Below are 144,179 nucleotides of genomic sequence, written 5' to 3'. Positions count from 1 at the left end.
TAGTGTTATCTTAAATTTGCAATAAGAATACATTTATTGGCAAAACTCATTTACTTTAAATCACGTACTTAAGCATCAGATAATTCAGATTACTACAGTATCTAAAAAGCTAAGAGAATTATGTTAAAACAAACACATAAATAACATATAAGCACTCCATTTTTTTACTAATATTACATATATATTGTACTGTATTTTTAAAACAAAATTAAATTATAAAATACAGTTTCCTTAGTCCACACACATCTCAAGAGGTAGGCTGTCAAGAAGAATTGTTCTGTTAGCAATGTGAAGATGCAATGGACCACTCAATTTGCTGTTAATACATCCTCACACTTTAGAATCTGTGAAATTGGACAATATCACAAAGCTTGACCTATGTCTGAAGCTGAGTGTGTTGAAGGACAGAGCTGAATAATCGTTGGTTCACTTATTTCCATTGGGTCTTATTGCTGAAAAAGCATTTAACAGCAAGTGAAATGCACCTCACTTAAAACTGAAAGACTTTGTTCTTGTCTTACTTTAATCGTTTGAGATCCTCTAGGCAACACAAAGACCATTAAGATTACTTGATGATACTGTACAGTATATCAGTATTTAACTACTGTTTATTTTCTGCTATAAGTAAAGATAATCAATTACTCACAATTACTGACTGTGAGTACTGCAACTAATAAATGCCAAAGTATCAAATGAGTTTTTTTATTTACTTGACAGACTCACCAATTATTTTTTTTCTTAAATATACAGCTAGTCTTTATGTATTGGCTTTACAACAATAACACCTGTAAACACATATGTGGAAGTGCAGACAAGAGGTCTGCTCATTGCTGCAAGCTCTGCAACAATGCTCAGGAGTTTCAGTGCTGATTGGAGAAGAAGCACTTTCCTCATCAATATCACTGTAAGACGGCAAATTTCCAACATGTTCAGGGTGCCCTGACTGAGTATCACAAGCCTGTCCCTGACAGTGAGCATACTGTGTGTCACATTATTAATGCTAAGTCTGCAACTTCTTCTATTCTACTCAAAATAGACTGTACCTAATGAATCATACAGAACACAAAATGTCATACTTTGACTTCTTACGTTGTGCAAAATGCTTCTGTCCTCCCATCCGGTACCCACTTTATAAAATTATACTATAAATAGTATTATAAAATTAATAATAGCAGAAGTCACTCTGTGTGTAATTGGGTTGCTGGTGTGTCACTCAGAAGGTGGGATGGCCTGCTAGTGGTAGATGAGAAGGTCCCCTTTTGTACGTGAAGTACTTTGGGATGTAAAGCACTATAAAACTCCAAGAAATTATTATTTTTTAGGCCTGCATGATGTTGGTCCATACCTGTAAGTCATACAGTACTTTCAACAACCACACATTAAACACCATCTTACACTCCCTACTCTTTTATGGCTTTATACAGATTGCTCTCCATGTTTACATTATGTTTGTGTTCTTCCTATTGACTATTGATTTTTCATTTGAACAAACTTACAAACAGGAAGAGAACATTGTACCCGGGTCCTATTAATATTATGAATCTCATGTAGTTTATTCTTGATTGTTTTTTAAAGCCTTTACAACATGGCATCCAATTCTATTTCACAAAAATCTCTCTGATCACATGTCTCCTATGAACTAACAAATAAACTTTTTTTTCCAAAAATATATATAGGTAGCTGCACACATATGAAAACAGACAACAACAAAAACAGTCTTTAGATGCTCACCCTTCATTTTTTCAAACAATTTACTTTAAATATTGATAAATTGTTTAAATTAAGCAGAATTGTTCCTGTTCCTGTTCCTGTAATTTCAGAAGAGGGAAACTCATAGGTAGACAGTTTCTCTTTATCCTCATTATGTGTTCTTGTACAATTCTGTTTTGCTTTCAAAAACTGTTCTTCATGTTTTAATTTCAATTTTAATGTGTTTATCATTTTAGTTTTCGGCACCAAACTAAAACTGATTATAGCATTACTCTTAGCTAAAGTAAAAGCAGATAAAAGAGGAAAAGCATAAATAATGTCAATTTGAAACTGAATTCTATTTTAGGTGAAACATATATATGTAGTATACTTTCTAAAGTTTTCAATAGAGGTATTTACCTTCTGTGTTTCTTTGTCTTTTCAATGATACGTGTACTTTGAATCAAATATATAACACTCTAAATATAAATTATATAGACCATTCACTTTAAAAATCTATTTACTGGGGAAATCAAGCAGAAAAAAATAAGCTATAGATGATTTGCAAGGGTTGAAAGGTGTGACCATCTGGTCTGAGATAGATTGCTTGAATATTTTGGACGCACTGGATATTCTCTTGATAAACATGGGCTATTACTATAAGAAAAAGGTATTCATTTGGAAGGTTACCCTATTCCTGAAAATATTTTAGCTGTGCATGAAAGCATTTGATAAAGCTGCACACCAAGGAGTTTGATAAATATATGGTACAGTGAAAACAATTTAAAATAATAATAAAGGTTCACTGATCATATATTGTGGTTTCAGTGACTGTAAAATATTGTTAGTACTTAAGAACTGGGACAGGGTTGAATTGACACAAAACCTAGAAATGTATTTCCAATTTTACCCTTGAAACTCTAGCTGAAATCTCACTATTTGGATAATTAGCAACACAGAATGGAGGTTTATATAATTCAACAGAAAATGTTGTGAGCTGTAGGGATGATGTTGTGACAATAAAAAACCCCAATAAAAACTAATCTCTAACATCTATTTAAATTTGTTTTTAATGTTTTTACTGTTATTTGTTTTCTCTGTTGGATGTGATGGTCATATGGCACAAGGTGTTTTGCAAACACCCTGGTAGTAATAAAAAAAGCTCTGTGAACTAACGCATAAATTATACTACAGGATGTGTTAGCAAATAGTAGTGAAGACCCTATGCAGAAAACCAGGGCAATCTCCAAAGGTGCAGTCGAAAGAACAATCCGAGGTCCGAAAGCCGAAGAAAAACTAACTGGTGCAAAAGTACAAATAACCAGAAGCGGCATCATGAACCACGGGGAAGCCGAGAGTCAAAACCAGAACGAGAGCAAAAGTACCAAAACCAAAACCAGGTGACATAGACGGAGAACAAACCAGGGTTAGGAAGCCAAAAACCAAGTAGTAAATATCAATGAGACTGGGAGTAGCTCTAGCCAGGAAAACCCTAATACTGAGCACAGGGAAGAGTGTGAGGCAGCATTAAATAGGTTAGGGAAAAGGGCCAATTGGGAACTGTGGTTGAATGTGAGGTGAAATGACGAGTCCTCCAGGGGCGTGGCATAACAGGATGGTTTTGTCTATCATAGTGACTTGTAATATAACAGAAATAGAATTTACTACGAAATTATTCTGTGGTAGAATTCTAATTCTAACCATTGTTTGAAGCATTAAATAAGGCAAAATGTTTTTGATAACCTAGAATATTACAGTTTATATAGAAAATACAAAACCTTAAAATAAGGGAGGTGCTGTATGGTGGTGCAGTGTTTAGCATTGGGTAACCCTGGGTTCCATGACATACCTGGGGGGCTATCTGTATGAAGTTTGTATGTTCTCAGTGTGTTTGTGGGGTTTCTTATGGGTGCTCTAGTTTCCTCCCCTTGTCCGAAGACATACAAGTAGTTAATTGGCTTTTGGGAAAATTGGCCCAAATTGATTGGAGTGTCTGTCTTTGCCCTGTGATGGACGGGTGTCCCATCCAGGGTGTATCTTGTCTTATAAACCGTTGCTTGCAAAGATACGGTTTGACTTCCCCGCAACCCTATAAAGTGGATAGAACATAGATGGATGAATAATATTATGTAGCACTGGGGAAGTGTAGGAGCCACACCAAGCACTGGAAAAAAGTAAACGACCCTACTGAGGGACAAAGCACCAGAGTGAGGTTTGCAAGAACATAACACAAAATAACACAAATAATAAGAAAATAACACAAAAAGGGGAAAAAAACTAAACAAAAGCAAAAAGAAAAATGTGCCGGTGGATGTGACATCCAGATTGCGCTCACCCTATAAAACAGGGTCCAGTCTGGAAGAGCAGTAAATGCAAGGCCAAACATAAATTCAACATGTGAAAAAGGTCTGTCTGCCCCAGTAAAGATGACGGGACAGGCAAAAAGAAAAAGAAAAGAAAAAAAGAAAAACAACGGCCTTATGCTCGGGTACAATCCCCTCCAGGACTGCCAGTCCCTTCCGGGGATTGCCCTGCTCGTCCCTTTAGGGTGTGTTCAGTGTGCTTTTATGGAGCCTTCACAGCTGTGGCTCATCCTCAGGCAGGCAGAACAGCTGTGGATACTGACACAATGCGTCACCATTCATCCAGGGCTCCATCTCCCTCCACAGTGGACACGCCCTATGTATTGCCACAATTAAGATGTTTTTCCATGGTAGAGGAAACAAAGAAGGTTGAGTAATGCTGTGCCTCATAGTTTTATCATGTGTTTTCATAGCCAAGAAAAAGTATTACACTTACTGTAAATGCTTAACATTAACAAACATTAACTGTTATACTGCCATTTTAACAAGAAGAAACCACAGCACAGAATGAAAGACTGCGACATTCATCAAGAGGAGACTTTGTTTACAGCATTAAATAGGGTGTTTCAACACAAAAAACTTAAAAAGAATGTCTAACCATGGCGTATAGTATGAGTGTGAAACAATGTGGATAAACTGTGGATAAAAACACTTGAAAATGTATAGTATTAGATTCAATAATATTTTCTGACAACTTTTGATCCAACTGAATTGTTTTGGGATACAATTACCAAATGGTGCACCGCTCCATCCAAGCAGCCAAGTCTCTGATGTGGAGACATCTAACACATGAAGGTGTTAGATGCATGTAACGCTGTTTTCAGGTTGAGATTTTTTTTTAGTACTTTTTCCAATAGTGATGACTTCATCCCTGAATTGATCTAGAGATGTGGTAAAAGAATAAACATAAACAAATAAGATTACTTGCTTTAAAACCTGCAAATTGTTCATTTAACAAAAGCATATTTACAAAATAACAAAGAAAAGGTACAGTATATAATGATGCCAAGATATAAGATTTCACACATGTTTTGTGACAGTACACATACTGTATCAAGAATATTTATACTATTTATTAATACAAATATTTATTTATAAAGAAAAAATATTCTGCTAAACATTTGAACTTTAATAGCTTTTATACCCTAATTGTACAATACATTTTAAAAAGCTTCAGCGTAAGTGAGTTTTTATTGCAATTAAAAAAAAGGCTAAAGCAAAAGTAGCAGTACAACCTACTTAATTGAGTAAAAATTGGCAGATCATTTAAAATCTCATCACCAGAATGGTTGGGGAAATGTAGGTAATACTGGCAGTCCTTTTCTCTAGCACCAGAGCAATGTAGTTACATAGCAACAAATTGAAAGTGTAATAGGAACAACTTGTATACCTGCCTTTTCATGCCATTTATTCTAATTTTGCAATTCATAATGCCGAATAATACAAAAGTATTACTAATCTTATCACATGCAGACTGATTTCTTTCATCACGTGTCTAACAGGTTTTAATTCAACCTTTTGTGCACATTGCAAACATTTCTCTTTTTCAGTCTTTCATTTTCTACACTTAATTAAGTGCAGTTCTTTTTCTTCTGAAACATTTTCTTTGTATGTACTAGGGCACTTCTATAAACAAGGTACTAAGACCTCACCCAGTTCAAATGAATTATCTTGTCAAGAATGATCAGCTCTAGCTCTGTAATGCCATCAAGTATTTTGTCATGAGCCCAAAGGAGTTTATTACCACTCCTTTGTAATGCTAAGGGCCATTTTTACACTGGTTGGCGATGTTCAATTGTGGTCAAACAGAGGTGTTCAGCAAGATTGTATTTCTGTATTCAAAGAACATAAGGCTGAAGTTCATTTTCAGTCACAAAAATGTATGGACATTATGACATGTCATACAAAAGGTGCTACTGTATTATCAATAAAAGGGGGATGTGTTCAAAATGAGCAGTGAACCAGGGACTCATGTGCATCTTCTTATAGAAAATTATAATGAAGGGCTGTGTTATTACCCACATCTCATGGCCTGTGTGTAATGTTGTGTATTGGAAATAGTATTGTGTAATTTTATAGTTTATTTGTTGTAAATATTTACTGTGTTTTGTGTGTATAATGTGTGTTTAATGTGTTACCTGTTGTGGTTCCACAAACTTGTCTAATATGTAGTACAGTGTATGGTAGTGCTGTCCGTTCCACCATGTTGTGTCAGGTTACAGTAACCACTGCCTCACCCTGTTGAATGGGATTAACCTACTAGTTACAGTAAATGGAATCTAGGGTGGGGCTTAGGGCATTTAGCCTGGCCTAGATGGAAGGACAGAGAGAATTGTATTTTTTTTGTTGTATTGTATGATGTGTTGCTAGAGCTACTCTCCTGCATAATTGTTTAACCAGTTGCACTAGTTCAATTTTATATGTGTTTCTCCATGACCTGACTGACCATACTTTATGGTGGTCAATTCACAACAGGTTTACCTCATTGCAGGCAAGATTAAGGATAGTGAAACTTGATGTAGTTGCATAAGGAGAGTGTAGCTCTCCAAGCATCTGTTAGGATTTAATCACTTTGGTCTCTAAGCATTAACAGTTCTATTCCTTAGACAGCAGATAACACCACCACACCTAAAGACCAGGTTCTCTGCCGCTGCAGTCCTCTACGCTGTTTTAAAGGAGACGTCACTTCTGTAACTCGCTCAGAACACATGACATGACACATGGGTCCTGTTAAACATACTGTACAAACTCAGCACTACACAGGGTACTACAACATTACCTAAGATCAGCTGGCATACTGCAAATTATGTTCCTACTGTTTAGATTTTAACAAACTTAAATGGGTCTCTCTGATGCATTCATCATTACATCATGCACAAAATGTGCAGTTCCAGTAGCAACATTGCCAACCATACTGTACCTGTGAGTATTTATGATGCCAAGAGTTGGATGTGCAGGGTCACACACATTACATTCATGACCTTGCATTAAGTGAATACCATCTATTTTATTTAAAAGTAAAGTATAAAAAAGTATAAAAAGTACAGGCAGTTAAATCTTGGCCTCAGGATTTTGACACATTTTAACTTCATCATTATACTGCATCTCTTAATATGCGATCTCTCATATCAAAGACTGGACCTAGTATGCAAAGGACTCTCTACAATCATGGTAATCCCTTTAAAAAATAGTACACAATGTTTTTTTTCTCCCTCTACCTATCTAGGGTTCATAACAAGCAAGCTCATCTATCAAAATTAAGCTTCCCACAATGATGTCACACAGCTAGATGTCATTTATCAGAAGGACCCCTGGGCTGCCCCAAATGCCACTCCCAAGGACCTTCTATTGAACCTTATCCCTTTGTTTCTGTTTCTCTTAGCATTCCCTCTTCACCGTCTTTCTCTGCTTCTCCTGTTATTTTTCTATCCCTGCTACTTCTGCTGCTCCTGCTCCCTCTTGTTTCTTGACATCCTTAGTTTAGTCTCTTTTTCCTGCGCCATCTTCTGTTTCTTTTCCTAGTGTCCAACATGGCCCAATTACAATGTCTGTCATGGTTGTGGCCCTGGTTTCCTCTCTGTTGGCCCCTGCTGCTCCTAAAACCATCTCCTCGTCACCGGCAGTAAGCTTTTAATGTATACATTTCCTCCTGCTTCTATCCCCCAGCACCCAACATACCCAACATAGTCCAACTTTGGTACATTCAGCCCCGAGTTCCTCCTTCTCAGTCCCTGGTGTGTCCAGTGTCCTTCCTCTGGCTTAGTAAGCAGTCAGTAAGCTTAAAAAGTCTGTCTTCTCTTTCATAAAACAATGTCTACCTTTTCTTCTGCTTCTAACCCCAATATCCAACATGGCCCAACACTATGATGCATTTGGTCCTGGGTTCCTTCCTCTCAGTCCATGTTGCTCCTGATGCCCCTGGTTTGACTGGCATCCTACATACAGTATGGGTCAGTCAGCAGGTATCCTTCTATCAACATTCCTTGTTTTGGGATTTTATCCAATTATATCTATCCAATACTCACTGGTGTTCAGAAGAATACACCCGAACAAGTTCTGATGTTCTGAAGCAAGCATTCATGCAGCTTTTCATACAATGTATGAAACACTGCATTCTTCTAGTGCCTTCTTGTTCCTTCCATCTCTGTTCAAACCTGTAGCTAGGAGGCTGCCCCTTAATCAAGCTGGTTAAGCCAATACTTATTACGAACAAGTACCTGAAGAAGGTTCCCCAGCTCTTGCATTTCTTTTCAGCATGGAATAAATCTTTACTTGTTCCGGTACTTATTATACTTAAAATACTCAAAATACATCCACAAACAATTTGACTTTTGATTGCTGTTATTCCTTGTTAAATATGGTGTGGAGACTGAGGAAAAGTGATTTGTATTATGGCCTTATTATGAGTTGTACAGTATTACCATTTTTAAAAATAATGTAGTTTATGTACATTTGCATGTACTGTATACACATTTCCATGCAAAAAAAAACACTGAATACTGATCTCAGTACATTTTTCTTACAATATTTAAATACATCAATTAAATAATGCCTTACGCCTCTGTGATGTTAGTCACAGTATATCTGAAAACAGTAAATTAACATCTAGAGTCCCTAGCTAGAAGGTTTATGAATTTAACCAATACAAATCATTTAATTGAACAACAAAAGTTTGTTTTTATTTTCATTTTTTGTGCTGATACAGTATTTTGAATTGATATTCAGATTTTAATTAATTGACCTTTTTGCAGGGAATAAAGGGAAACCAAGCTACTTTCATTATGGTCTTAAAAAGATGTGCTTTATGGTGGCATCTTCTGGAGTTACAAAGTTAACTTGATTTTGCTCTGCAAACAGAAAGGGGAGTCATTCTTTTGACCATGTGTTACGTCCCAGTGTGGTCTGTGTGTTTGTTTTAATGTTATGTTTCACACTTCCTGACTTTGGTTGTTCTCCCTCCCCATTGGTTCATTAATTCAACCATCTTTGCGGTTGTAACATCATCTTCAATCATCTCTCGACCAATCAGAACTCAGTATTTAATTTGGAGGTTTTTCAGAACAAAGAGGCCTTTCGCTTGACTTTGGTTCTGCTTGGCTCGGCTTCATTTATTTCCGTTTTTGTTTGTTTCGTTTCATATGTGTTTTCGTATAGCTTCGGCTTTGTTGGTTTGTGTTCGTCTTGTACTTTCGTTTGTTTGTGTTATGTATATTTCGCCATTACCTTGCCCTAATGTGTTATATCAACCTCTGTGCTCTTTTGTACCCTATTCCTTGTCTACACTCCTTTTCCCTTATTTGTATTCATAGTTCACTTGTGTATTTGTGTGAACGTTTGTGTAAAGGGTTAGTTTAGGTTGTCGGGTACATTCTACACACGTAGTTGATCTTTGTATTAGTAACCCTAGTTTAGGACGGGTGAGTGCCTTTTGTCTTGTATAGTTTTGGGTACTTAGTAAAGGTTAGCCAGGGCGTTAGAAGACGATGAGGACCGAGTGTTTTGGGTTTTGTTTTGTAGTTAGGTCAGCTTCCCCTTACTTTATTAGCCTGCTCAGTTTTGTTTGTTATTTCCTTTGGCACCGCTCTAGTTCCCTTTCCTTGTGTGTTATTATGTCCTTTTTACGTACCAGTCACTTTATTCACTTTAAAATAAATCCCATTTGCACCAAACTTGTTGTCATGCTTCCTAGTCCCTCACCCGAAACCCACCTGCGTCCAAAACCATCCTAAATGTTACACCCCTTTACCCCTAGACACTTGGGGTCGTAACACAGAGATGATTGAACTACTTGACTGGAAATTGGATATTTTTTATCTTCATCTTCAAATACACTCTATGTAGTGCTGTGTACTATCAGTGAAATATCAGTATTATCCCAGAAAAAAATAGAACTTTTATTTACTGATTTAACATACTCTGCCCTGTACAATATACTGTACAGTAAAGATACATAGCAGCAAAGAAAAACTTTTTACTTACTACTACCAATGTCACTAAGATATCAACTCAAAAATAACATTTTTTTAGTAGGTGCACTGACATTTTATTGGAAAGAAAAGACATAGGTACATTTATTATGCTTTCATGTATGATTAATTATTATCAATCACTACAAGTGTAGTCTGTGGCACATGGACAAACCTGACCAGACCATTATACTTGGACTTCCCCATCGATCATGGTAAGTTGCCATGACTCGTGGCCTCCCAGACTGTGGCCTGTCATTGATGAACTGTTTGACTGTACTGTCTTGCCAGGTTAGAAATTACTGGCTGTGAAAACCCTACACTGGCTCAGCCACTTAGAAATCATTGGCTGAGAGCAACAATGTACTTAGTCCAACTTCCTGCAAAACCAATGACATTGTTTTCTCTTGTAAATGGGGCATATCGGTTCTTTTTGTATGTTTCTTTGATCTTTTATTTTACCAGACTTCAAACTAAACAGCTTAAATCACTGTATCACCTTTGCCAAACCAACTCTCTCTCTAATGTGATAACTGATTCTAATTCAACAGTTAATTATGAGCAATGGACATGATGCTAAAAATATTTGATGTATGTCCAAAATCTGTATACTTTATACTTTGAAAAGCATATATGCATAAATAGAACAATAAGCTTCTTTTTACATTTTGATATTGATAGATGGGCTGCATGAATGTTATAGAGTGTATGCAACTTAGTACGGTAATCACAATCTCATTATTTTCAAAACTTAATGGCTGTGTTTTGTACATCCATAAAAAATAATGAAGCCTTCTAAATGTAAACTACACAGCTGTGGCACATCCTGGAGATAACCTGCTGTTTCAACACAGAGGGCTCCTTGCATTTCTTCTAGTAAAGGCCACAGCATGGACACAACTGCAGGAGCAGTGACAATGATGGGGTGGGGGTAGTCTCTCAGCAATGCAGTGACCCCTGTGGCCCCCAGAATGCATGCAGGTATGCAAAGTTACCAGTAAGGAGGGGGTGGGAGGCTTCCTTCCTATTAGTGCTAAACCTCTGATACAGGGCTGTGTGTGCTTGCAAGAATCATAGCAAGAATTAATAATTGGTGTTTCAAACCTTATTTACAAAATGCACATACGTTTTGATTATCATGAAAATGAAACACTAGTTTTGGAATGTGAGTTGCTTGGCCTGAATTCCAAATATAAATAAAAGGACAGATCCTACAATGCAGTATGCTGTAAGGTGATTTCTTATAATTGAGCTCAATAAACACCTTTCTGAAGAAAACAATGACATGATCTTAGCACCATTGTTTGTTATTTACATGTTTTCATTATTCTGTTAATCTTTACTCATCATGTTGCAGGAATCCTGAAACTAACCTCCAAAACAATTAGAAAGCCTGACTGTTTAGAAAAAACACATCTTAAATCTTACTTCATCAAAAATGTATCTTCTTAATCTAGGTTTAGATTTAACTTTCACTTTTCTGTTTAACTGCAAGAACATTTTTAAACAAAAGGTTTACAGTACATCCTGGATAGTGTGCTAGTCCATCATAGGGCAGACACAGACATAACTACAGACATGAACACCAGATTCAATTTTCCCAAATGTCAATTAACCTTAATTAAATTAACGTGGGAGGAAACAGGAATACCCAGAGAGAACACACAAACTCCAGGACATATTGGACCCCCGATCTCAAATTGAACCCAGGGCTCCAGCACTATGAGGTTGCAATGCTAACCACTGTACCACCTGTCCTCAACACAACTAGCTCACTTGATTCTTGTGTTTTGTTATGTTTATAACATTAGAGATGCTTTAGAAAAAGATTATTAATGACCATGATACATCATTGTCTATTCAACATGTTTACTGCATGTTATTGCAGTGATACTTTTATATAATATACTGTACAGTGATAAACACAAAAAGGACAGGGAAATGGTTGAATTTAATAATTATAATGTATTATTATTATTGATTTCATTATCATTTTTTAATATGACATGGTTTGAATACCTGAATATCTGTAGAACAAATTTGTATATAAAATAAATTAATAAATGTGCTATGAATATGTCAGAAATATTTGGGTGGGTGTTGATAATTAACAAATCTATTAAACACTAGACCATACACAATAGAAAACAGAATATAGTGTTCAAATGTTTTGTTTTTAATCCAGTTAGAACATTCTGATAGATCAATAGAAAAGGCTGTGCTCCATCTTTTCAGTCTCTGAAAAATACTTGGAATTCCTTATTTGCATGGTCTGTTGTTGCCTCTTCTCTCAGTCCTCTAAGGAGGTTTGTGTTGCAAATTACACAAAATATACAGTATGATCTACTGTACATAAGACACAGGTAAGGTACATCTCTCTATCCTTTGGACTCTCAGAATGTTTTTTAAGCTTGTTATTTACAGCATTATAACTACAGTAATCCCTTTAGTTTTAGTTTTAAAATGTGTTTTACTTTTTAATAAAGGGTATTTCCACAATAAGGGTATTTCCACAATCTAATTTTATGAAACAAACCCTGCATTTAAAAGACACATTTAAGCGATGATGCTATTAAAATAAGGTCACTATTCTATTAATAGATAGTTCTACATTTAATGGCAGCTGATCACATATTTAAAGGCACACAGATATTAATATAGACAATGTGGTGCTATTTATATTTTACATTTTCTCTGTTTCTTGTTATCAGATTATTTAAATAGGGTCATTTGAATGCTATCCTAATTGCAGACTTTACACTATTGAGAATACATTTTTGCCTATAGCACATTCAGTAGGCTTCGTTGCTGTTTCCACATTTGTAGGACTTTGTGAAATGCACATTTCTTACAGCACATGATTGAAACTAATGCACAGCCACCAGGGTCAGGTCAATGTACTGTATGTAGCAGTTGCCTGAAGTTATTGTTGTAGAATACAGTATGATCATTAAGGCTCCATTTCAAACAGACTGGAGAGTCTTGATTTGTCACTAAAGAGTAACACTAATGATGGAGATCCATGGCTTTGGGATCTAACCTCCAGATAATTTTATTAGATGTCAATTCTATTTTGTTTTTTGCTTGAGTTTGTTTATTTAATTTGAGATTTTCATTAGGTAGTGACTTTCTTTTTAATTTGATTTAATCTTAATGAAAAATTATTAAAAATAATAAAAAACAGCTTGTCAATCAGTTCCCTGGAAGGGAAACAAATCAGTCTCAGAACACAAATACACATGCTCATGCACAAGCACATAGGGACGATTTAGGGATACAAATGAAATTACCCATCTTGTGTTGGGAAAATGTAAGAAACACCCAACATCTAACGAACACCAACACAAAAACAGAGAGCATGTGATCTCCACACAGAATGTGTTCAGTCACCACACCACGTCACATCCTTTTTGTCCAATGAAAGAAAAACAGTTCACATTTCTAAACATGTTTTCAAAGATGTATTTTTATATTTGCTATTTAATGTTAGTCCATTACTAGTGCAGGAATATATAAATACTTAACATTATAATTACTTCCATTAATCTGAAAGTCTTTCCCAGAAAACATGTACAGCACCTCATTTACACATTTTATGCACTAATTAAGTTAAGTACTTAGCTGAATCATTGCATATTAATCAGTGCAAATTTAAAATACATCCATATCTTAATCTGGTTATAAGCATAATTATGTTAGTTTCCTTTGGGAACACAAACTTCATTTTTAGTCAATTTCTGTAAAATTAAAAAAAAATGTTATTCTGTTCACCGGGAATATGAATGTAAGATAAGGTCTAAATTACTTTTTAAATATATTCATATTCACCTTGATATTTCTGGTTATCATTAATACTTAAAATTCTATTTAGCAGGGCCCTGAATAAAAATTATCAGGTCACTGTAAATTAAAGCTAGCTATGTAATATTTCCAGAAAATGGGTGAGGTTTAATAGATCCAGCTGTTCCTAGATTATAGTACAGACTTTAAATTCAGTGACATAACCTATCAAATGTGATGGTACTGAAGTATCCCAAATGTCACTTTGAAATATTAGGTACAGAGGACACAATGCAGCCTGCAGTTTTCAAATCTAATCAGATAGCTGAAGGCAGATCTGTTTTCCACTGAAGTCAAAATAACAACGACTTTGTAAATAATGAGCCATTATTCCTCATTTTGCAGAAACACAGTAGTCTACACAATATATTTCATCTTGAGCACTGGAATCCCATGGAAGTTTGTAACATCCTCTTTTGATTAGTTTAGCAACAACAACATGCTACAGTATTTCACAGCATTTAGTAGAATCTTAAATTTAAGGTACTCTTTCCCTTTTTGTCCTTGTTCTTTTGTACTTGTTTAATGTTCCCTAAAAACACTGTAGCATTTAAGTTTCTTCTTTTCAATTTCACAAGAGCATAACATGTCTAAAAGGGTTTGTAAACTGTAATATTTTTCTGTATGGCTTCAGAAATATTCTATACAGCCTGTGAAAAGTGCTTTTATATCCTGAAAATGTGTTATTAAAATTATTGTTAAATAGGAAAATACACTGCTGCATGACAAAATTGATAACCAGCAGAGTAAGGGAGAAAAAATACAAAATAACATACAATAGTTTAACCTAGGCAAAATGCCTGCAGTGTTCATATTTTCTTGTACACTGTCACCATTGATTCAGAATAATGAAACAATCAATCACTTTTGCTGTGTGGCGAGTACACAAAAAACCCTAGTCTTTGGCCCAGGGTGTTACACAGACATTTGAAAACCAGAGCAGATTCTGTGGTGGTAAAAAGGAGAGTGTCATCTCATCTCTTTTAGACAATTAAGATGTTAATGGCAGTTATACCAATTGCTTGACTCTTCTTGATGTGCAACAAAATTGGAAAAGATTCTTAAGAATTTCAACTGGGATGATTGAAGTAAAGATTCGGGTGGTACAATTCTGTAATGACCAGTACCTTTCTCTACCCTCCTTTTTTCTTACATTAGTACATTTAATCAAATTTAAGTTGAAAGGATGGATTGCTCAATCCACTGAAATTTGAAACTGCCTCGTAAATGTGTATTTTTGATTTTAACGAAAAAATTCCCCAATTCTTGTTATTGATGGCATAAAACATCTGTAATATTGTTGTTCATTTGTGCTGATATTTTAAAGCATAATAAAGTATAAGAAGAGGCCCTTTGACCTATCTAGTGCATTTGGAAAGGAGGCATGGGGATCTGTGTCTTGTCATAATATAACTAAGGCATGGTTTATTAAACCTTTTGCACAAAGCACCCTATTTTCTTTCTAATGACAGATATCAGTGGTACAGTATACTAGTTCAATGATGGTGTCTAAGCTTTAATCTGCCTCCTTTTTTGGACTGGCACAGCAGGCTCTCATCTCTTATCCTTGGTTATTTGGACCTTGGACTTCACCACAAGCTTCGCTTCTCTTCTGGTTATTGCTTCGCTTCGCTTCGCTTCTGGTTATTGCTTCGCTTCGCTTCTGGTTATTGCTTCGGCTTCATTTGTTGGTTTGTTTTGCTTTGTGTTTGTGTATTTTCGTATAGCTTCGGCTTTGTTGTTTTGTTGGTTTTACGTTAGTTTCTTTGTACTTTTGTTTGTTTGTGTGTTCATCCTTGTTTTGTCATTACCTTGCCCCAGTGTTACATGTTCAACTTTTGTGTTCTTTTGTACCCTGCTCCTGTTGATTACTCTTGTTTTCCCTTATTTGTCTTCCTTGTTCACTTGTGTTTTTGTGTGAACTTTTGTATATAAGGTTAGTTTAGGTTGTTGGGTACACTTTACACACTTAGTTGATTTTGTTTTAGTACACTAGTTTAGTACAGGTGAGTGCCATTTGTCTTGTACTGTATGGTTTTGGGTAGTCAGTGCAGGTTAGCTAGGGTGTTGAAGACGCCGAAGACCGTGTGTTTCGGGTTTTCTTTTGTAGTCAGATTAGCTTTCCCTCACTGTCCTAGCCAGCTCCATTTTGTTTGTTATTTTCTTTCCTTTGGCACCACTCTAGTTCCTTACCCTTGTTATCACGCTTCCTAGTCCCTCACCAGAATCCCCGTGCTTCCAAAAGAATTATTCTAAATGTTACACCCCTTTTCCCCTAGACACTTGGGGTCGTAACAAAGAGAATGTTGTCTACTGTAATCGCAACTGTCTCAAGGCTGCTGTTAACAGAACATGCTGTTATTCCTCCGTAGAAAAAAAGTACACAATTCTGTTGGACAGAATTTACAGTTTAACATGAAACCAATAAAACACCTGTGTGTTCTGTAATTCTTTGAGACTGTGGAACTTTTCAAAGTCACTCTCACCTGTATCCTTAAATAAAGAACTGTTTCTTCTTTTGTAAGGTTCTTCACACTCCTTATCTGTTCTCTGTTTTACATTAACCAATTCTCTATACTGTACAAACACTTGTTCTTAAATGTCTGCTACATGTAATTTAAATAATTTTGTAATTTAATCTTTAATAAGAAACTTTATCAAAAGACCACTGAAAATCTATATTGTCACGATTGCTAACCCCTCCTCTTAAGGGCGCTCCAGCCCTTCCTTGTTATGCCCCATTGTCTGCACCTGGTCCCTAATCCTGCTCTCTCTTAAAAGCCAGACGCGGACCTTACTCCTGGTTCCTTATTGATTTCCACATCGTGAGAGCCCGGGGTCTTGCTGCGTCTGGCTCCGTTATGCTTTTATCTTCCTAGTTCCTAGTTCCCCTCACCGGTTCCGACCCGGTTCCTGTTCCCCCCCCACCGGATGGATCGCCTGGTTATGGACTTCAGCTCTTGTTTTTGATTTCCCGTTTGGATTTCCTACATGGATTGATCACCAGGATTCACTTCCCCTAGACACCTGCACTGCATGGACACGCCCCCAGTCTCCAGACCCTTTTCCTGCATGACCGTTTTTCCCCTTGTGTCTTCACTATTCTGGATCGTGTTGTCCGCATAGGGCCCGGAAAGAACTGTACGTGACATATATCACATGACAGGTTCTGTGTGTTGTTCCTTGTTCAAATAAATCTAACAAGTTTGTTATGCAAGACCTACCTTTTCTAAATTTGTGCAGAGTATTCCATAGAATTTTATTTCCATATATGTAATCCTGTAATTAGGTCTTAATTAATAATTGATTCCATGCCTTATACATAATAGACATCAGATTAGTTGGTGTTGCTTTGTTTTTTTCACTCTTCCTGTGTTTGAGCCGTTCATTGGCAATTCTAAAGCCCATGGGTACTACCCCTGTCTTGAGTCAATGTTGCAAGAATTCCATCGATAGCTTACAAATCACATCTTGTTTTCTCGAATAAAATGGGTAACATAATACTGAAATTAAATGGGTCATTTGATTAATTCTTCAGTGTAAACTAGGAAGGTTTTGAAGTACTATCTTAATTAATTTAATTATCCGTCACAGCTCACTTACAGGTAGGAACATTTTGTTCCAAATCAAAACTTTGGCCCATTCAATGGTCATTTCTAATCTCAACTCAGTTGCTTGAGTTTATCTGTGTCTTCATTTATTCTACATTTTTTTTTATTTTTGATTAGAAGAATGCAATATTTTGTTGAGATCAATGAATGCTTTTGGAAATGCTAGTTAAATTGAGCATAAGTATTTTACCATTTTTAAATCCCTTGCTTTTTTATATTGTACTTGATAATATTGGATTTCACGTCTATCCATTGCTGATAGTCGAGCTCTGAAAGGACTGATGGAAAAAATGTTACATCCCGTCACGTCTCCTTATTCTGATTAGCTCAATCGGAGCCAGGTTCAATTATTGTATGTGAATTAATCCAGTGCTTCCCACTCCCACTCTTACTGGAGGGGTGGAGCCCAAGACTGAGTGGATTAGTATAGCAATTTGGGAACAGATTTGGCTTTAGCTCTATTTATTAAGGAAATAATATACTGTATAAGCCAAAGAGCTTCAGCAAAGGTGATGACAGAATGGAGGGAGGGATATGATGAGTGCTTGGTATGGCTTTTCAACTAACTGAATTTATACTTGGCTGGGCATGGCTAGCTCTCAAGTTTAAGTATAAACTCAATTAAAACAAAAGATGGGAAAACAGTTCTCCTATGCAATAGATGCAATAAAGTCATCACAGAGTTAACATACAGTACTGTGCAACACATTAATTAATGAAGCTAGAAGGCTCCAGAAATGATTAATTACTTCTTTTCAAATGAGAATTTTGATGTTTTAGTAGCAAGCTGGTCAACTAAAATTAGTTTGCAATTATTTTTTTCCAATTTGGAAAATGTCAGACAGTATCTCATGTCTAAAACGTTCCATAGCTAACACCTTTAATTTGTCTGCCTGACAAAAAATACACCATCCATCCATACAAAAAAACACCATCCATATACTTACAAAATCATCTGCATGTGACATATCATCTATTTGTTAAATTACCCAACAGTCTCTTGAAAGATAAAATTTTTTCCAGATTCTAAATGAAAAAAGGCAGTGTATCACCAGAATAATACAAAAAGTGCTATTATACCACTTTGGGGTTATAATTCACAGTTTTGATTTTCATCTCTCTGTTGATAAGATCATACCTGGAAGACATTTTTAGTTTATCAGTTGTGAATCTGAGGTTAAATTGCATTTTTACTCAGTACTCAGTAACTACTCTTGGTTATCACAATTCATCTTTTGAGAGTTATGTTTTCCTTAGAATATATAATATTTCTGTATATAAACTGTTGGAAAAAAGAAATGCAACATTTTCTGGAATGAGAATACAATAGTTATAGCTTATGTACTTTCACAAAAAATTGTCAATTTGTTTTAAGCCCTCTGACCAGCAAGACAGCTTGTGCAGTGAGGCATTGCAACTTGCCACTCACATGAAAGCTCGTAGGTGCACTTTTACCCAACGAGGTCCAGATGGAACAATGCCTGATCAGGTCACCTTTAAAAAGGCCTTAATTCAAGCATGTTTTCTGTGATTTACATAATACCTCAAATGTCACCAGAGGCAAGGGAGAGGGCCATTGGCATGTTGCAGGCAGGCATGTCATGTGCAAACTTGCCAGACTCTATGGCGTAAGCCGCTCTACCAGGGACACGCAGAGCTAGATGGCTACAGTGGCTCAAGCCCCTGCTCGTTTGCCTTCATTGGCCCAAGTGCCCTTTTTTGCTTGCTTTGCTTGTTGACACTTGACAATTCTGCTTCTGTATTTAGTACAGATCTCCCATTAGGAAAATAAATGTTAGAAACTAATTGATCTCATCCCAGCAGAAGATAAGATAAGATGACTTTATTGGCCATATATCATTTTTTGTATTAGGAATTTGTCTTTTCGCATACCCCAACTTGCTCTCCGTGAGACACACAGACAGGAAGAAAAGCTTGGGGTCAGAGCGCAGGGTCAGCCATTTATACAGCGCCCCTGGAGCAGTTTAGGTTAAGGGCCTTGCTCAGGGGCCCAACGGAGTAGGATTCCTCTGCTGGCCACAGGATATGAACTGGCAACCTTCCAGCCACATGTGCAGATCCTTAGCCACAGAGCCACCGCATTGCCCCCCAAGTCCCTGCCTCGTGTTCATTGTAAAAAGCGGAGAAAAAGCAGCGATAAGCAACGCAGTAGGCTACTACTGTACACCTCTGGAGGTCATGTTAAACATTTTTGAACAGTGAGAAGATGCAGAGATTTTTCAGAAGGACTGTACAAAAGTAACACACCAAGGGTGTCATTTTAAACACTTTGTGTTTAGGAAAGATTATTTCATTGACCTATTCTAAGTTTGCAAACCGACGAACTCACCATTTTATTGTCTACATGGCTACGTAGCTACCTAGATTTGAGATTTCCTTAGGAAAATTTAGTTAGCTGAGTAGACAAGCCAGTCTTTTTGTATTTGATATAAACAGCTAACATGCATATTCTTTGTTGTATATACAGTATATGGTTCAGGAGAGCATGCCTTCTGAAAAAAGAAGAAGAAAAAAGAAAGAATTTAGGGAGGCAGCTAAAGGGAGTACATCGCTGCATAACTGAGTCACAACTAACAGCAGACAAACAGATAAATGGTAAAAAAAAAGTTCCTTAGGCTATATCCCACATACGCCTCAATAACAGAAGAGTCTTGCCTCACAAGAATGATTACATCGGTAAATGTTGCACGACTTAAATTTTGATTAATATCAAAACTCCCTGTACCCTATTTACAAAGAATATACAGGCTATATAAGTAGTAATTCTATGGGCAAAATTAAATGAATCAAACCTAATCAGCAATTATGGACAACCATTTTTTTTGCCAAGGTTGTGAATATTATAATGGCTCTGAAGTCACATCCAAACTTTCTGTAAAATTAAAAAACAGAAATACAAGCGGGCACTTATTTGTGTCTAGGATACTCTAATGTAATAAATCCTGCCCTGGAAAGTGTCCCTTCTCCCCTTTGGAGCCACTGCCCACCAAAAGGTTTCTGCATGTCTCTGCCCTCCACTGTGTCCCAACTGCAGAGAAGGTTTCAGCAGACCAGCAGGACAAATGACCGTCCAAGATCCGGTCTCCCTCGAGTGACTACACCAGAGCAGGACCGACACATCAGCCTGGTCCATCTGAGAGATCGTTTCAGATCTGCCACCCATACTGCTGCTTAAACTGCCAGCAGACACAATGCCCGCATCAGTGACAGGACAGTGAGGCTCCATGCTCCTGGCCTGAGAGCAAGGCTACCTGTCAGAGGCTCTGTGCTCACACCTCCTAGATGTCACACCTGACTGGCTTGGCCCAGACAGAGGCTGCGATGGATTTGTCAGCAGTGGCATCAGGTCCTCTTCACGGATGAATCACTCTTCAGGTTATTCCACGCAGATGGGAGGTGTAGACTGTGGCGGAGGAGGTGTTGCATTTATTTTTTCCATCAGTTTATATATATTTGTTCAGTGTATGTAAGCTACATCAGTGTATGTTTTGGATGAAAAGGAACAAGTAATAGTTAATTCCACACAGAAAAATAGAATGGTAAACACGTTTTAAAAGTTGAGTCTTTTTCCATACTTTAAGAAGGACCAACAGTTGAAACTTTGCATTTCTTATTTTTATTTTTCAGTATGGAATTAACTTTTACTTGTTCCTTAATATATATTTTAACTCCAGAATATGACAATTCTTGTATATACTGTATACAGTATATGACTCTTATACTGTAGTATTCACTTACTACTCAAGAACAAAATTTGTTCCATTTGTGTTTATAAAAGAAGTTAATTCTGTTCATTTTGGAGCAAAATAGTTCATGGTTGGATTCTTAAATATAAGCTATTTTCATAAGATAGAGTGAAATAATCGTTTCATTATTAGGTCAGTAAATTTCATGTTTCCTTTACTTTAATAAAATATGAAGCCAACTCAGAAATTAAGAGAATGTTTGAAAAATATTATTATATAGTTTAAATTTAACATACCCTGGATATTTGATGATATATGAACACATAAATGATATACATACAGTTTGCCTGTTATAATAAGAGAAAAAGAATCACAAAATCCAAAGAGCCCAGAATTACATGAATTTATTCCCTGAAAACTTCTCTGGAGTAAAAGGTTTAGTACTGACTAATAAAGTAAGTAAATTAAATGGATGTTGCTGTGTTGATTCAGTGTAGCAATAACAAAAAATGTAAAGCGAAGCTTGTCAATATGAAATTTTTTCGACCTCCCAAACTAGACCACTATTTTTAAAGTAATGTGAGAAATACTATTTATGATTTCATTAAAGGGAAAAACATGCAGTGTATGATCATTATCTCAAAGAAAGACATTATTGGATGAGTTTAAAGCAATAATATATATCCATTGCTTTTATTGAACAATACTATAAGCTTCACATTCCCACAATAAAGATATCATGTTCATATATGTATAATGAATAACTGTATAATGAAACATTAATAATTCTTCTTAGGATATTTCAAGCAATTTGATTGAATAGCAGTCCATCAGATTACAGAAACTGATTAAACTTTAATAAAGCAACATAAAGTTCATATTCACTTATTTTGTCTGTGTCTTATTTTAAAATTAAATTTTATGCAATGTTTATTGCTTTTATCCTTTATAAATTTATTGGCCCATCTTGCTTTAGAGATCCAGGGGAATTCTTTTATTTGTATATCCTACAACAGAGCTAATATTGTTATAGCTACAACAAATGTTTCAAGGTACCTACAAATGCATCCCAAAACTTCAATACTACAAAATTGACATTTTATTTATTGTATAGTATGTCATAATAATTGAAACCATGAATCACAATTTATTTTTCTTACAGAATTTCTCCACAGCCACTGCACTACAACCTCTAAAAGCGCATTATAGTTATCTTCACATCATGTCACATAACATACTATATACTTGTACTATACTTGCCCAGGAGGGTAGCAGCTCGCAGCTGTCTGTTGCCCCAGGAAACCTTCCAATGAGTGATCGCGTTTGTCCCAAGGTCATTACAACATATTCAAGCCATTTTCCAATGCATTCCTCACACATTCTAATCAATTCGTCATCCAAATAATCATTGATCATGACCTCCTAATAACCCCCTATCTCTGAATTGGATTCATAACTCTGTTCTCCTCCCCACTGAGAGCTGATGTGTGGTGAGTGTACTGTATATCCTACAACAGAGCTAATATTATTATAGCTACAATATGCACACTATAGCTGCCATCACATTATCCAGGTGGGTGCTGCACATTTTTAGTGGTGGTGAGAGGTCCCCATTACCTGCAAAGCTGACACTTTGAGTGGAGTGTCCAGAAAAGCTCTATACTGTATAAGGGTAAGGAATTATTATTATTAAATTCTCCCTATTTTAAACACATTACGCCATTGGAAAGGTGCTCCGATATTGAGTTTCTTCAGGAAGTGCTGCACTCCACTCTGTCCCAGTAAGTTTACTGATCTAATGGCATCTTCCCGTAACCATGTCTGTAGTTTCCACAATTCTTTCACGCTGTCTGCCAAAACTTAACTCCATTCCTGTTCTTCCTCAGCTGTCTCCAGTGAGTCCCGAGTACCTTCAACATCTTTCTTCTGAGCCAACAAAGATTGCCAAGTCCCTGCAACTGGATTCCTGCCTGTCAGTTTCAACTAGCCGTGGTATAACAGTATTATCTTTTAGAGACTGTAACCAAGATTTTATAGAAATCATGAGTTCAAACCTTAGTTTGAGGGAAACCCTTAGTTTAAAGTATCTTTTTATCAATAACTCAGTTCCTATTAGAGTCATAGTAGTGGTGTAAGGTTTTTGTTGTGCCATACAAATCTATTAATATTCCTATTCTCCCTGCCTCAAAAAGAGTTTTGTAGGAATAATTTCACAGAAGTCCACTATTCTTTTTTCAGAGAGGAAAATGTGTGAAATATAAACCTTGTGAGTCTTAATAAAATGCAGACATTTCTAGCTGAGTGCAGTGGTGTATTTTTTGCCAATACATTTTTTCTCTACAATACAATCTTGTGTTTATGCCTTCAGTATACAAAGTCAAATAGTGCTTGGGTGGCGATGCAGAATCGCTCTGACAGTTTCTAAAAATTGTTCCATAAAAAAGATTCTCAGTACAGTATTCTTGTTCTTGTTTCCTTTTCTAGTCTTCTGTATCTGATCATACCAACAAATGATTGATTATTAATGATTCAAACATATTTAAGTAACAAAGACAAATTAGGTTTAATTTAAAATAATATATGCAAATAATGTCACACTGTACTATTTCCATTTCAGGTCAAGGTGATCTTTACCATTTCCCTTGTGAGGTATTTTGAGTTGAGAAGTGTCCTAAATAGGCAGTAAAAAATTGCATTGGCATCTGGAGGAAATATAATGATGTTAAAGTTGAGGAAAGATGATTATGCAAGAGTAATGCCATATAGTACTGCTGGGAGCAGAATAAATTTAAATAAAATTTATAGGGGCTTTCCTATGTTATTAAAATGATCATAAATGTCTTACTACAAAGGCTGAAAGTATCTTAATTTTCTCCTTTTCCAGCACTAAAATTATTTTATTTCATATGAAAAGGCTAAAATAAAATTAAAACTCATATATTTAACTAGTTTACAGTAAATAACCAGGAAGAGTTTTATATATGTATAACATTTTACAGATTCAAAGCACAAGTACAATTGGTAGTTTGACCAAAAAATCTCAAACCCTGTGACTAATGACCAGGTGGTGTCATAATTTTGACAAACTGTACTTGCATTTTGCAGATTTCAAAAGCAGTATTTGATGATGACTTTTCACTACCTCCTCAGAAGCAGGAAGACTGTGTCAAAGGGCACTTTGTTTTGGCTGGGTCAAAATGTCAATTTAATCATGGTGTGCATTATATTTTAATTCATTATATTATATTATCATAACAGATAACGAGCATTTATGTACAGTAACTGTTACTATAGCTTTTCTGTGAGATCCTTCAGCAAAAGAAACAGAGGGAAATGCAATTATTTTTTATATTTTATTTTAAGAACTTGAACTACTACTATTCTGCATGAACTCTCATTTCAGTTCCTTACCATACCCTGTCATTTTTCGTTTTCTATTTCTCTGCACCTGTTTTAGTTCACAGCTTTACTTTACTTCTTTCTTCATCTACATTTCCTTTTTTGAATACTTATTTTGATGTCTTCTGTTGTTTACTTTTTGCATGCATGCTCTTGCTTTCCCCTCTCTCTATGGGTTCTTTTGTTCCCTTCTGCATAGTCTTTATTTACTCTATAACCACTCTTCCTTTTAGTTGGTGCATTTAAATTCCCTCATATCATTCCTTTATTTCCCATCTTTTCCACATTCTGGCTCATTTTGTTCCTTAAGAGTTTCAGATGTTTAACGTTTTAGCATTTTAATTTTCTCCTCTGTTTCATCTCTTATTCTTTGGTGACAGGTCACATTTCAGTCTTAAGTTAAAAGGTATAAGGCTATACAGTACGCAAATGTTCTATTTCTTATTTCAATGCAGAGCTTAAAAGCAGTCAGATGTTACTATAATTATTGCTTTTAGTCTTTAGGATGCAAAATACTAAACCATCCATCAATTATGACATAACAACTACAGTAGTTGACGGTAAGGGTTGTGGTAACTCAGAACCTACTGTATGCTATAAGTACTGAATATACTCACATGAAGAAAGAGACACCATGCAAACAAACAATGGTCATCAGTTACCATGGTCCAGCAAATACTAAATCATTTTTGTATTCGTAAAACATTATAAAAACAGTGATTGCATGGAAGGAAATGCATGAATACCTACTTCTGCTCTTTTGTGTCCAGCATCTCCAATTCTTTAAAACTGATAGGTATGAAATTGAAAGATTGCAGAACTATGGTTGATGTGTAAAAATTGTTAACGTTCTGGACACACATGCAACCAACTACAAGAACCAATGTGATGTCATTTAACAGTACAGTGTTATACAGTAGCTGTTATCTATGATTGCTCTAATAAAATGGCAGTGATGACAGTCCTGTTGATTCATATACTATACTGTATGAATAAGGATAGTTAAAACACTAGGGCAATCCTCCACACGCTATACCAAAGAGTCGAGTCCAATAACCAAATCTGATCCGTAAAGCAGGTCTGTAGTCGGTGGGAAAGCAAAATCCGTAATCCAAGGTAGCAAGACAATCAAGCGGTGAGAAAGGTTTGGCTCAGGCAAGTAGAACTCAAGAGTGAGCATGGAGAGGTGCGGTAGAAAGGTTTAAGTAGAGAAAAAAGGGAAAAAGTGGTTGGATAATAGGTTAATTGTAGTGAAAAGAGTGCGTTGGAATGTGGCGGCGAGTGCGTGGTTGTGTGGAGACTCTGACACATACAACACATCATTAAATTACCTGCATTTGTTATTATCACATACACGCATCAGTATTAATCTGAGATGAATCTATACTATCATTTTCTTAACTTGTACTTAAATATTGTAAAAAAAAAATTCCAGGAGTTTAAAGCAAGAAATATCTCCATATTGTTTAATAGCAATCAGTCTCATATTGCTATAAATCTGGTGATCACAACATCATGATATTGCTACTGTACCTTGCCTAATTGCATTATATACTGTACTCCCATGTCCACCTACTGTATATCTTTCAGTAGCTTCTGTGTACCTGAATTTATTATTGCCCTGTGTTTACAGGCCACTTATTCACATTATACTGTAGGTGCATACAATAAAGGGTGAACAGCTTAAATACAGCAGGACAGTTGGCTGTCACTGCCTGTATGGTTGTGTTACAAAATTGCATCATACAGTATATTGTACAGTACCTCAGTCCTGATCATGCTACATGCATTGTTGAGGACAACACTGTGTGTGCTACATGTGCTCCATTTTAGTTTTGCATTCACATGTATTTGGCATCTTAATTCACAGGACAGCTGTTATCCACCTCAGTGTCCATGCTCAGTGATCTGGGACCCCTCAGCCCAGATCTGGGCTCCCCTTTTTTTAAGTGCTCCAGGGCAGCTCCACCAGCCAGACTAGACCTGTTTTTAGCCTTATTTGTCATATACAGTAGGCTTTGGTTCACAGACCTATGGCACCTTCTCAATGGTCTGCCTTGACAGATTCTTTTTCAAGGTCATATCAGGTTAAAGGTACACCTTGTCACGAAAAAGTGCCCCTGCGCTAGAATGTGTATTGGCTTTAGGCTTGTTGCTAGCCATTCTAAGTACGCTCCAGAGGGTGCCTTGTATGAACCAGCTCTACTTGTAGAAATGACAGCTGGTTCAGTGTGGAAAAGTGCCAATTGTTAATTGCCCAATTGCAGTGATTTTTTGTGTGTGCTACTTTATAATTTCAGTTCTAAATATTGCATAATTGCTGCATGTTTCAAATGTTCTTACATGGTACTGTATAACATACACATAATTGTTAAGAGGTTATAGTGACAATGTTAATTAGATCATTGTGCTTTGAAAAGATGGAATGATGTGTAAACTCCTTTCCATGATTGCTTGGAAGTATGCAAGAATTATCTGGACAGATAAAAATTCATCCCACATATGCACAATTTACTATATTGAGTAATACAGTTTAAGGATGGAACATTATGCAAAATTTGAAATTATACAGCATATTATAATAGTTGCTAATATGAGTATCACTTAAGAAGGGCACATTAGCCCAAAAATGTTTACAAAGCTCTAAAAGTAAAGCATTTAATGCAATATTCCAGTGAACACAGGAAAACTATTTTTTTTATTAACAATCCTGTTGTAAATTTTAAATAATCCACATATGACATTTCAGCACTGTATTTTATTAGAAATGAAATATAGAGATAATATTGTGTATCTTCTGAAGGTACTTTAAACTTGGCAGGAACAGGATTTTAAAAGTTATTATCAACCATAGCTTTTATTACCAATTGGCAGCAGATCCAAATATTTCTTACCATCAGGATAATGCCTGGTTGGGGAGTTAGTCTGCAAAACACTACAAACTTTAACATCTGCCCATCTGTCACTTCAGATTCCTGCAATTATGTTTTATTCTTGAGGCTTTACCACAAGTAATCTCCACCCTTTTAAAATATAAATATTTATACACATTTTTCATATACTAAAAACAAAACAAGAATTTGTTTTTAGTAAGTAAATTGAATTCACAGCTGTATCAAAAGATTTTAGAAACAGCACCAAGTAATACATAAGTATGACAAATTCTATAATGTCATAATAATCACATGTAGTTTTTAAAAAGGTAATAGTCTATAAAGCCTATATTTTTCATTTGGGTACAAAACAATTCCATTCCTCATTAGTTTGTGATTTTTTCCAAATGTTGTATTACACTTTATATACAGTATACTGTATCATCCACAGCCTCTACTGTCAGGTATTCCTTGTCATAACCATCACCTACTGTAGATGTTTACGAAGGTAAAAGTCTAAGGAAAACTATTTACTTAATGTTACGACCCCAAGTGTCTAGGGGAAAAGGGGTGTAACATTTAGGATAATTCTTTTGGAAGCAGGGGGGTTTTGGTGAGGGACTAGGAAGCGTGATACAAGGGTAAGGAACTAGAGTGGTGCCAAAGGAAAGAAAATAACAAACAAAATGGAGCTGGCTAGGACAGTGAGGGAAAGCTAATCTGACTACAAAAGAAAACCCGAAACACACGGTCTTCGGCGTCTTCAACACCCTAGCTAACCTGCACTGACTACCCAAAACCATACAAGACAAACGGCACTCACCCGTACTAAACTAGTGTACTAATACAAAATCAACTAAGTGTGTATGTGTACCCAACAACCTAAACTAACCTTATATACAAAAGTTCACACAAAAACACAAGTGAACCAGGAATACAAATAAGGGAAAACAAGAGTAATCAACAGGAGCGGGGTACAAAAGAACACAAAAGTTGAACATGTAACACTGGGGCAAGGTAATGGCAAAACAAGGATGAATACACAAACAAATGAAAATACAAAGAAACTAACAAAAAAAACAACAAAACAACAGAGCCGAAGCTATACGAAAATACACGCACACAAAGCAAAACAAACCAACAAACGAAGCCGAAGCAATAACCAGAAGCGAAGCGAAGCGAAGCGAAGCAATAACCAAAACCAAACGGGACCGAAGTCAAACGAAAGGCCTCTTCTTCCTGAAAGCCTCCATGTTATATAGTAAATAAAATGAGTTCTGGTTGGTTGAAGGCTGATTGATGATGACATCATACGGAAAGTGTGGTGTAATGGTAGGCCAATGGGGAAGGGAGAACAATCAAGGGTCAGCAGTGTGGAACATAGAAAAAAACACACACAGAACACACACTGGGACGTAACACTTAAACTAACAAAATCTATCATGATTAACTATTATCATAAAGCAAAGTGGCTAAAATCATGTAAATTATTGCCATAGCATTGTATTCTTCATGAAGGAGAAAAAAGTGAACAGAATAGTGAAAAGTTACAGCCAAAAGTGTATACTGCTGTCTTGATCTGCTTTCTGGTAGCAAAGCATCTGATCTTCTATATTTATTGTGGTATTTCTCTAGCTGGTTAGTTTGCAGAATATTGTTGTATTTCTTCATTTTAGGACTTTTTTACTGTTAACAGAAGTCTTCAGCAGTGACCATATTCCTGGGAATACCAGCATCAATATCATTATTTCGATGGCTATGTGGACAGCTTTTCTGTTCATTACATCTTAAGCTTCATGTCCTACAGTAATGACATTTAGGTTTGGGGTTTGAGACATCCCAAGTGATGTGTCATTCTCAAAAATAGTTTGACACTTCCTCTTAGACTCAATTTGACAATGCGAAAATAACTATACAGGAGAGACTTTGTCTTGGTTACACTGTAAACAATTAATCATTCAGAAATACCAAAAATGTATTCCATAATAGGACATTTTTAAATTGAATACATTCTGTAATTCATGCTGAGACCTGTCAATTGCACATGATCTAGAAACAGAACACATTGATGTCAACTTGATTATTAGCATCTTAAATTTGTAGGAAGGCATTCATTAAGGAAAAATAAAATTAAGGCCTTGAGCCCTCCTAACTTTAAATTTTAAAATGCAAAAAATAACACTGTTCTTGTTTTGATTTTATGAATACAGTTGTGATGCCACTAGAGGTTCTGTCATCGAGGGGTGGTACTGTAGGAAGTGTGTCCTAGACTTCACAAAGCTTTTTGTCAGCAAAACGGCAGAATAGGTGTTATGATGTAAAACACCCAGAACATGGTGCACTGCAAACAAGGCAAAGATGTGCTACCTTCATTAGGGAATGCAAGTTGAGTCCTGGGCAAGAGATGTGGTAACTGTCCTGCATCTGAGAAAATGAAAAACTGCAACTACTTCACTAACGCCGGCTGCTTGTGAGTATGAACTAAAAGTTTTTCCAATTAAGCAGTGAGAACTATGAGCACCATGCCAACTATGAGCACTCACTCAAATATGAACTGTTTGAAGGAAGTACAACCAGGGAACAAACACCTATCCTAATAAATGGAAAGGTGTTTTTAAATTAAAAGGAGAAAGCACTTATTCTTTTCACAATGGGTCAGTTTTTTGCTACTGCCCTATATTGAAATTTAGTCATAATAGGAATATTTCTAGAAGCTGATTTTTTTGTTGTTGATGGAACTTTATTTCTCATTTAATAAACTTTTTTGTATTAACAGTTCAAAAGAATTGAGGGTGCTTTTCTTGTAAAGGCCCCGTTGATATTATGGCATGCAGGTGACAGCACCCCCTGTCACGGATGTCTGAAAAACGAGACGAACCGTGGAGAGGCAGAAGAGCAAAAATGACCCTATGCGTAGCGGCGAGACGGGGAGTTAGCCCGGGCTCATTAGTGCAAAGAGTTCAGGAGTGCCGTATAGAAACCTATGCCCTCAGGTAGCGGACGTGGGGCGACCTGGTGCTAGGCGGTTTTAAGGACATCTGAACGTCAATGCTGAGTGAGGTTCAGAGTGCAAGACCCGGAAATATATAGCCCCAGAGAGAGAAACACCGGAAGGATAGCAAATAACCGGAAATGAAAGACAGGACAGAGTAGGAGCGCCCTCTGGCTGCAGAGGCCGTGACACCCCCTGCAGCAACACACAATATAAAAAATATTACTGACTTCAGTGACTCCTTCAGTTTAAGAAAGTGAAATTGTACTTTTACTGTACCTACTGTGCCATATATTTATGTAAAGAACAAGTCATATACTGTATACTGTACACAGTGGAATCTGGTCTCAAATAAAGTGCAGTTGCTCAAAGGGCATTCTTGATGCCTAGGAGATAGTAAAAAAAAAACATGAATTGTACTGTTTGGTTTTACTCCTGATTAAAACAGGGAAAATGTGGCTTCTTTGTACTGAGAACATTTACATAAGATATGCACACAAAGAAATAATTTGTTGTCAGTTGTTACCTTCTATGAATGCTACCAAGGCTGTTATAGAATAAGCACATTAACCATTTCACATTAAAAGCAGGATTCTGTGTGTAAAAGGGCTGGGATATACTTTGTTTCATTATTTCATGTGTAAATAAAGCTTACTGTATCATTAAATTTTCACATTTGGCTGTTTTATTTTCTTCTGCTTGTATGTAGAGCATGGAAATACAAGGTTTGGAAACTTGCCTAATATCATCTGCGAATCATCTGAAACCATCTTTATTACTTTCCAGGCTAGTGTCTTGAATCGTTCTTTGAGTGCTACTGTGAAATGTTTTTTTCTTCCTTGACACAGTATTTTTTCAGATCTCAATTTTGTCTGATTTCTAGAAGAGGTTCAAGTATGTTTACTTCATTTTTAGAGTCCTTGGAACACTGATGTCTGGTGATACTGTATATTCTATTACATCTACTGTATGCACCATAAGAACATAAGAAAAGTTACAAATGAGATGAAGCTCCTGTCTGGCCTATTTGGTTGTATCAAATCAATTAGTGTCATGGATGTCGGAAGGGACAAACCGTGGAGAGGCAGGAGAGCGAAAAAGACCCTTTGCGAGGCGGCGGAACGGGGAGTTAGCCCGGGCTCGGCAGAGCAAAGAGTTCTGGAGTGCCGTATAGAAACTTATGCCCTCAGGCCACGGACGGAGTGGCAACCTGGTGCTAGGCGGGTCTCAGGACATCCGAATGTCAATGCCGAGCGAGGCAGAATAAGTGACCCGGAAATAAATAGCCCAAGGAAAGAGGGAAACCGGAAGGACAGCAAAGCAGGAAACTAGGGACAGACAGAGTAGGAGCGCCCTCTGGCTGCAGAGGGCATGACAATAAGCTAAAGCATAGCCCAAAGGTTTCTGTTTGTTTGTAACCTTTCAGGTTTTGTAACTAACTGAATCAAATGTCCTCTTGCATTTGATGCCTTCTTGTACTTGAGGAATACCAGACATGGTTAAAGACGGCATTCTCTGCACCGTTCAAAGACTTCCTAGATGACTTGAATTTGAACCATTGCAGGTACATGGGTGAAATCAGTGACTCAAGCCCCTTTGGCCTCATTGGCCCAAGTGCACTTTTTTGCTTGTAGAAAAAAAGTCCAACCAATTTAATTTAATTTAATTTTTCGCCACTTGACAATTCTGCTTCTGTATTTAGTACAGACGGGAAAAAAAAATGTTGGACCTAATTGATCTCACCCGAGCACAAGTGCCCGCCTCTAGTTCATTGTAAAAATCCTAGAAAAAAGCAGCGATAAGCAATGTAGGCTACTACACCTGTCGAGGTTGTGTTAAACATTTTTGAACGGTGAGAAGATACACAGATTTTTCAGAAGGACTGTACAAAAGTAACACACCAAGGGTGTCATATAGAGCACTTTGTGTTTAAGAAAGACTATTTCATTCACCTCTTCTAAGTTTGCAAACCAACAAACTTGCCACGTTATTGTCTGCATGGCTACTTTACTACCTAGATTTGGGATTTCCTTCAGAAAATTTAGTTAACTGAGTAGACAAGCCAGTCTTTTTGTATTTGATATAAACAGCTAACATGCAATTTCTTTTTTGTATATACTGTATATGGTTCAGTCACAGAAACAGGAGAGCATGCCTTCTGAAAAAAGAAGAATATAAAAAGAAAGAAAAGATTTAGGGAGGCAGCTAAAGGGAGTACATCGCTTCATAACTGAGTCACAGCTAATGGCAAATGAACAGGTAAATGGTCATCAAAAAAGCCAGTTCCTTAGGCTACAATCTACATACGCCTCAATAACAGAAGAGTCTTGCCTCACAAGAATGATTACATTGGTAAATGTTGTAATACTTAAATTTTGATGAATATCAAAATTGCCTGTAGCCTATTTACAAAAAAGATACAGGCTATATGAGTAGTAATTCCATTATTACTTTTGAATATCTCTGCCCAGTTTTTTTTAGGACACGACCAATAAATAATTCTATTGGAATTCATAGCTTAATATATAATTATAAAAATTGATTTGATGTATAAATTAATGTGTAAAGTTTTAGTAGTGTATATTGAGCAATTTCAAGAGATATCCAGTGCATTATTATAATGAGATACAATGCTTTATAAGACAAGTACATTATCTGTATCATTTTATTTAAGCTGGCAGATGATAATTTGTAGTGGCTTCCTGAATATTTGTCCCACAATTGACACTTTTGGGGAAGAAAAAAGTATTTGATTTGATGTGCTATCATGTGAACTCTTGCTCTTAGGATGGAAAGAGATTGCATTTGGTACTGCATGTAATTAGATGGTGATTATTTTATTTGCTCTGTCCTCTTATTAAGATGTGTTATATCAGGAAAATAAAATACAGTATATGTTCAGTAGAGGGGGTGTAATATCTTGTCTGTTAATCAAACAGAATCAGCGATTATAGACAACCATTTTTTTGCCTAGGTTGTGAATATTATAATGCCTCTGAAGTCACATCCAAATGTCCTGTAAAATTAAAAAACACAAAAATACAACCAGACACTGATTTGTGTCCAGGAAACTCTAATGTAACAAGTCCTGCCCTGGAAAGTGTCCCTTCTCCCCTTTTGAACCACTGCCCACCAAAAAGGTCACTGCACATCTCTGGTCCATTGGGCTGTATTTAATCAGGAATCCTGCTTGTTTTCTTGGCTGGGTGAAACCCATAGTGTTTGAAAAGTGATGACATTAAAAAAATTCTATAACCTTTGATACAACAAGAAACTGGAAAATAACCAATATTTAAAACATTACCTGTTGGTATATTTTACTTTCTTGTTTATATTATGTTATGACGTTTTTCATTTATTAGATTTCAGAGAAAAATATACAAAAATCTAATATTTAGTTTACATAATTTTGTTTAGCTCTCTTGCTTCCTTTCATCTTTTCCAAAGAAGCCTTCTGACAGTTGTATTGGATCTGTCCAATAAATGGAAGCAACATTTCCAGCTTTTAAAATGTCTTACTAAGCTCAGTGTAACGAACAGTTCTTTCCAGACCCTATGCGGACGACATAGTCCGACGGAGTGGGGAAACACTGGGGAAACGTCATGCAGGAATATGGGGCTGAAGACAGGGGGGCGTGTCCAAGGTGCGCTGGTGAACGGGGAGGTGTGGCCGAGGCGAACAATCTGAGAGTAGTCCTTAGGGAAAATCCAAAACGCAAGGGTAAGTCCAAAACCAGGAGATCCATCAGAGCAAGAATTAAAAAAACACGAAGGCCGGGTCGGAACCGGCGGATGGGGAACGGGAACGGGAACGGGAACGGGAACAGAGGTTAAAACCTTAACGGGACCAGGCGCTTCCTGGTCCCGGACTCGCATGATATGGAAATCAGATGCAGAGCCCGGAAGAGCGTCAGCGCCTGGCTTTTAAGGTGGGCAGGGAATGGGAAACAGGTGCAGAGAATGAAGTCTTTAGTGAAAGGGCTGGAGCACCCTTAAGGAGGGGGGACTATAGTCGTGACACTCAGTAAGTGAATATGATTCATTAATAATACTTTGACCTGTAATCATCAGTTACTATTCATTTGATAATTTATCTAATGATTAATGATTAATGATTAATGTGTTTCATTAATAGTAATCACTCTAATTTAGTATTCTGCCTATACCTACAGGTATACAGTAGCTTTAGTGTTGATCAGTAACACTTTTTACAGTAACAGATTTTTTTTTCAATTATTTGCAGGACAAATGTGAAAGTATTGATACCTAGTCTTGAACGTTTTGTTTCAGGTATCCAACCCACAGTAACATTCTGTTTCTGGTGCCGCACAGCCCCTGAGCTCTCTGATATCAGCTTTAATCCCTTGTCACAAAAAGATTTAAGCTTATTTCCATGCTGTAACTAATCAATAGGCACAGGGTCTCCTTTATCTGCTAAGTCTCCTGCTACTAAGACGCTAGTTATCTTTCTGCTCCTCCCCTTTCACACTACTTCTTAAAAGGCCTTTCTCCAATTTAGATGTAGTGCATCAAGATTTCCTTTAATTTATTTATCTCAATTCAGCCCAATGGGGATAGTGGGATTTATTCTTCCATATTGATCAAAGTTTCAAAGCTGTAAAAGAACATGGAGATGCATCTTTGCTTGACGTATGTATATAAAATACTTTATTTCAGCTAGCTTGGTCTAAAATGTGTTTTAAATAATTCTTTTAAATTTGTTTTTTTATCAAGTAATATTCTTCACTTGTGACATAAGGTTGCTACTAAAAGGGTAATTATAATCAAACACGGCAGCTAAGCATACTCTTTTTATAGTCTCAAGTTGATAGAGCACTTACAGCCAAACAGCAGAATTACTGGGAAATTCCACCACCATGCTGAGAAAGATTAATGAAGATAGCCTGTGAATTTTGCAGGTTATATGTAATTGGTTGAAAATGTTTAATGGGCTCTTGGTGGAGGCATAGTAAATTACTAATAAAAATGACCAGGTTCATTATATTGTGTGCAGTTTAGAATTTTTAATCTGTTTCCAACTGGTTTGGATTTTGTAGACTTTGAAGAAAAACAAAACATAAGGCAAATTCAGATTTCCACTGCATATTAGTTGTGTCTCTTGTCTAATATTCATATGTCTGTTTTAAAGCCTATGAAAATGTAAAAGAACTATTTTATTTCAATAAAGAAATGGCCCTATGTGGAATTCTTCTAAGCTTTAGTCATTCCTTCAGGATGAAAGTGGTTACTAGGAAATCAAAAGATCCCATGGCCTTCAGCTGGCTTCATTAACTGAAATTTCAATGAGACTCGAAGTAGCTAAAAATGGTGAAAAATTGAACAATGGTGTAGAAACTGCATTGTAATTTTTTTTTATAAAATAAGGAGATTTCTATGATAATAGTTCATATTTCAACACAAAAGATACCAAAGTTCTTCAAAAAATAGAAGAGGATCTATTTCATCCACCAGTGATGTGTAGAACCCACCTGGGTGACACATGGCAGCCATTTTGCACCAGCATCCCCACTACACAGCAGATCATAGGGAAAACAAATTAAGGGGGAACATTAGTTAGACTAGATTGTGTAAACATAAAGTAGAATTTACTCAGGACACTGGAATAAGCACCTCTTCTCTTACAAACTATTGTGGGATCTTTAATGACAATGTAGTGTAATTAGGACCAGTGTTTTAGTATCTAATCAAAGGAGGGTACCACATACAGTAGTAGAAATTGTAATTTAGAAATTTTGGTTAAGAGGGCATCAGCCTTGCTTTATGTCCAAGTTTTGAATAAATCAGGCTACAAGGTGGTAATGCATTATACTGTACAGTATTTCCTTGCCTTGACTGCTATTAAAGCAAATCTGTGTACTAAGTAAAGCGGTTTCTCAATTCAATACTTTTTAAAAACATGATGTGCAGCAGGCATGTTATGTTATTTCCTATTAGTAACCTAGTATGAATTTCCAATGTTATTTTAGGGTCACCAACAGAGGCATTTTACATTGTTTAATTTATTGCTGGTGAACATTGATCAACAGATATGAGATCAGATTCCCATCCAGGAACTTAATATTAAAAATAATAAAATAGGAAAAAAATGAATAAAATAAAAAATATAAGAAACTTTAGCAAGTTTCCTCTTAATTAAAAGGTTGAGTTTTTTGTCATTTATGGTACATGTACTGTGCCCAAATGCCCTTAGAGTAATCCCGATTGGCAGCTTCATTCAAACCTTTCAGCACACTATTACAGCCTAATGAATACAGTGAAATGAACTGTGTACCATGTGGTTTTTCATCAATCTGACCACCGCAGTCATTCTCTGCACTAAGCAGTTTATACTCTGCTTTAAAATTGTACTGATATTGAAACGGAACTCCCCTTACTGAATTTATATTAAACTTTATAAGAAAATATAAGACATCAAAAAAACATTGGCTGTGTTTTTTACTTTACATGTGAGCTAGATGTAAATGTTGTAACCTGAATAAGATCATCCCTTGCCCAGATCAATGTTCAATATTCAATGATCAGTGAAAGCAAACCTTACTGTAGTTCTATTACAGTTTGCACACATCCTTAGTTATTTTCACATTTTTCATATCATCTGGAAATGCTTTATTATTATCATGCTAAAGTTAAGATTCCATCCATGGACAGTTGTGAAGGAATGTTTCATTAATAATAGGCTAAATCATTGTTTGAACAAGCTGGAATTATTGAAAACCTTGATTGTTTGCACACAACGTACCTTAACATTCTAGATAAGAACCCATACAATAATCACCATGTTTGTTATACAGTACAAGTCACAACATATTTTGGTTCCAAAAGGTCCTTGGGAGATTATTCACTGCTTTTATTTTTACAAACTGCAAGTATCCACAAAAAACTTCACATTTTAATTTAAAATAAATTGAAACTTATTTTATTGATAAAAGACAACAATAACTTATATCATACTTGGTAGCTGAACAAACAAACCAACCACTGCAAAATTAAAACAATACTACAAGTCCATTTTTAGAATCTTAACAATCCCTTTCTATATAATATACACATAGTGATGTTGAGCACATGTATGGCCATTGTCATGACTGTTTTTTTTTCATCCACTCAACAAAGATAATGCCAAACATGGATATTAGCTGGTCACAATATTATGATTTTGTTTAAACAACAATGCACTTACAGACAACAACATTTGAAGATCCATCAATATACAATACCTTCAGCTGAATCTCATTGATGCTGCAGAGATATTTAAAATATGAACAGGTTTTCTTACTTCCAAATCTAGAGTGGATTATACAGTATATGTGTACTTATTGATAGGCATTAAAAATGCAACAAATGGTATTAGTTCTAATATTCATTTTTTGCATTTTCAACGTCTATCAGTATATATTACAATTTGCATAACTGGTGTCATAATTCAAATGATTTCACTGTGATATGAATGAATAAAACACTGACCTTTTAAAAAGAGCTTCAATATGAAACAGATTTAATCTCTGAGCACTTGTTTACTTCATATCATAAGAACGGCTTCACACATTAGCCTTATAAAACTGAAAATTGGGAATTTTAAAGAAGTATGAAAGAACTGTACTCCATTGGATTCCTCTGCAGTATTGACACTGGAATATTGATCAGGATTTTACAAAATAGACGATCTGATGTAGTGGTCGGCAATCCTTTCACAGTATTTGGAATTGTTTATTGCAAAGCCGATGCCTTTTCATCTCATCTTCCTCAGCCTCAGTCTATTTTCCTTATCTCGTTTTTTCAGAGCATTTACAAACTGATTGAAGAAATGTTCCTGGTCTTTCTTTTTCTGTACTTGCTTGAAACGGTGGTCTCTGCCGTACTTCTCAGAAAAGTCCTTGAAAGTAGACCTACAAGGAAAATCAATTCAAGATACATGAAATCAAACGTCATATGATACATTTTGTTTTTAAATTGTTTATGTGGCTGATATTGATCAGTGTATTTAATTTTTTTTATTTGAAATCTGTTCAGTTTTGTTCCTGATTCTACTTTTTATCATCCAACAATTCTGTTCACTTCACTGTTCTCAATCCTAGACATTCTTGAGTATAGAGAATGAATATTTTGCTTCCATTCTGGAAATCTGTTCTGTTACATGAGGTGCTGCATTTATTTTGTATTTTGGCTGAGAACATTCAAGACTTTATAGATATTTCATAGCAAATATCTAATCAATCATGTAGGCCACAGCTGTCCAATACTGATCCTTGAGGGCCAACGTGTCTGTAGATTTTCCACTCAGCCCTTAATGACCTAAGTCATTTCTTACTGGCTTAATTGGACTATTGTCACCACTTCTCACTGCTCTTTAGGAATTGCTGCTGTTAAGATACCTAGAAACTTGCAACCACACTGGCCCTCCAGACTCTAGGATTGGACACAAAATAAGTATAAAATCAATTAAAATATAATTTATTCATTATTTATATAATATAATTTATTCTTTTTTAAAGTATTCAATGAAACATTTGGCAAAACTGGTGTTAAACACAATAATACAGCACACAAAAAAACTGGTTGAGTGACTTTGTTCTATTGTAATCCTATTTGTAGTACTATAAATGCAGAGCCTATCCCCGACTGGTTTAAAAGGTAATTGATAGTGTGGGAAAATAAGTTGAAGGGGCTATTTCTACATTTAAGTCTTAGCTGCTTGTGTCTCACTTGATAAGAAACAAAGGAAAAATCACACTGCATCACTAGCTCCACAGCACACAATTCTGCTTTGGTTTAATAAACAATCCCACTGACACCCTATACTATTAATATGCTCAATGAATACATGTATCACAAGGTAACAGCTACACAGATGACTCAGGATCAATGGATGTTGCAGATATTTCTGTTAATGGAAAATAAATCTATGCTTGCATATTCCTACTGTCTCTCAAGCTGACAGTAAACAATTCACAGTATCCTACAAAATCTCTCACCATTGCATGTTTTAACAATACCAGCCAAATTAATTATTGGCTTTTCCTTCTGCTTCTGATATTCTAGCGAATCATGTTTCTTTTTTTGTGTTAGCAATTTAAAAAATACTGTAGATTAAAAACCTATTGGATATGAAATGATGTTCAAATATTTAAAGTATCTATGTACATCTACAGATAGACAAGGAACATGTTTAATTAATTTAGATGATGAAATAAAAAGTTCCCTTTTCTGGATTTTTCTTTTTCTTTTTTTTTTACATGACAGATAACACATTTCAAATAATTTTATTTCTCCTGGAAGTAAGCAAAGTAAATAAATAATTCTATCATTTTAAAAAGTGTTTTATTTAAATAATCTAACGAAGGTATGATACATCTTGAATATCAACATATTTTTCATTGTACATTGCTCATTTACCTGGATGTTATTTTTGATTCCTCAAGAAGTTTCCGAAATTCCTCTTTGGCCTGCTGTAATTTACTTTTTTTCTCCTTATATTCCTCTTTTATTCTTGTTTTAACAAATTGTTCAAACACCTAAGACACATATGTACAAAACAGACACATATTTAGCTCTCTACCTGTGCCCATTAAGCATCTTTCCATATATGAACATAAAGTCAATATATATATACATATTTAAAGTGTAAGAGCCCATATAAGTACTTTGACTTCACTCAAAACCAAAATTAGAAATCTGTTCAGATCTATCTGCTTCCTTTGTTATTAAATGGCCAGAGCTAATTAACACAAATTCCTAGAAATCATGCTGACTGTTCTTAACAAGACAGCATAAACCTGAAAGGTGTTTCTTGTAAGATAAAATTCAATAGACAAAAAGTATGGTAAAACAGAAAATGTTCATCCCCAGTGTGACAGCTGAGTAAACTATTTAACAAATATTATTGAAGGAAGCAGTGTGGGAATATAAGATATTAGACCCTTGGTTACATTCGCAGGACATTAATAAATCAGAGAAAAAAAGTCATGGGGATTACAAATCACTGAAATCAAAAACAGCATTACAAGGGAAAGGTTCATTTTTAATAATGTTTTTCTCTCATTTTGTACCTGTTTTCGTTCCTCTGAACCCAGCAGGAGATAGCGAGGATCAAATACTATTTTATGTAATTCCTTTTCCCAAGTGGAAAAAGCAGATACCTAGAATAGAAAAACGGAAAATTATGTTTTTTTTTCCTGAACTGATACTTTTATCAATCAAAAATAAGTCAAGTAAATGTGTAAAAAAGATATAACTTTACCTCATCTATTATATTATATACCTATATATCTGGAAATGAACGTATTATAATGTAAACATGACTGGTGGCTTACAATGGAGTTGTCTCATTTCTTTTTTCCATATGTGAGACATTAAAATCTTATTTGACCACCATTTTTGTTGCATTATGGTTTGCACAGTGCATGTTGGAACTCTGAAATGTTGGATTGAATCTGGTGCATTGACCAATGTCATTTCAACGCTTGAATACTACTTAAACCAAATGATACAGTAACTGTCAAAGAGGGCGTTTTTTGACAATAATGAATTAATGAATGACATCCTTGTTCAGTCTGTGTAATGTTTTCATTACATGGTGAATTACAGCATTTTTATAAATATTTTTGAATATTTCATTAACTATGTATTTATATTGTAAATATAACAGATTAGTTTTGCACAGTTGATTTATAAAGTATGAGTGAAGAAGAGTTCAGTTGCAATGAAGGGCGAGTTACCACAAGCATCTTTCATAGTTAAGAAATCCATAGATTTTAATCTGTTTTCATTATGATTAATTTGCTTGATGCACATCAGCTCACATATGATTGGCATCTTTGCATTACCTCAAACTAATAATCCAACCAAGGTTTTTGTTTTTCCAAATACTGTTTACAGGGCATTGAAGTATTTGAGATAAAAAGACCATCACAAACCCTTAATACCAAGCTAACACAGTAATATACAGTATCACTCGCATTGGCCATTGCTCCAGGAGAGATCGTAAAAGACCCAATTAAATATACAGGCATGACAAAACCCAGATTAATGTAGGAGAAAAGGACTAAGCTGCTAGGAGGCTTCTTATTCACACAGTTTGAAATGAGCATGAACCGAAATCCTACAAAAAAATGAATTCTGCAATCCTTGGGATGAATTGTTTGAATGATAGAAGCATTTAGATTTACAAGGCAATTGAAGACAGCCAAGAATGACAAAGAAATGTGAAATGGTGCAATGCCATAGTTAGACCTTATGTGCAGTTTTCAGTTATGGGCACAACATCATAAGAAATTGTCTTTGAGAAAACTGATTATAAAATACTTTTTATAGTCTTAGTAAAAGATGGTTAAGGGTTGACATACAGTACACATTTCTAAAAATTACACATTGATTATTACTTACTATTTAAATATTTACTATTTTAGACAAACAAAGCTTTCCAAAAACAAATCTACTGCACAATGCAGTGACTTCTTTGTTCTTATGTTTAAACTATTACAACTTTACAAGATAGTCAGCTTTAACACCTTCAAAACATGTGGTGGGTTGAATAATGACTAGAATATACAGTCTTTATCTCCAATAAAAAATAAAAAATACATACTTTAAACAATGAATATAGCCTTACCCCTCTTTCTAGAAGCATATCTCTGAAGTGAGTGATGCGTACTTCTAAAGGAAGAATTGTTCGGTGAGGTGATATTTTGGCAGACTTCTCTTCTAAATCATTTTCCTGATCAGATTGCGGAGGTTCTTCAATTCTTATAAAAACAGAAAAACATCATTAGGAACTTTCATTGTGGCACTGAGAGAATTCTACAAAATCGACACTTTGTTTGCATATTAATATATCTTTGTTTGCATATAAATATTTTAGTGTAAATACAAAAGGTAGTGAAAATAGCAGTCAAGATATTACATCGTTTATGGCTATATCTAAATGAGATTTGCAATATGAAGAATTTGAAGACTTGTTTAAAATAAAAAAAAACTAATATAACACACAGTACAGAACCTAGAGAAAGCAGCTGGATTTGTCATTTATTTGACAAGCTCCTATTTTTAGACAGGTATCAGAGGTTATGGCATCAAGCTGAGATGGCAGATGGTAAATAATAACTGAAGTGCCAAGAAAATACTTCATCTAAGAATCCTGGAATGCTACAAGGGCTAAGGTTAATTATATATTCTTTGAAAATATAAAGGTGGTAAAATATGCTATGATGGATTAAACTCATTTAAGAAAGTCTCCAGGGTAAACTATATGTGTTTCATATTATATCTGTAAATGAGACACTCCATAAAATTTCTTTACTCAGCAAGGGTACAGCTTCACTCCTTTGGAACAGCAGGCTTTGCTCTAAATTGAAAACTTTCTTCTAATATGTATGGTACAGTATAGGGCAAATAAGAAATTACATTTTCTAAGTGACAAAGCACTAAGGAAAATATTACTGATAATATTACTGATAAGATTTTGATTGGACCAGTTGCAAAAGGTGATGATTTTGTAAAACTTTTGGATGTTAGATGAACTGCTTGTAAAGTGTACGTGAACTATTTATGCTTAACGATAATCCTATTTCTGTAAAAAACATTAATGAACAATAAAAACTGAAAATGTAATATTTTATATGTTAATTGTGAGATGGTATACAGTACATGATGTTTCTATCAACACGGAAGAAAGAAATATGCAGATACTGTACTATCTTGACTATCTTGGATACTCCAGTTGTGATAAAAATCAATTTTTGAGTTTAACGAATAAAGGAATATTTCATTAGTTACTCAATTTAGTTGTTATTTATACAAGGTGCTGTATAAAAGAGATCTATAAATCCTGAATTTGGTATTCCTGTTTTAAAGCATCGTAAATGTTAGGACTTGCATTTCAACCTTTTAGCCTGATTTTGTCAGAATTCAGAAACTAAGCAATGATGGGAATGGCCAGTATTTGGATTGGATATTTTTAAAGAATCCAGGCTGCAGCTCTAAGTGGTGCTGGTGGAGGTCTATTTTGTCAAGATCCCATTGCACTGTTTGTAAGAAGATGGTTTTAACCCAGGTATTCTGTCTTCCACTCCGTCTTTGCACAAACTGGTCTCCCTTTAATTCAACTGGTGAAGCACTTTCTTACTTCTCCACCTGATGTTCAGAGGCTCCTGTGCATTACATTATATATAAGTTATGCTACCCCAGCAAATGAAGTAACTACATACTTGTTCCTTTTTGTTTTTGCACTGTGATCCTCACTCTCATCATCTGGTTGAGAATTAGAGCATTCATCCGCTGAAACAATTGAACAGGGAAACATAAACAGAAAGAAGACATACTATGAAATATAATATGGCAAAAATGACAAAGTATAAAGTGAAATGTTCTTCACCTTTTTATAAATACTGTATATACAGTACATATAATGCATTATATACAGTATATACAGTATGTCCATCATACAAAAAAAACTAAAAACAATTCTTTCTGAGCTTTGCCATAATATGTTCCTTTGGCTCAGTGCTGTTTCCAGAACACAGAAAACATTCTGAACATTTTTTGCTCATAACCATGTGAATTATTTCAGTAAATAGTTATTTTATTTAGTGGTGGTCCTTATGTCTAGAAATATAGAAATCTCATTCAAATCCTCGTGCACATTTTTCTGCATTCAGGACTGTAGCTTTCATATGCAGGCTCCCAGCAGATCAAAGTGTGGTCAATTAAATAGAGCTGTCCATTTCTAAACGATTCCTCTGAGGTGTTTAGCTTACCTAGTTTACGTGGCAGCTATCTGTTTGCATAAACAACAGATAGAAGTTCTTACTCATTCCTTATTGCAGGTTCTCATACCATTTTATGTTTAAGATCAGTAAGTGAAAAGATCACCTCATGTGAAATAAATGTAAAGGTGCTATTGAAAGGGTTGGAGTGGATGAAATAGAATGTGTCAGCCTTTCCACTGTGAAAGGTAAAGGTAAAGGTTTCTAAAACCAAAATCACACTACAATAAAATGGAGTTACAGTATAGCCAATTGTGAAATAAATGGCTAATACATAATTGCCATGTGTTTTATTTTTCCCCAACAATTAACGATTTAAAACTGAGTGTTGGGGTTAAACTTATTTTTTATTGTTCCCTTGATAATTTTCTCTAGAATATTATTTCCATCCATTTCATTACCACAATGGACATTTGAGTTATTCAAAAACAAAAGAATAAGCTAATGAGCTGTAATTAACATGTATGCTTTACAATTTAAATTTTGTGTCTGTAATTCTTATATTTAATTTCACAACCTTATCATTATTTCCATCAAACATTCAAATGCACCATTGAATCTGTAGCCTGTCTCAATAGTAATAGTCTCAATTTTTATTTTGGCACCTATTTAAAACAACCATAAAATGAAGGATATTTAGGGAAAAAAAAGAATTAGAAAAGCTGAAATACGTACCTCTATTGGGGATGTACAGTATTAGAAAGATAATGCAGTAGTCTACTTTATCTTCAACATTATTCTTAATCTCAAATAACCCCTAGTGTATAGAAAATAGACTAAAGCCTTAAGTATTTGGCTCCTATGAGATAATGTTACTGTTGTTTTGTTCTTATCAACACTTATTTTCCATTCTTTGTCCTTGTTCATTCTTGATGAAGCCTGTCACAAGTTATTGAATCATGCATTGCAAGATGAATCCTTCAACAGAAAATGTTTTGGAAAACTCTCTGTTTGAATAGTTCAAATACTTTAGGTCATCTAAATATAATCAGCCAGTAATTGGAATACAACAAAATCAATAAAAAACAAATTTAACAATGATTCTCCAGGGAAAACCAGTAGAGCAGATAAATAAATCCCCAGCAAGATTAAGAGTACTTCAATATTTATACAGCCTATCAAGCCAAATAAGTTATTAAGTCCTAATCTTTATGAACTCTAGTTAAAAAGTTGAAACAATTTGAAATAAAACAGCCCTGTTTAAAAATAATCAAAATGTTTTATATACTAATGAATTAAAAAGTGGATATTACCCACTTCAAGTTAATGATCTGGAATGATTCAAGTTTATACTGTGAAAGAGTTAAATATATTGTATACAGTATATAATTGTGAAGTACTGTATGTAGTATCTGGAAGTTTTGTCCTTTACAGAACGTGGTCTGAAAGATCCTTCTCTGAGTTCATTTTGAACATTTGCCAACACATCATTTGTTCCAAATTGCCAAACACTGTTTTCCTGTTTTTTGTATCTGAATAAAATGTTAACTGGTGCTTAGTTTTCATATCATACTATTACTGATAAACAGAATTACTTAAATAAGAAACTTTCAATGTATACATCTAAATTAGTACTATATTTAACACTGACATACATTTGGAAAGGTATTGCTCATAAAGTATTAGGTTTTCAACAAAAAGAAATAAAAAATCAGATCATCAGGCCATCATATTCTAAGTTGAAATATGCCAGATAATTCTTCTGCATTCCACAATACCAATGTCCTTCCTGATAAATAAAGTCTAACTGACTCAGGATCTGTCTTACTTGATAGTGATTCCTTTTTACGTTTGTGTGGGGGATCTTCAATAATTTTGTTGAGATCTCCACGACCTTTTAAGTCCATAGGCTTCTCCCATACAGACAGTTGCATTGTGGGATTAAAGAAGAAGACTCGGTCATCTCCAGTCCAGACAACACACCTATATACAGTATAAAAAACACAAAACTGTGATGATGGAAGCACATTAGATCTTCCAATAGTGAGTTGCTAATCGAAATACAGTATACCAGTGTAATAAAGCACATGCAGAACTAAAACACGTACTATTCAGGGGATCAATCTTAATACTTGCTACTAGAAAATATAGTTTGTTCTTCATTCTTGTCAATTCAGATTGACTAGAGTGAAGAAAAGTTTTGGAAAACATCACACAGATGTACAATAGACTTGCCCATGGGTGAGTATACAGCTGACAGCAGTCGCAATCTTCTGCAATGCTGTAAGTTTGTAAGTATGCATAGCTAATGTGAGATGTTAGATTCTGAGAATGGCCACAGTCAGTTGTCATAGATGCAATGAGTCGATCTATGTAGAACACATTTATAAAAAATATTTTTCTTTGGGGTGAAAAATAAAAAGACTATGAAAAAGAAACATCTAAAAGTGTTTATTGTGAAGATAAAATTTACCAAAAGGATAACCTAATATGGAAGTGATTAGAAGGGTATAACTATGACTGGTTTTACCTACAGCGAAGAAGAGTGTTAAACATAATTACCAATTTTCAAGTAAAAATGTTTTGACAGCCATGGTTCAGCTTTGTAGATCTTATGAAGTGTCATAAATATTTCCATTTCCAACCAATAGTATATTACTAGAAAAACAATGCAGTTATTATATAAATAAATAAATATATATATATATATGCTGTATACAGTATATATTTCCATCCTACAGGATGATCCATCCATTGGGGCCCTCTTTTCTGACCGCCCCATCATCTCATATCGCCGACCACCTAATCTGGATAACCTTCTTGTTCACAGCTCCCTTGACCGCCCTCAGCAACCCTCCACAGCAGGCACTTTCCCTTGCAACAGAGCTCGCTGTATCACCTGCAAGTACACATCTAACACCACACTCATTCAAGGCCCCTCAGGACAATTCCGGATCACCGAGATGGCATCTTGTACCTTCAGCATCCTTATTTACTGTACCTCTTGCAGTAAATGCCCAGCCATCTACGTTGAAGAAACGGGAAGGAGACTCGGAGACCGCTTCAGAGAACATGTTAGGGCTGTGAAGATTAAAGATCTCTCCAAGCCCATTGTTTCCCATTTCACCTCTGACGGCCACGACCACTCTAATCTCAATCTGTGTTCTCAAAGACGGTTTTCCAAACTCATACATCAGAAAGACTACAGAAACAAAAATTATCCTGCAACTAGGATCACACCTTCCCCTTCTCTTAACAACAGACTTCTTTTCTTCTAAATTCTCTCAATTCATTGAAGGTTTCATTTCACACCTCTCTACACCTATTCTGACTCCACACCTCTTGATTGGCCTCTCTTTCTGTCCCCTGCTCCCGCCTCTCGCTCCTCCTCTCTCCCAGCTTTTGTTCTCCAACTACATTACCTTTGCTTACTGCCTTGTCTTTCTCACACCTGAAGAAGGCTTCACAGCTGAAACGATGTGTTTTCTTTCTCCCTTTTTTTCAGCATGGAATAAACCTATTACTTGTTCCTTTGCAGCCTACACATGCTGACGCAGCCACCCACCTGAACTTATATATACAGTATATATGTCATCTTACTATTTGTTTTCAGTATTACACAGCAAAATAAGAGTTAATAAGTGTAAGATTGTTACAAAAACATTTAGACAAGGAAGGAGACATGGCTATATAAAAAATTAATACTTCACTCTGGTGTTCCCCATGGAGAAATTGACAACTTGCCTCATGATGAGCAAAGACAAAACTTTAAATATTATTAGCATAGAAGTGTTACTGTACATGTATTTGTAAGACGCATAAACAGATCTCCAGGTAATGTGGGGTATACTATCAGTTAAGGTTAAGGAAACAAGGGATATTATCCATCATAACTTAGCAGCTGTGTCAAAGCTGTTTTTCACATAATTTGACAGGTGATTGTATGGCTTTTCTGTTACCAAACTTAATCTTCCCACAGTCATATCATTACGCAGTTATGGAGAGACTGAAACCTAAAGCCTCTCTCTTTCTAATGCATGTGTTCTTCAGTACCGGATACCCCACTTCCTGTAATACCCTGGATATTTCTAACCAGGAACCTTACTTTGTGTGAATCTCCTCCAATATTATATAATGTCATGTCTGTTTAACCTCCTAAGAACACTCTTAGCTAGTTACTGAGGTCCGGACTCTGAATATCTTCAATGATAAACCATAAAAGGTTTCTTTGTTACCCATCTTACTCCACCAAAACAATCCAAATACTCATTTGTATTTCTAAACTCTTTTCTCTTGGATTCCCGGACTCAAGTATCAATATCTTACCCCACCTCGGCATGCTATAGCTCTTCGATTCAGCCCCTATTGTTATACAATCCTAACTAACTTAAACCTCCTCCAAGGTTAGTTAGGTAATATTAATTTCCCTTCTTGATGCCTCTCAGTTACTACTGAGAACAGGGGAGAATCAGTTTTCTTTTGTTACCACTTTCAGAGGAGTAGTGTTGTAACCACATCATACTGCAAGAGGACTTATCCACTAAAGGACCCATTGGCCCTTTGCTCATGGACTTTGAGCTTCAGGATGACAACAGTTGTCTCCAGTGTACAGTGGAATTGCAAGTGAGTAACATTTCTCTTCTGAAGGGAATTACCCCCAATTCTTTGTGGAATGGTAACATTTCATGTTCAAGCTTATCAAAGATGAGAGAAGTTGCCATGGAGAATAAAATATTCACGTGTCAGTTAAAATAAACCTTTTAACAGTTTTAAAACTCATAATATTTTATATAGAACAAAATCTCATTAGGCTACTTATGATTCATACTGTATGTATTCTAGGTACAAAGTTTTGATATAAAGCTTTTATTTCGTCACCCCATTTTGTCTGATTAATATCTGTTTACCTGCGGTGTATGTTGTACACAAAATATATAATAGTACACATATTTAGTAGTTCAAAGCTTTGAGATATTGCCAGGTATATGTTTTTTAGTTTACTTTGAATGAACAGGAATGAATGAACACGTTATGTTCCTATTACTGTCATTTTATTACTGGAACAGACAATATGGAATGTACTTAGCAGTACAAAGCTTTGAATAAACAGTGCCAAGTTTTCCTTAGTTTACTACGCCTGTTTTGAGTTGAGCCTGCTCATAGTATCACTACTTTTGTGCAGGGATAGATGAGATGACATTCAATTTCATCAATTCATCAAAGCGGAGAATGAAAAAAAATACAGTATCTGCCAACTTTGCCACTGAAAAGAAGCATTTTGACTTGTGTGACCAGCAATGTGACAGCACGAGAGGGTGTCCCATTACGCTTTTTATAACGGTGCGCACTTGAAGTCCAGACTTGCACTATGTCACAGAAGTGCAGACATGGAGGAAGGGCTTAGGGTGTGGTGTGACAATTAGGACACTGCCTAGAAAAGCATACACAGTATACGGCAATTATATTCTAGGGGGAAGTCATCATGATTTCAGAATAAGTAAATCATGTTTAACAAAATTATCAAAATTATTGATTTTTTTAACAAACAATAGAAATAATGACTATAAGGCATATGATTAGGGATATTAAGATACCTTAAAGGATCTTGATGAAACTGCAAAACTAGGTTCAGCAAAACTCAAAACTTAATCATATTCTCAGATGATACCAAAACTGGTGAATTAGCAAACACTATAGAATCTGCAACAAAAACCTTTCCAGACAAAATGTTGGAATATATATACTGTAGTTAAAAGTGTATAGTTTAAATCAAAACATATTAAAATTGTACAACACAGTAGTAAGACCTACTGTATACAATTTTGTTAACTGTTTGTTAATTTTGTCCCATATTATAAAAACTATTGCTGCTCAAGAATCAATCTAGAGAATAAATACCAGATACAGCTCTGGGCATGAAGAACTGCCTTACGCTTATAGGATAAAAAAATCTTTATTCTTAAATGGAGAGGACCTCATCAACACAAGTCAACACATTGATCAACAGAATCAACAGAGACACATGAACCAGAGAAAACAAATGGAAAAGGGGAGTGAGTGCATTTAAAACAGAATACGATTTTTTTTCTCATTTATAGCTAATGTCCTCTAAGGACAGAGCTCTCTCTCACACAACATCAGTCTGGGTTGAACAAGTAAAACTGTATTCCAGTGGTAGTCTATGCAGAGCCACAAACATATATGACACCTAAGGGACCCCATCTAGAAATTGCATAACTTTGTTTTTATTTTAAATATATTTTGAGTTTTATTTTTTTTAATTTACATTAATTTGAAAATATCATGAGTGGATGAGTATCTCAGGGAATAGAGTATGAATGCAGCATACATTTTGCAATTTGTCTTTCATGTATAATTTAATAATATTTAAGGGAGAAATGTGAAGCAGAGTCTAGTAAAAATTCAGATATAATATTAACTTAATTAAAAATGGAATTGGACTTTCTAAGAAGATATCTTGATGACTGCAAACAGTGTGCATTTAGCCTTCTGGCATTTAGATGGTCTCAAAACTATTTTACCTTTCCCAAGCATGATGTTTTCACCATGATGATTTATGTCATTTATCAGTAAAGCCTTTTTCATATTTGCAAAAGAAAAAAATAATTTGAGTTTTAGAACCTTACTTATAAAGTACATGGCACATTTATACTTAACATGACTCATTCTGAACCCTCTAGTGCATTCACTGGTTTTATATGAGTATCACTAATCATTCACTGTGACTCTTCATTTTTTCCACAGCTAAAGATTTGTGACATTTAATTTAGAATTAGTTTTTTCACATTACACATTGCTGGCCTTTTTTCATTTGCAATACAATATATTCCTCATCCTAGGGGAAAAGTTATGGTTTGTTTTTTTTAACCCAGGGCTTACTGATAACCTAACATAAACAAAACACAGGTTAAGCCGGCAATTTTACAATTGCAAGTCTTAGAACAATTGTCAGTTTGACTTGAATAACAAAGATTTATCTTCTATCCACCTCTCCTCAATCTCTTTTAAGTGTAACCTAAAATGCATGCTGGTATAATAAAATATAAAACTTTTTTTCTCCTAGGAGTGTTGTCAATATACAGTATAATATGTTTCAAAATTCAATAAAGAAACTCATTGCCTCAACAACAAGTAAATGAAAATAATTGTATTGTTAGAGATACAACAGTATATTGTCCTATAATGTTTTTTCTGGTTTTACAATAGATACTGATTATGTGCTTATTATTATATCAGATCACCTTAAAAAATGTATACATTGTTTTAATAAACCAGAAAGACAAAAGCTAAGTACATTCATAGACCTTTAAATATTATGCAATTACAAGTGTAAACACTGCATACTGGTTAAGACACTACTGGCAAAAATGTATTGATTCATAGTATATTATTTAAGTGTGTTATGTATTCCTCGCTGTTTTAAATTTCACAAATATAAGTTATCTCTTCAGGACAGAAAAGCCTGTGGAAAACTTACACGATGGTTGTTTTCAAATTGCAGAATCCTGGTGGGTCCAAGAAACAATGTTATCTTTAGAACCAGTTATGCTGTGCTCAGTGACAGGTGTTAAAGGAGGTACAAAACATTTATCTAAATTATTTTAGGTAGTGTGTAAGTGTATACTTCCAAGTTCACATGGCATAAAACAGTAAGCACATTCACATCTTGTTTAGAACCAATAATTCCATGGAGCTAACTACCAAGAGCAATTATCTGTGAAGTTCACAAAGAAACTAACAAAACAGATGGCTCTGTTGCTCAGTAATATGATAGAAAAACATAGCAAAATTAGAAAAGCAAATGAAATACAAATGTATTCAAATCTGCAAGCACTGTCAGAAGCATCGTCTACCACTCTATTCCCTCAAGTAGAATTCTTTAGGGTACACCAAACATTATGTCATTTTTAACTGAATTTGGCCCTAAAGGCTTCTTTGTTCAGTATATACATTTCACCTATTCAGTGAGGAGAGGACAGACCATTCTCAGTGTCCCTCAATGTTTGTCATCAACATGAATATTTATTTTTTTTATTTTATTATACAGTTAAGGTTCAAAAGGAGAATGGTCATTTGTACCATTGACAAGAAGTGTTGTTCTGTCTCAAGAATAACCAAAACCAAGAGTGTAGTTCCCCTAAGCATTCACTAGAGGGAGAAGGGAGTCAGGTTTTCAGCTGTGATCTGGGGCAGCAGATGAGCACCTGACTGTGGAATGTTAAGTACCTGCATTCTCAGGAGGGATTCAGCCTGTAGGCTGAATCAAAGGTAATGTAGAACAGCTGAGGGACTGGAGCTCCTCTTTAAAAGATGCAATTCTGCCAGAGCCTTTTTAGTCTCAGTATGTACAGGTAGTAGTATACTATAGCAATAGGGTTCTCAAAAAAAAAAAAAAAAAAAAAAAAGGTTGTTTTAGGTGAAGTACTGGATGGTTCTAGAATTTAGCAAATACTGTACCTAAGCATCTTAGAAGTGTTGTAGTATTGATTAATTGATAAAAAAGTAAGAGCTTTTATCTTGGGTGTGTATAACCTGAAATCTGTAGGCACAAGGTGGGAATACGTGGGACTGTACAAAGCCCTGTCTGAACTCTGGCCTGATGCACCTTGCTCAAAAATTGTTATAGCCCGAGAAACTCTTCTGCGACAGTCAAAATCCTAGTTTCTAGCGATGTATTTGAGGAGCCTCCTCCTTGACACTTCTTACAGCATCTGATAGTGATCCTAACAAACAAATTCATACAGTACATGTTTATAGCTCCCAGACGTGTCCCAGAAAATGTCTGATAGCTGCTTTGTCCAGGATGAAGGATGAGGATTACTCTCACCTGTGAAAAAGAAGCAGGAGGACTCAAATTCCAATTGTGTAATGTATAAGAATAAGAATGTGGAGTTGGGCATTTTATTTTACACTGAGTGTGTAGATGAGAACCACAGTTCCAAAGGAATGGAAAAACAATCCTGATGCCTTAAATTATGACCTTGATTTCCCCACAAGACTTAACATCCTGTTTGAAGTTAAGAATCATGGATGTGTCCTATGACCTGGTGTACACTCATCAGATATGCAAAAACATGGGAGTAGTACCATGGTCTTCCTGCCCAACCACCATCCCCCCCGGAGATAGGTTGCTATGCAACTAGACATTAGGTCAAACAATCTGATGCCTACAAAATGCCCAGAAGTAATTGATTACCAGGCAGGAGAATGCAAATTTCTTACTACCCTTGACCTTTGCTAAAATGTACTGGCAGGCATGCCTTGCTGAGACCTCCAAAGGCAAGACAGCATTTGTCTACCCAATTGTTTTTTTCATTCTATGGTATTACCATTTGGTTTGCTTGAGACACAAGAGACCTTGAAATAACTTAAAATCTTTCATTCTGACACAAAATAACTCCACCTAACTGGAAGCTACAGTAGTGGGGCTGATGGTAAACCCCATTAAAAGTAGAATGGGGTTTGCTACCAAATTAATATTTAGACCCCAGTTAGATGAGGCTGCAGCCATTAAGGACTGACCCTGACCACTCATAAAAACAGGCCTTCTTTGGACTTATCGGTCACTACTACTATTTAGGCTTGGTTTTGTAATGTATGCAGATCTGGTTATAGACCTCAAAAAAATTCTGCTCCCAACTTTGATAATTGGACCCCTGAGGCAGAATTGGTGTTTTACCGACTTAAAGTGGGTTCTTTTCACCAATCAAGAATGTTGGGAGTAGATCACCAAGTGCTATTCCTAGGATGCAAAATTCCATCTCATTAAAAAAATGCTGTATAAGTGATAAGGTCCCAGTGAAGTAAGCTATTGGTATTGTCATGATAACTAATAGTGTTCTACTCTTCCAGTTTCTGGTCGTATCATTTTGGATCTGTATCCCTGTATCTTCACCGCGATACTTTAGGTGAGAACACTCCATAGTATTGCTGCTTTTTTTCAAAATGCATTGTCCCATGGCAGCTGAAACATTCCCCTTTGGGCTTAGCTTGGAGGGAGGATATGATCAGCTCTGTCTCTTGGACAGGTTTTGGATAAGCTTTAAGCTACTGTATGATTCTGACGTACAGTAGCACATGAGATTTGAATATGGAATTTTGGTAACCATATTCTCAGAAAGTTGTAAACTGTGTCAGAGGTAATGCAGTACAGCTGAGGAAAAGGATTAACTCTTTTTTTAAGAAGCTTCACAAACTACCAGTTTGTTCAATCTTCCACAGAATCTCATCACAGAACAGCTTTAGCTCTTGGGTGTCTATCAGAACTTTCTGATTCTGTAGAAGTACAAAATTATTTCAGAAAGAACATGTCAAGCCCTTAAATACAGAAAAGGTTTTGAACTAAGGAATTGAGAAAAGTGTGGATGTTCTGAGTATTGTGTAAGTTGAGAGGAGAACTAAAGGCAAAAGAAACAGGTCTTCAACTGTTTACAAAAAAAGTGTACCAAAGACAAAGATATATCTCATCTCCCAGCTAAATCTTAGTTGTGGGAATTTCCCCTGGTGGCACTACTTGTACTATAGGGAAATCTCTCATACTATCTGAAGAATTATAATTAAAATTTATTATTTAAAGACAATGGAGGATTAATTAGCTACTGCGGAAGCTGACTTTTATTAATGTACAGTATATACTGTATACAGTATATGGCCATGTTTTATTACTTTGATCATGCAAATCTGGATATCTCAAGAACTTGAGCAAACATTAGACCCTGTACTTTAATTGAACACATGCATCTTGCAGCTCACTATAGGACAAGCATCATTGTAGTGTATTAAACTGTATTTCCGAGTTCCTTCTTTTAAAATATTTTTTTCAGATGTGAATGCATTAATAGTTATTGCTTGAATACTTTAGGAAGTTATATTTATCAAATATTTTAGAATATTTTTTTGGCAGGAAGGGTATGTGATAGATCAGCTCCAGAATATCCAAACCCAAGGGTGCAGCTTTTGACATTCAGGGTAAATGGTAGCATCAGTACATGAGCCAAGACCTCCTTTGTATGTCTTATCTCAGAAATGACATTCAGAACAATGAGATACTCCCACACAATAGACTTGCTTGTTTATTATTGGATGCAAGACCAGATGGCACAAACTTGCCTTATAACCCAGCAACTAGGATTGCATGACCACTGTCCTACAATAAATTGTGACAGTTCTGACCTTTGCTGATTACTGATAACATCAATTTTGTATGCATTCTAATTAAAAAGAAACGTCAAGGCTTCAGTGCTGGGCACATTTACTCATCAATTACTATCTTATCATGAACAGGTGTCTTTTAGTAAGAAGTCAAACTATGGAGGTAGTACCAAATTTTCTTTTTTAAGTCTTGCATGTATATTTTTCAAAGAAAACATTTAAATAACATTTTCTCCCTACTAATTACATTTGTTTGACAATATTTCATGCCACTAGGACACAGAGAGTTTACCAGGGTGATCCAGGAATGGGTGTTGAAGCCACAGGTCTGTTGTCCTTTGGAGTACTTGCTTCCTCAAGGGAGATATTAAGAGCATCATCCTTCAAGAATCCAAACAAGCATTTGTGTGTAAGCTTACATCATAGTGTTAATACACAATAAAGAGCAGTGAATGTATAAACAAGCTTACCGTTTTCAGCACTATGCCAAATTTCCAATACAATTTGGCTAATATTTGGAAGTATGTTAAAGTACATTCCATGTAGGAAAACCATTTTTAGATTATAGAACATCAGTCTAGACACTAACCATCATGCAGACCTTTTTTTTTAAGTGTCTTTGGCACGGGTTTGCATATTCTTTGCATGTCCAATTATGTTTCTACAGGGCACACCGGTTTCCACCCACGTTTGGAAGATTTTATTGCCACCAGCTACAGTACATCACTCTGCAGCTCACAACTGGCAACCCACTGAAGCTCAGCAGGTGTGAGATTGGTCAATACTTCATTGACCAGTTGGTCAATAATCCCCATATATGAATTGGCTTAATCTCTCTATTCTTCTTCCCACTGATAGCTGATGTGTGGTGGAGGGGAGTCCCCATTACCTGTAAAGCATTTGAGTGGAGTGGCCAGAAAAACACTAAGTGTAAGGAATTATTACTACTTATTCTCATACAATTATTTCAAAAAAATGTTTTTAAATGGGTCATACCTTTACTTCTCAGAAACATACAGTAGGTGTTAATTATTGGGTCACCTGTTTCTGGTACTTTGCACAATCCCCTCTGGCATAAATAGCTTCTTAAAGTCTTTTCCTATAACATTTAATAAAGTTGGAGAACAAAATGGGTGGAATCTTGGACCATTATTCTATGTAGAAATTTTCCAAATTATTTATGTCCTTGGGTCTGAGCTTATGTACTGCCCTCTTTGATTGAAAACCTGTGGTTTGAATTGAGTTTATGTCCGGAGACTGAGATTCATTAAACAACCATTTCCTTGTTGACTTTGAGGCGTGTTTTGAGTCATTGCCATGTTGGAAGGTCCATTGGCTACTAAGTTGCAACTTTCTGGGAGAGGCAACCAGGTTTTTGGCCAGAATACTCTGATACTAACAGTATATGACATCATGAACTTCACGATGACCCCAGGGTCAGTGGTAGCAAAACAGCCCCACAACATCAAGTCTAGCACCATATTTCACAGTGGATATGTTCTTTTCTTTGTATGTCTCCCTCTTCTGAGACTATACGTACCAATAGTGTGGGTGCCCAAGGAAGTTAATTTTGGTCTTATCTGACCATAGCACCTGTTCAAATTCCCAATGGCATTTATCAAAATCTAGCTGCTTCAGTTTGTTTTCTTGTTGTCAGTAAGGGCTTTATTCTGGCAACCCTTCCAAATAGCCTGTTGGCATGAATGTACAGTACTGTTGATTCGGTGACTTTGCGAGCCCAAAATGCAACCAGACAATGCAGTTCTCCAACTTGTCCTTGGATTATTTTTGGCCTCCCTCACCATCACCTGACTGTACATGGGAACATGATGCACTTGCGTCCTCCACCTGGTACGTTAACCACTGTTTTAGTGGTTCTGGAATTCTTGATTATTGCCATAGGTGTTAAGAGGTGTTTAACATGAGTTAAATATAACTTATGTATTTTTGTATCCATTTCCCGGTTTGTGAAGCTCAACAACCATTTAACTCTTTGATTTGTCACTTATCGATTTTATTCCATAGTAATGGATAACAAAACGTTTTCTCATTTACTGTATGTTACCTTTTTTGTATACCAAGATGAAACAAGAAGTCCTGAGTTGCATTTAAGTAAGCAGGATTTTGTTGCAGATTACATTTTCTTTGATTTTCTTAGAAAAAACATTGGGTATCCAACAATTTTGACGTCTATGTTTTTGAGAAAAAATAGTACTACTCATTTAAAAAAATATTTTTCTTTCTAAAGTGCACCAATTATTTTTGAATCCACTGTTTATAACATTCTGTAGGATTTAACTAATAAAACATGCTGTACTTTGTCCTTAAAATCTTTTCAGAATTTTTACTGTATCTTTTTATTTTTAGTTGATATAAATTAGTTCCACTCAATTTACTATATGGTATGAAAATAAATAGTCGATTGTTCTTCCCTCTTACCATTGAAATAAATTTAGCTGATATTGCATTTACTGTATGTGTAGTTTTTTCTTCATTACATTATATATTTGGTGAAGACATGATTGTTTAGAGGAGTGTAAATCTAGGACTAATCCACTATAGTTTACCCACATCCCTGATATCAACATTTGGGTTTTCAGACCTTTGGTTAACTACTGTATGTAAATACTGAATAACTGCTATGGTCATTCTATTATATACAGTATATTATTTCAAATCAGGGATGCCCGATTCTGGTCCTCTAGAGGAACAAGCTTGCTTTTGTAAGTCTATCTAAATCCATAAGCAGTTTTAATTGGGATAATTCAACCCTCGCAGTCTAAGACTCCAATGTATGCCTCTCCCTAAGGAATCTCAAACTTAGTCCTGCATGGTCTCTGTATATTCTGGTTTTAAACCAAGCTTGAATTCTCAATTAGCTTAATGTATTTAATTAAATGTATTTATCCACAGAGCTGACAACTCTTAAATATGCCACACATTCCAGATACAGCACTTTTAGAAAGTCGTGGTCTTGGGAAACAGTACTGCAAGTTTGTCAAACAATTAAAGCAGTTTAGTAATTCACAGCTTGGGGGGAAGAGATGAAAGCTAGAAGACACTGTGGCTCTCCAGCAATCAAGAGCTACAGTTGTTAATGACTTCTGTCTCTGCACATTTTCATTTTAAATCAGTTCTTAACTACCTAATTGATCCAATTTGTGGCTTAACTGGGATATACAGTACAATAGATATAAATAGATGTAAAAGACCTGTATATTTTAGTCCTAAAGTTCAAGAGAATAAGAGCTACAAAACTTGTTGGACTGTTGCCCTTGAGGATTGAAAATGTGAAGTCTTGCTTTAAACAAATTACTGAACAAGTGGATAATGCGTTGATACCTTAATACTTGGATTGATTCCTTACTTTGAAGAAGCCTGATTTGGTGTATTGAGGTTTTTTATTTGAAAATCAGGCTATTTAGACCATTTCAATTGCCCATAAATTTCATCAGTCCTAAGTAATAGATAGAAACACCACTAACAAATGTTTTAAATCAGATTAGACCTTCCAGGGACCAAGTTACTTCTGGTCTTTATTCCATCAAAGTTCTCCATTACTTGGTTGTTTTAATCATTTAATTAATTGTAATATTTTTAGTCAGATTCCAAGGTTAAGGTTCACAGGAAACTATCTTTAGTGAAGAGAATATTTTGAGTAAACAACAGTATAATAAATTAAAAATCCCATAAATATCTAAGTTAATTCAAACACTTAAGCTGTTCAAACCCAATTAACAACTACTGTATAACACATTAGGCCCTATAAAAAACTAAGTTTGACACCTCTGGTTTTAGTTTATGAAACCCTTTAAAAAATCTTAGAGAAGTTAATCAATTTTCAAATTTGCTTATGCAATACAGGATTGTGGTGGCGTCGAGTCTAACTTGGAAATCAACAGGCACAAGGTGGGATACGCCATGGATACGCCAATCCACTGCGGGGCACCCACAGACAGTCACACTCACACCAGGGTCAATTTTTTAAGAAGCCAGCATTTCTTTGAACTGTGGGCCCAGGGCCCCAACTCTGCCCCAACTCTCTAAAATACTTCTTTGTAAACCCTCCTAGACTATATACTAGTATACAATCGTAGAGTCAATGATGCTGGAAATGCATGGCCAACTTTACACATTAGGGACAGTATGTTACTGACTTTGTTTTTCTTTGTCTTAAACTGGGTAGAACATTTAGTTATTTTTTTTACTAACCACTATGAAGAGATTAATCTGGAGGAAAACATAATAAAATATGGAGTTTCCCTGTATGAATGTCACTTTTTCCATCCTGGTTTTCCACTGGTGAAATCTGACTATGTATGAAAAAGTGAAATCTTCTTTTGACTCCAGTAAAATAATGTGAAAAGTTATCTTTGTGAACTCCATAGTCACTTGAACCAAAAAGGGGTGAAATATTTGACTAGAATTCTGGATATACAGACCTCACTTTTGCTTTCAAGTGGTTTAGCCTTCCAATCTGCATGCAGCACGAATGTCCCAGTATGTGAAGTTCTATTCACTTCAACATTTTTATCTGTAAATATTAAACAGAAAGACTTTTTGGCATTGTGAACATAATTTTTTTCATTACTACAGTAAGATTCAATATACAGTATAACCTTATATAACAGTGCATAACCTTATTATATTATTCAATATATAACCTAGAACTTTAAATTAAGATTCTGAATTTTGTATTTAGCTTTGTTAAAGAGGAACTGGAACAAAACAGTTAAATGTTAATGTATTAACATATCAGCTGTCAGTTACTCTGGAGAATCAATTCTATGTCTTGATATACACCCAGTAAAGTGCCTTGCAAAAGTTTATACATCTAGTAAAGTTTCCTTGCAAAATTAGGTAGTTTAGGCAACCTTACAATTATATTGAGAATCTACACAAATGTGCTCCATACTATAAAGCTACAAAATGCTTTTTTTTTAAATGCTGACAGGTTCTCTTTTTAAGAACCCCTTTGCTAGAAGCCACAACTTGCATAGTGATGCAAAAAGTCATTAAGTTATGAACACTAGTCAATATCAAATTGTTTAGCAGTACAGGTGAAGTATTACTTAACTCCATTTATTGCACTAAGATTCAACATTAAGAAGTGGAGTGGAAATCATACTGCCTAAACACTACTTGTATCAGGTCACCCTTCCAAATTGAGCAGCTGGGTAAGCAGGAGACTGCTTAGAGATGCCACTGTGAAATTAAGAGTGGCTTAAAAAAAATCATATTTGGAAGTCAATGGTCATCCTGGTAATTATATTGAATTGTATTATATCCTAGTTCCAGCACAAACCTGGCCTATATGAGTGAGGAGCAAGAAAAAAGCCTTTATGGTAAAAGACTGACAACCTTAAATCTCATGATGTATATCATCCCAATTGTCAAGCACATAGTGGCAGCATTAATTTGTAAAAACACTGTTTACCAGGGATAAGGAAGCCTATCAGGACTGATGTGCAAAGGCAAAGGATGGCAAAGGATGGTGCAAAGGCAAAAACAAGGAAAACACCTGAACTTTGTAAAGAGGAAATGGCCTTGAGTAGTCCAGGCCAAGTCCTGGTTTAAATTTAAAAGAATTAATGGCGAGGCTTGACAATTGCAGTCTCTTCGCTATTGCCAAGGAACCCGTCAGAACTGGAACAATTTTCCATTAAAAAATAAAGCAAAGCTAGAAGAGACCTATGCAAACCTACTGATACCAATAATTGCGGTGCATTTTCTTTGCAGGTCTTGCCACTATTCAACCTCATTATTCTTTAGAATGAAAAACATATTACTTGTAGTTAATTAAAGTGTGATTACTGGCAGGAGATGAATACTTTTGCAAGGCACAATGTACAAGTTCCTTGTATACTGTATACAAGTTGTTTTTTTAATATACCTGTGAAATGCTAAGTCAATCACAAAACCTGTTGTCACATAATAGATGGTTAAGGCTCAGATGGTTAGGTACTTTAAACTTAGCCCTTGTTCAGCCACATGTTCCAATCTATACAGTTTTCCTTTAGATCCCCAGGTCTGTTCAAAGTTAATTAAAATAATTACCTTGGTTACAACTGAATAAATTGGAAGGTTATGTTCATTATCATGTAAGCAGTACCTCACGCCATCATTATACACAACTCCAATAATAAAAATAAAACGAAGTATTTAACTAGGTTTTTCCATTCAAACTTGCTTCATATCCAATATTAGATCATTTACTTATTTTGTCTTCTTTTGTAGTTTTTATTAATACATTGTACTGTATGTTACCAAGGTTCTTGTCTTCCAAGGTTTTATGCTTTCTAAATATTTATATTTGTATTCTTGCTCTTTAGAATCTTAACCACCTGCTTTCTGGAAAAGGCTATTGTGCACCCAGAATGGACACAAAAGTTTGTGGGGGTTTTTTTCAACAAAGGAATAATGAGTTGACATTTTGTGGAAGCTCTGGGGCCACTACTGAGTAATATTTGGATTTCAAGGAAATTATGGAGATGGGTTTTGAATGTCTCAGTATTCTAGACTAGATGCTGCACAAATCAGTTCAACAGGAATATGCATGTGCCACAGGGACTAATAACAATGAACATTCTGCAATGGGTACATAAATCATTTTAAAACATAGACAAAGGTATCACTAGACACATAAACATTGTAAAAATTGAATCAATATTTCATATTCTACTAAGTGCTTGAAACGGACATAAAGCAAGTGAACTAGTAGCTTTTAACCTTCATGCAAGGATTGGCATGATGTGTCCGCAAGAAAATGAAAAGGTAACTTGTCATAGAACTTTCACAACTTTCATTGTGTGCCCAAGAGTCCAAAGTTCTTTTCTGTAGAATGAAATAATATACTAGGAATAGACTGTATGAGATCAATAGGTTCAGCAAATATGGTGGTTCTCATCTGAAGCTACATTCCCCAAAAGGGGGAACTACATTCCCCAGAGGACCTGCAATCCTCTGTCACCTGGCTATTTGGAGAAATGTCTGATTGATTGTTTTGAGGCTGGAAAGAAACAAAGCTTCCCAGCTGTGATTTAGAGAAGGATTGAATAAGTCAGTCAGAGCTCAAGAGCTAAGGATTTTGTCTGTTTTTTTTTTCAGTTTTGTTCTATGTTCCTGCATTGTAAATAAAGAGCTCTTTTTTTTTTTACTTGAAGCTGCCTTGTGTGTCCGTTTTCTCTGAGAGCCTGCTATTCTAAAGATCCCGTCAGGGTTGCTTTCCCTCCCACCCTTTCCCTCAGGTATGCCACAGTATATAAAACTATTCTGACCATTAATGCAAGAAGAAAGTGGAACATTTTAACTTCTGTGAAGCCCTAGAGCAGTTATTGATCTCAGCAGAATGGAAATCATATGAGATTCTCTGAAAAAAAAAGAAAGATGCCTACGAGTAAAAGAGATCAGACAGCTATCTACTCACATATTAATGTCGGAATAATTTAATTCTTTGTCGAACAGAGGGATCTGAGCATTTCAATAACTGATTATACCCAATGCCAGTTAAATAATATTGCTCTAGCTGAAAAGATTTTAACTTCTGTTTGTGACATGCAACAAAATTACCAATCTGATTTGATCAAATTCAATGGCTTTCTGAATGTTTGATGTTCATATTTACTGTACCTTTTTATTAAAGCAATTTAAGAAGTCCAGAACAAATTAATTATCCTCACGGTGACTGTGGTATGAAAACTTACTAGGAAGCAGTACTTTAATAAAACACTATACAAACTCATTCCTGCACCAGTCAACGCACCATGGCACATAAATGTATTGCTTGCTATTTTTTACACTACCAGAAGGTGCGGGCCCTACTTCAGGTAAAGAGAGGATGAAAGGATGACTTACCAGCTGTTGAAAATAGCAACCCTTTTATACACAGACGTCATGTCTAATCCAAAGGGGCACACTAAAGAGTGCTTTAAAATGTTATTCTGAATAGTCATTTTTCTGTGTAGGCATATTTTAATAAAAATAGAATAATCCCTGTTCATTCACCTCAGTTGTATTAAATGAGTTATGATAGATTTTCTGGAACTGTATAACATTGATGATACTGAAACTATAAAGTTTAAAACTGACATTTGAAGACTATGCACATAAGAAAATGACCTGAAGCTCGTGTGAACAAGTTACAGTACATGTGATGCATTTATTCTCGATTTGTGGAAAAGCCATAAATAAAATGGATGGAAAAGTGGTTCTGATAAGAGTATAAGTAGAAGCTTGTACAATACCTTCAGTAGAATTGCCTGTAAAATATGTATGGTAAAAACTAACAGTTGTTAACTAACTAGTTTAAATCTAAAATTCAGTGGATTGGAGACACCACCATCATCTACAGATCAATAGGCTGGTACAATCCATTCTAACTTTTTGGCAAATATTTCTCTATTTTTTATTTGTGTTGCTAAAATTGCTTGGTTACCGCAGATCCCCCCAAATCAGGTCCTTTAGGTAAAGATTTTCAGCAACTTCAACAGCACTGGACCACAGGGAGAGCATTACTTTAGTTTGTTTAAGGCTTAACTGAAGAAATTTAACACTTATGCGTGAGTATGAAATTACTTTTGATGTAAGATCTACAAGACCTGTTGGACTGTTACCATCTGCAGCTAAACTTGGGCAGACCTAGCTCACCATTCACCCATGTTTCATCAAAAGAATGACAGTTTTCTTTTGGATACAGAAGCCTTTTGGTCAATTTTGCTTACAAATATCAAAAGGGCTTATTTTGTAGGAAAGCAGTACCAGGTGACAAAAGTTTTATTTAGGATCGTACCTGCTGGTGTTTGGTCTGTCCAGTCACTTGCCACGAAAGTCACAGCTGGTGCCGAGACTGCTGTTATCCTGGTGACTTGTGCAGGCTTCACTGGGCCTATCTGTCCGTCCAAGGCAGAAATAGCCTCTGTGTAACAAACAGTAAGTAAAGTAAGGACTGGGCCAGGCACAAGGCTTGAGCAAGAACAAACCTGAATTCAAATATTAATGGAAAGGTTAGGCACATTTTCACATGTCCTGACCTACCAAGGTAGTTGTGTAATATTTCGGTTTATACCTTAGCATAACTTCATAACTCTTTATTATTTTCTGTTTCAATGCAGCAAAATCTGCATTATAAAGTACAGAAAAAACACAGCAAAGTGATAACAGTTTGAAGTTACCGGAGGTGAAGGATTTAATTGTAAAGCTTTATGGAGAAAATAACATAAAATCCACTTATAGCTCAAATTGTCCCTAGTGCTGAATCACAATTTATTAATTCTGACCTTTATTGTCACGGTAGAGTGCATTAAGTCCTATGAAACAGGGGTAGATTACAGCTGGATACTTTGAGAAAAATATGCTGTTCTCCTTAAAAATCTACATCAGCCAGCAGCTATATCACCCTGCATCTCACATATGACAACCCATGATTGAAGCTGGAAGGTGTTAGGGGGCAAGTAGGGGGCACTCACCCTGCAGTCTGTGGGGGTCCTAATGCCCCAGTATAGTGATGAGGATAATATATGGTGGAGGGGAGTCCCTATTACCGGTAGAGCATTTTGAGTAGAGTGTCCAGAAAAGCGCTATGCTGTACAGTAAGTGTAAGGAATTTTAATTATTATTATTAAAATGTAACAGCCAACATGTCTTTTATTTCTACCTTTCAGTATGAGATTAGCCTCTACTTGCTCTAATACATAACTACTTTGTTTCCACTTTAGATGTATAGAATAGCTCAGATGTGTTAACTCAGTGAGTTAATCTAAATTTAAGTTAGTGAATTTGACCCAGACTTCACATATGTTGAAGCTGAACTATTTTAATAAGATGCACTTCCTCATAGAAAGAAATACCTGTTACATTTATTTTTTAATTGAATTGTTATTGAAATCTGAAGTTTATAACTTTGGCAGATTTTTAAAAACTGAAATACTGTAATGCTTTGGTTTTAGATCTGTTACTGTAAGTCTCAAAATTATTTTGCTCAAGAGATCAAATACCAAACTCCAGGTATATAATGGGTCAGTAATGAACTTTAAATTACATGGAGATTAAATTGACTAAAAGTAATGTTTTGCATTGAGAGCTTTAAGCTTTTTGAGAAGGTGACTCGGGAGCTAAGTAATGAAGGATTCAAGACACTGAATTGATTATTTTTCCTATCTCTGCACACACAAATATGAATCTTTTAAACTTATGATTGCCATTCTGTTTATTCTATAGCATTCAGACCGACATGTAAATTACAAACAAAAGCAACAAAAGTGGTAGCTGAACTAATAAGGGTTTTCTATAGCTGTCAATAAAGTTATTTTATTTTTTTTAATCTCCTTACATCTGCCACAGATATCTGCTTTTCAAGCTCTCCAAAGAAAAATGCTAGTCTCTTCCCTAAACAAGTCTTATGGTTTGCAACTCGCAATGGAAAACAGACTATGTTGTGAGCTGTTTTGAGCACCTTAGTATACTGTACATGTAGAAGTGGTAACTTCTGTGGTGAGGTCTATTTTCAACATCTACAAATCTACGCAAGGTTATACAATATCTGAAATAATTATGGAAAGAAGGGGAAGTTGAGAAATATGATGAAAATAGGTTTAAACATAATGTGTAATACATACAAATGCATAATTACAGTAAATATGCACAAACAAATTTATTAAAAGAATTAGTATAACATTATTGCATTTTGCTTTATACAAGCTTGACATCTTGCCTTCATGTTTTATGCAAATATCCTGAAACATTTAAAATTCAACCAATTTGCTTGGCTACGTTTTGTAAATTTCACACTGCCCCATATGGCCTTTGCTATTCATGTCAGTAATTTGAGAAGTCGCAGCATCTCTGTTAGTGTTCCATCAGGATACTTACAGGTATGTTCCAAATACAGTAGGTTTTCAACTTTTGACTATACTCTTGAGGTCATTATCATGTTGAAAGATGAATCCCTGCCCTATGAGATGCATTCCTGAGGTTATATCATTGTGAATAACAACGTTCTTATACCTATCTTACCAGTAGTCAGGATAACCTCAATATTTTTTACTATACAGTAAGTCCATAACACTCTTGTTTGAGATTTAGCCCCACAATTGTATTGATCTGCTGTTTTGCTTCTCTGTGGCTGTTGTCTCTACAACATTTGTGTGCTGATTGTTAAACTACTTTCCAGCTCACCATTTAAAAACAAATTACTAAGCACCCTGATATACTGTAACACTATTAAGTAACATTTCATTTTTACAAAAAAGATACAACTATATGTCCTGTAATTTGTATTGTAAACTTATATTTTTATTTCCAGTACTACATGTGTGTGAATGAGTTATTTACAGTAGATATGAATTGTTCATTTCTGTTCTCCAGACATTGCTGATTCAGTTGTCCTCAGGCTTCTTCTGTTTCTTTATGACACTTCCTTCAGGCACTTATGTCATGATAGACTGTCATTCATCACTAATGATAACCACAATGTATTTCATATAATGCCTAAAGGCAAATCATCTTGACTTGAAATTAGATCTAATTTGATCAAATAACTTTACGTAGGGGCTGGTCAGAACTTGTCAATGCACAAGTTAAATAAAATCAAGTCTTAAAGGAATGCATGTTAGATAAATTAAATTTGTTTTTTTATATTATTCTGTCATTTGCTAAAAAAAAATATCCTTAGCTGTAAAAAAAAATAGAGTGCCTGTAAAAGAGAAAGATCTATCCCATAGATTTCAAATATTGCAGCTTCTCTAATTTGAATACTGTAATTGATAACAACATTACAGAATAAATAATAATAATAGATGTTTAGATGTTTTTGTCACGAACAGTTCTTTCCGGGCCCTATGCGGATGACGCAGTCCGACGGAGTGGGGGAACACTGGGGAAACGTCATGCAGGAATACGGGGCAGAAGACAGGGGGGCGTGTCCATGCAGTGCTAGTGTCCGGGGGGAGTGAATCCAGGGCGAACAATCCAAGGGTAAATCCAGATGAGGAATCCAAGACGAGAGGTTTAGTCCAAGACCAGGGGATCCATCCGTAGTTAAAACCAGAACCGGGTCGGGACCGTCGGGACCGGCGGGACAGGGAATCAGGACCAGGAAACTAAAACCATAACGGAGCCAGACGCAGCAGGACCCCGGGCTCTCACGACACGGAAATCAATGAGAAGCCAGGAGTGAAGTCAGCGTCTGGCTTTTAAAGGGGAACGGGAATAGGGAACAGGTGCAGAGAATGGGAAGGAACGAGGAAGGGCTGGAGCTCCCTTAAGAGGAGGGGTTAGCGATCGTGACAGTTTTCTTACAAACATACAAGAAAAACATACAGTACAAGCAATTCTTGATTTTATCCGAAGAAATACTTATCTAATATTTGCAAAAATATTTATTTAATATCACTTATTTCCATCTTCAGTAACATAAAAAACCTTCAGGAGTAAAATATAGATTGCCCGAATTATAATACAGTATTAAGTCAAATGTAATATTATTGGTATTATACATGGAAATCAGGCATGGAGGTCTAAAGGAAGAAATGGTTATTATGTTTTAATATTTTCTTTCATAGATTGGGAAAAACCATCAATGGTAAAGACAGTTGAAAAAGACGTGATTGAATCTTTGCTCAGTTTGTCAGGCTACCTACTAGAGGGAATGCCTGTTTGGTTTAGTGTTCTCAAACAATCAAGATAGAATGAAGGAAACGGGTGAGAGAACCATATTGGGCAAGGGAAGTTATTTCACTTAACAATTAAGTGTTATGAAAGATTTCTAATAATCTTTGCATGCCTTGACAAGGCAGCTTGGTGCCTCTCTGTATAAGTGCACAACAATGTCCTAAAGAGGTTCCTCTGATAAGTAAAATTGGAAAACTGTATCTCAAATAAAGATCAACAGTGTATCAAAGCTCAACAGCTCATCAAGTCTGTTTTCTTCAGAAAACCACAGGCTCAAGGTAACTGTTCATCTCTGAAAGGAACATCCACCAATGAGTTACCAGCAATAAAACAGTACTTGATAGCATTCTGACCAATCACCAACTTGTGATGTCAGACATGTACCTTAAAAGCAAGAACCTAGCTCGTTTCCATTGGTTAACTCACTAGCTCCTCATCTCTCCAACTTAACTGGCAATCTGACTTTTGCAATCATGTGACTGCAAGCAGTCCAACTAAGGACATAAAAGTTTCTCCAAAATACCAGATGGAAAGAGGGAGTCGGTAAAGTACAGAATTTTTTTCTGAAAAAAAGAAGAAATCTTGGTTCACGAACCCACTGTTATTTTTGCCTGATCAACAAAACTAAACAGGTGGACTTTTTGTGTAAACATCCTGAATATCCAGATACTGTATATTCAAGACCAAGCTATAGCCAGAATGAGCTAAGTTTTTCCCATGTGTCTAACTTACAGCTAGACCCCAAGAAGACAAACTGTGCACAGACAGTCTTTAAAGACCTAAGTTCAGCAAGAAGCAGAGTTTGTTGAGTAAGGCAAAGCTCTCTCTCTCTCTTCTGTCAGCATTGGTACGGTACCTTCCCAGCACAAAGCATCTGCAAGTTGGACCATGGACCAATCCACCCAAAGTAGTCAAGTACTCTGGTAATTTATGGTCAAAAGTTCTGAAATTTTACAGTAAATTAAAACACCACATCACCTACAGTATTCACAGAAATAGATTTTAAATCTGTTGTTTCCATAACTATGTTTATGAAATTCCCTGTGAAAGGAAAGGTCTGAGAGTATAGTAACAACAAGATTAGGATTAGAGGAGTTATATATGCAGTACATACTGTATACAGTATATAGTATAATATTAGTGGAGGTCACAATAATATCATTCCTAAAGGATTTTGTCTGAAATTTAACACCTTTTCCATTGACTTGGACACCATCCAGAGTAACATTCAGAGACTTCTTCAACGTTTTTCAAGGAAACTTTCTACCATTTTCTCCCTCAAACAACAGATTAGCTTCTTTGATGTTGTTGTCAGAAAGAATAAATAAATTTAATGGCTAACAGCTCCACATCATCTTCCCTTCATAACTAACTCATCAAATTCCTGAACTCCAAACTTTACCAGTTGCTCACTGCAGAGAAGGATAAAAAACTCAATCATCTTTTACAGAAAAAAACATCAACACCCCCACTACCTCTAATCTTGTTGTTACTATACCCTAAGACCTTTCTCTTTCACAGGATGAGCAATCCTTTCTCAGCAAAGGCCTCAGTTTTGTACCAGTCCCCAGGATGCTGGACATCCCTCAAACACAACTGCTCAACCTTAACCATTTTTACCCAAGGATATGGCTCAGAGCACATTTTGCTGATGGCTCCTCTTCACCAGCAGCTGTAAACAACCCGGTTATCGATCCCATTAATGATATCAATCCTAAGCAGAGCTGTTGACTGGCTGTTTTCCATCAGTAGATTACTTTATTAATCAATACAACAATCAAGCTCCGAAGACCCTTTCCACACCCAGGAAACACAGGTCTAACCTCACCCAAGAAGAAATTAAGTCACTCCAACTCTCCGCAATAGAGATGATACTGTCATCAAACCAGACGACAAAGGCAGCGCTGTTGTGGTGTGGAAAAAATGTCATGGTGTGGCTTGGTGTATATCAATGAAGCCTCCAGACTGCTAACCAAAACTTCTGCCTCCTATCCTCTCCCACAGGATTGTACCACTAACTACCAAAAGGAAGTGGTATCCACACTCACTCTTCTGATCAGCAACAAGAAACCCCCCCAGGAGGCAAACCGTCTCATTGTTGAACATCCTCAGGCATCCAAACCCAACACCCCTAGACCCTTCATCATATCAGCATGTAACTGTCCCACAACTCACATCTCAGCCTTCCTAGACAGCTTTACGAGACCACTAGTTGAAGGGGTTCCTTCACATATCAAGGACACCAACCATAATTTCCAATGTTTTAATGATTTCCAGTTTTAGGGCCCAGAATTGTAACTATGCACATCACATCCTTACACACCATCATTACCCACAATATTTGTCTTACAGCCCTCAAGCACATGCTGGACAAATGCATAGTTCTTGATCCACCTCCCACACTCTTGTATGTCTTGTAGAATTGGTTCTCACACAAGATGCGTTTCTTTCTCAACAGGTTAGTAGAGTGCCTACCAGGATAAAACCCAGCTTTGCTAATTTTTTGTCGGCTGGTCAGAAGAATGTTTCTTCGCTCCCTACACTGGTTTTGTCCCTGACCTCTATAGGTCGATACATTGATGACTGCGTCAGTGCCGCCACAGGCTCTAATGACCAGCTAGAGCATTTCCTGCATCACTTCACCAACTTCCACCCTTCCCTCAAGTATGCAGTTAACATATTTTCCACTACTCTTCCATTTCTGGACATAAACCTATCAATTAACCATCAATGACTCTCTACTTCTGTCTATTACAAACCCACAGATTCACACAGCTATCTCTTGTACAGCTCATTTCACCACACACATAATAAAAATTCTCCCCCTTTTTCACAGTTCCTCAGGCTCTTACGAATTTGCAGTGATGATGTTGGACTTCCAAAACCAAGCCCCCAAATACAATGCATTCTGTTTTCATTAACAAAGAAAACCCAACCCATGTTATTGACAGGGTCCTTTCCTGAGCCAAAAATATTACTCCATAGCCCTTGGATTATCAACTCAATTAGGAACTCCCAGCCTCACAACTGCATTCCATTGGTGCTACCCTAATACCCTATGCCCTTTCTATCCCCAGGACCATTAATAGGTTCCCCATCTTACAGGATGATTCCTCCACTGGTATCCCTTTTTTCTGACTGCCCCATCATCTCATATTGCCGATCACCTACTCTGCGCAACCTTCTTGTTCACAACTCCCTTGACTGCCCGCAGCAATCATCCACACTAGGCACTTTCTCCTGCAACAGAACTTGGTACATCACCTATAATTATATATCCAATGCCATACATAAGGCCCCTCTGGACAATTCTGGATCATTCAGATGATATCTTGTACCTCCAGCAACCTTATTTCCTGCATGTCTTGCAGAAAATATTTAGCTCTCTACAGTACATTGGTGAAAGAGGAAGGAAACTGGGAGACTGTTTGGAACTCCTATTGCAGGAAGACATCTGAAACCAAAATGATCTTGGAACAGTATCACACCTTCCCCCTTCTCTCAACAACAGATTGATTTCCTTCTAATCCTCTCAATCTCTCTCTCTAATCCTTTTTGCAGGTTTTGAGTTCACGCCTCTCTTCACCTCTCTCAACTTCATACCACCTGAGTGCCCAATCTGCCTCCCCCCTGCTCCCGCCTCCTTTCCACTCCTGTGTCTCATCAGCTGTCGATTTTCCTCTCTTTCTCACACCTGAAAAGGGCTCCACAGCCAGAACATTGTGTTTCTTCTCTTTTCAGCATGGAATAAACCTTTACTTGTTCCTTTGCAACCTACATATGCTGTCGCAGCTGCCTACTTGAACTTCGTTATACGAGATAAGTCATCATGGACTTAATAAAAGTAAGTCTTGCTTAACCAATTGTTTAGAGTTCTTAAGCAAGAGCAATAATGGAAATGGAGCACATGATATACTGTAGTATATTTATAGTATATAGTACTTATTGGATAGAAAACTGATTAAGAGATGAATGTTCTTACTGGGATGGAATAAATAGCAGAGTATTGCTGGGATCTGTATAAGGATCACTGCTCTTTGTAATTTCTATTGATGATCTAGATTCTTGCATAGATACTGTACAGTATGGTTTTGTGTGCGGTGTGGTGGCTCTGTGGCTAAGGATCTGCGCTTGTGTCTGCAATGTTGTCGGTTTGTGCCCTAAACTCTAACAGCTCCAGGGGTACCATATAAATGACTGACCCTGAACTCTGAGCCCAAGCTTCTCTCCCTGTCTGTGTGTTGCATAGAGAGCAAGTTGGGGTGCGAAAAGACAAATCCCTAATACAAGAAATTGTATATGGCCAATACAGTGATCTCTCTCTCCTTCTCTTTAGCAAAAACACTAGAATCTACAAAGGAAGTTCTAAAGATTTAGATGGTACTCATAACTGGGCAAAGACCTGGCAAATGACATTTTATGTACTGTATAAAAGAACAGTGTGTTACATGCTGATAACAAAACAAACCATACTGTAAGTATGAAATCTGAAGCACTGAGGTTGAACAATCTATCAAAAATAATTGATGTGTACAGTATGTAAAGACATTTTCATTTTTTAAACCAGAGGGAATAAACCTCAGCACACCATGCCTTTCAGCTTTGAAATAATTTAAATACTGAATTGATCCTTAATTGCTAATTAATCCAGGTGCTTTGGATCACTTTGATAATTAAGGATTAGCTAGAGCAAACACTTGCGATGGAATGGCATCTGTGTCAAAGTTGACAACCCCTGTTCTAGACAATATGGGGAGGCAATAAAATGCAATTTTACTATTTCATCAAAATAACATAATTTAAATTAAGAGATGCTATGTTAAAATTATACAATATAATTGTACAATGCACAGACCTCATTAAGAATGTATAAAATTATCGTTGTATGTTATAATAATATTTGTACTCTGGAAATATTTCAGATAACAGAAATCAGATACATTCTTGGAATCAAAGGATTATCCTACTCTGGCATACTGAAAGAACAAAATCGTTTTAGTTTCAAAAAGAAAACTACAGTACAAGGAGAACTGATTTAAGTATTTAAAAGGCACTGACAAAGTCAATTCTATGGACCTTTTCAGAATCAATACAGAAACGTGCACCAGAGTGCAAAAACAGACCAGAGTACACAAGTTGTTTAAAACTGAGAAAAGGAATGACCCAGTCATGTGGCTGCAATTGATACCATCACTTTTTTTCAAGAAATGACTGAGATCCTCAGACCTGATCTCATTCGCACATTTTATTCTTATTTACTGTGGCTGGTACATACTGTATACAAGAAATCAACAATTTACAGTGAATAAGCTAACCAACCTTAAGCACCAAGTTTAAAACATTCGAAACTAAATCTAGTTTAGACAGGATGCACTTTTGTGCAGGATATTAGGAATCCATTTGTCATAAAGTGATCTCACTTACTACATTTTCAACACTGAAAGGATATTTTCAAAAAACATATAATCTTTGTTTCCCAATAAATGTAAAAGCTACTGAAAGCTTATTCCACACAAAATTATGTGAAATGATGCAGTCTTTATTTTCATTGTCTGCCTAAATCATTGCTGATAACTAAAGTTAGGTTAGTTATGAGAGGTTGTTTTTGTAATTAGCTAAGGATGGGTGAAGATTTTACTGAACAGAGTGCACGCCCACTCCTCTATCCATATTCAACAGCATAGCACCATTGAATTATTTCTCTTGATAACGTATTGTCATTCTGTTAAATAGTACAGGTTCACTGTGTGATCTTTTACCACATATTTTCTTTGAAGAACTGCTTCAGTCTGCTGTTTGCAGTTTCCTTACATTTCCATGGTATGGTATGCCATGGTAGCTACATTAACCAGCTTGTAGTACTGTCTTGTCTCCTGTACTTTCAGTATAGGTTCCAGGTTAGCACAACCCTTAAAATAATTATGTAGCTTTCTTATGATAAATGACTTAAGTTGTACACCATTTCTACTCCATGTAATGTAGTGGAAAAAAAGAAAACTTCTCCTCCACCAGCAGTTATTTTACTTGCCCACACAATGATATGGTAATTGTAAAACATGTCATTGTTTATTTAACAGCTCAGAGCTTTTTATATTGCATTTTTATACCACAAAATCAGGTTTGAACTATAAACAGCAAAAATAAATGAATTTGTTTTTAAATAAATTGTTCTATCCAGCTGGAACTATTCAAGAAGCATGATATGGTATTGTATGAAAGGATTAGAATCTGATTAACCTAATTTCACCGCTGGAACAACACATCTGGTTGATGTATGCTTAACAGAAACTGGGACTAGAAATGGGAATACATTAAAAACAAACCCAAGAGAAAAGATAAATGAATGATGGAGGCAGAGAAAAGGACAATGTGTTGTCCATAATTGTTTTTTTTTTGCAGTGGAATTTGGCATATCTACTGTAAGTATATCATTGTGTTCTGTTGTTCTCCTGCTGCACACTTTTTTTTTTCTTGTACATATAATCAAATATATTATGTTATCTGAAGGAAGAAGCAAAAAACATGCATATAGCCTTCCTACAAAGTCCACTGAGTCTAGGGCATCACTATATCATAGACAAAACAGTGTTTATTCTTCAGTGGACAGTTCAAGAAGATATTTGGCTTTCCAAGATTCATTTTAAGGGTGATGTTGTATGTCACTGGTCCCTTCATTGTCAGTGGCTTCTACAGTATATCGAAGGAAATGTTTTTTTGATATGCAATAGTGGTCGACTAAAACAAGTATTATATATTTATTGTATGGTTTATTTTTTTGTGTGCAAATTATTTACTTGTCATTAAATACATTTTGACTGGCAACAATACACCATTACAGTTCTGTATTTGTACTTAATATTATATACTGTAGTGCAGTACTGCATTAATTTTATTGTGAGGTTACTGCTCAAAAGCATTTTTCTAAAATCATGGAGCATTCTACAGTAGCCTGTTACTGCGGCTGTTGTCATTATTACAATTTGTATTGCTTTTGCGGTTATGAAATTTTCCATTTTATGAGTGTATGTCATTCCTTTGTATATGATGATCCCAGTAAAACACTTTGCATTCAAATGTGAGAAAGGGGAAGGAAAGAGTGGGAAGGAGGAGACAATAATTATAGCAGAAAGCATACAGCTGATACTGCGCAAATATAGTGACGGTCTGCAGTATTTCAGTGTTTGCATATGAGCTAACTGCTTCTGTTGTTTTATTAAATGAAGTTAATTCTTTCTACCAACATTCCCTAACTAGTGGCCTGTGGCACTATCAGGGAAGGAATTTGTTTCTAAATGCATTAATGATTAAAATGTTATCTTATTTCACAGTTCATGAAAAAAAATCCATCAAACAATGCCTTTTAGCAACTTAGTTTTAAGAGGAGAGCTTTTCATCTAGTGTAGTTGTTCTGCAGCAACATTCCTTAAGTAATCTCTTTCTAACTGCTTTATGCACTACAGGATCATGGGGGAGTTGGAGCCTATCCTGCCAAGCAATACATCATCACAGGATACACACAGACACACACACAAGGACCAATTTTCCCAAGAGCCAATTAACCTGCCAGTATGGACTGTGGGTGAAACATAGAACCCTAATGAACCATCACAAGCATGGAGAGAATATACAAACTACAAGCACCCCAGGTCCAAAATTGAAGCCAGGCCCCCAGCATTGTAAGCCAGCAATGCTAACCACTGTGCCACCATTACCATTCTGTTTCTATTCCAGTAGATGAAAAAATCAGTTGCTTTTTAACACCCAACACTGTCTTAGAGAGTTTTGGATGGTTCATAGATTAACAGGCAGCTTTATTACACAAAGCTAATCTTTCAATAAACTAGAACACAGAAAATCCTGACTTTAGCTGTAAACATTGCTCCTGGCTTGTGCAATTATGACCTGCCTTTGTCCTTAATAGCAAGTCAGCAGTAACACACTAAAGGTTAACAATGTATATACTATTTATTATAAGGCTAACAAAGAAATTCAAATACTAAATAAAGCTCATTTATATAAAATCTGATAGACAACAGACTAAAATTGTAGACTATATTAGAACCTGAGAAGACACAAAGCTTCTAAAGATAATTAAATTAAGATCCTGTAATCCTTAATTCTTAATTTAAATCCTATTTGCCTAGACTTTCATGCGACTTTCAGAGACTTTTCTCTTTTTCAATTATACTTAATCAACTGCTAATTGCATTTACACCCTTACAATAACCCAGGAAAAATGCCTGCAGGTGAGAGAGAGACTGGGATAAACAACTGTTTAATCATCACAGATATATAGATTAAATAACATTAATGATAATATCATTATAATGCTCCTTAAAATGTTTTTTAGATAGATCTGTAATAAACTGTTGTTGGCATCCTATTCCAAATATTGTAAGCCAAAATATCATATATATTTTATTTGTAAAAAAAGCTTTACAGTGCAGAGATACAGGATTATTCAAAGTGATTCTTATTCATGATTTTTAAGGCATGTTGAATCTGTGTGAATTGTGCTCCTCAACCTATCTTAGAGAGAGGAAATGAATAAGAGTGATTAAACTACTTAATGGAGTATCACCTACTCTGTGACAATGGGAGGGAATGTACTGTAGCTGGAACGTTCTATAATCTGCTTTGTTCTCAAAACATGGAAATTGAACAAAATCCCTGTTCATTTTAATGTCCCCTCACAGACATGTTAATTAGCTGTGTGAAAAACCCCAGTATTGTGTTATAAGTACATATGTGATTGGTTATGGGAAACACATTACCATAATTGAAAAAGGTGACAAGAATTTCATATTGACTTAAATTTCAACATGTAATTTTGGATATATTTGTTCTTGAGTATGATAAGAACACAGATATCCAATGTAATGCAATATTAAAAAGCATCTGCTCTCTCTGCTGGATAACATAATGGTTTTCAAATAAAAAAAATAGCATTTACAAGCTCAATTAATTTCTTCACACGCCCTCTGTATTTTTCTGCTTGGTTTGATAATTCTGTTAATCGTTTCAATGACCTGTAGTCCAGCAAAGCCATGGGGGAGATTTTATTTTTTTCCTTATTTGTTTAGAATGTCATTCTTGAAGCTCTTTTAAAGTGAAGGTTTCCACACAGGTTAAATAAGATTTAGTGCTAAACTTCAAAAGACTAAATATTTTCTTTGAAAAAAAGTTTGTTTTATTTTACTCAAGAGTGATTGCTAACATCTTTGCAAAGTATTGACCAATCATAAAAGAAAAAGTGTTCTATTAAATGATCACTAGCAGCAATTTTAAACCTTTCTGCACTCATAAGGCACAATTCTTAAGATGAGGTCAAATGTAGTGCTGAGGGTCGATGAACACATGGTATTACTTAAAGTAAGGCATGAGGATTTAGAAGCGCCACTGAAGCCTGAAGTGACTTGACAAAGGATGACAAGGGAACAATATCTGCAGTATGTTATAAAAAAAAAACAGCACAACCAAATAGAGAAAGTGACCCTTTAGCTCAAATGACCCATCCCACTAATTTGTATAATGTGAAGTGAAGAGTGTATGGGAGGATATGTGAAACAGCTAATAAAAAAATTCCCTCTTTAATGGGGTTAAAAAGGTGACCCTCATCCATCATATCTGAGACTGAGTCAAAGATGTAATAATTCAGCCTTTTATGTTTATAAGAAAATATTAGGTAATCCGAATGATTACTTCAAAAAACCAACAATCCTAGTGTCCTTGAGGCTTGAATAGTGATTTCCAAAGTAATTTCCTCTACAGTGTATGGATCTTAGTGTACAGTTAATACTAATGATTACAGCTCATGTGACAGAGACTAGAGGTTACTGTTCTTACCCGTATTGCATATCCCATATCACAGACTTACTTTCTTCAAGCCTTCCTTATGGTTTTCCACAGGACTGTGCTGAAATTCAGTATTCACTTGACTTTGTTGTATTTTTCGACTGACATCCATCCATCTGGTAACTAACCACTTTATCCAATACAGGGTCACAGGAGTGAAAGAGTCTATCCTGGAAAGCAACTGCAGGATACACCATAGAAGGGATACCAATTTACCTACCAGTATGTCTTTGGCCTATTGGAGGAAACGAGTGCCAACATATAAACTTCATGTAGACAGCATCTCAGGAATTAAATCCTGGGGCCCAGTGCAGCAAGGCAACAATGATAACCACTCATTGTGTTCAGTTCACAATGTGCCCAATTACTGTACTGTAGGTCCTTGCCTGCTTATCATCCCCTGGGCTCTTTTTATTGAAAGCAAATTCAATTCTTTTAAAATGTCTTGCAAACCAGGTGCAAGAGGTTCATCTTTATCCAGTTTCATGCAGACCTCTGAAATCCTGCCACACTAAATATCGATCATAATTAGTGAATCATAATAATAGTCAACAAAAGGATCTACGAGAGCTACTTTAGGACTTGTATGCACCACGGTTAAACTCATACTGTAACCGTTATGTATACTTATATTGTTATGTAGTTTTGACGTTAATGAAATTGCATTATTACATTTTTATAGATGAATACTGCGACATTACACAAATTTTTAATGAGTCAATTCCTTCACCACCTAATTGATCAACACCTGTAACTTGAAGATAAAGTTTGGCCTCAAATTAGGGTAACAGCTACTACAGTGCCTGTCCTCCAAGGTTGTAACTATGACTGTTCTCCAAGGTTGTATGAGGAACATAGAAATAATTATTTTATTCATCTTGCTAAAGAATTTAGAGAACAAGCGTTCTAATTCATTTATAAAGGCCATGGGTCTTTTAAGTTATCACTTTGTATACCCTTTTTTCCATAATGGGTGTTTTAAAAATAGTACATGGACATTAACTATATTATAAGTATATATATATGAAATATTTTAATTGACTGAAGCATACAGACATGATTAATTAATCTTTAATCAATTAAAAACAACCTATATATGTAAGAAATAGTAATTGATCTCATGATAAATGAGGACCTGACAGCACAGTTAGCAAAAGCACCTTAAGCTCTTTTTCACCAAGTGACCTACAGTATATGATATTGTACAGGATGATATCCAGATCATGAATATATTATGTTTCTCACTGATATGCGTTTGTTTTAAACCATGAATACTGTATACCCTGGGAAATACATGCAATAGCTATTAATTTTTAAAATACAATATTGAATTAAATCCTATAACCATTTCTAATGACGATTGAGTTAAACAGTGATGATAAAGTAACGTTTGATCATTTTAGAATCAGGAAAATGCCCATTTCAGTTTTTTTAATAAAAATTTAAAGAAGGTTTTAAAAAATACAAGGTAAAGAGAAGTCTTAAAGCCAGGCGCATAATGAGTGTTTCTGTAATCCACAGTGTCAATACTGTAAATGGGTTCCTTTGCAATGGTGTGTCAATTGCTTATTAATTGCAATGTTGTGTTAAGAGTGGCATATGCTTTGAAAATGCTCTCCAGGGAATCTTTCCATTTCCATAATCAAATGAAATCACAAATTTAGTATCTGGTCTTGTTGGTTTGGAAGAACAGCTATCCATGTATTATTTGTAATGACCACACACAGAATAAGATTTATGGAGTACATCAGCACCTTCAAAGTAAATTAAGATATAAGCAGGGATGGAGGCATGGTTGAATGTAGGTTCTGTCATTATTACTTCACATTCAGGAAACTGTAATAAAGGTCTGTTTTAATTCAGGGTGTCTAAGCTAAACCCTAGGTGAAATTAGAAAAAAAAACTCAATTACTTAGAGCGAAGATAACACTTTCAAATGTGGTATCCTCAGCTTAAGCTTTCAGTGATAGAGGATGGTGGAAGTAGGCTTGTCCACATTTGCAAAGTGTGCTAACATTATCGCATACCATAATGCCACTTGAATTGTGAACCCAGAGTCACTTTCTCTGTGAATTCAATTATACATGTACATTGCATTTAGATTGCCCTGTATTTATTATTTCAGAGAAAAGCCATCATCATAGCCATATCGTTTGTGAAATTAACTTAACTTCACTTGTTCTTGACTGACACTATTGTGTTGCTTTTATTTATTTTTTTCACCCACCACATTACTCTATAGCAAAGCATTTACACAATTTTTAAGTTACCCTATTTCAACACAGATAAATCCTTTTACAAATAAAATTAATTTTAATAGGGTCAAACCTCAACAGCACGGCAAGGTAAATTGTATCCTCTGTACATGATAAATAATGAATACATTACTTTTAAGGTCTTCTAATTTAGACTTTGCATCTCAGCTACAATACAAGTGCAACCAAAGCTACATATTCTTTTTAAAACATACTGTATGCTTTTAGGTCATGTTTTAATACCTACCATAATATGACAGTGTTTCAAGAATAATAAAGAACCCAATCATGTTACATACTGTAACACAACGGGGTTCAGGTGGGCGCCCTTGCCGCATTAGGTCGGCCCCGCACCGTCGGGGGCTTGAACCCGGGACTCCCACGTCACTCAACAGGGACCCAGCCCGGTGAGCTAAAGAGAGATCTCTCCTCTCAGGGAAGGGCGGTGACGTCACCTGCTCTGGTAACCGGCTCTTACACAGTACCTGGTGGCCATACAGTATGCGTTACAATACTGTAGGCTCATTTTTAGGCTCATTACAAATGGCTCATTAAGTTACATTTGCAAACAGATATAGTTCTTATCTTGGCAAACAATGGAATCAGAAGACCTAATGGATGAGACAAAGGTGCATTTGAACAGGATTCTAGACAGATACAAAAATAAACCCTGATGCTGAGTTATGTTATTTGAAAGTAAAAAAGGCAGTCTGACACCATATGTCTGTGAAGTTTTTCCCAGGATTCTGGTAACTTAATTTCTTCCGGGTCAGGCATTTGCCTGACTCTACACATTCAATTTGTCCCACTCCTGAAATCTGAAATATCTGACAATGTTCTATCTTGATAGAATCACAATCCAACACTATTGTATTACTATTGTTGTAACAAACAAATAAGTTCTGGACCTCAAGATGAAGCTGAAACAAGTGGGTTTTAAGGCATGCAAGGAACAATAAAATCAAAGAATTGTTCAGAGATATAGGTACAAAGCTCCAGTTTATATAGAAAACTTCAGCCATTTCAGATGCAAATTGTTACTGTGATACTGGTGGGAGGTCACCTGTGTTCGGACACTCTCCAGACCATGAATATTTTGAATGGTGATCTCTTCTTCCCATGGTTAGGGAGTCTCTAGCTCACACTTGGAATCTCTTATCGGTTAACTCCCGTCCCTGCTCAACTCAAAAGTACTTAAGTATGGAATGTCTTGCACAAAAATAAGTATTTGTGCAGAAAGAAATAAGTTAACCCTTTTTTCACATCTTGTATCTTTCTTCACTATGTTCAATGTATTGTGATGATTTTCCATGTTTATATGTTTCAATCTTGTTTTTTATAGTGAAGCTTTGGTAGTGATATTCCTTTTGTTTTGCACAGTTAATAAATATGTAACTTTTTTTCAATAATAATCACAAATTATTTGCCCTTTGGATTGACTTTGTTAATGCTTTTTAGGATTTTGAATACCAGGAATTCTCTATGTTTAAGATTAAAAAGGTTCAGTTTCTCAGCCTGTCAGTGTAGGACCTTCCCGTAAACATCAGATTGTATCTGGTTGCTCTTTTCTGGACTGATTCCAGAACAGCAATATATTTCTATAATGTAGTGACAAAATGTTTCAGAATATACTAAATGAGACTTTTCTCATAAAGTCATAACATTTTACATACCATCACTTATTTTAAAGTATTAATTTTCTATACAATACTAGTGACTAGTTAATTATACAGAAACTAGATTATTGATATAAATTAAAAGCAGCTGTGGTCCTTGTACAGATCCCTTGGGTACTCCACTAATTGCGTCACCCCAGTTTGAGTACTTAACCCTAATTGGTACCTTCATTTCTGTATTCAATAACCAGTTCTCAATCCAAACACTCACATTTCCCTGAATACCTATCACCTGTAAATTTGCATTAGGTTGAGTCTTCTATAAGCAGAGTAGATGGTGTGCTGGGGATTTAGGTTATCATTTTTTTATTTATTTAGATTTATTCATTTTCAATTGTTGCATACATGTAGCAAATTTGTAAATGGTTTGTTCTAAGTACTTTTTATCATACACAAACAAGTATAGAAAAATTGGTATAATCTGATTGCTTTTTATGCAATTAAGTGCATAAAATTAAGTTTATCATACTTAAATTCAATGTAATACAAAACTTTATCCAGTTCCTAGAAGTTTATTGTAGACTTCTGGCGAAGATTTTAAGATATACTTCAAAAAACTTTCATAAAACTTTTAAATAATCAAGAGACTGAGAGAAGTGAATGTGACCTATTTAGCTCACATTGGAGTCCCAAGATACAGCAAACTAAAGATGTGTTTTGTGTCAAAACCAATGAAGATTGATGTGCAGTGCAGCTAGAGGTAACAAGCTATCCCTTTGTTTCTCAGCTTCACTACCTGGGTTATGAAGAAAAAAAATAAGAATTTGATTTCTGGTATTGGAAAATGTTTCTCTGTTTTGTGAAAGCAATATCAATTGTCTTATGAAAATATAACTAAATTAGTATAACCTGTTAACTTTGAAAGGATGAAAAGGAGTGTTTCCAAAATTATAGTTTTTATAGGCCACAAATTTACAGGAAAGCCCCTTATGTAATTACATTTACTTTTTTCAAACAACTATCCATTGTCTAATCCATCCATAGGCATTTACTCATCAATATGTTCAACTGATGTCATTAATACAATATGACAGAGCCAGCAACTTGCTGTGTTTTACTTTATGGGTTTGCACCACTATGAATATGGCACACTGGTGTGGTGGTCAGCCCAGCTCTTGGGTCCTGGGGTGCCTTCTATGTACAGCTTGAATGTTCTCCCCTTGTATTAAACCACTAAATAACCCATAAGTGCTTGTGTGTGTCTACCCTATGAGGGACTGGTGCCCCATCCAGGGTGTAGTCATACCTTATGCCCTGTGCTTATGGATAGTGACCATTAACAGAAATAAGTGGCTTTCTGGTAATGGATGGATCACTAAAGCACTGCCACTGGTGGGTTCCAGGCAGAAGTATTACCACTGTTTCTAGAGTGTGCAAAGGTACTTTTGTTGTCATTTATATAAAACCTGAAAATGAAACATGGGAGAGAATGCCATTAGGGCTGGCATCAGACCTTGGTCAGAAGATGATTCTCTCTTCTTGGTGTTTGACAGATGAAAAGAGCAATCCTAACAGTTAGAATGCTGATTTCTGGTTAGCAATCTGACACCATCACCTTAACATGACAGGGAAGCAGAAAAATAAATTTTACTGGTATATTTGCTTAAATTGTGCTTTTTATGTAAATAGAAGATATAAATATTACAAGATTACTGTAAAATGAGACCACTTTAAATTGTAAAGACATTAATGAAGAGGTTCAGAGACATAAGTTTTATTATTTAAGCAAAACAATGCTTCCGGAGCAGTACATAAACTCTTACAATTTTAGTACATTTATAACTTGATCTACAGGTTTTACCAGAATTAGTTTTAATAACAGTCCTATGTCATGTTATTTGCCAAACCACTTTGCCTACCCGGCAAGCAATGAGCACAAGGCAGTGTACACCCTGGACGCTGTGCCAGTCCATTGCAGGGCAAGTGCAAGCCAATTATACACGGGGACAATTTGGAGGCCACAGTAAAGGCAGAGGGGGAAAATTTGGCCCGGGCACTGGGATAACTCCCCACTCTTATCAAGAAATGCCCGGGGATCTTTAATGACCACTGAGAGTCAGGACCTTTGTTTAATGTCTCACCCGAAAGACGGCACCCACTACAGTATAGTGTCCCTGCCACTATCCTCGGGCATTAGGACCCACACAGACTGCAGTGTGGGCACCCTCCGTTGTCCCACTAACACCATTTCCAGCATCAACCATAGCTTCCCAGGACGCCCCTCATCCAGGTACTGACCAGGATCAACCCTGCTTAGATTCAGTGGGTAGCCAGTTGAGAGATGCAGGGCGATAGGGCTGCTGGCAATAGTCACAAGTATGTTTTTTTTATTGGGTCTTGTTGTGAAGCAGGCCCATGAAAATCAGCTTGAATCCAAATGAAATACATTCAAAAGCTAAATTGCATTTTGTTGAAATAATTGACTTTCATATTGATTGCACTGGAATTCAGAGCATAGAGTTCTCATATTTCTGTTTCATGATAAAATAATTATCCTCATATATTCAGAAAGTCAGTATAGATTGAATCCATGAAAAAATGTTTTTGATGACGAGGAGGTACATAAAAAACAGGTTTGGTTAACATACATGACTGCATTAGTCATAATAAATAGGGTATTGTTACTGTACAGTACTGTATGTACAGTACATATTCCCTATTCCTTAATAGCATTATTTTGATGGTACTGACCACAATGGGATTGTATTTTAAAGTTTCATTTTAACATTGTGAAGACTTGACATGAAGGGGTAGGATGAAGAATTAAAATTCCAAAATTTAACTGCTACTCATGAATGATTCATAATTGGTTTCTATACGCAAAGAAGATTATCTTCTGTTTCAGGCAAAACCTTTAAGAACTAGATGAATGTGAACTTGATATTTCTCATAATATGCACTGCTGGATGTGATTTCTTGGATATGATTAAATTGTCACATTTTCATGCAGTGCTTTCATACTTGACAACAGAAAAGGAAAGCTGAAAAACCTGATGAAAGGGTATGCATAAGTAAATGTATTTTTTTTTACTTACAGTACTTTACTTGGAATTGGAGTTCATAATGAAAGTATGGGAGAAGGAAAATCACTACAGTATAAATGCAGACCTTTAGGCCTTTATTTCTTTGCATTCATCAAACTAAACACCCCTCCGCTTAGCACCGCAGCCGATTCATTTGCCCCTTGGCTTATTGGGAGTTACAACTTCCCTGTCCATAAGGCCGGGTGTTCATTCTCAAGCCAAGCAGGCTCGAGCTTCAATTGTTGGAATGTTTCTAATAAAGTGTTCTTGCTTTTCATCACAATGTCAGGGCTTTTCTGCATCCTGTCACATCCTGTTGGAAATGCATGCAAATGTGAGTGATTGGCCTTGGCCAGATTATGGGATTTACAAATTGCTGTACATTCAATGAAAAAAGATCAAAAGGTGCATTGGAGGTCATAAGATCTACATTATGGGCAATTACAATTAAATACCACTGCCTTCCTCAGACATAAAAAATCACTTTTTCAAAAGGTCATTTTGAACTTGCATACCACCGAGCTGGAAATGAACAAAATCTATTTCTCCTGCTAGGTAAACAATAGAAGACATTTTTCCTAATGTGCTTTATGTGAGCTGCCTTTTACTGAACACATGAAATGCACATTGTAGATATTGTGCAGTCTTCTTTTAAGTCTGACAAATTGAGTCAAATTATGTTCTCACTATTCTGAGAGTTAAATTCTGTTCTCATTTATCAGTTTTTTTTTTTAGCTGAGCTTTTTTGCTATTCATATTGCATTGTTTTAATCAATTACAATTTGGAATATTTAGCAGTAATAAAACTCTTGTCTTTTGCATTTTCACATTCAGAACTTATAATTGATTATACTAATATGTATTTTGAATTTAAATTACATTAAATATTTTAATATCCTTCAAATTCATGCATTTAGCTCATTCCAGAGTATTTAATAAATCAGGCTGCTTTAGGCATATTTCAAATGACATCACAGATAAGATTTGTAGTAAAAGATACAGCATGATTAAAATAGCCAACTATTTAAATTTCTTCAAAAGCCCTAAGAAAAATGTAAGCTACAGTCCCTATCTCAAAATAATAAAGAACTCCTTATTTGGCTCACAGATGTCCCTTTTAAAATAGCTAATAGTCGGAATTACATTCATAAAGGCATACTTTTTGATATTGTGAGAATATTTTTTTATTTATGGAATACATTTAATCTAGATGTAAAAATATTGCAAACCATTAAGCACGCCAGTTCAAATAATGTCCTCTAACAATCAGAGAACCAGGGAAATGTTTCCATAAGAACGAGAACATAAGAAATAGTATTTTTGTAAGAACAAAACTTTCTAACATACATAAAATCACCTATTCAGTTTGCAGCTAGACCTCCAACATCCTTGTGTCAAAAGATTTGCTTCATAAACAAATCTGTTGCCTTTTGCAAAAGATGGAGAAACTGAATATAAAGCTACCGTGTCGGCCAAAGCTGGCTGCATTCCACTGTAGCTGATTGTGTATACAGTACATGGTTCACAAGGTCTGATCACATGAAACTTCAGATGGCAAGCAACAATACAGTGTAGGGGAGCCCTTATTCAGCAAACTACTTCTCAGTTCACACAAGTCTTACCCTACGAACAACCTCACCAATTAATATTGTTAGTCCCTTTATATTCCAAACATTATCCCCATAATTTATCCTTATGTGAGTCTGTGGCTTTGAAGTCCTATACCAATAACTAATTAGACAATTCCCCTTATGTGGGACTAGATCATAGAGGCTAGCCTCTAGTGGAAGGATAGCTAGCCTACCACACTGATATAAGACTTCTCACAGTGGGTTGGGCAGAGGCCATCCATACAGTAGCTTTGGTATCATGTCCACCACAAACTGCAACCTGCCATGATAAGCCAGCAAAGAAATAGGTGGAAGTACCTGCAGGAGGGTATCCTCGTTTTCTTCAAAGCTACAGTCAATAGGGAAAACTACTAAATTTGACCAGAGTCAAAGACTGTGTGGAGCAATCCAGAGAAGAGGAGAAAGCCAGGTTCACGCAGCCTCATTGAAAAATATGAGATATGGGCTGTTCTTATGAGTGGGATCAATCACATATACTTTCTGATAAGGAAACAAAAGAGGAAGTGCAAGCAGCAGATCAACCTTACTGTATAATCTCTCAGGAAACAGATGTTGCTGGCAGCATTAATATAAATGCTTACTGTATATCCCATTGGTGGATGCAAGAAATGATAATGAAACTTGGTCAGAAGATTAACTCACTCAGATCACAAATTTGCTCCCTTTTGTAGGAGACCATTATAGGTATGAAATTGGAAAAAAAACTGCCCTATGTTTCTTTGAATGCAGTTATTTTCTTTATTTACTATTTAATATAGCTCATTGCAAGATAACCTATAAAATATTTCAAAATAACCTAACAAGTAATGATTTACAGTTTACATTTAGATTTTGTCTTTCCTTGCTGACCTAAAACAAAAATAGCAGAACCTTTTTATGCATCTTGTTTTGCCAATATGTTATATATAAGGACATTATTGTAACATTCTGTTGATGCCTACAAGGAACTAAGCACCACTTTTTATCAGCAACTCTTGCTCACAATAGAATTTAATAATTGATTCACAAGCATTAACACTGATAGCATGAGTCATTCTAGACACTATAATGAAGATCTTCTCTGTTACCTGTCTTCATTAAATGTATAATTCCCTCACTCCTCACATTGTTCCTCAAGCAGCAGAATAAGGTAAAATAAATATGCAAGCACTCTAGCAGTAACCTAAAAGTAAAAGATGAAAGCTAATCATTTGTTGGGGGAGAACTAACATTTATCATTTACTTGGTTGTCATGCTGAACTTAAAAGAAACTAATTAAAAGCACAATGTTTACATTTTACAATTATCTATTTTTATTTAACTACATATTCCCATAACTACCAGGAATTAATATGAAATGTTTTAAGTTTCAGTGTATTCGTGTTCATATGACTTACTGTACGACATACTGTATGATATATGACCCTTATTTCTCATGAAATAATCATGAACAGCTACTTATTATAAAGTTTTTCAGAAAAAAAAAAACACAACACACCCCTGGTACAGTCTTTAAAATTCACAGATACAACTCACTTTAACAGTGTGTTCTTCCCTCATTGTTCATCTGCAGTATATAACACTTTACCTCGGAATTAAATCAAGTAGAACAGCAATGACATTAACCTTGTTAGGTCCAAATTGAGATGGATGGCTTAACGAGCAGGTGGTGTTCCAGTAGCACCCCCCAGGTCTTTTGATCAGATTTTGATTGCAGGATGTCATGCAATGTCAACACTCTAGGCTCAGAATCAGATTAACATAACAGACAGGCTACATCCTAGGACAGAACCTCACAGCAAAAGGGCTGATCTACAGTGTTCCAATCACAGTTGTACAATCACTCAGTATTCTTTAATACAGACGTATCAATTCCAAAGAACTCGAAAGAGAAAATATACGAAAGTATACATCAAATACTAGAATGAAGACATTGAAGGAGTTGGGACAGTTGGGACAGGACTTTTTTTCTAAACCCAAGCGGTTTCAGAATCAGATATGTCCATCTGTAGTGTTCAGGTCAGAGATACTCCGAAAATCATTTTTTTCTCTAAGAAAATCAGCAGGCTAGAGCTGCTTTTAAAAATGATTTGAAGTTGAAGACTGAACTCTATTTTATTAATTACTAACAACATATGCATTTTGGTGTATGTAGGGAAAAGTGATCACATTTTCTTGGAGAAAACAACAAATTGTGAAGTAAGTGGGCAAAGAAATACAGCTGGTTTGTAAAATTTACTATTTTAGCAATAGCACCAACAGTAGCAGTAAACGGAAGTAAACAAAAAATAGTTGTTTCAATTCCTTATTTAGATTAATCTTTCTAATTTGTAATCAGAAATAAAAAAAGAAATAATAAAAGCTGAAAGAGGCTATTTTTTTTCTTAAACTAACTTTCAATAAAATAAATAGATGGGTCACACAGATGTCAATGTATTTCATGATTTGAGAAAAAATATATATTACTATAAGACTACCAGATTATACAATGACAGACCTCCTTAAAGCCACAATGTTTATTACAAAAGAATCAATATCCCATACAGTTTTCATTGGTTTGCATGTAGGAAAGCTGATCCTGCAAAAACGTTTATATATTAAGCCTGTTTTCTGCCCATTCAGATATCAATAGAAACTACCACAAATCCCCAAGGCACTGCCTATTAACTACAAATTGTTAAATTACTACTGGCTGGCTCGTGTGGAATTTATTTTGGACAAATTGACACTTTCTAATTGCAATATACAAATTATGAAAATCGTACAGTAATGGGGTTCTGTTTACTAACATCAGCACTTTCTTGGAACTTTGTACTATAGTAAAATCTAAATCCTTGTAACACAGATTATATTTCCTATGATCTGAGCCTAATGGGGGGGGGGGGGGGGTATATTTAGAAAGAGCCTGACTCTAGTTAAAATACAATCTAGAGATGATAATAATAATTAATAATATAATCATTATTCATCATCATCACATAGTGCACTTGGTCTTAAATATAGTGTGCATTAATAAAAATATTTCACTAAAACATCATGTACATAAAAATAAGTATCCAGGTTAGTTCAATGTACAATATACAGTTTCCCAGACAACCAAGTACATTAACTTTTAGAAAACAATGAATCAAAAAAGGACTCTATGCTCTTGAGACCAAGTCCCTTGCCCAGCTTGAGAGCAAGTCAGGAAGCATAAAAAGGATCAACCTGTATTTCTGTTTGTTGCATTGCCAAAAACAATAATCTCAACCTATATCAGCTTTAAGGGGTTGATAAATATTCCTTTGTCCTAATGAACAACAGATAAGTCATTTTGACAGCTGTTCTAAAAGTCATATACTATATAAATTACTATTCTTTAACTTAGTTGTGTATTCAAGACTTCCATTACTCAAGATTAAAAAAAAAGAATATACAGTATATCCCTAAATTTACACCCCCCCCCCATTATGTTTACCTAAATGGTGGCCTAGTGGTGTCCTACAGATTGGTTGCCTTGGTTCAGATTTACACCATCTGCAGCCTCCTCAGTTTTTACTCAGCATATTGGGTAGGAGTAGGAAGAATTGTTGAGTCTAGGGCACATGGCAGTTTCAGCAGGTCACTTTTGCCTTTCATTGTCACAGAGTACCTGCTGTCTGATGGTACTCAGATAGTGGTCCAAAATTACCTTCGATACTGATCATAATAAAATAATTCCATATCTTTAGAAATGGGTGTACTGTACTGACCTTTAAAACATGCTATAAATAGAAACAGACTTAAGCAAGGCAGAAAGAAAAATACATATGGCTAGAATATAACCAGGTTATCTGAATTCCAAGACTAATCATTTCTAAACTAGTTCTCAGAAATGTTTTTCAAATTTCAATATCACATCAAATCTCTATTTAAAAGCAAGTCAGTAAAGCAACATCTTTGAAAAGCTGTCAAAAGATTGTAAACCTTTTATGGGGATGAGAAAAACATAGTTTTCCTAGAATGGATAGTAAAGAAATAGAATGGTTACTAAACCACAATGATCAAAATAACAAATAAAAAGTCACGCGAAACATTGAATGAATCTATCCCCTGCTTTTTTTAGATGATCCATAAATGTTTACGCAAAGCAAACCCATGATTTGGTATATCTTACCTCATTAGTTGTGCTTTTTTAAGATTCTCCTGGTGAGGACATAATATTGACCACTACTGTACTGTAGGTCATAATCTTGCACTAAAGTATAAAATACAACTCACTGAAACACAGACTCCCCACAACCAGAATTATTTAGCTAGGTTGTTGCAGTTTTTTGGCAGTCATCCTTCGCTGGAAAAAATATTCTGTGTTCCCCAAAGCAAGTACTGTATATATTTCCCTAAAGCTTTTTTTAATCCTTTGTGAATGGACTTCTTCTAAGGTAAACCTCCAGATGATATATCTACAACTACATGAAATAGAAACACTGCAAAATATTCCCAAAGACAACTAAGAGTGGGAGGACATGCACACTGACAGTTATCTGCAGTGCTAGAGACAGAATCCCTTCAGCATCACCACTGAATTAGTCTGTGTCTGTTCTCCTTGGTTCTTACTAATCCTCCCAGATTGCACATCAGAAAGGCCATTACTGTAAAATTAAGATATGAGAACATCTGTGCACAATGTGAATGTAGCTTTGTACTATTTTTCCAAAATTTAACACTTTCTTGCCTGGGAGAATATATTCTTTTGTAATGTATCTGAACAATCCCAATATCACTATCATTTTAATAGTTTAGCTCTGTTTCATTTACATATTTGTACACAGATTACTTTAAATTGTCTACGTTCACAGCAAAATCACAAGTATTTGCATAGTAATTGCATTGCAAAATCACTGTCTGATAAATAGAAGCATTTATTTTCAGACAAAGGAAAAAGAAGCAAAGAATTGGCACAGTGTGAAATTACCTGTTATTCAAAATGGAATTGGATGAAAATGTATGTTCTCCTAAAAAACATTTTATTTGATTAATTCTGTTGAACCCAAACTAATAAATTCTAATCACTTTTCTGGAAGAAAAGTTAACACAGAGCATTAAAGGTGTTTCAATATATTATACTTCAACGATTGTGCTCAGCTATTGGTAATCGGATAATATCTGACATTCACTGAATACCACCAGATAGTGCGAGACCAATAATTGAGATAGTCAAATGTGCATTATGGGACTGTTTAATTTTCACAGCAACAGATGCTAATTATGCCATTGCATTTGTCATGCCATCCTTGGCAAGCACCATGACTACAATGGTAAATAAGTTTGACACTGGGACAGATGCATCATGCTTTTCACATTCTGTCACGGCTTGCTCATGGCGCCGTGCTCTGTCTGCCCTTCCAACAGCAAGAGGCAGAAAGAGGAAACCAAATAAACATCCCCGGCAGATTGTAAGTCAGGAACAACAAGTGAAATCACAGACCAACCTGGCTGTTCTTTTTTTTTTTGACTTGTCTACAAAAAAAATCCCTATCCACTAAATAACTACAGGAAATATGGGGTGATTACTAGTGGATTGAACATGCCAGGAAATTACAGGTTGAGTGTTTGAGGAAGAGTGTTTAACCCAGGTGAACTCCCTCTCACCACATTAACTGCCCAGGTGTATCTCGTGTAAGAGCACAGCAGGGGAAGAAAAGATGGCAGGTTTGGTTGCTCCATATTCCCCAGAAACCTAGGGGTATTGAGCTGCTGCTGTCACCTGTCCAGTTTTGTTCCAGACCAGTGTTTCTACATATACAGTAGTAAGTGATACTCATTTTCTGATATGACTTGGCTGCATTTGAAACATCATTTTTACATTGCAATAAATGATTTAGAAATGATGGTCTCTGATGCCTCCTTTCAAACATTAAGGAACAATGTTTTATTCATTATTGAGTTAGGTTTATAGAGAGATTGAGAAATATTGTGTATTTGAAAATTTGCTCAAATGAAATAAATAATGTAATGTGTAATGATCTCCATTTAACTACGAATGCTTGCAAAGCTGGGCCATTGATATTAAAAATTTGCATTTTTAAACTGAGGTTTGCATGTATGTATAGCTTAACCATCCAAGCCACACAACCATTACAAAGACACAAGCAACAAATTGAGATGGTTTTCAAATTTCAGTATCACATCAAATCGCTATTTAATAGGAAGTCAGTGAAGTAACATCTTTGGAAAGCTGTCATAATGATTGTAAACCTTCTATGAAATGAGATACTTTAAAATGGCTACTAAACCACAAATATCAAAATAACATTGTGTCACAATCGCTACTCCTCCTCTTAAGGGCGCTCCAGCCCTTCCTTGTTCTGCCCCATTACCCGCACCTGTTCCTTATTCCAGCCCCTCTTCAGTTCCCCCTTAAAAGCCAGACGCAGACGTCATTCGAGGCTCTTCATTGAATTTCGTTTCGTGAGAGCCCGGGTCCTGCTGTGCCTGGTTCCGTTATGGTTTTAACTTTCTGTTCCTGATCCCCCCCGCCGGTTCCTGGATTTTAATCCCCTGGATGGATTGCCTGGCCATGGATTTATGCTTCTGTTTTGGTTTCCCGTTTGGACTTCGTCTTGGATCGTTTGCCCCGGACTCACTTCCCCTGGACACCTGCACACCTAGGACACGCCCCCCTGTCTCCATACCCATCTCCTGCATGACTTTTTCCTAGTGTTTCCTCACTATTCTGGATTGTGTCGTCTGCACAGGGCCCAGAAAGAACTGTTCGTGACACATTGGAGAGAATTGATATAGACACATGAAACATTGCATGAATCAAAAATAAGAAGTAAATTAGGAAATAGTATAACATATGAAAAAGCAAACTTTAAAACAAGTGCACAACAGTCAGTAATTCTATGCCAAGTCAAGAAAGGAAGGCTGTCACATTTCATTTCAAGACACTTAGGATACATAAAATATGTGGAGAAAGTGTGCCCCCTCAATTTGATACAGCTCGACTATGTAGGAATTAGCATTTCCCTTGGTCTTTAGCCTCAGGCATTTAAAATCTCCATCTAGAGTCAACTCTTTTTGCTTAAAGTGTTTTATTTTATTGCGTGCTACATTTTTTTCATTTTTAAGTCTTGATCTATTATTTTGGGGGGTTTTAAGTGAATGCTGAAAATGTATATTTTATGCTGTTACAAAGTAGTGAGTATAAAAAGTCGGCTGAGCGAATTAATCAATCAATTAATCAATTAATTGAAATAATCATACTGTAACTTCCAGTTTGGCCAGATTTTGCCAAAAATATACCCAAGAGGCTGGTAAAGTTTGAGCCACCTGGGTTCTTTGTTCTATGGTACAGCTTTGGTGAAAAGAGTAATAACTCAAGCACACTGGGTTAAACAAATATTTATCAATAATGACGATACACTCACTAAACAAAATACCCAACACGAGTTACACTATTTACAAACTTAGAAACTAAGTATCTCAAAGGCCTACATCCTGAAAAACCTGAAAAATCCTATACTGCTACCAAGTTTTCGAATCCTACATAATGCTTAAACAAGCCAACTGAAAGAAGCTGCCTTCTAAACTAAAGAGAATATGACCTACAGTATAGTTAAATCTCTCTATATATCAATCAGGATGCTACAAAGTGAATCGCAAACCTATAAACTTATAATAGAAATGCATCCACTAACCAGGAATGACCATTTTAACCTGGAGATTCTTTATAAAAGATACTAGTTTCCTAAAAACAACTGAATGGCATGCTCTTTTAAAAAGGTTCAAATACATAACTAGAATGTTGTCTTAAAGGCTGAATTGAACAAGGAGTTTCCACCTTCTGTCTTCTCACTTGTGTCTCCCCTTCTGTCTGTCTTTTTCTCTCTTCTGTCTACCTGCCTTTTTTATGCTGTATTCCTGGAATGTTGATGACAATAATTTATTCAGAACATAATTAACTAAGGTAAAACAGAGGATTCCTTTGATCACTGTGTCTCAGACCTAAAACAACACAGGAAACACAGTTCCACTCTTGCTTTGAAGCTCCCTGAGAACCGTAAATGTTGACACTAGCCAGTCGATACTGTCTCTAGATTCTTAAAATATTTCAATATTCACTTCTGATATCTTTAATAATCTAAACAATCCCTAAATCTGAAATAGGAATAAATACTAATGATTAATAAAATACAAAAATATTGTCATATAAAGAGTGCAGTAAGTACTGTATATAAAAGTATTTTTTATCATTTTAAATTAACCAAACAATATGCTCCCTGGGAATCAGTAGAGAAAACATTTCAGAATAAAGAAAGATTAATATTTCAGAAGCTGTTGTCTTAGTCTTAGGTAGTCACTGAGGTTTCAGCCAGTTCACAGAGTAGCTGGAGAATAGCAATGTAAAAGTGCATGATGTGTACACAATGTAACAGCAGAATAGCAGTGCATGGATGGCTCTTGAATGGCCTTATGGCTTGGTGTTGCAATGCTCCTGCCAGCACTGATCCCAGAGTATATTTGCTCTATTTCACTTTGCTGTGGCAGTGTTGTAATGTGATTAATACTGACATACCTATGTCCTTTCTTTCCATGTATAAACATTGCCATTGTATGTGTGTCAATGCACATTTTTTCACATCTTGTGATTTTGTAAAGCTAATAAACAGCTGTAAAGGTGACTGCTAAAAGTTTCTAAAAGCACAATTAGGTGTAATATACTGTATCACACTTTTGATCATTAAGAATGAAAAGTGTGTTGTGATATCTTTAACTAGATACAAAAAGTTATGAGACTTGAGGACAGACTATAGGTCCCTGTAGATTTCTGGTTGCTCAACATGCATTGAGCCAAATAACACATATTCTGCTCCATAAACCAAGCTTTTAAACATTATTTAGTTTCAAATGGTTTTTATTTCATTCTATACTTTTGTAATTAATTTCCTTTTTTTCCAGTTATTCAGTTCATAAACCACAGAAGAATGGAATAATTATAAACATGCAATTGAAAGAAATGAAGTTGGTTTTTGTTGCTCCCCTGATGATGTTGTGTAACTGCTGTATCTTAAATGGTGTTTGCTATTGGTCTGCTGAGACAAATAATCTAAAACAAATATTTGTAACTATTACTGAAAATAAGTTCCAGCTAAGCTCTAAAATGTGAGCTTTTGAATGTTGAGTACAAATTCATATTCTTTTTCTGTTTTCTTCTAAATGGTTGACTCATATAATGTAAGTACCATTCATTTTTGGACTGATTGCTCCAGTGGGTGGGAAAAGCTGCCTGGCTTCAATATAAAGTAACCAAAATGACCATTTGGAAGTGGCCAATAAGTGTAGTAAAAATAACCAAATGAAATTCACTTCAGAAATATAAAATGAACTGCAAGATCTAAAATTAAAATCCAGAATATCCAAAGTACAGTATGAAAACTATATCAAGAATCCTTAATTGTTTTTGTTGATTATAAAATGATTTTAGATCCATCATATGATTGATCACTGATTATATATTATTTATCTCAGCAGACCAATAACATTTCATTCTTCTGTGTTCTATAAATTGAATACCTCCAAGAAGGGAAATTAAACTGGCCAGCATCTAATTTATAAATAGTGGCCCACAATTTATTTATGCTTTAATAAGAAATTTGCAATTACCAATTTCACATACTGTATACTATTTTGTAAGAGTAAGCATAAGAAAATCCACAATTTAACATCTCTATATCTACATTGTGATACATGTATTTAAATTGATAACTAAAAATGCTAATCTGATCCAATTAATCCAGAGTGATTTTTCTAATTTATACATTAAGAAAAGCAAAGTTAAAGAAGCACTTCAAGGAATGTTATCCAGATTCCTAACGTTCCACTTTAGTATGTTGATCTGTTTGTATCGCTTTGAATAGCCAGCAAACCACTTAAAAACAGATAACAGATAAAGAATAGCAGCCAATTAAGGATAAGCAAAATATTTTTAAAAGTTATTTCAAACCACTGCAGTCTCAGTGGTTTTTGGATTTCATCAGGTGAATGAGTGGGATGCCACAAGGACTCTCAATCCAGGGATTGCCGCTGTTCAAACTGACCAGACATTAACTGTTGGCATTTGAATCCCAAAAGGTGAGACTAAAGGCCAAATAATGGAATATACTGCTGTAAATGCCTGAGTCTGTGCATTCATAATAGCTAAGCACCATAGTTCACCTGATATAATAAGACTGTATAGGAAGCAAAAATTAACTCTACAGAGACTACAATACTATAGACAGTAAGGGCCCAAATATATTTTAATGTGTGAAATCAGTTTCTGTATTTCCTTCTGCTCTTATCACTGCCTCTATCCTCTGTAATCTTGCTTGATAAAGTTTGTAGTCCTTACATTTAAGGCAGGACAGGGGAGACTTTATCATACAAGAAGGCAATTGGAAGGAAGCTGGCTAAATCACTGAAGCCTTAGGATATGCTAAGACACTGTTGTTTTCAGTTGAAGCTGTTTCAGGAATAAAGGGATATAGAAAACGCAGGTCTGGGACTTTTGTTTGAGACCAGTCTTTGTGTTGGAATTCTGTTTGTCATACTAATGTTGGTGAGTGGTCACTGGGGAAAAGAAGTTTGTGGAAACCCTGAGAAAAATATAGGGAATGGCAAACACTTGTAAATGGCCTATAAAGCCTGTGTTGGATTGTAATTGTTTAAAGTGGTTTAGTTGCCCAACATTTCAAAAACGTTCAGACTAAGAATTGAAAGTGTAGTTACAGTAGGTTCTAGGTCTTTAGCTCTAACATTATACAATTTTGATTTGCAAGAATGTTTCTGAAAAATAAACACCATGTTACAGTATATGCCTTGAAAATAAAAACCTTGTCAGTTTTTACACTCTTTACATCTGAGGACAAAGGTGAAAGAGACCAACTAGTTGAGTCCTGGCGCCCCACATGTCACACTGGTAAAGAACTAGGAAACATAGTGATTACATAACTGTAACCTCCAATGACAAAGCTTTGCATTGGGCTGTAAAAAAGAAAGCTTCAGAGTGTAGCTCACAGCCTTCTTTTGATCTTAGAATAATAAAGCATTATACAGCAGTAAAACAGTCTTTCTGTCTCTTTCTCATTTTAAGTAAATAGTATTTTCAGTTCTTGTCTTGGAACCCAGCCTCCCCTTCATGTGAGCTTCAAAAAGGAATTGAGCCCTTTGTTTAACCTATAACTGTAGGATAACTGTGTGTCTTGTCATAGATAACTGTAGTGTCTTGTGGAAAACCAATCTCATTTTGAAAGATCATTTTACATCAACATCAACAGTAAGGGATTATTAGGTGCTCATAAATAAAATATATTGTGTCTGACATGGTGTAGCCACAATGTAATTAGCTGTCTTTGGGTAATGGATTGTTAATTATTGTGTGCAATATCTACTACTGCATGTCTCAGCTAAATCTTTTTTGCCCTTTCTCCCATTCAAGTTCATGAAGCAGACAAGCCTGAAACTAATTTGTAGAGATCTAAAATAAATAAACATGCAAACTGATTTGACAGAACACCAGTTAATTTTGGACCCAAAATTAAGAGTGGTATAGCATGACCAGGTTTAATGTTTTTTTTAACTTCCCTTCAATTTCTACCAGTATTAAAAGTGCTAAAATGTGGTGTGGATTAGATTTTGTGCATTACAATGTGTATGTTTCTTATATATATATAATTATATAAAAACAAAGATTTCTGTATCCTAATGATAGTAAAGTAATGATATTGGGGTCTTTTCATCATTATATACAGTAAAATCAATGCTGTAACTTTGTTAATTGAAAGCATGTGAAGAACTGAGGGGTGATCTTTGGCCCTGAGTGGACATTAGAATCCCATAGGCTAATATTGTAAAAAAAATATTGTTTTTTCCAGCTGTGAAATATTGCCAGACTAAACTCTTTGCTGTCGCTGGCTATGGTTAAAAAACTGGATCATGAGTTTGTTCACAAATTGAATATTGTGTTATACTAGCAGGAAACTCTAAAACTACACCATTCCAGTCATAGGAATGCTTGCATTTGACACTTGCCAGGTATTAAGTTGATTTTACCATCCGTCTGCTTACTGTACATTAAAAGTTCTATATACAGTAGCATGGCTCCCCTTATATTGTATCACTATCTAATCTGTTTATTTGCCTTTGACTGACCTTTGCTCAGCTGATTCTGGTTTATTTTATATTCCCTCTGTCTGCCTAAATTTTATGAATGAGGAGGCCTTTTGTTGCATGTCCCAAAGCTTTTAAACACCAAGTTTCTGTAACTACTTTGCTGGGTTTTTTTGGCTTTGGAATTTTCATTACAGAAAAAGCACATACCATGTTGTCAAACCTTAAATGAAACATTAGTAGAAATCAGCTCCTACAAAGATACATTGTATTAATGGTCTTTTACTGATGCAAGTTAAAAACTAAACATATCTCAACAGAGACCCACTAATAGCATCACATACTGTAACTGAAAACAAAAAGAAGAACATACTGTATCAACATAATAATCAGGAGTTTATTACTGAGGGCTGTAATAAAGCAGATAAACCTGAATGAGGCAAAATAATGCAGAGATTTGCAAGCATTGCACCTCCTTTTCTAGATTTGTATTAAACATTAATTCAGAATTCATATTTGTCACAGTACGATGGTAAAGACGTGCAGCGATCTTCTGACGATATTGACAATGAATTAAACATTAGCTGAATATTGTCAGGAATAAGAAACATCTTTAAACGAGTTTTGAATATGTATTTGTCACTTTCTCAGCAAAGTTTTCTTGAGTTATGATTTTTTTAGTGGATTATCGAATGAAGTCATCCATGAACGCAAAGAAAGAAACACTGCTGATAAAAAATAGCATATTCCACATGTGCATTCAGAATAGTAATAGAACAGAATATGTAAATCCTAATTTCTTAAGATACCCCCAAGTAATAAAATAAATACCACCTTCACATCATTATGCAAGAAACAGTTTAAACTGGTTAAAATAGAAAACAAATTTGATGCATACAGTATGTTTGTGGCAGAGCTGTTGGATTGAATTCTGTTTAGAGAACTGTACATTTACTTTGCACTACAGCACTCTTCTCTGACCATAAAACTTAAAAAAGCACTTTTAAAAACATCACAAATATACAAAGATACACATGGTCTATATGTAATTTATTTAAGGGGTAGGTTTACAACTATAAACAATTCAAGAGATGCATTAGAAAGTGTGTATTACAATTGGTTACACACAATACCTACAGTACCAGTAGAACATAAAAATGTAATTCTTTTATCTTGCCTAGTCCCTGTGGCGACAAATAGCTCTTTCTTTCAGATAAACTAAGCTCTTACTGCTGAAATATATATGAAATATGCCCAAGTGAAAACTAATCACTGAAACAAAACACATCATCGTCTATCTCACACAAACAGAACCTCATGTAACGACCATCAGAGCTTATTTCCGTTTCCCCATCACAGCCAAGTGTTTACCATGTCATCTTCCCCAACCTGCATGAAAGCGATATTTGAGATAGATGGTATCCACTTATAAAATAAATTGATAGAATTCACTGAAACTGCCTGCTGAATGTGTTTTTAATAACAGTTGGCAGCAATTGTTTTACAATATCTGGTATGCATGTATTCTGAAAAAATGTAATCCATTTAGACTAAATGTATTCCTTTTGCATCAAATGAACTGAAGTGGACAGTCTCTAAAGATTAATGCTTGATGAAGATTTAAAAAAAAATACTGTTTAATGTTGGGGGTTTTTACAGTTTCTCTGAGGAAGAACATTTATTTATTTTAGATATTATCCTATACCCACAGTCAAATCTGTCCCCAGTAGTATTTAAACCATAACAGAAGAGTCAGAAGGGTTGATTAATAAAGCATAAACTGTAAAATATTCACATGTACATATTGATAGTCACTGGTCTAGACACTTCATCAGAGCTTAACGGATATTTAAATCACAATGAAAATGAATATTTAAATCAACTGAAATATGAATTTGCATATGTGAGCTGTTCTTCCTGAAATATTACGTGTTCTCTAAAATTGATTAATTCGATACAACATGACCTTACCTAATGTTCTAATCTCTACAGATTAAAACCTGATAAATGGTTTAAAACTTAAAAACATGAAAACTGTATTAAATTTCCTTTAATTCTTCCTTAAAGGCAGCCTTGATAATTAAACAACTACCAGTTACTAAAATAACTCAGCTGATGTACTGTAGAAATGGCTGATTATTTGACAGATACCATCAATACATAGATAGCTTTTCTCTCAAAGACAATTAAGGGATTTCATTTGCATTTCATAATATAGACTACACTGGCATAACAACCATTTTCTTTGTGGTTTTCAGTTGAAGGCACCCACACACAGCCTGCAATAAGACATTAATATGTCAGCATATTGTAAGTGAACATAAATATTTCACAGAACTGTTACACAGTGAAAGGCAAAATAAGTTTTACTGTAGAAATAAGTAGTGTTCACATTCTCATGGAACTGGTAATCATAAAATTCATTGGTATTAATAAAAAATACATAAACCCCCTGATGTATAAGGAAAAAAAAAAGCACAATCCTTTATGAGGAACGTTTAAAACCCAAGCCTGGTGGCTGTTTCTCATTGGTTTTTAATTATATCTAATAGTGCATTCAGGTGGCCATCCAGCCTACTTAGGCAATGATAATGAAGCACCATAAAGTCCGAATAATGAATCACACTATAACGACCTTGATTAGGTAGGTATGTTCTCTGCAGATAAAAGATTAATTACAATTTCTAACAAACTTTCTGGAAATATCCAAATGCGTGTTAAGATTCAGAATACATTCTAGTGCAGGGACCTCAAACTCAATTTCTAGAGCTTTCTCCTTTTTGTCTTCTGGTTTTTGAGGAATTGACCTGAGAGTCAGATAAGCAATAAACCTACTTTATTTTTAGACACATACATTTCACAGCTGATTGATCAGAACATTCACTAAATTAAAAGAACAGTTACTGATAAAACACTTTGGAGTCTGGTTAAATGTATCGCAATTATGCAGTTAATAAAATAAATTAACCAACCATGTAACTTAGAGCTCAGATGGACCAAAAACTACAAGACTCTAGACACTAGAAAAATCACTTTTTTTCGTCACTTTCAGATTCAACACTTTATCCGAAACCAAGTGCCAAATTTCCCTGCTCTCCCTCCAGACTCATCTATTGATTTTATGCTTAAGTTAACTCCAAGTGTTAGAGGTGTCATTTCCCAAATGTATTCCATTATTCTTTCTCTAGATTGCACTACATTGGCTACTGTGAAATTCAAATAGAAACAGGATTTAGGATTTGAACTTTCTGAAGAATTATGGGAAACTATTGTGGCTCAAATACATTTCTAATCTATATGTGCAAGGCTTGGTTTAATACAGTTCAAAATAGTTGACCACCTCAACTTCTCTAAGGTTAAACTGGCTAAAATATTCCCACCGATCTTAAGTGTGCTACTGTAAGTGCAAGCAAGCCCCTGTTACTCTCTTCCACATGTACTGGTCTTGTTCAGCTCTGGAGTCATTTTGGAGCTCTATATTTGAATCACTTTCAAAAATTGTAGATGTGCCCCATGAACCCTCTCCTCTTATAGGTATCTTTGGTGTCCCTCATAATCACATTTGATGTAATATTCAGTTTGGCACCCTGGCTTTCTCCACTTTACTAGCAAGATGTTTCATTTTGCTCCACTGAAAACAACTGGTTGCACACACCTTCAGTCACTGGGTAAGGGATGTGATGTGCTTTCTTCACCTTTAAAAAATTAAGTTTTCCCTCTGTGGCTCCACTGCAAAATGTTATTCTGCCTGGTAGCCACTTTTAAACTTCTTTAAGAACTTGCAGTTCAGCCCAGACATACTGTATGAAAGACCTTAAAGACTCTGGTTTCCCTCTTCTGTCCTTTTGCTATCTTTTTTGTCCTTTCTTTCTCTTTTCCCTTTGCTTATCTCTCCCAAATCTCTGGTTTCTTTTTTTCTACTCATTTATTCCTACACAGCCCATGCCATGATGATTGGTCACACTTGTTCATTATTGTATACGGTACAATTTAATATTCTTTCTTTTCCCTAAAAAAACAATAAACACATTGAACATAAAAATTAGTTAGACACCCCTGTTTAAGTGAATCCCTAAATGAATGGAATATGGTAGCAATCATATGTGTTACGGTGTGTAAAAGGGTGTAAATTACATAGCCTGTGTAATTTCAAATCTGGAGAATAGTTTTTTTTTTATTTATTTGTCACTTTAATTAAACCAGGACTGTTTATTTGATCTTTTGAATCTCTCTCAGTGTTGGAGTATTTCATATACAAAAGTCAGCAAACAGCCGTCCTGAGTAAGGGGTCTCCCACTAAGGTTATACAGTGTACAGTACTGTACAGAGTGTACATACAAATGCATCTGTCACATCAAGGTGGTGGGTGTGGATAAATGTGGGTGGATGTAACTTTAAAAAAAATATGTCTCTGCTTTCTGCAAACAATGGATAAGCCAACAGTAGCACTTAAGTGTGATAATAAAAGATTTCTGCTCCCAAAAACCAACAGATGTAAAGAACACATGGTGATAAAACACTGACTTGGTCAACACACTGTATAGAAAAGAAAAAATAACCTTAATATGATGTATCACATGTGCTACTCTACGTAACCTCTCTAACTTAAATCCAAAACTGATCTGCCCTGTGGCCACAGCTCTTTTCTGTCCTAAGCCCCATCCCATAAAGGAGTATTTTTTATGCAGGCACCTATGAAGGCAGCCTCCTCTAGGGGCTCTGTATTCTCAGGGCCCAGAGAAGAGGATGTAAAAAGGTGGATGTTGCTCATATAAGTATTTGTATGATGTGCATTAACATTTACATAGCAGCATATCTAGCGATGACCCACAAAGATACACACATTAGATACAAAGTAGTAAATGTTAGTGAGATAAATTGGTACTACTATTTTTACTTAAATAGTGGCCTTGTTGTGAAGCCTATGTAGTGTGGATGTGCTCAGTGAGCAGGGAAGGCGTATTCTGTTATAGCATCTTAAGTAAAGAACTACAGTCATGCAACTGCAACACTACTTAGGTTTCTGTAAAGAACACACAATACTTCTGCTCAGGCCTGAGCCATGCAAAATTTCTATGTTGTCACTTAGGCCAGAACTACATAGAAAATACACCCAAAATGTAACTAATAGTTTAATTATATTCTTAAAAGAAAGAGATGACCTATTTAAGAGTAAATTTTGATGTAAACAATATAAGTTAATTTCATCCTGATTAAAACAAAAAAAGTGAATCAGACTGAAAACATAAAAGGGTCAATCCCAGAAAACCTAAACATGATTCAATAATGTGAACTTGTCTCAAGAAAGTCTTAGAATGTAATTTAGTGTGGTCTATAAGTTTGAATATTAATATACCATAACATTTTCTTTATATGATTAAATTGACAAACTCACTGGTAGTTCACTTTGTATCAAACATATTTAGTTAAAAAGTTACCTGTTGTTTGATTAGATAAACAGATAGTGTATACTTGATTTAACATGTTATAACACTGTAATGTACCTGTGAACACAGAAGAATTCTTTCAAACTAGGTCCCAGCTATTACAATTCTGAAACACAATAGCCTTGAATTGTTGTTAGGGTGATATAAAATATACAGACTTGTTTGTGTGCTGTCAATGAGACATAACTGCAAGTTAAAAAAACACAAAAATACAGTACGTGGTTAGCAGTCTACTAAAAACTGTATCTGGAGGAAATGCACCACACACATATGATGAGAACATAATATAATATTGTTAAATTAATTTCAAGGTGGCCCCAAGCTGAGGAAGAACAATGGTCAATTAAGTGTTATAGCTAGCTCATAGCTTTATGTTACAAGAAGATGGTATACAGACCCTAAGAACCTTAACAGAGGAATGGAAAATAAATACTCTGAATTCCGACAGTGATCAGTCTGTAAAGACATAGTACAGTACATAGCAGAGTACAAGTAATATAATCCACACTCATTACCTTATTTTTTTATTTAGTATTGAGGTTATTTGGATATTTTCATATATATACTACCAGTGCATCTGTTCAGAAATAACTTTCAATAATGTTGTCCTTTTGTTGTGAGAAGGTATACATACAGTAGCACCAATAAATGAAATAAGTAACTATCCTGTAACTATGAGATAAGATTAATATAGTCAGTAAAGAATGGATGGTAATTCTTTGGAGATAATCTGCTTAAAGCTCTGATTCGATTCTTCCAACATGTAAATCAAAGTCTTGGTAAGCAGTGACCCAAATGGTTAAAAAAATATAATTCACAAAGAAAAGATTATAGTGAATCACACAAACAGATGAAAAAGGAAGAAGAAAGAAGAAAGAGAAAATAGTATTGAAAGGCTTAAGTATATGTTTTTCTTAGTAAAATAAAAACAAGCAATGAAGCACTTTTACTTTTTCTTAGTAAAAGTAAAAAAAATAAATAAAGAGATAGTCCTGGTAAGCTTTTAGTATGTGAAAGAGAAATGACTAATGAATTAAATATTTCAGATGTTCACTAAGCAAGAAATCAACAACTATCCTCAGGCTGAGGAAAGACAAAGTTCTGTGTTACAAAGTATTTGCTTAGAAGAGGAAGACATGCTACTGGAGCTAGAAGCACTTTTGATAAATTTCTAGGTGCTTCTGGTATTCTACCAGTAGTACTTAAGGAAATGGGATGTTATTCATATGATTCAAGGATTCAAAATCTTTAAAGGTATTGCTAAAATTGCTAAAATCTGCAATTTCCCTCACGGGATCAATAAAGTATCTATCTATCTGAAATCAGTGCAATGGATTTAATCAGAATCATCAGTCAAACAGAATTGGTTTGGAGTTTGGAGTGGAAACTATGAAGAATATAAAATTGTGAGAAAAACCACATCTCTACCAAACAGGAATATGCTGAGATTCAAGCATTGTAAGCATTGATATCTATCAAAAATATATGTACCTGTATATTTTGTCGGTATTGACATTTAAAAGTACATTATTTAGTGTGGACAGTTCCCTGTAAAATATAAGAGATGAGAAAATATCTGAGGTTCACATGGTAATTTCCTTTGTAAAACAATATAACAATATAAATGTGCTCATCCAAGTGAGTGGATTACAACCTAAAATTAACATTTCGGTTTTGTTTACATGCTTGAGTCAATAGAGACTGTAACGACTTGTAGTAACATTTGGGCTACAGTCAGTAAACTAATAGCTGAGTAAAACAAAATGCACAACCTGTCGTACCTTGTCACACAGATGGGGTATGGCAGTTCCACTCCTATCAGTACAAAGTAGAAGGTGTGGTTGCAATGGGCTACACAACATAAACACTGGACAATGAAGGATTGGAAAAATCACCTGGTCTGATAAATCTCAGTTCCTGCTGTTTCACTCTGATGAAAGGACCAGAATATGGTGAAAACTGCATGACTCCATGGATCCATCCTCCCGGGTGTTAACAATGGAGGTTGGCAGGAGCAGTGTAACGGTCTGGGGTGTGTTTTCGTGGCACACATATGCGTCCCTTGATATGTTTGAATGCCACAGGATGTTTGAACAGGTGCATCCACTCATGGCAGTAGTGTACCCATCTGTGAATGGGAGTTTTCAAAAGGATAATGCTTAATGCCACAATGCTAGGAAAGTCCTGGAATGTTTCCAGTAACATGAGAGTGAATTGAGCTTAATGCTATGGCCTCCCCAGTCACCAGATCGCAATCCAATCGAGCATCTGTGGGATAGGATTCAACAAGCTATTTGATGTAGAGATCCACCACCAGCTAATTTGCTACAACTATGGGACGAATTGCAATCAACTTGGGCCAACATGCCTGTGCTGCTCTTTCAACACCTTGTTGAATCCAATCCCTGACAAATTAGTGTTGTTCTGAGGGCAAATGGGGGACCAGCTTGCTATTAGGCAGATGTACCCTATAGAGTGGCCACTCAGCATATAGCAGTAATTAAAGACAAGCAAGCTCAAACTTCACATTAGTCACATTAAGGCTTTTCTGTTCAAAATCCATCTTGAAACTACAGTAGCATGACAAAGAATATGGGAAATTCTCAAGATGTGAACGGCTGAATGTTATATTTTCCCAACTAAGCTGAGGACATGCAGGAAATGAAATATTACCATATTTACCTACCTAGGGAGTTCTCGCAGGTTATTGTTGTGCTGGTGTATGTCCCGCCCTCTGCCGACGCAGCCTCAGCTTGTGACGTCATACACACTGTTACAGCCGGACTACAGACTCATCACTCACAAGCCATGTTCTTGATAACTGGCGAATTTAATCATGTTTCACTCTCCTCTACTCTGCCTACTTTTAGTCAGTTTGTTAAATGCCCTACTAGAGATAGCAAGACTTTGGACTTGCTGTATGCTAATGTCAAGAATGTCTACAGCTCCACATCACTCCCCCCCCCCCCCCCCTTGGCAGATCTGACCACAACCTTGTTCACCTCCTATCTCTGTACAAGCCTCTTGTACTACAGCAACCAGTAACCACCAGGACAGTGAGGAGATGGTCAGCTGAGGCTAACGATGCACTGAAGGACTGTTTTGAAACAACGGACTGGGAGATACTCTGTGAGCCTATGGAGATTACATTGATGGTCTTACCCACTGCATCGCTGACTACATAAACTTCTGTGTTGACAGTGCAGTGCCCACCAGGAAAGTGCGCTGCTTCTCCAATAATAAACCCTGGGTCACCAGTGATTGGAAGGCCATCCTAAATAGGAAAAAGAGGGCTTTCCGGGCAGGTAACAAGGAGTAGCTGAAGCGAGCGCAGAAAGAGCTGAAGGTGAGAGTTAGGGAGAGTAAGGTGGCTTTTTGGAGGAAAATAGAGGACAGGCTGATGGAGAGCAATGTGAGAGAAGTGTGGAATGGCATGAGGAAGATCTCCGGATACAAATTGTTCGGCGGCCAACAGAGTGAGGGAGGCCTGGAGAGGGCCAATGAGCTGAATCTTTTCTTTAACAGATTCGATACAGGGTCCACTGTCCATTCACCTCACAGGCCTTCACCCCAGACACCCTCTTCATGTCCTCAGTCACCCCATCATGAGATCCCTCCTACTCCTACTCCATCTTCCCCTGCCCTCCTCAGCCTATCCATCACAGCTGACCAGGTCAGAAGGGAGTTGAGGAGACTCCATGCAGGGAAGGCAGCAGGTCCTGACGGTGTCAGCTCCAGGGTGCTAAAGATCTGCACGGACCATCTGGGTTCAGTGCTGCAGTACATCTTCAACCTCAGCCTGAGATTAGAAAGGGTTCCGATGCTCTGGAAGACATCTTGCCTGGTGCCAGTACCCAAAAAGGGGCACCCTAAAGTCATGAATGACTACAGACCAGAGGCACTGACATCACACCTAATGAAAACTCTGGAAAGGCTTGTAATGGACCACCTCAGAACCCTGGTGAGTACAGCACTGGACCCCCTGCAATTCGCCTACCGGTCACACTTGTGTCTGGAGGATGCAGTCATCTATCTGCTACACAGAGCTAACTCTCACCTGGAGAAGACGGGGAGCATTGTGAGAGTTATGTTCTTTGACTTCTCCAGTGCCTTTAACACCATCCATCCACCTTTACTGAGAGATACGCTAAGGGCGGCGCAGGTGGAGCCGTACATACTGTGGCCTGCAGCATGTTTGCTCCATTGTACTTTTTGGACAATCAGTCTGTATAAACCTATGCACATTTTGCACATATTTTATTGTTTTTACAGTGACTATGATCATCACATTTTGCACACACCTATGTATTTATTTTTTATTTATTTTTATTGATTTTGTTGTCTTTTGTCTTATAACTATTCTGATGTCTGTTTTTGCTTGTCTTGGGCTGGACTGCTGTAACACATCAATTTCCCTACGGGATTAATAAAGTCTTATCTATCTAGATGCAAGGTAATATTTGAGGACAAGGATGATTTTTGAATCAGGTGCATTTTTGTACATATTTCATTTTAATCTAAGGATTGTATGTATGCACAGGATTGAACAAAACTTTACAGCTGCATGTCAGGATCCTTTCTGATGCTTGAAGAATTTCAAACTCATTTATGTACATGGCCTTTGCACAGTTCGAGTGCTACACATGCTTTTTCCTACAATGGCAGTGCAATGCCTCAAACTGCCAATGTAATTAATTACTGCCATTCAGTATAACAGAATTAATTTCCAATCTTTCCAACAAAACACATCTGGCCCAAGGTGTTTACTATCTATTTACAAAACAGATGGATGTTTCAGAGAATAAGACAGAAGTCAATCTGCCCTCTAGGAATATCATGTTCAAACAATCCATGAGGAATCCAAAATATTCTTGAGAACCTATACATTTGAAAAGGTTTGGCATTAAGAGATGCAGGGAGTTATTGTGCCTCATCTTTACCTCTTTATACAATCCTTTGAGTTCTAACAGTAAAAGACAACGGGTGATCCTCACTTAGCCTGTATCTCTCAATTATTTTCCACAATTGTTTGTTATTTCTGCATGTTGAACTCAAGGATACAATATGTTCAGTACAAACCTAACAAGGTAGTGACTGAGGACTGAACGGGATCAAAGTCAAACATATGTCAAGCCTGAAAAGTCAGGTTACTGTGCAGACACACGTACCTACAGTTCATGCCTAACTGCTAATATATTCCAACATCTTAAAAGAGCAAGCATCGTCTAAGATGGGGCAGGAACTGAAACAATCGAGCAATTCCCAAAGCTTATGTAATCTTAGTTTGGCAGTTAAGCCATAAAACACATCTCTTATACTGTAAATTAAATTATATTTTGGTTAACCACAACCCCGCCATAAGCTACCCCAATAAAAAGAAGCATATTGAGAATTGTTTTTTTTTTTCCATTACAAATTTGTCCATGAATGTGAAATATAACTTTTCTTTTACATATAATGTATATGAGGCTGAGCATCCAAAGGATTTCATGTGCCATTGTGCCATATAGAATAAAACTAAATTACTGTGTGAGAACTGACCTAGTCATTTCAAATACTACCGCTTGATTGGATAAAAGAAATAGAATGGAATCAAATTATAATCAATGAGTTTGGAACATTACAGGCTTTACATAAGACATAACTGCAATTTGCTTCCAAAACACATGTTTTGTAAAAGGTCGTCAGTTAAAGCTGTATTTAGGGCATTAGAATAGCATTGAAATGCAGCACTGAATCATGGCTGCATTGTTTATTTGAGAAATTGAATATGCATAAAATCCTAATTAGTTTTCTGCTTGACTTCTGAATAAATTACAACTGAATATGTATTGACTGAGGTCTTGGATTCTCACTAAATTAAACAAGAGATATTATGATTTAGAAAGTGGAAATTAAATATTTTAAAATAAATGAAAACTTTTCTTTCTTTGGGTTTCTTATTTAACACAACCCTTAAAATTCAGCTTTGCCTGTGTTCAATTTCTAAATATGTTTTACACTTTTATAGGTTTTGGTCCATAATTGTTGGGAAGCTACCAGTGTTAATCAGCAGGCAACTGGCATCCCAAGAGAAAACACTAGCGGGATTTATGTATCGGGAATAGGGAAACAGTGTTATTAAAAATCACAAGCTGGTGATATTTAATTTGCCTTCCCTTCAATATACACATGTCTCTCTTGTAAATAGATACCTTCTTATCATTTTGACCTGCTTTGCTCTCATTTATCCCTGCATTATGTTGAGACGAATTGCTCTATATAAAGCCCGTAAATAAATGAGAAAATACACATGCACAGCATTCTCACTAGCATATGAACTACAAGCCATTTTACTTTCAAGCCATTACTCCTGACTAAACTGGTTTTACAAAAAGAATGCCTCCACTTCAACAGGGTTACAATTCCATTTGCCTTATCTTTCAGAGAAAGAAGCTTTTGGGGTCAGGAATGTGTACAAAACCATGCAGCTTTAGACTTTCAGCAAAAGCACTCTGTGGTATTCTGTTTCTGTAATCTCTCAGAGACATGTGAGTTCTGGTAGAGGCTAATAAAGGCTAGAGGCTTTAACAATCATAATAGTTTTTTTTTGTTTTGAGTTATGATCTGAAACCCTTTGAATTAAGCGGAACAGAAAAAAAATCCTTGTACTATATCTAATGCATTAGGGGGAGACAGGAAAACCCAAAAGCTTGATAATCTCTTCTGTCTATTAAGACAGAAGTAAAAATTTAAACAAATACAAAATAGGGAAAATACATATACTATACTTTAAATTTATTTGTAGAAAATAATTCTAGATTAGCAGTATTGATTTAAAAATCCATCAACACTTCTTTAAGTTGACTGAATAGCTGGTAAAATGTCTTTATTTTCTAATTTCTCAATTTCAATTTTGATGGAAGACATTCTCCTTTTTGCAGATGTTTTACCATAGCTCCTTACTATACAATGTTTTGATATGGTATTACAAGTATAACATAGTACCTGATTGTGATAAAAATTGAAATGTCATAAAACTTGTTTAGGTATTTTTGAAAGTATCTTTAACAAATTTGTAATCAGTATTTCAGTACTTTACAAGTTTCACTGAGGTTAGAAAAAACAATTTGTCTGCTATGCATTGTTGAAAATCTTGCATTAAATCTAGACATTTTTCATTTTGAGATCTTTAGGTCTCAAGTTATCTTCCAGTAGACTTTAACAAAGATACCAAGAGGCCCATCTGTCTATTTTGGCTACGTTATTTGTTTTGTCAAAATTCTAGTTTCTGTGAACAACTAAACTGCTACAATTTAAACACCGTAAAAGCAGGATTTGTAATACGATAAAACCGATATTCACAGTCACCCATCATCTTATTGTTGTTTCTGAAGCCAACACGTTATAGAGTTATAACGGTGTCATTACCTGAAACAGGAGCTGACAGAATTGGGATCTTGATGGGAGAAAGCCTCAGAACGTGGAAAGGCTGAGTAGTGCTGGAAGATGGGCCCTGACATGCTTCTGATTCTACCGTCATCATAGCAGCTGCAGCCAATGCAATCCTCTTGTTGCTGCCAACACGTTTGATAGCCACTGGACACCCTCCTACAGAAAGGAAACACATGCAGGTTTATATTCACTCCCATCATTCTCAGGTAGCATTCAATAGTCAGGCTATAGTACAGATGTTCTTCCAAATCACACAGAATGCTGTCACAGGAAGAGCTCCTACAGAGATACCAATCAGGTGTTTGTAAGGACAACAGCACTGAACACAACTGTTTGCACTGATAACATTAGCAGCCCACTCAACAAAATTATTCTAAATTTCTGAACACAGCCTAAAAATAGCCTAATTCAGACATATGCCTAATGGTGACTGGAAGTATAACATTAATGAAAACTGAATAAAATATTTGCCATCTCACAAAAAGGACATGCCAAGAACTTTCTGTCACCGGCTGTGTGTGTGATCAGCCAGCAGTTTCGATCAAAAGTAATTTCAGAACATTACCTTGTGACACAATTGCAACACTGACCACTCTTCCCATGATGTGTCATTGGGCTTACAGAATTAGCAGGACCATGGAAAGAATACTTTATGCAGTCTCAGCCATTTAAGTATGGCTAAAAATAATGTACTTGAATAATAAAGGATATCTTTGTGTCAATTAGATTTTATTTTTTATTTTTTAATTTTTTTAAGATATAAGAACATTCTTGTTGCTGGATAATGAATGGGCTCCCTTTGTTCTTTGATATGAAAACTACCAACATTCTTTTAATGGTCTTTCCCTTCTTTCATGTTTTGCTGATGTACTCCATCACAACATACTCGTTCAGAATATTTTATACTACAGGAGGAGCCCCCTGAGTAATAAAAATCTTCCGTATGAAAATCTATCAAGAAAGATGCTTAGCATAGCATTTTCTCTCCACAATGCAAATTCAGTAATATAAATGGGCTTCCTAATGTACTCTGATTTGTATTGTATATGCACTTCTAAGAATATTCTATACATTTGACTGAATAGCTGATGAAATTATTCACCCATGACATTTTCTATAGAAATATGTATAGTACGTAAATGTTTCAAACACAATGAACATCAATTGTAAAGAAAAAGGAAGGTTATTTAAATATTCTGATTAATGTCATTTGGGATACCAGCAAGTTATTCTCTATGTATGAAGACAATAATATAAATCACTGGCTGACATCACAAATAATAAATAGTTTAGACTTAAATTATTTCTAGTTACAAGCAATTTTCTTGTCTTAAAAATCTACAGATAACAGAACAGTTGTTGAGGCACGGAGTCAGGCAAAGGGAAATTGAGATCACACAGGTGTTTCAATTGTCATTTTGGTACTTCATAGATAAACAGGAAGTCAAAGAATTTTACATTAGATGGGGCAAAACAGTGCACTTTATGAAAATTGGATCAGTCGTTCAAAAACCTTTTAAACCAGAACAATTTTCCATAATGCCAACATTACTAACAGCTAAGAGCTGAGACAGAGTTCTTATATTTGCAAGAAAATACATCTCAAACATGCCCAATGGGTAAATTTAAAATAAAATAATGAACCTGTGGTCTGGAACTGTTAAGATACAAAAGGAATATTAAAAAAAAAAACAGCAGTAGGGACAAGAGAAGTGGCTTAAGCTTGAGTAACAGTTATTCATAGGTCACTCCAGTTTTATTAAAAATTAAAACTAAACTCTTAGCATAAATTGTAAGAGAAATGCTACATAGCATAAATAATGTAACTCTCTTTGCTTGGTTCACTTTTCCTCTCATAGATATTTTACAGAAAGCACAAGAGAGAAATCTATCCCAAGAAAAATGTAAAAGAGCACTGCAAATTTAACAATGTTAAAACTATGTAGCTGTAACATATACTGTAGTAGCTATAACTTTGTAGTTATAACAAATTAGTGAACATACAGTAAGTGTGTCATTGACATTAAGTCAGTTATAGAAGGGGATGTCACCTCCATTTCACAGAAGACAGCACCAGTGATAGTGCCTACTTCTCCGTCCCTGGGAGACCTGTCATTGGAATTCACCATTGTCTGGGCAGTGGCACTGTATGGCCCTATACAGGTAGTTGCCTATGAGTAATTGTGATCAAAATCCCAGAAAGGACAGAACTTTTACATTGATGTCTTGACTTGGATAACAGACATTCATGCCTAGCAGTCACTTAGATTGCTGTGGAGAAGTAAGGATTTTGAGGTGGAGATTGTTACAGAGCTCATTCAGTAAAAAGCTTGCTGGATAAGGTGATGTCACTGCCTAGAAAACACAGGTAGTACTGAAATCTCATGTGGTGGTAGAGCCAGTCTTTTAGTGCAGCAGAGTTCACCACTGCTAGGATATTGGAGTTGTGTGACAAAGATCAAATCCTGGCTGGTGCAGAGCTGAAGATAATGTGAACATTTGAGTTGTACATGTTCAGCTAATCTGAAAACAAGTAATCACAGACTCTCTAGTAGGGATAACAATTAGGGTCCTTTATGATTTTTTTGCTATGAATACATTGTTTTTCTGTATCCCCAATGCGATCTAAATTAATGATATTCAGACATTGAAATCTCATTTGAGATACATTGAGAGCATTTTTCATAACGATAGTAGTACTTTTAGTGTACAAACTCAGTTTAAGAGGATAGTTCTGTTTCTTTTTGTCCATCTTAGACTAGATTTTGAAGGTTACTTTTTCGGATTATTAGATAGGGTTTTGGAGAAATGTTATTTTTAAATTCAGTTGTTAGTACCACCTTTCAATCATTACAAGAACATTTCTCCGTCTGGGGTGTAGAAGCAGGAATGTGCTTATGTTTGGTCTGACTTTTGTCATGCTGTCCTTGTTGGTGCTCTTAGTTACAGAAAGGACAAGGTTTAGCTAATTATCTTCGGACAAAATATCTCCTAATAATAATCTGAGAAAACACATTGCTTTATGCTTACATATACAATCTATTTATAATTATGATGCTTTTAGAATGCTTTTAGGATGTAAAATGGTCTGAAACCATACAATATCAGAGACTTCATATTTAACTACACCAAATCAAGACTATGTTCAATGGGTTTTAGCTTTCTGCAGTAATGAAGCATGATTGTACAACTTTAATCCAAAGGTAAACAGAGACTAGAGTTTTAACTGTTCTTATATATTTTAGTTCTATAATTAAAAATGTTTAGGTTTAATAGTACCAAATTTATGGCTATCATTAATGTGGGTTTAAATTATATGAATGAAGAACAAAAAGTAATCTAGTTATATGGGGACACGGTCACTAGAATGGAACTGTCCACTGCTAATGTACTTCTGAAACAGTACAATGAAAAGCTCATACTGATTATTGTTTAGCCATCTATTTCTTTGATTTTCACCAATAAGACTTCTTTCTATTTCCGCATTCAAGACCTCAGAACTGTCTTTACTTTTTGTTCACTGCAGTACGTGTAATGAAAAACTGACCTTGCACAACAGTTTTTTTTTTTGTTATACTGTTTTTACTGTTATACTGGTTTATACTGTTACTGTTTTTTACTGTTATGCTATTTTGTTAAATATATTTTCATAAATGGAGTTGCCATTTTAAGAATGTTGAAGTTCTTTGTTTATATTGAGAATTGGATCAACAAAACCTGTTGTAAGAAAAGCTTTCCCATGCTGATCTGCACGAAAACTAAAGCTTGCCTTAGAGGGAACACTTTCTTTGAGAGTAAGGGAACAGATTAGTCTCCGTACATTTACCAGTTATTGGCATGTCATTCTGAAATAGCAGCTGTACTAAATTTACAACTAGGCTCTAATGTGGAAGTCAGAGAGATAAGACAAGGCTAAAAGAATGCATATAAAACAGTTATAAAAAATAAACATTCATATTATTTAAAAGATCATTGCTTTTATTAATTCTCTACCTGCTTCTGTTATTAAAATTATTAGTGTTCTGCAAGTTAAGATTGTCATTTGCTCAAAACTTCTGATTAGAAAAACATTATTTTTTTGGAAAAGTGTGTTAAATTTTTTTTGGATATGCCACAACTATAAAATAACAGATATTTTCATGAAATATACATGGACAGCAATGCACCCAGGGGATGTCTGAGGTAGGACTGTGACTACAAACATCCAGCATATATTAAAGATAAAAATATCTATACAAGATTGAATTTGATTAAATATACAGTACAAATATACTATATAAATTTGATGCTAATACCAAAACAATGTTACTGTAACTGTATACTGTATATTTTTCTGATTATTATAAAACAAGCTGCATCTTTTAGCTTTATCTGTAAACAATAACAGATAATATTTAAAAGACATATCAATTGAGGACAAAGCCAGATAAACTAAATGTCATTTGTCCCATTATACAATTTTTCTTACTCACGATAATGTTATTTTATATACTGTACTTTGAGGCTCCACAAAGAGACTGATTACAGTTTGTATTTTGTAAAAGTGCATAATGTACTGTAGGTATATTTACTTTACAAACTTAAAGAAGATCAGAATATTCAATTATTTTGCAGATATTTTCTAAAAACATACATGAGGAATACCACCTACTGTATCAATTTGTTAATATTATTTTGCTTTTAATTGCACTTAATATACAGTAAATGAGAACAGGTATCATTCCTCATTCCAATGTTTTAGAAAAACAATGTCCAGGACACTTAAAACAGATTTTCATAACTTATCTTAAATTAAATCTTGATTGGCCTTAAGTTATTAATAAATTATTTAAGTGCTTTTGTGCAGTGAATAAAGGCATCTACAGTATAAATTGCCTTATAACAGCACGGAATTTTAGAATCAATACAAAGATAATCAATTATTTGCTTTACCATTAATCACTTATATAATCCTTTGAATTTCTCAGACAAAATGCTAAATGTTTCACTTTCTGTTTTCATGACACCATAAATTGTTTAAGGATATTAAACCTGCTGGAATCTCAATTTGAAGACAGTTAAGAGTCAGAACAATTAACGAAATGCAGTTCTTTTGCTCCATCAAAGCCAATTATGTCAAATAATTAATGTAATCAAATATATTTTTTTATAAGCACAGTGTGACAGCTTTAAAGATTTGTAGTCTTATCTAAAATAAAAACTGCTTTTCATTATGTTTCTGATTGACTTTATATAACTCAAAGTTAATTTCAGTCTTCTTCTGATCTTTGTATAGCTTTATTGCTGAGTTGTTCTGAAAGCCTTGGTCATCATGGTTGAATCTTTGAAATGCACTATTGGACTGAGGGACCTCACAGAGGCCACTCAACTAATCGTGTGAAGGCCAATCCCAGGCTGTGTTGGAAGCTGGCTCTGGCTTATAAAAAGCAGAAAAGCAGGCGTTTGAACTAATGAAGTGCTGAAGGGATTTACAGTATGATTGCCACAGCTCATACCTGATTAGAATGTCTGACACAAGCAAAGGCTGTAAAAATCACACAATCTTAGATGCTTAAGGGATTAGTAGCAGTTTACTTATTCATTTTACAGCCAGTTTTTGTGTATTCTTATTGTTGTAATTGCTTCTACTATTAATCTAGTTTTTACTTAATTGACTTCAGTTGTTCCTTCTTTTTAACTGTCAGGTTCTCAATCTAATCCTAATGGAGCCTGAAAATGGGTACACAACATACAGTATAATTGCTGTTTCATGAGCGCTATTATCAGTGTCTTTAATATAAGCAATATAAGACTACAAGAATGTCATAACATTTGTAAGTAAGAGGATGTCATTAGGCCTATTTAGCTTGGTTTATGTGGCTATGTAATATAAAGATTTGAGTCATTTCTTTAAAAAGTCATGGTATCATCTTCAACAACATGGTGTTCCATACTCCACCATTTGAACGAAAACTCTTGTTCTCTTAACCTAACCGTCCTTCCCTTTATTTTCCGTTCGTGTTCTCCCCTTCATATTGTACTGCTGAATAAGGGTACCCTTCTAGTTTAATACCTAGCTGACTGAAAATTAATTCTTAGTTGCACAGTTACTGTATATATACTGTAGCCATTTTCTTTCATATGCAATGAAATCACTGCTGTAGTTATGTTTAAGACACTGTTACTGTTCAGTAGATCAGTCTCCTGTTGGGCCCACACTTTGTGGTGCTGTTTAAAAGTGCTTATTTTTTAGCTCAGTGATTTTGTAGCTCAGTTTAGGATGAATTCATCTACAACCACAAGTTTACAGTCATGTTAACACGATATTATTCAGCAATACCTACATTTTTTGTTATTGCAATTTTTGCCTGGCAATCTATGACCCACGTCTGAAAATACTTTATATAGTTAACCACAATCATATTTTACACTTACTTTTAAAGGATGGAAGGTAGCAGGTGTTTATATAGGCTTACATTGCATTGTTATAAGACTTTAATAATACTAGGCTAAAAAGACCTTTATTTTTGTTAATTTATCACAACGGTAGCTGTGGGATAAAAATGACTTATAGATTTGGAAAACGTAACTATTCTGTTGATTAAATTCTACAGTAATATGTGAAAACCAATAGGTAAAATGATGAGAAGAATGTGTCCCAGTGTGTAATAGCTTCAGTCTTTGTCATGTATATTGATTATTATTGCTTATCCTGACATCATCAAAACAAAGAGGTGCAGTGATGCAAAACAGATCAGTATATATCCTACTAGAGAGAACACTGAAGGTCACTCATTCAAAGCAAATTCCACAGATAAGGGTAGTTTATAGCTTAGATTATAGATGCCATTTTCCAAAGGATCTTAAATTGTACCGAAAGTTATTTTTTTTTAATTTTCCAACAGCATTCTTTAAATTTCTGAAGCAGCCCATTTAACACAATATAGACAAAATGTGACATATAAAAATGCAAGAAAAATAAGCATTTATTCTGGAAATGTTACACAATTTTGTGTATAATTGTGTACTAAATATTTTATATAATAAAATATAAATCCAAACTATTAGCCATGAAAACAAAATTTTAAATATAATGAAACATATATTGAACATGTTTTACAGGTACCTTGAAATTTAAAGAGTTTACAAATAATAATAGTAATTTGAAATTATACTAACATTGTATATTATTTTATATTTAATACAGTGTCCTCTGATTCTTTGTCCCTGATGAAACAATATAGATTTACAGACTAATGTTTCTTCATTTGAAAAATCTAAAAATGTTATATGTCATACAGTATGTTGAACTTAATATCATTGCACAGTGTCAAGTTCTATTTGTCATAATTACAGTCACATGTATTCACACCCCTGAAGTTAATCATTTGTAAATCCTCTTCTGGGGGGGATTACACTGAGTAGACACCTTTTGTAATGTGCTATGAGGGTCCTGGAACTTCTGAGGGGGCATTTATGAACATGTCTCCATGTAGATTTACTTGAAATCCTTCAGACCCTTTAGTTAGCATTAATGAACTGCCAACTTCACTTAGAATGGCAAATGTCCAGTTAGATTGAAGTATGCAAATTGAGATGGCCAGACAAGAACATATATTTTATGTGCAGTAAACCATTCCTTTGTCAACCTAGACATACTGTATACATTTGATAATTGTCATATTGCAATGTCCATTTTCTGCCAAATCTGAGTTTCTTGGCGGAAGGAACCAGGTGCCTGTCTAAAACACTCTAGTAGAGTTGAGTTCATGATTTCCACTATCTTGACAAGGGCTCCAGGATCTGCAGATGCATAACAACCCCAAAACATTATAAACGCACACAATGCAGTATTGCACAGTGGGCAGGAGCATTTTCTCATTATGAACATCATTTTGATGCCAGATATGAGGCTGATTGTCACGCCCTCTACTAGAGGGCGATCCTTCTCTGTCCTGATCCTAGTTTCCAGCTGCTTTACTTGTTCTTCCGGTGTGTCTTGTTGTCTGGGGCTAAATATTTCCATGTCTCCCTATCCTCCGCACTCGGCATTGGGATCGGTTGTCGAGAGGCTTGCCTCACCAGGTCACCCCACATCTGCTACCTGAAGGCTTATGTCTCCCCCCGATACTTTGAGCCCAGAGCGAACCCCCGTGTTTTCTCCATTCCTGCCGCTACACTTGGGGTCTTCCTGTTCTGCCAGTCTCTCCACAGCTAGCCTTTGGCTTCCGTGACACTGATATCCAAAAATCGCAATTTTCATTTAATCATTTCAAATGTAATTCAGATTATGTTTGGCAAGTTTCAGTTGTCTCTTTTTGTGATTCCTTCTCAGAAGGGGCTTTTTCCTTGCAATCCAGCTATGAAGGCCATATTTATGCAGGCAGCTTTGAATGGTGGTCTTCAATTCTTTGTTCCCTGAAGATGCCATTATAAATTGCAGATCTTAAACTGTTGTCTTTGGATTTATGGGTGCCGGAGGTGCGATACCAGATTAACACTGATAAATTTTCAAAAAAACTTGCCATTTCAATAACATGCTTTGGTATTAAATTTAAGTTTCATTAAAAATAAGGTACACAACAAGGGTTGCAAATGAGAGACAACCATTTGGTACATCTTGGTTAGTATGTTAGTAAATGCTTGCCATTTGTCAATGGAGCCATTAATCATTTGGTCTGGAAGCCTACTCCAGATACCACATTTTTGTCTAAAAGACATTCTCAACTGTCCATCCTAAATGATTTGGTTTGCAGTTTTAACCATGTGTTCCTTGTTTCACAAGTGAATATGAAATAGTTCCTAGAGTTGATCCTATCTATACCCTTTAGGATTTTATATACTCGGATCAAATATCCTGTCTCTCTCTTGTTTTAGACAGAAGAGATTTAGGTGCTTTAACCTGTCCATATACTGTACATATGACAATCCCCTGAAATCAGGAATCATTCTTATTGCTCTTCTTTGAACTCTTACTTAGACTACAATATCCTTTCTGTGATTCAGTGACCTAAGTGGAACACTTCTAAATGAAATCATGATAGTGTATTGTAAAGCTTGAGCATAACTTGCCTTAATTTAAAGTTCCACAATTTTTGCTATATACCGCAGCATTATGTTTGCCTTTTTCTTTCCAACACTGACACAATGACATAGAAGAATCTACATTTACACATAAATCCCTTTTATGTGTACGGCAGCTCCCAGACGCTGTGTACTGTATGTTCAGTGCATAGTGCAAATTTCTACTTCTTGTGTGCATCACTTTCAATGTTGAATTTCATTTGACAAGTGTCTTTCCAATCTTTTGTTTTGTCTAAGCCTTTCTGTAATTCCCTTGGTGCCTTTTCTGTTTGTCACTCCACTATTTTTGTATCCTCTGCAAAGTCAGAAAAGTATAAGAGAATCTAAATCATTTACACAGCCTGAGAAGAGCAATGACACTGAAATGAATCTTTGTGGCACATTACAGCTTACCAGAGAGTTTAAGACAATCCATTGTTACTTGTTTGTTAACCAGTTTTCGATATATACGGTTAGGTTTTATGGTGTATATGGTACTTTGAATTTAATGGTAACCTATTATGGGAATTTCCTGAAAATATATATGTATCATGTCAGTTGGCCATAATGGTATCAACTGTCCTTGCTGCATGTTTCAAGAAGTCACTGTCCTAAATTATATGTATATGCATCAAGAGCTAAAGAAAAAGTAAACTTCAAAGCTGTAAAAATATACTCTTCAATCGGCTGATAGAACTCAGTGGATTGATTTGTGTTCTGTGAAAATGCCTTGCTCCAGATGTTCACAAGACAATATGCAGTATACAGTATTAAATATACAGTATTAAAATACAGTATATACAATATACAGTATTAAATCAGAGAACATGTTAGGGCTGTGAAGATTAAAGATCTCTCCAAGCCCATTGTTTCCCATTTCACCTCTGACACCCATGACCACTCTAATCTCTCCATCTGTGTTCTCAGACAGTTTTCCGAACTCATACATCAGAAAGACTACAGAAACTTACATTGCAGCTAGGATCACACCTTCCCCCTTCTCTTAACGACAGACTACTTTTCTTCTAATTTTTCTCCATTCATTGGAGGTTTCATTTCACACCTCTCTACACCTATTCTGACTTCACACCTCTTGATTGGCCTCTTTTTCTGTCCCCTGCTCCCGCCTCTCGCTCCTCCTCTCTCCCAGACTTTGTTCTCCCGCTACATTACCTTTGCTTACTGCCTTTTCTTTCTCACACCTGAAGAAGGCTCCACGGCCGAAATGTTGTTTTCTTTCTTCTTTTTTTTCAGCATGGAATAAACCTATTACTTGTTCCTTTACAGTATTAAATATGCTAAAATACTGTATAAATATTGTGAGATTCTATTCAATTTATATTATAATATATTTATAAAATATACTTTCTGGATATGGTTGTATACAGTAAATATATACAGAATAATGCAAAGGGGTAAAGGGATTTATTTCAGAATGTCTCAACTCACTGGGTTATCTGACCAGCTTATCTAGCCAGTTTCTCCACTGAGAATCCTAAAATCCTACTTGGGTATGTATGTATCCTACTATGGTGTAACTTATTTTATACATATCCAAGTACTGTTTTTTTTTGCACGTTCATCTATAGTTTTACAGTACAAAAGGCAGAGTGAGTGGTGAAACAGTAAAGCAAAATTAAAAAGCTATGACTTATCAAAGCAGACTAGCTCAGTTTTATTTCAATACCAATGCACCACAAGTCACACTATACTGCATCTTTAAAAATGTATGATGTCTTCTTGTGCTGAATGAAAATAACATTCCAGAGGCATTAAAACACATATTTTTATAATTTCATTTGAAAGTGAAAGTCCTTTTTCAGATTGATATGCTCATTTGTGGCCATCTATTCAGCAAATGGCCTGAGGGGATAGTTTCTAAAAGTGCTTAGAATGCCCCTGGTTTTATGAGAAGAAAAGAAGCAAAGTAAATCCTGTGAAGACTCTGTTACATACACCTTGCAGACAGTTAAATGAATATCACAGGTATCTCAGGCTCGAATTTTATTTTTTTGCCCTTGTTTCTGCCTTGAACCACGGTACAAATGGGTTTAGATCAAAGCCTTACTGATGAAGTTTCCATAGCAATGTCACTTACTGTGTTGGTGGAGTCTTGAGTTCCACACGGAATCAATAAGAATCTCTGAGTTTCGTTATTCAAACATTTCTTGATAAGGAATTCCATTTACAGTATTTTGCCTTCTACTTTTAAGACCTTACTATACTTACATGTGAAATATAAATGTAGAATATTAATGAAAGAACTACAGGAGATCTCGTTTTTTTTTATTAATTTAGGATTTTCCTATACCGTATATTGTAATTTGCTAACCTTGGTCATTGAAAAAGTTGGGAGGGCTGAAACTTGTTCCCTTTTTATTAATAGGAGGAGGAATTCAACTGGCCTGTAAGTCCTTCAACTCAAAATTCTACCACTACAGATCTATTGCCCATAGAGAGTAGATGCTGACCAGAAACATTTACCATTTGGTATCAGTACAGTAGTTAACAACTAAATCAATTTCAGACAGAGCTTTTAATACTAATAATAAAATGTCAGTAGAATGCTGTTTACCAGCAGACCTCCAATGTCTGTGTCTGTAAGAGAATGGTAACCTCTGATTCAGGGTTTCCACACTGGGAACAAAACAAGTAGAAATAACAGATTATTATGCTCAAGGTAACAAAACCAACAGAAACTATACCGAGAGGCCTTAAATGAAACCAATGAGTACTGAAATTAACTTTAATAAGTGTTTTTAATGCCCCTTAGTTGACATTAATTAAAAGGATTTCCAGCACTAGTTTCATTTACTGTACATTTTCTGATTTGTCTTGAGAAGATTAAATTTTAAGAACAGATCCTAATACAAAATTGAAGGAGAGCATCTGATAAATAGAGCCCCATTTTACAAGGCCTCACCTTGTAAACTTGTTACATGTAATAAATTTTAACACTAACCTGATATAGGCTGAGGTGATACAAGTAGTGTATGAAAATTCCTTGAGGCAGCAGCTGGCCTAGATATACTCATTGCCACTTGATTTGTCATCAGCAGTGGTTTTTCATGCCTCTGGAAAATTCTCACTTCTTCAGGATTTATCCATGTTGTATCCATAGCAAGGGCATTATTTAAGTAAATCTGAAATACAGTTAAATATTTCAATATAATTGCTTCACAGTAAATCTGCCATTATACTACATATAATTAGACTTATCCGTCTTTGCAATTCCAAATCCAAAATTTTCATTTAGCTTTCTAATATACAGTACAGTACATTTATTATAACACATTCAAGAACTATTCCTGTTTTTTATAAAGTGATCATTTAGTAGCCAGAGCTGAAATTAAGCAAAAGTATATCGTATATATTATTAAAAGATGACTGATCCTTGCATACTATCATTACTCTTTAATACCTTGTAATCTGGTGTCCTTTTTTCTACCCATCTTTTCCCCAAATGAGGGGGCAGCACTGAGGTGTAAACATGAGGGATAATGGGAAGCAAATCCACATTTGTCGAAGGCTGGAATCCCACAACAGGATGTCGAGAGGGCATGTCCCACTGAAAGTAACAGGGAAAAATATGACAGCATTTTGAACTAGAAAGAAATTAGATACAAAATAAACTGAGGTCACTAACAGTATGTAACTGCTACCTCAGGTTTCTACCAAAAATGTGTGGATTTTTTATGACTAAAACCTTTTTATCCTACTCAACACATTACAACAAATCACCCTTAATTTTCCCACCCTTAATTAACACATCAATATTTCAATTAATCATTTTAAAGAAAGCAGATATAAACAATATCAAGGAGATAAGAATTACACATGTTATTAGAATTCTCACTAATGATAATGAAGGATTGTAACACCCTTTGTTAATAGTTTTATAGCTGGTAATATAAATCAAAACTATAATTATTTATTTTAAAACATGGAAACTTGAATGTGATAACAATATAAACAAATATTATTGTTTTTGACCATACAAGCCATAAACATCACTATTTTAATCCCTAATTTTCTAAGAAATTAGGAAAGGTTTTTATGGCCATACAGAAAATATCATATTTATAATAAAAATGGATGTAGTTGTATATTTATGAGACAGGTTTAACTGGTTGCATTAACCATTCAGATGGTCCTTCTTCACTAAAATAAAATTTCTTTTTTACTGGTTGGAAACTGAATTGATTGAATGTATCAATGACAGAACAAGTAATAAACATTAAGAATGATATAAAATGAAAGAAAAATATTATTTTTTAAAAAACATAGATAAATAAAAAAACTGCTAAATAAATTAGCAGTCTTTTCAATCAAACTGTAATAATATAAATATCAAATTAAAACAATACAAGCAGTTTTACTTTGCGAAAATGAAAGCTCTAACCTACTTTCAATTACAGAATCCATATGCTGTTAATTTCAAATGCAATCAATTTTAAAAAGTGCTTTTAGCTAATTCTTATCCATGACTGATGATAAATATTCACATTGTCTCTAGTGTATTGAGTTTCTCTTAGTTTTACTCTGGTGATACAGTGACTGAATTTATAAACACGTTTTCCATATGGTACTGTTGCAAGCCTGTCAGCTCTGTTCAGCTCCTCTCTTTGAAACATCATTACTGTTGTTGTCAAGACATGAAAACTCCTATTAAGTATGTTTCTTCAGAAGATGCATTTCTGTATGGCAGTGAAAATAACTAAGGTAGCCCTATCTCAGTCAATGTGGCTTAACATGAAACAATGGATGTTTCACGATCATAAGCGGTTACATCACTTGGATGAAAAATGTGACTATAAGGCTTTTAGAATACAAGGAGTATGTGCTCTTTGTAAGTATGTTAAGCTACTGATATGCAGTGCCCTTTCTGAAATAGTAACAAAACACATCACAGAATGATGAAATGGATAAAATGTCTTAGAAATCTACAAACTGTCATACTGTAATCTTAACAGCTTTGCACAGAGTCATATTTATCATAATTAAGTTCTGAAAACATGAGGGTCACAATTTATTCATGCCCTTGTAATTAGTATTTTCCATCTGGCATAGAATAAACTGGCAAGATGCCTTCTGTGGCATGCAGTAAGGTTCTGGCACTTCTGATGGGAAATTTTCAACCATTTCTCCAGGAAGAACAATGATGGAGTTTGAATAATGCATGCTCAATCAGACTTGAGTTCTAGAGCTTGAGATAGCCAGTCAAGAACATTTATTTATTGTGTAGTTAACTACCCCTTTGTTAACTATACTCTGGATCATTTTGACCATGTTTGACCTTCTTGGCAGAGAAACCAGGTTTTTGGCCAAAATGTGCTGGTACTGTAGATTCTCCCTGTCTTGACAAGGGCTCCAGAACAATAGGTACAAAACAACCCTGAAACATAATACTGTATAGCAACAACAATATTCCACAGTGGGTATGAAGATTTTCTCAACATGAGCTTCACCATTGCTTCACCTTCACAAAGGCCTTCACTACATGGCATCACATTGGTTAACAAACATCACCACATTCACTCAAGGGACATTAAATGGCTGTTTGCGACACTTTGTATCCCGAATAAGCTAGTTTGTGCTGAATATCTCCAGCTGCTGCCTTTGGATTTATAGTTTCTCCCAAACTACCTGTTTCACAACCCATGGTGACAACATACCCTTCCTGGCAAGGATGTAACTATATCAGTCTCCACAAATCTCATTGTAATTTACACTACAGTAGAAAGTAGTAGAGTTACCTTTTTGTGTTTTTACAATCATCCCCCATACAGTATATATGACTTTGAAGGGGTATCAATAAATCTGCAGGCCAGTGTGAATTATATTTTCTTCCAATCTATTGTATCTATATGGAAAAGTAATATAAAGATGTATATACACAGACTATAGTTTACATATATATATACATTATATAGAAAAATAATTTAAAAAATGGCCAAATAACATACAGTATATATGGTAATGCTTCTGGATATATTTTGACATTTAAATGTAAATTATGTCATTATTTGAATCTATTTGTCATATTTTGTCAGTGAATTACAGTACATGAAGTACTTGTCAAAGTGTGCCTTCAGAATATTTTTAAAACTAAAGGAAAGACTGGTTTAGATTTAATATATATATATGCGTATTTCATTATATCATCAAATATATGTCATAGAATTGAAGGCTACAACTTTTATATATACTGTACTTATGTTCTTTACATATTTCCATGTAAACTCAGATATGATAAAAAGAGAAAATCAATATACTGTACCAGTCACTGGCTTGATATTTTTTTCTTTCTCTAAATTTCTTCACCAATCTAGTACATACAGTACCAGCTGACAAAGCAAATAGGTAGTAGCATGAAATGTCTTGTTAAAAAAATATCATAACATGTTTTCATTTTAAATATAAAATGGATCTGTCAAAATGATCGCTGAAGGAAAATTTTTTAGCTAGTATAAGTAGGCGATAATACTATTTGCCATCAAGCAATTATTAGACAGTGTGTTGTGGTAGATAACATTCTGAATAGACCTGTAATACGCATAACTCATTTCAGGCTCTCTATGGCAAGCCACATTACTATTTTACAATACTGTACTTCCTATTCATTTAGAGCTATTGTGTTCATATCAATAAATCAAGATATAAATATAAATTAATATATCTTTGTTGAAAGAAAATGTAATATAAAATTATATAAAATAAGATCAGATGTCAAATGTCAACATGTTTGAAAATGAAACACTTATATTAAAAAACAGTTGTTAATAGATGCAGGGTTATCAATAACCAAAGAGTTGTTAAATGTTAACAGGAAGACTTCAAAGTAAACAAGAAGTCATTCAAGATACACTATCTCTAGATTAATTTGAGACCTACTGTTAAATGAACAAGAAGTCATTTCAATTTATTTTTAAATACACATTTCATTTTAAGATATCTTCATTCATATTAATTTTGATATATCTTAGTATTGAGTTAATCTGAAATGATGTAAACATACATAAAATTCAAAAGATAATGAATAAAGGATAACACAATCTTTTAAGATGTTATTAAATGTAATTGGGGATATCATTCAATAATCTTATCATATAAAAAGTGTTTTAAACTGAAGCAAATCTGCTTTGAATTGCAGTTTTTCTTTTTAATTAGACCTTCATTTAACAATAAAATAACATTCAGAAAGATTGTAAGTCAATTAACTTTACTTCAAAAGAATAAGCCATACGGTTTCCTGTAAAAGAGCATTTGTTAATTAGTAAATTGACAGTAGGTGTTAAAAATACAGATTGCATAGTATAAAGGCATATTTTTTTTCTAATAGTTGATGCAAACAAATACATTAACTGGAGACAATACTAATCGCATCAATTTGTTGATGCATTATGGTGTTACAGCAGGTTATGTGATATAAAGTCCTTTGTCTCTGACCATGGTGTTATATTACATAACTAACACAATATATGACTTGGCAGGGAAATCTCTTGCTTCTGAGGATACTCGCTACTAATACTCAATTACACCCCTCGCCTCTTGTGTTATTATATTCAGTTTTTTGTTTAGAGAAATTCTGTAGAATATAAAAGGAAATTATATTGCATTATATTCTTGTATTAACAATTTTCTTTTAATTATTGGACTAATACAGTAACTACGCATATATATATAGTATATACAGTATGTGCTCTCACTTGCTGGATTAAAAAGAGTGCTGCGTTTCACCTTAAATTTGGCACAAAAAAGCCGGTTAAATCTGGACTACAGTATATTGCAGTGCGCGCCTCTAGTGGTAAAAAGGGCGCCATGACAGACTACTGTATTTGCGGGTTATACATTACGTGCTGCATTAGACTTTCAAAAGACTAACTATATAGGAATTAAATAAAACATTCTGAAGCTGCATGTCTGTGTGTGTACACCGTCACTGTATCCATGTACTAATTCATTATAATAAAAAACTTCAAACTCGATGATGTTTGAAGAGTAGTCTCATGGCATATTTATAGTGTGAGCACGTTTGCTTGTGTGTGCGTACTGGGGGAACCATCTCATTCAAGAATATCAGAAAAGTAGGATAATAATTTACAGACAAAAAGTTGGTGATCATCACAGACCTCCGTACCTGAACGTTTGGCAAATGGAACTGATGAACAGCCGGTTCTGGTGCAGAGGGCATCCGTATCAAAGGCAGAAAAGGGTCACAGGGAAGTTGCCAGCCAGTTACAGCTCGCAGCAGCGGAGGTGGGTGCGGAGAAGACACTAAGAGTGGAGGTGGAGCACCCCCTATCCTGTACAGCCCAGAAGCGGCTGGGATCATCCAAATCCACGGAGGGGGCTCTCCATTCATCTGCCAGAGCTGTGGTTGTCCTTTTAATCTTGGTATAGGAATCATTCTACATTCTATACCCAATGGATTCAGTGGGTAGCCTTTAAGGGACATTAGCAAACAAGATATAAAACAAGCAAACGTGTGGCCAAACAGCTACAGATATTACAATATATAATTAAGAAAATCATGAAACGGGTAATGATAAACATAACAACTGCAAGGGTAACGTATAGTAAAATTGCTTAAGAGTTTTAAGAAGCATTTTCAAAATTATTTGAACTAAAAATAACGAAAAAGCTCGTTTCAACCCTACATAATTGTTTATAAAAGTACAGTATACAGTACACAGATTACTTTTGATTTACTCGCTTCAAAATTAATGTGCTAATTATTTGATACATGTGTGCTTGCCTGTTCTTTTTATGGAGAGGTCATAAACTTAATGCTGAACATGTTATCGGGAAATAGCTTGCTTATAACCAGCTATGGTTGATTTTCGTTACGAACACCCTGCAGTCACGCAACATGGTAAAAACATAAACTCGCTCTAAGACACGTGGAACACATTAACTGCAGGTATTCCTTAAGTATCGGATGTGTTCAGGGGCTTCTTTTAAAGCTCTCCCCAGACGGACTCTTAGCTCTTTTGGAAAAGCTAATCAATATCAATTCGCATAATTCAAAAAATCCTTTTCCGTCCTGACAATTTCAGTTACATAAAAATCAAATAAAGATCTGTATTATTTGGAAATGGGCTTTTTTCCCAATCCAAATGGAAAAAAAATAAAACCGTATGCCACCTTTACTCTGCAGCCGTGGCGATCCCTTTCAAACGCATTGACATTTAAAATACTGTATTGTGAAATAAACGATACCAAGAATACTCTTCTGTTACGCATGAAATACCAAGTATCACCAAAAGGCGTATATAGAATATTTAGGGAAACTTCATATAAAGTTGTTCTAAAACCACTGCTTTTTTTCAACACTATGTATACATAGTATAAACTCACCTCAAATGTGGTTCATGAAATGCCAAGAGCAGGTATTTTTACTGGTCCATCATATTTGCTTAGTTCCCCATGAAATGGGATCCGCTGAATTACCTCGAATATCCAAGAATCGTCCTTTGAATTTAATGTGTAGTCAATTCCCAGCGCATTCAGAAATGATAGAAAATTAAAGTGCTTATACAGAAAGCTGAAGCTGCACGTTTCCCAAATACATCCATGAAAACATCCTCGGCGGAGCCTGCTGTTTTTTTTTTCTTAACTGCGCTCTACAGCTATCCAGCAAAGGAGATGCTCGGAGACTGTCACTGATTTAGTGATGATAAACCACAGATCTCTCACTCCCCATTTCAGCCTCTCTGATCTCCTCCCTGCTAAAAGAACGCCACCTCTCACACAAGATCGCTCTTTACATTTGATATTAAAAAGCAAAAATCTGAAAATATGATACACAATAACGACTTATCTCCGTTTCGACTTTCTGTGCTGTTTCATTTGTACAATGCTTTACTGTTCTAAACATTTTAAAATAAATATGCGTTGCTGTTGCTTTTGTTTTGTATAATCTAAACTAAAATCACGGCGTTTTATAAACATGAAACCTTCCGCTACCTACTCAGCAATGCAAAAAACAGCAACTGCTCACATCAACCTACCTCAGCCTGTACCGGCTGGAGCGCTATGTATGTAATACAGTACGTGCTCTTTGGCGTATAAAAGTCGTTGTTTAGTTTCGAATTATAAACAGAATCTTGAGTTCTTTGAGAATTACCTTCAGTAGAAATTGAAATTGTATGATATATTTGGATAGTGTGTCTTCCATTGATAAAAATACAGATGAGAACATTCTACTGTTTTCTAAATGACTTTTTTTTCTAAATGTTAAAAGAAACTGCGATTCAATGCTGTCATAAAAAAAACATTAATTTAACATTTCATATCGAAGTGGCAATCAAACTCACCATTACGCTATTGTCAGTCACCTTAACTAGTCAATCTTTTAATCAAACACCACATTAACTAATTGCCGACGTACAGTACATATACTGGTTTGTTTACACGTTTATATTATTTAAATCTTGACAGATTCCGAATGTGAGTGAAGTATTATATTTTTCTTACCAGTAGAGGGAACATCAGAACTGTTATACGCAAACACAGCTTCTTCCTATGCCAACTAAAAAGCTTATTTTCCATTAAATAATGGAATGATTTTTCTATCGGGCGTCTAATCATCGTTAATTATTCGTGAATATAACATAAATTCCTAACGGGGTACGTTCTTAAATCAGTATGTAACTACAGTATGTACAGTAACTGGAATGGATATTATTTCTGTGGCCCCTTTCTCCCCTCTCAGAGAGCTAGGGGTTGAAGAAACTCAAGCAGGGGTATTTGTAATGTTCTTTGCAAAAATGATTCTTCCCATATTAGTTTTTACCCAACGAAAAGGTATCTTAGAAATATGTATTTTGTTTAACTCTTTCCTGTGTACCTCTTACAAATATATTCATACATTAATTAAAAACGCATGATTTTATAAACTCATGTAACTTTCACAGATGATAAACAGCATTCTTCAACAATGCCAATGATATGTCCTCATCAGGCCTTACTGTATAGATATTGTGTATAAAAATATCCAACTTCACTAATCACTAATCCGAGCTGTAAATAATCCAGCTATAAATATCTTACATTTTTAAAACTAGTACGCACCATCTTTTCATTTTGTTCACTATTCAACTAATTTACTATAATATTGTAGGCAATTTGTATGTGTTATATCTTCTGATGAAAGAGCTCAGAAGCAATGGAAAAAATCAGGTAAGGGCTCAAAAATCGTGACCAGTAGTAGCTAAATGCTAGCATAACAGCATTCGATATTACAAGAAAAGACAAGGTCAGGCCAAGAAATAGGAGGTTAATGCCTTACATTTCCAAGAGGGACAGAAAAAGAAATGCATGTCTGTGGATGGAAAATAGTACTGAAAATAGTGACCTGTTTTTAAATCCTTTCTGTTAAAAATAGAGAAAATGTCTCATAAGAAATATCTGAATTTTCAATAATCAAATGGTGTGTGACATACCTAATGTACTATTTGTGTGTTAAGCTTATTAGTACAAGACCTCATTTTACCAGTTTGATTCTAAAACAGGCAAGAAGGTTGAATAATCCTAAATTATATTTGTTTCTTTCTGTGGTTGACTTCCTTCTCATTAGTTATGAAAAACAAGCATAGCTTCTTAAAGATAAAATCCTCAACTGCAAACACTGTATTGCATCCATTTGATACAAGCCGTTAGTGATGTTGTTTTGCTGCAGTTTCATTAATTGGATAGGTGCCCTTGAACAATATGTAATATGACTAGCAGCAACACAGTATGAGATTGTAGTCATTTATTAACCAACAATAAAATAGGTTTTAACTTTAGATCTCCAAACTTGCATTAGTTGTCTGGAGTCTACCACCTCCAGTCCCTGTCAGAGTTCAGTCTCAAGATCACCTGTTTACTAAACAGTTTTTCCTTGCTTCTGATGAAGAATAAAAACTGTGAGTGTCATTAACTTTCTACACAATTAAAATGTTACAGTACCTCACTAAATTTAATTAAATTAAATATTATAACAACATTTACAAATATTGCTGGAAGTCTTTTATTTAGTTACATTTATTTCACCATAGTTTTCAAAATGATATTAAAATGGTGGTCTTTGGTTATGTCAGACATTCAGTCATGATGTTGGGGCCACATTCCAAATATATTCGGAACCAGCAGCCATATCACCCTGCAACTCACAACTGGCAACCCACTGAAGCTAAGCAGGTGTGAGCCTAGTCAGTACCTGGATGGGAGACCTCCTGGGAAAAACCAAGGTTGCTGCTGGAAGAGGTGTTAGTGGGGCCAGCAGGGGGCGCTCGCCCTGCTGTCCATGTGAGTCCTAATGCCCCAGTATAGTGACGGGGACACTATACTGTAAACAGTTGCCGTCCTTCGGATGAGACGTACTGTAAAACAGAGGTCCTGGCTCTCTGTGGTCATTAAAAATCCCAGGGTGTTTCTCGAAAAGAGTAGGGATGTAACCCTGGCATCATGGCTAAATTTCCCATTGGCCCTTACCAATCATGACTTCCTAATAATTCCCATCTATGAATTGGCTTCCTTACTCTGCTCTTCTCCCCACTGATAGCTGATGTGTGGTGAGCGTTCTGGCGCACTATGGCTGCTGTCTCATCAGGTGGATGCTGCATATTGGTGGTGGTGGAGTGGAGTCCCCATTAAAGCGCTTTGTGGAGTGTCCAGAAAAGTGCTATATAAGTGAAAGCAATTATAATTATTATTAATTATATTTAAGTTGTGTATATGTTTTTGACTTGGGGATATTTGGGGATATTTTATACAGGTCAAGAAGTCAAAATGTCCCAAATAAAAGTGTGAACATTGAGAAGCTTTGTTATATTGTCTTTTACAATGTCTTCATATGGTTATGACCACATCCCTTGAAGTGTACACATTTTCATTGCCACAATGCTCCTTTACTGTTTCACAATCTTATTTGATTATCTGGGATAACTCTCCCTGGCCAGCAGGAGTCTCTGCTACATACCTCTCCCATGTAGAGAAAGATACCGAAGGACCACCTACACACCCAATGTCACTAAAATGGTATCATGTTGAGATTTTGGCATATACAGTACACCAGGGTGAGTTGTGAGTTGAGATCAATGCTGGTGCTTCTGTCATCGATTGAAAACATGGGTGTGTGACAACAAAGTCTAGTGACTTTATGTTTAAGTTTGTACAGAATGGCCAGTGTCATGGCGCATTGTCTTTTCTTTTTCTGATCCTTCCCATTGATCAAAGATTATTCCACAAGCATTTTTTATTTACCACACAGATCAGAGGTGACATGGGAAAATATTGATACAGTACTGGTGATGTCTTCTCTTCTTTGGGACATGAAATGCCCTCTCAGACTGAGAGGGGGGCTCTAGATCTGGGTGTAAATACACAACACATCACTACTAGTCCTGAGCCATGGTTAGTGGGGCTTCCAAAAACCTCAGTGATATGGACTCACCAGAACACAAAGACAAAGGAAACAGAGGACGGGGGCATAAGGAACTACAGTACATTCCTCAGGATTGCCAGGATTAAGAGGATGCCTAGGACCCACCAAAGGACTACACTGAGTTTTACCCTTTCTCTACATGTTGTGGAAGGACGCACAATAGGTAGAAAACATTAATGTACCTTTTGCTGGTGAAAATGAGTCCTAGCAACCTTATGATGATAGGTGGTGTAGTCGGCTACAAAAGCTAAATGTTTCCTGCATTTAGTGGTCACCATTCCATAACACTGAGTTTTTACTTTGGTCTCAATGGCCAATTCATCAAGTATTTTGTGCTCACAGGACAAATGAAGGAATCATTAACAGTTCACAGATTTCTGTAAAAGGATATTTTAGCTCCGAGAAAAAAGATTTTGACCCTTAAAGATATTTTTACCCATCTTCAACAAACTTTCTATAATCCATTGGTGGACAGGCACCTCAGGAGCACTAAAACTGAATAAAATAAACACCATACTTGACTGTTAAGATTCCAATATTGCTTCTTTCAAGATGAAATACAGTACCTTATTAGCAGTTCGCACAGGACAGTCACAGAAGCGTATATAAATAAGGATTTCAAGTAGGTAACTGCATCAGCATTCGTAGGCTGCAAAGAAACAAGTTGAAGCAAAGCCCATTCTGAAAAGAGAAGAAAATAAACACATTTAAGCTGCCGAGCCTTCTTCAGGTTAATGAAGAATGGAAGGTGGATATAAGGATGCAGCAAACAGAACCACATAAATATGTTTTAAAATGTTCATCACAGAGTAGTGTGACAGAACAGTTATTTAGGACTGTTAGCATTTATAACAAATGCTTAGTGACATCTTAAGAATGTTTTTCCCTATCATTCTATTTAATTTGAAGTACAAATATACTGTAATATGTTGAAAGAACGTTACTTGTTACCCCTGAATACATGAAAGGAAAAACATAAAAACAAGAAACAGTGTATAACAAATCTATTTTTACTAGTTATGAAAGCATTAATACCAATTGTTAAATCAAAGTATGTTGTGTGAGCCCAGATAGATGGCTAGAAGTTGTTTGTAGGGAGGAATTTATTACACTACTTTAAAACTACACAGTCAAATTCCCAAAGGCCAACTTGAATGTAAAAAATACCCTTAACAGCAGAGAGACAAATGGGAGAAGACATTCTTAAACACACCTGACTTTTCAGCGATTAATAAACTAGAAGAGCATTTGAAAGCTAAGAAATCCCAAGCTAATTTACAAGAAATGTTCCTTAACTGTATGTCTTTTGTAAGAGAGTTATATTTCATTCAAGTGTGTGTGTGCTGAAGTGAGGGGGTTATTAGGTTTTATGTCTCAATGGAGCCAATTGTATATGAAAACATTAATACTGAGAGCTTTTTAGAAATGTTTAATAGGAAATGCATACTGTATAGTGAAAAGCAGCATGAAATAATGTACTGTATGCTCTTTCTTCTTTAACATATTAATACTATAGAACAATATATATTTTTTAAAAATGCTGTTTTGTTAAGACTGTACATTTGGGGAATTATTCATCGTTGTATTTGTTTAGAGTCGAAGCATCTGATTTACTCTAAAAAGTAAATGAAAAGCTATGAAAATGTTTCAAACATGCAGGAAGTTGGTATTTCATACAAAGACATCATTTCTTTTTCTACAGAAAATGTATAATATTTCCTGTGAATGACAATTTGTGCTTAGTATACCAGACAGAATTTTTTAAAAATAATGTGTTATCCCACCTTTAAATTGCACTTAACAAAGTAAGAAAGCCTGCAAATAAGTGAAGGTCGTTTAGTCAACTAGCTTATTTGGTAGTAATTGGTGTTATCAATAATTGAGCAAATAATTGATCTAAAGGTCTCATCCAACCATTTCCAGAAAGAAGCCAGGGTATCAGCTTCAACAATATGGTTGTATAGCTTGTTCCATACTCCAACCTAGTATTTCAGGTTAATCTATGAGGTAGATCTGCCCTCAGTGGTGGTTTGACTTTGACTTTATAGACCCACCCACAGTCTATTTCCAAGACAAAATTGTTTTTCAAAGAATATGCTGCTCAGATTTAAATATGTGTATGTAAAATATTTTTATAACATGCAGAGAATGAACAATTTTATTTTTTTTCTAGGAGGTGAGTGCCTTTACATTTGGCTGATAACTGAAACAAACATCTGCATGAACAGATTGTAATAACTGTGCATGATCTGAATTTGATAATGAAGCTTGAATAGCCATAAAAACATTCTCTGCACATACAAAACACTACTTTAAGACAATAGAAACCCTTTTTCTATTGATCCGTTTGCTCAAAATAACAATAAATTGAACAGAAGAACTTCACTCGCTTCTCCTAAGTACTGGTCAGTGAGAGAAAAGCTGCTGTATGCACTTGCTTTCTGTAAGGCACTGTGAAGTTTGCAAAAAATAGTCCATTTGTTTTTTTAAATGGAAGATTGCTATTGGAAAACAAAAAAGGGACCTATAATAACCTACAGTGCCTTGCAAAGATATTCATCCATTACAATGTTTCCACACTTTATTACTGTCTGGGCTTGCAGTCATAATGCTTTAAAATACAGTAGTTTATATTAACAATTTTCTTCATTTACCCCAAATTTCTAAAGTTACTAACTTCTAATAGCATGTGCTGTAGATATTTTATATTTTTAACAACATTTATTAACAAAAATTAGAAAATGCTTAATTGCTTAAGTATTCAAAATTAATTTTTGTTATTTTTTTCATCTCAATGCATTGCAGTACATTTGGTCCCAACACAGAACATCACCAAGTGAACACCATCCCATCTGTCAAGAAAGGTGATGACAGCATCTTTTTAAAGGCATGCTTCTTGTGAACAGGGATTGAGTAAGGAGAAGAATCTGGAACTAAGTGATGACTGTGCAAAATATAAGTGAATCCTGCTTAATTTTCTGGGTCAACCAAGGCAATGATCTAAAGCACAATGCATATGCCACAGTGGAATGATTTGATGAATTAATGCTGTTGAGTCGCCAGTCAAAATCTTGCCTTGAATCCAACAGGATATTTATGGCAAGACTGAAGACTGTAGTCCATTAGTGATCTATCTCCATCAGACATGTCAGAACTGGAGGAATTTTGTCAACAGCAATGGCACAGCATTACATCATCCCTCTGTGAAAAGCTGGAAGGACCTATACAAACAGACTGAGAGCATAAAATGCTGCTAAAGCTGCTTCTATCAAGTATTCAGTAACTTTCACTCATTAAATTTTGTTTACAGGTTTTGCTGACCTTTTTATATAATCTATAATCTATAATATAATTTATATAATCCAATTTCATCATTACAGTTTTTAGCAAAAACAGTATTCATTATTTGTAATTTACTGTATGAAAATGTAATATTACAGTATTTGTAGGACAGTTTTATATACATAGTGTCCCAAAGAAAAGATGATCTCCAGTATACCAGTTCTATCATAATTTAATATAATATAATTAATATAATTTAATATGAGGAGCTCCTAGAGATGCTAGCGGCCCCTGCAAAGGCATAACTACTATCCTGTCTGAATATACCAAGCAATGCTATATATTGTACATTCTACTGTATACAGTATGACTTATACATGCCCTGGCTTAGCCAGCCAATTACCAGCTGCTCCTTACAAACAATCACCAAATATATTTCTTTCTCCATGCTGGAGATGTATCTTTAAAGTCTTAAAGTTGCTGAGTTGAAGAAATCATGATTATTAAAGTTCAGGAAGAAGAACATCCCGATGCTGGGCAACCTTATCAGAAGACAAAATGTATCTGGGTTTGCAAGCAGGATGCCTCACTCTGTTCCACCAAGGCCATAACAATCACATAAATATTCAATCAACACTCACTTCACTACATACTGTATATCTCAAGATCATGAGTGTCTATTTCTCTATTCAATTCCAGAGCTTGAACTCTTAAAACTTGCAATAGATTCAAGCATCAAGTCTTTTTCCACAGTTGGTACACAGTTGTCTTTGCTGCCTTAATATTCATTAAGCTTTTCAAATAAAATATTTCTATTATAGAGAGTTTTTACCATTCTAAAGTAACTTCAAATACTTACACCTTGTCTATTGCAATTAGTAATCTGAGGGCAACTGAAGTTCCTGAGTTAAGAGGCTGGGAGATATTTGTTTACCCTTCCAAGTGTCACATACAGAATGTTAGGCCTCTGAAACACCTTGTTTGTAAATACTGTACATAAAGTAACTTGTGTGTTGTATGTTGTGTGTAGTGTAGTTTGTGTTTTGTCATTATAATAAATATTTGTTTAACCAAGTGTGCCTGGATTGTTACTCTTCTCAACAAAGCTGTGCCGGAGAACAAAGAATTCACGTACCTTGAATTATACCAGCTGCTCAGGTATATTGCTAGAAATTAATTACAAGGTGGGGATCATGAATAATTATTTTACTTATTGACTAAACCGCTTGGTCTAATCCTGATTTTCACCAGTTTCGTAACCCCCTATGTGTAACATTATATACAAGGCTGGACCAATATGTGGATGCTTAGATCTAAATGTTTTTCACTTCTTACCCCATGTAATAAGAGACTCTTTAAAGAGGCATACATAAATGTTTAATTTAAAAAAAAAAAATCGTAATTGATTATTATTTATTAATGTTATTGTTACATAATTATAGAACAGTTAAGGTTCCATCAGTTTACAAGGGATTTTATTTTTCTAATACAAATGAGTAGCTGTGGTATAGCTAGAAATATTTAACAAAAATGACAAAAAGATAAGAACCTCCCTCGAATATTTTTTTTGGAGTTGCTGTTTAGTACATTTCTCTTGGTTCTGTCAAGTTGACTTGTACTATACAGTATACCCCAATACTAAATGAAATTGATGATCTAAAGCATTTCAAATATCTGTAAATTAGTCTGAAGCAACAGCATTCAGCTGTTTTATAGAATTCAGGATGAAGTTCTGTTTTGTATATTATATTTGTTTTTTCTTATTTTTAAACTAGTTTACATAATAATTTATGTCTTCCTGTCTATTTCATTTTTGTTTATTTATCTTTTCTGTAGCATAAAGGCATATATGGAGATAAAAGCAACATGGACCTCCACTGCTACTAATCAGATTTAATTTTGTCCTTTGATATGAACTGGAATTGAGATGAACATCTACATATTGGAATGTCTATAAAAATATGCTAAAATCATCCTCCAAAATGTTATGTAGCAACTCATGTCACAGATTGTTTCCCAAGCTTTAGTTAATATGAATTATCTATCAAAGCAAGGTATTGCCGTTAACTTCAAATAAATTAAGAGTATCAGAGTTACATTGTAAACTTTAATGCCCAAATTAACTGTAGGAAAAGTAAACATTTAAATCACAGTTTAAAAGTGTTGTGACTTGCTTTTACTCAGTTTTTAAAATAATTTTCTAGTCTCTAAAAAGTGAGAATCTGCTGTGAGGTTCTGCAACATGTAGACTCATGAGATTTACAATTTCATCAACATACTGTAACTTGTGTACTAAGAAAGTTGGTATGTTTATCCCCAGCAGTATAATTTAAATGAGAGTCACAAAACTGTCAAGCATGGGGTGAAGTATGTCATCTTAGAAGGTGATTGCAATAGTTATGAGATGTATAAAAGGAAAATGCATAAAATATTGGCAAAGCTTTTAAAAGAAAGATATTCTAGGGCTTGTATTGATTCTATTGACTTGATTAATTCCAATCATCCATTTTTCTTTTGCCAAGTGTCACTTTGAGGTTTGGTACAAACTGTCTGGCAATGTTGTTGAATCTGCCTCCATCACATGAAAAAACTGCTTCGATTCCTGGATTACTAAACTATCAGCCAACAAATGATAGTAAGAGCAGCCTTTTCATTTGCTCTGTGATTGATAATTAAGAAAAAGAACCTGATAGTCCTATCGTGATAGATAGGACACCTATCTAGGAAGGTAGAACCTAATATAAAAAATGAAAAAAAAAAGTAAATTCACAATACAAACAAAAATTGAATAAGGCATATAAGGATCACTGAAACTAAATTATGGTTTGGTTTTAAAGCTAAATTAGGACTAATATTATCCCTTCAAACAATTTAAGAAAACAGTGATGCTAGGTTTTTGGCCTGCTTGCAAATTTCTTTAAAGTTGTCCCTTTTAACCTAAAATAACTTAAAAGCAAAACACAATTTTAACCATTCCACTTGTTGTCACTCCCTACTCCTTGCCCAGTGGGAAATTCTTCTGGGTATTGTTGCAGCATGAATAGCCACAGCCCATTACACTACCAATTACCCATGCAACCTTAAAGTCATCATTTCCCCAGTGACCTTCCAAGAGATTTTATTTAAACAGCACTGATGTTTGAAATCTGCCTTATGAGTATAAATGCCATGGTATACTCAGGCTAAACTAGCCATCACCAACTTCTTTGGGTCTGCAGCACACAGATCTACAGCAAACAATGGTAATGTAATTTGCATTACAAGTATGTATTCATAGCCATTAGATAATAAACAAGATGACAGCAACTTACTTTTCCAATGACTGACTCCGTCATCTCCCAAAGCCACTTACAAATGGAAAATTGTATTTGTGTATATATAATACATCTAAAACAATCAATCCAATTTTATGGTGTTGTTAAACTGAGAACCATTTAGCACAAACACTGACGATGTTATGTCTCCGAGGGATTTAACTTGTGTATTTTTTTCATCTCAATCAGTGAGGCAGTGGCCCCTATACCATTCAGTACAGTGATTTTCATCAGGAGAATAAAGTTCCCAGATAAATGTGATAGTGGTAATCGATGATGATCATTTTGAACATTTGCTGCCCAGTTGCAACTCCCAAGATTGTCTTATTAATTCTAGGACTGTGATAAATTGGCATGTCCAAGTACAATGCATCATTGATTACATATATACTGCCCTCAAGTGGATGTAAGACTTACATCATCTTAATTGCTCTGAAATACAAATGAGATTCTTCATGTTAACCATATTTGCAAACAAGTACAGATCTTAAATTAAACTGCATTAGGCTTCAGGAAGTAAAGGCCTTTTTTCTCTTCCTGAGTAAAAGATACTAGAAAAAATATACACTGAATATGGTACATTGTGAAGTTTCAGTACTCAAATCAGAACTATGTTATCATTTTAGAACTTCATCTTAGAAATGCACTGTCCTTGGAATTAATTTAGTTTTCTTTTTCAGTTTTCCCAAGGCAATTGTAGGTGGACTGAAAATGAGAAAAATGGCAAAGCTTTAAAAAGTACTAGATTCTCCCAGTGGGACACAGGCAAAAACAACTGCTCCAGATTTTCAGTTCAGCCACGTTATGTTTATTAGTGTAAGGGAATGTTTTTTTTTAAATATATTTTCACATTTCTTTTCAATACAATATAATATAGAGACCAATGTCAGTATTTCTGTAGTTATAATAATTCTCAGCTTTTATATGGTGCTCATTCCAAATCATCACATCACATTAACACATTTATACCTTTCAATCTGTAGCATACTGTGTACTTCCTTCTATCTAGATATTGTAGAACTATACTTTTCTTTTAATTTGGAGTGTACAGCATTTCTTTGAGTTCAATCAGAATAAAAGAAACACCTTTTAACTGTCAAATAAATGTTTAAATCACAGGCATTGCACAATGTGATTGGAATTGGCCCTCTAAAAAAAAGGAAATATAATTTAAATCCATTTTAGCCAAGGATTACACAATAATATGATACTCAGACACTACTTTGCTGACTAATTCAAAACCCAGCAAGAATAAAATGATGATATGATTCCTCTGTGATAATACTGAATTATGAAAGCACATCGATTATTTCACTGAAGTCTGGCAGATGCATTAACAGACATCTCTCTGTTATGTCTGTTACACTTTCCATATACACAAGAAACACCTGCTGATAAAATATATAGGGTTTATTAAACAATGTTATTAAAAAATACAGTATATTAAATTTAAATTCATTCTAGGCGTAAAAGTAAAACCTAGCACACCAAGCCATGTTCATAATGTGAATACACAGTGTATGAATTATACTGTAAATATACAATATTGGAGAAGATATCATACCTTGGCTAGGGCACTGTCTGATAAGTACAATGTATTTATTAGGCAGCACTATCATATGTACATTACAGAGAAATCACCAGTTTAGAAATGGAAAAGGTCATAATCTGGAGATAAAGAGCAGGAAGAGACTACTTAGAGGAAGCACTTATTGTACATATCTTCCACCGGGCCTTATTTGAGATCCTGACTTTAATTAAATTATCACAAGCAAATGTAGTGAAGCAACATCTACAGACAAAATTATACAATAACTTTAACAACAAGTGTCCTCTACCAAAACGTCCAAAGCTGCAGATAAAATTCCAATAGAGAATAGAAACCACATGTTTTACTGAATCCTTATGGTTGCAAATATACATTGGAAAAGTATAAATAAAATAAGTTATAGAAAAATTCATATAAAAATGTGAAAATTACAAATTGTATTTTTTTACTTAACATTGGCATAGCTTTAACACTGCATTTTATGTATTTCATAATGTTTAATCAGAATGACTTTTGTCTAAATCTTCTTTTGTCTAAAACAATTGTTTATATTATTTATTGTACATTCATCCATCCATTTCTTTTCACGTGTCTGAGTGAAAGTCATGACATTAATTATTGTATGCTATTTGTAGAATTGGACCAGCAAAGGACTGTAGAAATTGATATAATATAAGTCATGGCCCAAGAAAGGGTTAACTGGGAAACTGGTTGTTTCTGTCTCTGAGGTCATTGGAAAAACTCTGAGACAGGCAGTAAAGGATCAAAAGGTAGAAAGCATAACCATTCTAATTAAAAATAATAGCTGAAACTAAGGGAGCTATATGAAAAAGGAACAAGTGAGTTAAGGAAATGAAAATAAAAATAGATTGTGTTTTTCTGAATAACTGACAAATAATAATCTCTCCTGGACTGTTCATGCTTACATATAACCAATCACACTATTGATCACTCACTTGGAAAAACATGGCATAGATTAAATAATGGGCTCAGGAAACACAGTATCTTGGGCTTTTTCAGGGGGATGCTTCAACGCATTGTGAAGTCTCTGTAGACTCTTACAATTCTAACTTACAAATTGTAATTTTTATAGTTTGCGTCTGTTAGGTGAAGCCAGATAAATACTGTAACTCTAGGACTTTAATTTTGGCTGCCAAAATAAAACTGTGTTGTGCTTGAGTCTTAGTCTTCTCTCTTTGTTGATTTGCCATACATTAATGAAATATAATTTACTATTAAACAGCCCTTGGTCAATTATTTACAACATGAGTCTATGGCACAATTTTAACTATAAAGTTTAATGTTTATTTGAATTTGTTTAATCTTAATATGGGAATTATCATTTGGTGCTAGAGCTTCAATTGTCTCCTGCTGGAATTGTTTTTAAAATCCCTATAATCTTTGCATTTTTTATATATTATGCTGTCTGAGATATCAGGGAAGGGGAAGACATTTGACTGTTCTTCCCAAATTCAAAAGAAATTAAAAGAACGAGAAACTACCAAGATAGTTAAAACACACAAATCTGATCACTCAATAAGAAAGTGACTTTGCTTGTTAAAAATAAGTTGGTTAGCTCTGTATTGAGCTCAAGGATTCTTGTGGTAGCAATGGCATTAACCACTCATGCTGTCCACTATTCTGTAATTGATCTAAAAACTGGACTTTCAGTGAACAGTGGAAACAAAAAGATTAAATGCCTGTACAATGAAGCTTTGAAGGATTTGAAATGCTACAGTAAGTGGAAAAGCTAAAAGACCGTTCCCATTTTAAGAACGTCCAAATACCGGACTTGCCAGAGGCGACAAAGTGGGACAATTGAGTTAGATTTTTGTGAAAACAATCCCTGAGTATAATAATAATAATAATAATAATAATAATAATAATAATAATAATAATAATAATTGCTTACACTTATATAGCGCTTTTCTGGACACTCCACTCAAAGCACTTTACAGGTAATGGGGACTCCACCACCACCAATGAGCAGAATCCACCTGGATGATGCGACGGCAGCCATAGTGCGCCAGAACACTCACCACACATCAGCTATCAGTGGGGAGGAGAGCAGAGTAATGAAGCCAATTCATAGATGGGGATTATTAGGAAGCCATGATTGGTAAGAGCCAATGGGAAATTTGGCCAGGACG

At 35.3% G+C, this 144,179-nt stretch overlaps 1 protein-coding gene across 2 annotated transcripts; it reads right to left on the bottom strand.

Annotated features, from left to right (window-relative positions):
• Positions 1-37,348: 37,348 nt before the first annotated feature.
• Positions 37,349-131,011, bottom strand: tcerg1l (transcription elongation regulator 1 like). Of its 2 annotated transcripts, XM_088635045.1 has the most exons (14): positions 129,813-131,011; positions 128,593-128,897; positions 123,874-124,020; positions 123,415-123,595; positions 111,387-111,566; positions 64,122-64,247; positions 59,776-59,867; positions 55,626-55,714; positions 45,990-46,144; positions 43,664-43,733; positions 42,070-42,202; positions 40,508-40,597; positions 39,855-39,973; positions 37,349-38,347 (listed from the first exon to the last, which is right to left on the bottom strand). In XM_088635045.1, exons 2-14 carry the CDS (start codon positions 128,860-128,862, stop codon positions 38,191-38,193), a joined length of 1,809 nt encoding a protein of 602 aa, XP_088491171.1. In that variant the 5' UTR covers positions 128,863-128,897; positions 129,813-131,011; the 3' UTR covers positions 37,349-38,190. The 2 variants fall into 2 exon arrangements, with proteins under 2 accessions (XP_088491171.1, XP_088491172.1); XM_088635046.1 differs by lacking the exon at positions 128,593-128,897.
• Positions 131,012-144,179: the final 13,168 nt, after the last annotated feature.

Source organism: Lepisosteus platostomus, chromosome 6 (assembly GCF_059453375.1).
Source record: "Lepisosteus platostomus isolate fLepPlt1 chromosome 6, fLepPlt1.hap1, whole genome shotgun sequence".
Classification (NCBI taxonomy): Eukaryota; Metazoa; Chordata; class Actinopteri; order Semionotiformes; family Lepisosteidae; genus Lepisosteus; species Lepisosteus platostomus.
This window is presented reverse-complemented; position numbering and strand designations above follow the sequence as displayed.

Excerpts from the sequence above, each read along its gene's own strand:
- tcerg1l (XM_088635045.1), bottom strand. The coding sequence starts at position 128,862 with ATGATTCCTATACCAAGATTAAAAGGACAACCACAGCTCTGGCAGATG. Across the intron at positions 46,145-55,625 it reads CCCATTCCTGGATCACCCTG|GTGTGTTGTCTGGACTGGAG; the intron begins GTAAACTCTCTG and ends TACTGTATATAG. Across the intron at positions 40,598-42,069 it reads ATATGCTTCTAGAAAGAGGG|GTATCTGCTTTTTCCACTTG; the intron begins GTAAGGCTATAT and ends TTTCTATTCTAG.